Source organism: Toxotes jaculatrix, chromosome 19, assembly GCF_017976425.1.
Source record: "Toxotes jaculatrix isolate fToxJac2 chromosome 19, fToxJac2.pri, whole genome shotgun sequence".
Lineage (NCBI taxonomy): Eukaryota > Metazoa > Chordata > Actinopteri > Toxotidae > Toxotes > Toxotes jaculatrix.
This window is the reverse complement of record NC_054412.1, coordinates 5887387-6007726: the sequence shown is the minus strand read 5'-3', so window position 1 is coordinate 6007726 and position 120340 is coordinate 5887387. Positions and strand designations below refer to the sequence as shown.

Here is a 120340-nt window from a genome sequence, read left to right as displayed (position 1 = left end):
AGATCCAAGTGGTGACTCAGTGCAGCCCGGGGCTGCCCCGCTCAATGGCCCAGCAGCAGGGCTCTTTGCACGAGCAGAAGAAGCCGCGAGAAGAGCAGACTCCCCCTGAGCTGACACAGAAAACCTATCTGGAGACAGACATTGACACTGTGAGGACCGATGACAAGCAGCAGGACCTGGAGATAAAAGTAGATATAGCGCCACAGCTGGAGATAGACGAGAAAAACGTGATTCCACCTCCTCCACAGTTCTGTCAAGGGTTTGAGATGAAGAGTCCCTTTCCAGAGATTTATCATGACTTCCCCAGATACCCCTACAGATCTGTCTCTCTGCCCAGGGGCATCAACATGGTGAGTGATGAAAGTTGTCCCAGTCTTTTATCAAAGCCAGGCCTCTGAACATATGTTATTGGAGTGCAAATTGTTCCTCACAAAGTCTGAAGTGGTGTCTGAGTAAATAAAGTCTTTGATGAGTAAGCTGCTCTTGATTTTTCTAGGATGTTTCTACTCCATTACTCAGAGCATAACTAGGTGAAGGGGGAAGGTGAGAGGCGGCAAGACAAAGTTTTTTTTGTCTAATGCAGTCTGTGGGTCTTAGTCTTTGACACTTGGCCCTCAAAAGTCCAAAATTCATTTTCTTTTACCTCTGTTTTTGGTCTCCACCAGCTTCTGAGGTAAATATCTGTTTAGCTGCTTTATTAGCCTTTGCTTTGCTTTATACTTTATTAGCCTTTGCTGGGATAACAAAAAGCTTCAAATTACAGTGTTTTCAAAGGGTGAAAAACATTATAGTAACCTTTTTAGATCTACATTTATGTATAAATAATAGACTCTTATCCCTTAATAAACTCTTATTTTGTTGTTACAAGAACGAATTCAATCATTTTGTCTTCATGGGGAAAAAAATGTAACTAGGAGTGTGTCTTAACCCGCTGATCCACACAGACATGCTGCCACTCAGCTGAGCCACGAGTTCAGATGGACGATGATGTGTCTGTGAGTGTGAGCAGGAGCAGGAGCAGCGTTGCTTCACGCTGACCAGTAAACAGGTTTTTATGGGTGTGCTCATTAGCATTCTACCCATCAGCATGCTCCTCCACACAAACAATCTGAACAACTGAACAATGCAGTCATTTACTGAGTCAGCCCACTCAGCAGCATTTATTCTGTGACATCCATCATTTACTCAGCGTGAGACATGACCTTGCTAAAATGGCTGTGGATGCTTGAGAGCTCGTTTAAACAGCTGTTTTCTTCGGGAATAGCAACCGGTGGCTTCCCCCCAGACTTACAGCAGCAGTGTGCATGTCACAGAGGGACAGGCTTGAAGGCTCAATTAACAATTACTGCATTAACAGTGAGTGTATTTGCAGCCTCAGCATGACATTCATCTCAGTGGTAGAGCATAATCCATTTAGCTATGGCTATCTTTTTTTTTTTTATTTGCCTTATTCCAGTTAATAGAAATCATAAAATCACATTACTTTGCAGTCCCTAGACCATGTGAAGCATCTGTGAACAACTGATTCCACTGTTCTTTAGGAGTCAGTGTTTTTCCACAAACTCAAAACATACCTGACAGATTTCAGACAGAAATCGGAACAGCTGCCATTTAATAATAAAGGAGAAGATCACATTGCCTTAATTTATTGTCTGATTAAAATTCAGCCTTTGCCGTCACCTTGGCAACTGCTTGAAAAAAAAAAAAAGGTGGGTGGTGTGGGGGCTGAGAGGCAGGCATGTGAGCCTGTTGGTGTTCATCGCAGTGTAGTTTGTGAGTCTGCGTGTGTGTGTGTGTGTGTGTGTGTGTGTCTGTGTGTGTCGCTGCAAACTTTCGTCTCCTCACACGAGTCCTCGCAGTAACGCAACAGTCTTCACAGGCACACGACCTTCTGCTGCGCACACGCTGAAGACGCAAACTCATTTCGTTAAGTTTAAAAAAGATTTTTTTTTTTTTGAATCCATTGATATTCTAAACCAGGTTGTGTTTCCCTCTGACTCTGGAGATCAGATAATCTGTTCACAACGGTCGCTTCCCTCGTTAATTACACTCGTGGACATGAGTGATTTCCCGCCTTTTAGAGTCACATAAGAGAACCCATACTTGGCCAAAGCATGAAGCATGATAGCACGGCAGCGTGGATGCCACACTCGATCAGGCCTGCGCCCTAAACCTGAATGAAGATGAGAATTCCGGGGGAATATTCTCAGGATGTTGCATAATTCATTGCCTCCAGAAAGAAAACGAGGGGCCCAGCAGGAGACTCGTATAAAACGTATTCTCCTTAACAGCTTGGGACTTGAGATGTAAGATTCAACAGATTGAACCACCTGTTCCCCCCCTCACCTCCCTTCTTCTCATTCTCCCCTCTTTTTCTGTCTCTTTTCACATCCCCCCCTCCCTCCTCACTCTCTCTCTCTTTCTCTGTCTTTGCTCCCTCTCTCTCTCCGATTCAGCACCTCGACAGGGATATTGAGTTGCTGCCAGTATCCCTCATGGGAGAGCTTGCCATGTATCTGCAGTCTGGCTGCAATGGAGGTTTCCGCTTTGCTCCCTCCTTCTTTCCCCTCTCCCCCCTCCTTCCTTTTTCTTTCACACTCCCCCCTCTCTCACACTCTTGGTATGATACGATTGTTCTCTTCTCACCTCAAGTTAGCACAGATGTAGACGGCCGAGTGCAGCCTGATGAGCGTTGCATGGGCTTGCTCATGAGCAGGAGTGGAAGGAAAAGGAAGGGTTGGGTGGGGGGAGGTTGGCGAATGAGGGAGCAGGGAAGAGAGAGGGAGGGTAGAAGGAGAAACATAAACAAAAACAGAGGGAAACAAGAGAGAGCGTGCCTGCTGAATATGTATGTTTCACCTCTTTTTCGGATGAGTGTGTGTGTGCGTGTGTGTGTGTGTGTGTGTGTGTGTGTGTGTGTGTGTGTGTGTGTGTGTGTGTGTGTCTGTGTGGCAGCGATGCTCCACTTGGCAGCTCCCGGGCCAGTTTGATGGGTCCCCTCCACTAACATGCTGTCATTTCCTTTAGGTGCCTGACGAAGAGATGAACAACATAGACACTATCAGGTAAGCCCCCACCCCTCACTCTCCCCACCCCCCAATCTCTCTCCCACCCTCCCTCTCCATCTTTCTCCCCTCTCTCTTTCTGCACATATCTTTCAGCGCTCCATCATCACGCCCCCGCGTTCTCCCTGTCTTCTTCCTTTAAGCTCCTTCCCTCCCACTCTTCCTCCCTGTCTTTCTACTCTTGCACACTCTCTCTCCCTCACTCCCTCTCTGTCTTCCCTCCTGGCTCAGTTGCTGCTGCTGCTGCTGTTGGAGTGTCGTGGTGGTAGCAGCGGTGGTGGTGCGGTGGTGTGCATGTGTTGGGGTTTCTCTGAGCTTTAAGGGGAGAGCTGGGTGAGCCAGCCCAGATAGCACACAGAAGAGGGGGGGTTTCTCCGTTCCCCGGCGAGGCTCAGGCAGGAGGATTTTTTATCTCTCGGTCTCCAGGATGAAGCTCTGCGTGAGCGGAAGGTACTGCCTCACCGTTTGCATCTTTGATTTGGATTACAAAGCTGGCTTGATTGTGTCTGTGCGTGTGTGTGAATGTGTGTATGTGTGTGTGCTCATCTGTATGTGATGTGGCTGCACTCACGGTGTCAGTTTGTGCTCTCTCTGTGTACTGATGCAGTGCTGCTACAGGAATGATCTGCTTTTCTGATAGTTTGACAAAGATGAAAGGGTGTTTGATTTTTTGTATTTTTATTTATTTTTTATTTTTTGCAGAGCAAGGCTGATGGTTGTTTGCAGGAAATCTCTTGGCTTGAAATTCACTGCAGTGTATGTGGCGTTACTGTAAAAGCTCTTTTTTTTTCCTTAAGGGATCAACCAAGAAGGCTTTTCATTTAGTCTTCAAAATATTAAGCTTGCAAATATGTCCATCTGTGACTCTTACATATATGTTTCTGCACGATTTTGGACCTTCACCTGTCGGAATTTACCTATAACAATAATTAATTACTCTGCATGATAGCGCTGTTGTATCATTGTGAATAACTGCTGAATATCAGCTCTGATTAGAGATTTTATTTTGTGTTTAAACGAACTTTGCAGCCTAAAATCTTCACATGAAACCCGGGTAATAACTGAACTGATGCCTTCACATGCCTGCATAAACAGATTTTAATGAGCTCATTGCAAAATTGCAAGTGCTCACCCACTTTTCTGATTAAAGTTGCATTACACGGGAATTAAAGCAGCAAGGCAAACATGAGGAGATGCGGGACAGGGCTTTTTGCAGTTTCTCCCTCCTCTCGCTCTTCTTGTTTTACCTCATTGTCCTACAGTAGACTCATTTTAATTAATGCTATTACTAATGAACCATTATTAATCTGGCACAGATGGAAATAGATCCTGAGCCTTCCCTTTTGTGTTCGATTACTGATGGTATTATTACGATTTCAGGCAGATTACAGTTTAAAAGCCGTTTAACCAGCCGATGAGGGGTAATTAATCTGATGGGGTGATTCTCCAATATGAGGCATCAATTGTCCTCACCTCTGTGTCACAGCTTTAATTGAATTATAGCAGCTCTGCCGAGATAAGAGGAGGGTAGCCCCCCGTCGCTGAACAGGAAACAAGGTCACCTGTGGCCCCTGAAGAAGCTGTGACAAGGTTAAACAGGAAGCTGGATCTACCTGAGAGTCTGACCTTACCTCTACACCCCATCCACCCCCCACCTCCACCCCCACACCTCATTCTCCAAGACGCCTTCCAGTCTAAATGATGAAATGTCCTGAAATCTCTCCACTCGCTTGCTCTCTCTCTCTCTATTTCGCAATTTCTGTCCCCCCCTTGGCCGAGCTCCTGCACCGGGGCCCTGTGGCGGAGATGGAGATGTAAATTTTACATAGAGACACATTGGAGCGTCTGAGCTCCACAGCAGAGCAGAGGAGACCTGGGCTAGAGAAACACATTTAGTTTTAAAGTTTTTAAGAGTTTTAAAAGTCAGCATGGTGAGCAAACGTCACACACATCGATCTTCTGTTTAAAACACAGTGTTTTATTTAAATAATGCGAATGGCACCACAAAGAAAAAAGTAAAAGAGTAACAGCTGCTCTTCTGGGATGATTGACAGCCCAAAATTGAACTAAATTATTATGCTGCTCTCAGAAAGAAGGATGATGAAATGTTGTCCTTTGTTGCCAAGAAAACAAAAATTTGACATGAGATTTTGACTGAAGAGATCCAGGTGAAGTCCCCCCCCCCCCCCCCCCCCCCCAAACTGCATTATGGGAATTATCAAATATACTGCCACTTAATGTAATTTCAAAATAAGTCTTGTCTTTTTCTTTCTTTGCACTATATATTAATTAATAATTAACTGAGATCATGAATGTACCCTAACACAATAATCTCCACTGCAGAGATGAACATCATTCTTTTAAATATATTCCCTCATTTGGTATTTTAATGATAAGTGGAGTATAATACGTCATTTCGAAATCTCCCAGGTGTTCAGTTGGGTTGAGATCTGGTGGCTGTGAAGGCGACAGTGTATGATTCACACCATTCAGTGACCCTTGTGAGGGCATCTGAGTTCATCATGTTTCTCCATTCATTTATTTTGAGTCTTTTAATTTATTTATTTATAGACTCTGGCATTTTGGGAAATACTCTTATTTGAATCAGAACCTTGCCATTTTTACACCACAGTTTTTGAGCAGATCAAACTAAAGAGCTTTTTCTTTACCTGTTCAGGTTGCGGTCACTGCGTGTGCTAACTGCGAGCCCAACTGCTCTTTTGCTTATTGACACAAACCAGAAATATTAAACACTCAGCCAGTGTGTTGTCCCTGGTGAATTAGGTATGCCCCAGATCGCTTTTATTTTAGATGAAGTGGCGATAGAGAAGAGCAATAGCAGACATGTGTTTGTATGAAAGTGGTGTGGGAGAGAGGCTGGTCTGAAGAGACTAGAGGTTAGTTTTGAGCTGCCTAAGTGGACAGTGTTGGTGTACTAGACTAATGCTCTCCTCTGTCCTGTGTGGTTTGAACAGTCAGCCTCTCTCTCCCACTCTGTCTGCAGGTCTCTGTCTCCTGAAGCACTGACAGCTCCTCTGGGGGTCATTAAGTGTATCTTATCATCTCAACCCCATTATTCCTCATCCCCTTTGCCCTCTTCAGCACCAGTGGTCAGATCGTACAGGTCAGATTTTTTTCCTCATGACGATGAAGCAGTTGGGCATGTTAAAGCCTGAAAGGCTTCATTGCATAACTCATTTTTTATTTCGGGGGGGGGGGGGGGGGGGGGGGGGCAATTTGACTCGCATTAAACATTTACATGGTAATCTACACGATGTGTTGAGTCAGTTCCTGGCTAATATAAGGGCACATGACGCTGCTTCAAAGATATTTAAAGTGACACTATAACTTTTGCTGAACATCAGCCACTGTGACTACAAGTGACAGCAGGGAAATAATGCTAAATGCTAAATTACTGTTTTAGCATATAACTAAAATGCTAAACAGCAAGAAATTAGCAAGAAAGTGGATTTCTTGCTAAGAGTCTAAGTGCATTTCCTGAAATGTTGAAACTGTTGCTTTAAATCTCCAGTCAAACCAATTATAAACCTTTTAAATGTAAATCACATAGACCTTCCAAATGTAGTAGTACCAAACTGTGAGGGGGGTGTTAAAGGAAATCAAACACGTAAATTAATTCTTTCTAACAGATTTCTTTTGCTTGTGTGCCTGTGATGATCCCAAGTTGGAGGTCACAGATTACATATCCTTTTTTTATATGCCACTACATTAATGGATGTATGCTGGAAAGCTATTAGTGCTATATTGCTTTCTGTATTTTCCTTTTTTTTTATTTTTATAAAAGCTCCATTCATGCATTCCTGAGTTGAGGCTTTTTAGGCTGCCTCTTGAGAGTCATGGATGGACCAGTAAGTACATCGGAGCCGCCTGCTATATGTGTATAAGAGTGTAAGGCAAACTCTTATGGACGCGCGCACAGACACACGCACAAATTCTTACCTTGCCAACAGTAAACTGTCGAGCTACGCCAACCAAGTGTGGACAATTACTTCTAGTCATTTTGAAACAAAAAAGGAAATACAAAATTCTAATTTAAGGTCTTCTTACATAACATAACTGCAAAACTAAAAATTGTCTACTGAGGACTTGCAACCCCGGTCAATGTCTGCCTATCAGAGAGGGGACCTCCATAGCCTGCAGTGGAACTGTGTGTGGTGAACACAGACTGGGGACATGAGTATGTAGAAAGACTGTGTCTGTTAGAAATGGATCATTTATATTATTTTCAAAATTTAAACATGTTTCTTTTACAGATATTCTTAAAATAATTATGAAGTGTAGCACTCTATCAGCACTAAAATGTATATGAAGCTAATTTTGCTGACGTAGTGTTGCAGTCAGAACAGAAGGAACAACTATCTCAGAAAACCATTAGAGTATGTAATCAATAACTACATGTTGTACGTGCAGTATATATTAGTGTCTGTTAATGTAGTGGGCTAATACAGTAGCATCTACTTTAATACTCTTTTTTAATAGATAAAAATTATTTAGCTTTTTTTTTTTTTTTTTAAATTATCGCAACTTCACGTTTCAGTAAAACCTCAGCTGACTGTGGCTTTTCATCCCATAAGCCACTTCTCCTAACTGTCTGGAGGATGTGGGATACTGCTGCAGGATTACCCTGAGCTATTTGGCCAGACACACTTCAGCAACATTTGACTGAACATTTAGTGAACATCACAATGATCAGACCCTAAGTCTGGAGTCGTTGCGTCTTTACTTTTGCAGTTGAACTTCAAAATTCACTGAGCCTCAGAAAAAATGGACCTCAGAACTTCCAAGCAGTCCTCTAACATGCTGAACTAATTAGTTAAGTACTGTTTTATTATTTTCTTAGGGATTTTGACTTTTTCCTTTGGGTGCTGTCCAAAGGAAGAGTTGGGACCAAAGGAAGGACTCAAAGGCTGTGAGAAAAAAAGTCCAGAGAAAAGCTCCCACTGCAAAGGGTATTTGATGGCGTGGTGGGTTTGTTCAGAACCGTAAGGCACCAGTGGTGCAGTGTCTGGTTTGAATCCTACCCATTGTCTGTGCCTGGTTAATCAAGACCAATCTCGCTGCAGAGGCTGAGGGAGGGGGCTTTGGCTCGACTTTCAGAGAGATAGAAGCATGGGGTTTTGTGGTGGAAAACCATAATGAGCTATTATTTTACTGAGGCCTGCCTCGTCCCTGCACTGCTACTGCCCATGCATCCCATGCAGCTCAAATTGTGTTCAAGGAAACTGGTTCCTTCAGTATGCAGTCTGTTAAATTGCCGACCTGTAGTCTGAAAAAACTGCCTGGGGCTGCAAACCATTCACACTGTGGAGGAGCATGAAAAAAAAGGAACATGTATGAGTGAGTCATTAAAATCCCTGCTCCAGCCTGCAGAGGCAGTGCTGAGTATGAACTTTAGCACGCGAACACCTGCAGGTCTCCTCTTGGCTAAAATTAAAGCTAATTTAGTAGAGTTTTAGAAATAGTTATAGCGTGAGTTACAGCATGACCAACAGTGGACCTCTAAAATGTCCCCTGTTGGCTCACTGCTGATCACTGTTGGTGAGTGTGTGGTGACAGGGAGGTCCACTGTTGGATAGGTACACAAGCACACACACACGCACATAGATACATGGAAGCACAGAACAGTACACTGAAGGCTACCAGATTCGCAGAGGTGGTTTCTTTGTTGTGCCTAATCACTACCTGTCCATTCGAGCTCCACTCGTAAACAATATGTTGTGATGGTGGGCGGTGTGCTGTATATGTGTGTTTGTGTCTGTTCTATTTTTAATGAGCTGAACCCTTTTGAAAGCTGCTTCTTCCTTTCTGTCCCATCTCCTTTTGGTTGTAGCTGAAAAGATGGCAAACACTGGTTTTCTTTTTGTTTTAAAAAAAGTCAAATGTCAAATGTCACAACATTTAGTAGCCTAATTTATTTAGAAAATCACTGCTCAGCCGACAAATTGGAAACCAAAAAAATGAGGGGACTGAATGAAAGAGAGTGGACAGATTTGAGATTTTTTTTTTTTTTTTTTTGAAATGCAAAAATAATTCTGAACCAATAATTCGTAACACACAGTAATGACCAGGAAACTGTGGAGTTTTAAATTGAGTGAGAGGTTTCAGCCAAAGTTTCAGAGTAAGAGTTTGGATTCTGGGTCGAAGTCTCAGTAGCTTTCCTAGGACAGCTCTCAGTAGGATTCACTGGCACCATAACATGATTTTCTTGTCTGGAGGCTGATGCTGTTTTTTGTAGAACAGCATGTGTTTAGAGTGTGTGTGTGTGTGTGTGGTTTCGTGAGTGTGTGTATATCAGTGCTCTCATGGCTTGGGGCTTTTCTTGCCTCTACCGCACTCCAAACTTGTATTTTCCTCAACTCGCATAATTTGTCAAAAACACTTTCAGGGAAAAATGTTTTAGTGACATTTTAAGTTATTTTGTGTTTATTTTATTTACGGTGGAATATTTAGAATATTTAAGGTTTAGGTTTTTATTGTGCCCCCCTGGGCACATTATTTCTGTTCAACATATTTATAAAGTTCATTTAACTTAGATGTGAATATTTTTAATATATTTTTTAATGGTTAAGTTTTTGCATTGTTGATTTTAACAGATCAGAAATGCAAAAATCTGAGTGAAAATCAGATTATAAAAAAATTGCATCTGCTACACCAACACAACCACTTGGTAGTTATTTTTATTTGATTTATTGTTTATTTGTTCAGGAATAAAAATATAGCATGAACCAATGTCACATACCACAGCATTTGTAGCCTAAGCAAATTTTTCAATGCCTGCCCCTGGTCAAAAGCTGGTTAAATTGATCTGTTGCTCTAGAAGTAAAAAATCTGGGTATTTTTCTCAGACTTACATTTGCACCACTAATGAATTTAACTCCCTTACTCATTTCAGTAAGGCCACTGTGTCGCCATGGTGGAGTTGCCAAGTGCTGATGCAGACAGCCTTGGCAAAAAAAACGGGTTGTCTGGCAAAATGCTGCTTTTTCTGCTACCCAATTCAGTGTCATACGGCAAGGCACTGCACTGGCCAGTCAAATACATGCAGGCACACATTCTTACTAGAATATAACAATGTTGAGTCTACTTCTCAGCTTGTGCAGTGAAACCTTTCTACAGTTGTAAAATTGTAACTCATAAGCTAGAGTGCAGTGTTTTATCATCTGATAAGCCTTAAGGGAAGAGTTATACAGTTTGGGAAATATGCTCATGCACTTTCTTTCCAAAAGATGAGAAGATCGAAACCACTGTCCTGTCCACTGTCCACTGTACTGGTACATGCCAGGCCTAGCTCTATCCATCTGTTTTCAGTCTTTATGCTAAGCTAAGCTAACTTGCTGCTCGATGTAGCATCAACAGTATCAACAGCATTAACAGACAAACACAAAATCTTCTCATCTAAGTCTCGACAAGAAAACAAAGAAACATATTTCCTAAAATTTTGAACTAACTTTTCTAAATGTGTCTAAATGTTTGCTTACATGTTCTGGCATCAGCGTTGGACTACCTATTATTTGTGTTGAATTTTTGAAATGTGAACTGCGACAGAACTGTGTTTGTGTAACATGTTTGTGTTTGTATTTGGAGCTCCATTAGCCTCCATCACCTTTTCTGCTCATCCTAAAATCCTCTCGGGATGGTTTTTGTGATTACACACTCCCTTGCGCAGAGTGCCATCAGTGGCACATGAAATCCGTTCAGCGGGTCATTATCCCCTGCTGCTGTTAATGATGTTGGTAGTTGGCGTGTAACTACTTAGGTGTCTGCACCAGAGTTAATCAATACCCGGACAGAAAAACAGACATAAACTCACACACACACACACACTCACAGGATAGTGCTCTAATTTGAGAGTTGATTTTTTTTCTGTGAGGTGGTTGAGTCATACTGTACATGTCACTAGGCTGAGTGAGTGCTGCAGGTTAGCTGCCTTGTTAATCTGAAGGCATACGGGGCAGCAAGAGCATCTTCTTCGCCTTCTATCTCTGATGCTGCTGCTGCTGCTGGATGAGTCAGCCACTCGGGTTCCCCCCGCTCTAACGCTGATGTCTGGGCCTGTGATAAGGGCTTTTCCTGAGAACCAATCTATCTGCGAGGTAGATGCAATCAGGAAGGCAGAAAGGGAGGAAACGGAAAGAGGAGGCAGGGAAAAGGAGAGGAATGAGAAAGGGAAATGACGTTTTTCAGCAGGGACTTCACACCCACTCTCTTTGCTTTTCCTCTCCAATTTGACGATGGCTTCTCCCCCTTTCCTGTCTTTGGATAAATTGCAACTACTCTGGCTAGCATTCTTGTCCCTCCTCCCCATTTCCCAACTTTAATGTCCTCCTCCTCTTCTACCACCTCCCCCTTCCTCTCCTTTTCAATGCCCCGAGTTCCTCTCAAGTGTCAGTGTGGCACGAGTGGGTGGCAGGCATCTGAGCGCGCCCCGTCTATGGTTTTGCTGCAGTGTGAGTATCGGCTAAAGGAAGAAGAAGAAGAAGCGAGTGAATGAGCGAGGGAGTGAGTGTAGTTGGCGGCTTGACAGAGGACACCTGACGTGGCCTGAGACGTGTCGCTAACAGCTGTCCTTTTTTTTAACTTTTATGGTAGATTGTGTTGGCTTATTTCATTCCAGGGAGAAGGGGATTGAATGGGCAGAGCTGATGTCACAGGAAACACACACATACACATATGCACATACACAAAAAGACAGAGACATGCAGGTACGTCCTCATGCAAAAGCACATGGACATAAAGACACACAAGTATGCACCTACGTGTATAAACTTGCGCTTTTTTACACAAACCAACAAGCCTCATACGTAGACACGCTCACACCCACCAGATCTTGCACACACACACACACATACACACATATCCAAAGTGCTATGACTCAGAGGGAAGCAGCTGGAGTGAAGGCTCCAGTGGCGGTGGTGAGCTGTCACCATCTGGAGGAGTACATGTCTCCCTGCCTCCTCAGCCAGCCGCATAAATCACCTCCCAGCAACTGGGTGTCAGTGGATCAACATGTTCCTCTATGTCACCTGTTTTTTTACACACGTATATGTACAGTATCTGTGTCTACAACATCCCAAATGCGATGCTTTCCCCGGCTACGGCAGTCACATCCTCAGTCTGTCATTGTGTCCTTTCCGAGTGGACAGTCCAGTGCTTGGATCAGAGGTGCTTTGATCACGGCCCGTCTCATCGAATAATCCACACCATTTGTTGGTGGGCTGACAGGTGCACCTGTGCTGCAGACACCATCGAGATGCCAGGGTACGGGGTGGGGGCGAAGAAATATTTAGAAAAGAATCTCCAGTGTTTTGGCCTTGTCACATTCTTTTCATTTGTGTTGGGTGGATGTGTCAGTTCACGTCCTCCGTGTTTGGACATAAACGACATGAGGGCGTTCTGTCTGAAAAAAGGGTTAAGTCTGCTCTCTGCCTGTCAGAAAGGCCTTTCATCAACCTCCAGTGTTGCAAGGCAGGTCTGTGTCCAACTAGAACATAAATGCAGGCATGAAACCTAAAAATATGTTTAATTTCTAAGGCCCTAAAATCATAAGTTCACTATCTGCCTCGTACTACCAGCAATGGGATTCTACATCTACTTAAATTTATTGTATTTCGTGTTTGCTCTTTGCTCTTCTCACTGGATGAAGTGAGAGTGCTGTATGTCTCACCAGTCAGACATATAGCAATATTTAAATCAGTATGTGATGATAGTTGTGGGGTTGTTGTTGTTGTTGTTGTTGTTGGTGTTGTTGTTGTTGTTGTTATTGTTGTTGTTGCCAGACCACTGTCAAAATCTGATCAAACCACACCCATGCAGTCAAGTAGATGGACATTAGCTGAGTCTTTGTGTGTTAAACTATTTTTCATTGATTGTTCCTTATTCAGTCATGAATATTTAGCATTATAGAGAAATAGCTTTCATTCGAAACCATGTTTTCAGGGGGCTTTAATACATACTCGTTTTCACAAATGTTGAATACATGAGGAGGGAAACCCAGATTTAAGGGAATAGTAGAAATAAGATGTTTGAAAGGCTGTAATGTTTCATTTAATCAGCATAAATTCCACAAAGTTGCAAGCTGTTGAATATAAAATGTCTCTTCCCCCGACGGGTTTATCCTCATATGATTGTTGAACTTTGCTGCATTACAGAAAGAAGCCCTTGCTCTTTAAGTCTGAAGGACTGAGACCAAAGCTTGACATTTACCACTGATGTCTTAGATACTTTCATTTTCACTTCCACTATATCTTCACAGGAAACAGCACAGTGTGACATTGTGAGGAAGGAAGTTGACCAAAAAAAATAAATAAATAAAATTAGCCCGGAAACTACATCAATTGTTTTCAAAGTGTTTAATTGTTCATTTTCACCTTTTGAGAGCGGCTGACCTTCAAAATTGCGTGTTAATCTGAATTTAGTGCAGCGTTTAATGCTGTTTCAGCCTTTCTTTTCCTGCCAAGGACAGAACTGTGGGGAATTTTGCCATTAAAATGACTATCGTTGCAAACTATCAGCAGCATCAGTCCAGAATTTTTAATATCGTCTTTGTCCTTCACACAGGATCCCTGGTTGAGCCGTAGTTACTAATTGCCAACCTGTCTGTTTGCTTTGTTTGGCAGGGTCAACACAGGTAGAACACTCAGTAACTCTGCAGGCCAGACTTAGCTGGTCTCCTTTGGGAAACTAACACACATGCCGGCTCCCTGTGGTCAACCCCTATAAACACATGAGAGGGAAGGAACACAGACAAACCATGAAAAAGATTTACATTGGCAAAACAGCCTTAAAAGTCCCCCGAAATGGCGGCAAACATCCGAAGAAGAGGTAAGAGTGAATCTCTCAGACGCCATCTTTCCATCCGTACTCGTTTTTTTATCTGTTTGTCCGTTCATCCGCCCACGAGGGGTCCCCTCTCGCCGTCCAGTGGTGCTAAAGCAGCCTCATCCCGCCTCTCTCCGAGCCCAGAAGTCATGCCGCCTCGTCATTTCATCTCACCGGAATGAAAGCACTCATTACGTCTGACTCAGCTCCTGTTCACAGAGGAGGTCACTAATGGGGGATTTTTCATCCCTGGAGCTACTTCACGTAAACTCATCCTCTATCAAACAACAAACACCTGTATTCCCCTGCTAATGCCTGCCAATCAAAGCGAAGCAGGAGGTGAGGAGGTGGGGGCTGCTGGGTAATGCAGCACTGAAATGTCATCCAGTCAGTTGAGACATTCATTGAATCACTCTGTAGGCAGGTATTTCTCGCTCACTGACTTGCTTGTAGATGCTGCAGCTCTCTACATAAACTGTGGTAAATGCCTGCAAAAATAAACAACATTCCAGGTCCAGTGCAAAATTTGAATTTCTGATTTCACTTGTACCAGGAAAAGGTACAAGTTTATTCAGCCTTTAGCCCATTATAGTTGGGTATTTAGTGTTGACTCACTGGAGACTGGACTTGTGCAAACACTTCTTGGTGCACAGCTATGCTGGAGGCAGAAATACTTTAATTGGTTGAGTGAAAAATAACTGAAATGACAAAAATATCAGTTTGTCAAGCACAACCTGGCAACCCCGAGAGGAACTGTGGTCAAAATGAAATAGATATTAAGGGCCCATTATTTTTTAATTCATGACCATGCTGTCTGTAGTGTTGGCAACATGTTGGTGGTGTGGCTTGTTGGAACATGAGACATCAAGTACCTGACACTGAAGTTAGTTTAGTTATCTACTGCAAGAGAACTATGATTCAAGCTCAAAGCTATTTTTCCTTTCTTATGCTCAGCCCAAAATGAAACACAACAGAACTGTTTTGTTCAAATACTTAATATGACCTATATTTACCTTATTTTGAAAAGCAACCTCCTGTAGGTGAACTAATGACAACTATCTTCTCCCATTTACAAAGGTGGAAGTACCCTGACACTGTCAGTGTACAGTAGATCTGCAAACAAATCTTTTACACCAAATCTTCGAACTGAACAGACTATATTGAATAACCAAGCTGAATAACTACCTTTAACCAATAACAGCATGAATCAGCGGTAAACATCACAGCCCTGTGATCTGTGATACTGCATGATTACTTACTGATTTACATAATGACTTGTTGTGATGCGGTTGCTTAGCTTAGAAAAAAAAAAGGGAACAGCTACATAATCACAGACTATGAATCTTTGAACTGTCCTGAACAAAACTATTTGAATCAGAAAAATGATTCATAATTTCCACCAATAGTTGTCATATTGCCACAAAGCCTCTTAGAGAGGAGGATGGTGCCTATAAAGCCTCCGGCACTGGAGCCAAAAACTGTGGTTCACGGCCCATTTCATACCAACAATCAACTTCAGTCCCTGTGAACCATGAAGGCCAGCTTTCACAAACTTTAACCAAGTGAAATTAGCTGCTCAAACTTAATCGTACATTGTGTTCTGAGTCATTTTCAGGGGGACTTCCTGCCCATCAAAATTTAAGTCAACCAGTGAGATTTTTGCCTCTGGATCAGCTGTGCTAATTAATTTTTTTTTATTTGTGACCATCTTAAATTAATAACCCAGCTAAAATGATTTTAAAGACAAACATTTCAACTAATATTTCGACAAAATTACTGAGAAATGGCTATACTCATAATATTTAGTCTAACCAACCATAGTTCTGTATGAAGTGTGGACTGACCCAGTCTACTTTTCATCCCACTGATTGCACAAATATTATTATGCATATCAATGAGATGGAAACTGGAATATACCTCCACTTAGTGACCTGAAAAAGGCACTGAAATGAACCTGTCCTTGGTTTTTTTTTCTCCTGTCTTTCTCAGCCCCCACCCCATCTATAATCTTGTTAAAAGAGAGAAAAAGAGACAAAAAGAGGAAGTGAAAAGAGCAACGTGACCACATCTCCATCCACTCCCTGCTATCTGTTATCTGGCTGCAGATAGAGTCATTACCCTCCTTCCTCCATCTGTCCGTCAATACGGGGTCCATTAAGCCCAGCCGTGCACACTCAGATCCATCACGGCAACAGACATTTCCTCTTTTCCCACTCACACTTGCCCTTTTATTAGATTGGAGCTCAGGTAATGCACATACTCCATAAATAGTCATCATTGTACTGTCTCGCTGAATTACATGTGTGGGGTATCGCTGTTCCGTAAATCTGAGCCTTCACAGTCTATTCATATGATGTATTAGAGATCATTGGCTCATATTTCATCACAGATTACACCATCATTTTTTTTTTTTTTTTTTTTTTTTGTCTGTGGGACCAATCTCACTGATGATTGGGTTTCTGTGATGTGCTGCAGAGCTTTAGTACTGAAAGAAAAGAAATCTGATGCTCAAAGATGTAATGACTCAAAACGCTTTGTATCCTTGCCTGGATTCGTAATTAGAGATCTGTGCTTTGGTCTCATGTTTTCTTCATACGAAGCACTTTCGCACACAACTTTTCAGCTTTTATCGCCCTCTCATGATGTTCTCATCTCCGCTGCATGGCCATTCAGGGGTGCATTAAAAAGATATGTAGACCCCTTTAAGTCCATTTAGATAAGGATATACCCAAGTTACAAGCTCAGTTCCCTCACCATACGCCCTAAATACAATCATCTGCTGTGTGTGTGTATGTGTGTTTTTGTGTTTGTGTGTGTGTGCCTGGCAGCTCATTGCTGGAGCAGAAGGAGGACTTACGGAAGAGGCTTTCCTACACAACACACAAGCTGGAGCTGCTGCAGAGCGAGTTCGACTCCACACGGCAGTACCTGGAAACGGAGCTGCGCCGAGCACAGGAGGAGCTGGACAAGTTCACTGATAAACTGCGCAGGTTGGCCTAAACACTGTACTTCACTAATGTAAATGTGCCAAAACCACAAAGTAAAAATACTATTTCTACAGCAAAACAATCCCCGTGGCTGAAACGTAACAACTAACTATAGCTGACTGTTACAGGCCATGTAAAGAAAAAGGTGGACAGCGAGATGACAAAGTAACACACATATGAATACACACAAATAGCATCAGAAAACAAATCATAAACATCTATTTTGAAAAAAGGCCCAATGAGACACTGAAGTTTTAAACCCTTTGTTTTTCACTCACATTTAAATGGTGCAAAGTGCTGCACTGAATTCACTATTCACCCATGGGCATCTGAAGTTAGAGGTTTAAAACTGGGGAGAGATGAAATGTACTGTGGAGGTTTTCAGAGGAGACAGAGTATAATTCTTCTTTTTGCTAATGAGCACCAGCTGACTTTTTTTTAATGTAGTATGAGATTTATCACCTCTAATGAAGTGTGAGGCATGGTGATAAACTGCATTAAGTTGTTTTAGAGTGTATGGAGAAGTGTGTCATTACTGCATATCAAGCACAGACAGCGTGGTTTTCCTGTCATCTAAACAGAAACACGCAACACAAAAAAAACAAGAGAGACATTTTCCCACTGATTTTCTTAGTAATTTTTTTCGTAAAATATTATAAAATAAACATTACAGCTGTTTTATTTGACTCATTTCTCCAGTATTTATGTTCTGCTTCAGTACTTACATCAGTGTAAGTGTTTGAATATCATGAAGAGGAACTGGATTCTTGGAATAATGGGTTCTTGTGAGTTAAGCACAAAATGTCAACAGCAGATTGTCGTCCTGACATGACTCGCGTTGGAGGGAAGCCAAATGCATTTAAGACCAAGTTGTCTGCATAAAAATTAGTATTTTGAATGTGATTTATCACAGGTTGTGGCCTGAGAGTGGACATGAACTGAACGCACTTCAACCAGAGATAGTTTTCTTCCCCTTGAATTGTTTCATTTGAAGGATTTTTTAGGATGTCTGTACAAAACTTCATGGCAGTTGATTCAATAGAGAGTGAATGATCCACATAACTTTTCGCTGTTGGCCAAAACGTTGCCCTGCACAGAAAGTCTGTTATCTGGATTACAAGTAATAGAATAAAGCATTCGCTAAATCATCATATCAGTAGCATGAGATCAGTGAGATGTAAAAAGTGCTATAAACTGGAACCATAGCATGCGATTCAGCTCTGACCTGTATACCTCTGAGCAATGCCGATATGCTTATTTTCAGTCTGGAGAGGCCTCCGGCTGCTACAGTGTGTGTATGTGTATGTACAAACTATTATCTGCGAGTGAGCAGTGTCGTTTATTGTGTCGTTTAGAATACAAAGCAGCTACTCAGCACTGCAGAGGATCAATCAAGATCTGGAGGAAAAGATCCATAGAAATGTAAGTGCTTAAGCTTCTTGTTTGTGTGTGTGTATGTGTGTGTGTGCCTACATCCAGTCATATGAATTCCCATAGTTGCGATTAAGTACCTGTAGACACAGAAGAAAGAGATGCATGTAAGCAAGTCATGGGGTTTAGAGACGGTAGAGAATGCTTTCAGAGCCAATTTGAATATGAATGCCCCGCTGTTGGTACCACTGACGTTAATTACGGCTTATTACAATTGGCTGTCCTCCTTCCAATGGCAGAGTGATAGCAAACCCATTGTTCCTCAGTGCACCGCACCTCACTTCATTTGTCAGACATTGCTTTTGCCGGTGGAAAGATACAATTAACTAGCCTGCCTGAGAACAGTGTATGACCATCAGGTGTCTTTGCTGTTGGAGAGGCAGCTGAAAGCGCTCATCGAAACAGTTTGTTACCGCACAAGATAATAATCACAACGGTCGCCGACGTGATTACAATGTGAGAAACCAGGTACAGACAATAAGGAGCTGAAGGTCACCCTGCTTTTTGCGGAAATAAAAATGGCCATTTTTAAAAATAAAGACGAACAAGGTTTTGTTTTTTTTTCCACTCTGAAGAGTCCTCATCAGCTTTTATTGATTCATCTCACATATTCCCTCCTCAAGGGTGAGAGAGGTGCTGAGTAAGTCTCTCTGCAATCGTAAAGCTTGTTTACTCCAGAGGTGCCACAAACCCGTCTGACCCCTTGGCCCCGCTCAACCATAGAGAATGTAATTACAAGACTGATAAACACAGTGATGTACTTTGAGTGTCTGTGCTTCTTACTCACTCAGACACAGTTTTCCAAGCAAGGAAGGTCCGGAGAATTGAACAAACGTCTCGCACATCTGCCATTTATACAGTGCAGACTGTAAGTATTTGGACTGTTATGTATTTTTTGTTCATCAGCCTCTGTGTTTCAGGACATTAAATTAAAATAAAGTAATGGATATTACACTAAAGTGCCAAGTCTCAGCTTAAATTTGACGCACAGCTGCCCAAGAAACACTGGGAGCCAAGTGTCCAATTACTTTTGAACCCTTGAAATATGGGCAGCTTGAGTTAAAAAGGCTTATCTCACACACAGTGCTGTATAAATAATCACGTAAACTCAAATTAAAGCAGAGAGTTGACACATTAATGCAATATCCTTTCTTTTATTTTAAATTCAGCGTGCTGAAGCACAGAGCCGCCCGGAGAACAAAGGATGTCTAACTGTCCAAATACTTACGGTCTGGACTGTATTTCTAAGACCTTAATTGAAGCGTCACACAAAATGCAAAACTGTCTCCTCAACAACAGCAAACAAGCACTCAGTGAATACAAACCAGTAATTCCTGCCTTCATCAACCAACAAAAGGAGGAAATGTACTTCTGCGGAGTGCTCGGTTTCCTGATGTCATGCTTTCTTGGTTACCCATAGTAACCAAAAAATTCAGCTTCAGTATCTCTGGCTGCCACTTGAACACTAACACTGTGTGAGGTTGCTTAGTGTATCTTTAGTCTATCCATCCTGTAGTTATATTTATAGCCAGGATCTTATGCCACATTTTCGTGGAAGAACTTTAAAGCTCTCATATCGATGAGCACCATATGTGATTTTGGTGATCAGGAAAGTTCTTGTCTGACAAATGTCTTATGGTAAGTAAAAAACAGATTTATTAAAAACTCTGTGCATATCCGGATGAATGTTCCTTATACTGGAAACTTTACAAATTACTGTGAAATCTAAGTGTTTCTGAGTGTAGTCTTCTTTCCGTACTTGTTATTTCTGAAACTGCTCTCTTGTTGTCGTCAGTCCCAGCACCACGACGATGAGAAGCGAGCTCTGAGCAGAGAGATCATCGTTCTCAACAACCACCTGATGGAGGCCAAGCTCACCATCGAGAAGCTACAAGAGGACAATGTAAGTAAGAACCCAGAGAAAATCGTAGCTTTTATCTCTTCAGACTTTCTGACAGTCTTTATGAAACCAAACACTGTATATTACGTCTGTTTTGTCTGTGCCAGTGGATTACTACACTGTAAGAAGTACAGTACTATGAACAGTCAGACTCAGTTTCACATGTCTGAAGAGGCAAAGTACGTTTTCGTGGGTAGACGTGAAGTGATATGTTCTCAACACAGACCAGAAAAATAGTCACTAACAGCATTTTCCAGCATTCATGCGTTACTGTTATCGCTTCTAATTGTGGTCATGTTGTTCCTCCATAGGATCTCTACAGAAAGGACTGTAACCTGGCTGCTCAGCTTCTTCAGTGCAACAAGTCACTTTACAGAGCCCAGCTCTCTGAGGTGAGCCGGAAACTGACATTTACATGTCATTTAATCTTGTATTCAGAGTGAAATCTTTTTTTTTTTCAGTTGAATCCACTGCACCTCACATTTTTTAAATTTTGCTCAGGTTTCTAATCCATAGTTTAAGTAGAACACATTTCAATTCTCACATCCATCCAAGGCTAAGACTCATAAGAGCTTCAGGGTTTTTGCCCTGATATTTGATGTTAACCCAGAAAATTACAGATAAGAGAAAAACCAATAATTTTTTGATACAGTGGAAGCCAGGTAAGAGGGAAATATTTAGTAAAATAGCTGTGATTTGTGGGGAACAGGAGATGTGAGCGAGTTGTCTCTTTAGCAGCACTAAGCTGAATTTTCAGCTTGTGACATGAAACAGACAAAAAAAATTTGCTGTCTCTACTATAACTGAAGGTCATCTTGCCCTTTGTGAAGCAGACGAGTTAAGAGACGAGACTCGGTGGAGCAATGACTACTGTGGGTCACTGCAGGAGGGGCAGAGACTGACGAATTAAACCTGTTTTTGTTCGCTCTCCTGAGAGAAAGTGAAAGAGCCAAGGTTTCAAAAAGCTGACAGCTAGTATTACAGAGCTTAACAAAGTTACAGTCTAGACAATCATTTTAAAATATTAAAAATATTATCATATTAAAAATAGTAGTCATGCATGAATTTATGCTTTGTTTAATTTATGCTTTGTAACCAGGTGTGGATGGTTACATCCACATCTGGTTACTTTACACTGAAAATAAAAGCTGAAATAGTTTCTGCTTCTACTGATATTTATCCAAACTACTGAGACCATTAATACCATTAAGTGAAGTGTTTTTTTTTTTAAATCAAAAATATAGCACTTTCACAAATTTAGCACTTACTTTTTAAAGTTTAAAGGCGACATAATATTTAAAACCTTTTGCTGTTTTTCATTAAATATCTCCCTCTAACCAAGTGAATGTTTTAATTAACCAAAGTAGAAATCCTGTTATTGTGTGTCAAAAAAGAGAAATTAAATATTGCAAACATAAAATGTCTTGTGCTTATGGCATTATACTGGAATCACATGTGGGTTTGGAAATGAAAAGCCGCAGTGGCACTCTTGTGTTTGCACCCATGTATGAGACAGGAGTCTAAGGTAAACCAGGGCTCCTAAGTCTTTCTCCTCCTGTCACTCGTTATGCAGCAAAGTCAGAGGGTAATTATTCTGCACCGGGTTCGGTAATCATGTAATTGTTTGACAGCGATTACGCACGGAGCGGCACAGAAACCACTTCATGACAAATTGTGCACAGAAATGAGAGAGAGAGCGAGAGAGTGAACTGTTCACTGAGCTAAAACTACAGTACGAGGCAAAAATGTAAATAGAGAGTGCACCACAGCGTCATCGTGCTGTCCTGCTGTTGCTTGTGAAAAGCGACGCATGTGGGTATTGATGAGCATTTTAACTCCAGGCCAGCTTGGTGCCACTTTCCACTGCATCAGCCCTGGGCCTTGTGCCTCGCCCATGTGACACGAGCAGATTTTAAAGCTGGCAAGTGTCCACGAGGTTAAAGAATGCCTCCCCACGTTTTACCATATAGCTGAATGGAAACATCAATGCAAACTGCATTTGGTTACGTAAAGCACATGAAATGTCCCCCCCCCCCCCCCAAACACACACACATATACTGCAAACACATACACACCGTGACTATACACTGTATAGGATCTGTTATGGAGTGAAAAACCGTTCTGCAGGCTCACTGCCAAACATAATGGGGGTCAGAGGCTATACATGCACTCACTGTATGTCCACCGGTCTGCTGGTCCTGTGGGTGGGAGCTAATCGAAAGCATATTGATGAATGGTGCTGCAGCATTTTGAGAAGCGCAGTGGCTCTTCAGCGCCTACTGAAGTGCTTTAGTCGTTTGTTTTGCTGCAAAACAAGCACAGAGAGGGTATAAAACGATTGGGCTCGCATTTCTGAACGCCACATACAAGCTAATTGTGATCAGCCCAAATGAAAAATTGTGGGGACAGAAATTAACTGGCATTTAGCCCGGTCCAAGTTGTAATAAAACTGTTATGATAAAATGTATTTTCATATTCTCTATGGTGTTTGTCTTTTCTCTAGCTACAAAGTTATAATTAGCTTTCCTCTCATTGCCAATTAGGAACAACTGACTAGATTCCTGTTGATGATGTGCTGCAGTTGGCTTAATGCTTGTTGCTATGGAGAGGCACAGATAGTGGATATAGGCCTTTTTATTGAAGAAATGCTCAGAATAGAACAATGTGTTTCTTTTCCAAGGAAGGCATCTCAGTTCGCCTTCATTTTCATATTCATTTTTCTCTGTTGTTGAGGCTCTTGTCACTGAAAATGACGCTTTGATTTTTTTTTTTTTTTAACTGTATTCACGAACACTCAAAGGTGTATGTTGTGGTGACATATTGAGAAATCACCTGCTGTACTATATGACATACTGACACACATACTGCAGTGCACAGGGACAAATGGATTTGTGGGCTGTCTGACACCGCCAAAATTAATCATCATGAGAGGAACATGATAAAATATTTGGATCGCACTGTGAGACATGTCCCCACCAGTTGCTGATTTTTAGCTTTGTTGACCAAAGACAGCAAAATACAGACAATGACAGAAATTCATGGCCAATTTCTCCCTGGCAACATGTTAAACATGTATTTTTCTGCCCTTCTCATTTCTTTGACACTTCTAGCTGCCCGCTGATTTTCAGGAGCGACTGGCCATGCACATGGAGGACATGGAGGAGTCTCCTCTGTGTCACACCTACCCCGACTCTGTCCCGGCCTCTCTCATTGCCAAAGTGCTCGAGAAGCCGGACGAGGCCTGCAGCAGCAGCCAGGCCTCCCGCTCCCCAAGCCCCCAAACCCAGGACCATGCTTTTATTTTGGAGAGCTTGGGCCCGGGAGAGCGCCTTGGGCTCCGCGCAGCCTACAAATCTGACCTGTACAGCAGTGACACGGCCCTGTACTGCCCTGATGAACGGCACCGTGAGCGGAGGCCCAGCATGGACCTCCACGGTCAGAGGAAGCTTCTCTATGGGCCCCAAAACTCCACTGACAGCAACCCAGAGGAGGGATCAGTCGGGTTGAGGGCCGGCTTCTCCCAGGAGCACTTTGCAAAGTTTCCTGCCACGCTGGGTGCAGGCTCCAGCTCCTACTCCAGCTTTAGTGGAGGGGGATCTGAGGACAAAGGCAATGGCCCACCCAGCAGTGTAGCTTCCTCCCCTCGCCATCATTCCCTCTACATGGAATGGAGAGATGCAGGGGACTATGAGAGAAAGAGTGACTCATCCTGGGAGAGGGACAGTCCAAGAGGCTTTGCCAACGCTCATCCCTTCCAGCAGACGGAGATGAGCCACCACCAGAACGGCAGCTCGCCTGTCTACAGCCGCACCATGTCCTCCTGCTTCAGTGAGCCCTACGAGCCGCTCCCTCCCTCCTCATCCCCAAGCGTTGCCTACGGAGACAGCCGTCGAGGCAGCACATTAGCCCCCGAGGAGGAGGAGCTGATTGGTCGATGGAGACAACTTAGTGTGGAGGACTTAAGTGCCCACACCTACCGCAGCCCAGGCCGGGCTTCACCTTACAGCTTCTCAGAGCAGCACTTCTCTGTGCGGCCTGCGAAGATTCGACTCGGGCCTCTCTACAGCAGCTTCCAGGAGGGGGCTGACTATTATCATCACGGAGTGGGTGTCATGGACCCAGTGTGGGTGGCCGCCAGTCCCAGCCCGGAATGCAGCCCAGGGCTCGGGCAGGCACACAGCCAAGCCCACCTCTACAGAGCCGAGGACAGCCAGGGGTCGGAGCACAGCCTCTACCACTCAGGGAGCTCCAAAGACAGGGAGGGCAACGTGGCAGCTGGTGGCCAGAGCACAGATTACGTAGATCCCAGCCCCAACAGCTCCACCGAGTCTCTCAACCAGAGGTCCTTGGAGATGGCCGCAGAGCTGCAGCACTATCAAGTGGAGATGCACAGCTTGCCTGCACAGGCGAGCCAGTCGCCACCCCCAGCCCCACCCCCTCCTCCTCCGTACAACCAAAAATTTGGCTCCCTGGGACTTTCCAGGAAGGACAGTCTGACCAAGGCCCAGCTTTATGGAACGCTTCTGAACTGAAGGACTTTCCAATCAGGTTTATTCTTTGATAGGATGTGAGGCCCTGGTGGGTCCAGCTACACCTTCTGTTGGCACGACCAGAGAATGGTTTGAATAGAAGCCAGGAGCCAGATCATTCAGAACCATGAACATGTAACTATTGCTGATTATTTAAAAGCTTTGATTGTATGGCAGTGGATGGCAACAGTTTACACTACAATTGTGCAGAGCAAGTAAGTCATGTCACGAGTTGGAGAAGTGGAGCTCAAGCGGCTCTTAAATTTGTAAGAATGTGTGCGTATTTAAATTACAAATGTATAAATATATACTTGTAACTACAAATTGAGTGATATATTTTGTATGTGGCTGTTAGCAAGGAATCCATCCAAAACAATCAAACTAAATGCAAATCTTCTTGATAAACCTGGAACTTGTACATAAATTAAAAACTGCCAATCCTATTTTTGAAAACTCAGAAAGGCATATTAAGTGAGAATTGATGCCCAAATAAACTGAATATAGATTCGTTTCAGTCATTATTTTTGAGCGGCTGAAACAGTTCTGGCCTTGTGAGGATTTAGATGTGAATGTTAAACATAAGCGGACGTCAAAAAAAACTAAACAAAACAAAAAAAACTAATTAATCACTCAAATGAGCAACAAGACACATGCATTTTGTTTTTCTTCTGTTGACTGAATTTGCCAGTATTGATGGGTGTGTTATATTGTTATTGATGGAACGTTTTGAGATCTGTTTTAGCGGTCAGTATTTCGGTAATATTTCTTTTGCTCTTCTATATCCCACGGAGAGGTTTTTCCTGCCCCCATTCTACCTCAGATTTGGATGCCCACACCCCATTAAGCCACCGTAACCTTGTTTCTTTGACTACGATGCATGTTTATATATTTTGGTTGTTTTGTTCGCCTAATAAAGCACAAATTACACATATAAAGCTCCCAGGATTCCTTTTATGTTTACACGCAGCTGTATGGGGATTTGAAATGTGAGCGAATGAACGAGACATGTTTTTATGTCGCTCCTCTTTAGTGTAAAGCCACATATGATCAGTTGTTTGTAAGATAATAATATGTCTGCTTTATCCACAGTGTTAAGTCACGTGACTGAACGGAGAGGGAGACCCTTCATCATTCAAACTCACATCGCTGCAGCCATGTGGTGCGTGCCTGCTGAGTCACTGTGAAGCCCTGCTTTATCACTGTTGTGAATTTAAAAATAGGTTAGTAGAGGAGGATTTATGCCAGGATCAGCAAACTCAAAACAGGGAGGAAGTTTGCGTTTCCCAGACAGTCATCAACAAGAAAATATGACAGTATGAGGAAATGAATCCTATGCTGTGAGCGTTTGTGACATCTGACACACTAAATAACAGCTGATACTCAGCACACATCCGCATCTGTTTGTCTTTGACATGTTAAAAATGTAATGCTGGTACTAAATTTACAGGAACTGGACAAAATTACAAGAATAAATTGCAAAATTAGGCGGATCAAAAGTTTCCCTGAAACAGATAAAACTTCTGTGAAGCTTATGATGATCTGCAAATTCTACTCTTTTTACCGAACACATTGCGCTGAGGTGCAGGGCTGACAAAGTTAGCTGATTAGCTGATTAGTCAGAAAACTATTCGCCAGCTTTTTTGATTATCAGATGATCCTTGATATTAGAATAAATATTAGTATTGAGAAACTGAAATCAGAAGAATTTGACATTTTTCTCTTGAAGAACAACTCAAATCAACAAATCAAATTTCATTAATGTGGATTAATCAATCATGACAACTTTCTTTAGTCCACTAACTGTATTTAGTATTCTTTGCAAACAGTGGTTTTATTTACATATGTAGGACAATCAGTCATTTCAGAGCTTTTCTTGCCTTTATTCTTGTGCAGTTTCACATTATAATTTTTTCTACATCTCCATTCACTCCCTTCCTACCTGCTGAGGTTAAGATGGGATTTACATGTGAGATCCATCCATCCACATGGGAGCAGCATCGCACTGATCTGCATTGTCGACCGTAAGTGTTCCAGCTCCTCCAGACACATCAGAGAGCATTTACACTTCAAACAAATCAAGAGAGGGAAACTAGATAAACAGCTGCCCCCCTTCCTCTCCTATATACATGGCAAAAATACATGCTAAAGTAGGCACAAATTTAGCACTCATATACAATGGCTGAACCAGAAACGGGTATGCTCTCCAGTCCGTTCTGAGGATTTGCACAGCACAAGCAATAATGTGACCTCACAAAGCAGGAAAAGGTGACAGCTCAGCTTGGCTTTGATGAACTTTGTGAGATGAGTTTGTTCCCCTTGATCGTGATGTGTGTGTATGTGTGTGTGCTATTCCTGGTCACTGGCATGACAGCAAGGTCCTACTATCCAGGTTTTGTGTTCATAACCTTAGACCAACCAGACTCCAGCACGTTTTAGGGATTATTGTAGTGTCTTTTTGCAGTATTTTGATGTGAAAGTAGCATGAATGAATGGGAAATCTACAGTTAAAGAGGCACTCCACCAATTTGACACATTAAAGTGTGTTCATTTATCATGAGTAGAACTACTTAGCCCGTAAAAACAGTTGTATAATGACTTCTGTGGCTCTGGAGGGAGCTTTCCGAAGTGTAACTCTGTTGGTATCATCCCCGGCTTAATGGAAATACAATTTTAAATCGCTGTTGCTGAAGTATGCCTATAAGTGTTTTATGTGTGCTTGTTTTAGGCTGTTTCCCCTGTTTAGCCCCACATTCCTGAGCGTCTCTCCAGGACGTCAAAAGGTAAGTCACAAATTTCACTTAGTGGACCATCAATTTTATAGGCATGTTTATTTATTTTTCAAATTTTATACAAACTGTGATCAACTCTCTGGAATATACTTTCAGCACACTTGCTCACAGAGACTTAATTTACACACTTCACTGGCACAATATGTCAGTCAGTTAATGGTTTTATCCCAAAGGTGGCAATCTGTCTTTTCACAAGCCATCTCTCGCCGCAGAGAGTTTGTGGGACTGCTAGGGATTAATTATCTTGTCCAAGACCACATAAATCCCCTGAGGTACCGTCCACTGAACTGGACTCTGCTTAGTTAGTGAGTCCAACCATCCTGCTGCTTATGTCCCACAGTTTCTTCGCAGCCTGGTCATCTGTAGCTTTGGCCTTCAGCTCCTCCTCCTCGCAGTTAGCGAAACACTTCCCCGACACTCCCTCCACCTCTGGGGAGCAGGCTAGATAGAGAGGAGTCTGGGCCCCCTCAAGTGGACTCTTGAAAAAGATCAGCGAGGCGAGGTAGAACAGCGGCTTTGCCAGCAGAGGGATTTGAACATGCCTGCCTAGTCTAGTCCTCACGATGCCTGGGGTGAGAGCATTGACCGTGACCCCCGTGCTCTCCAGCTGACGAGCCAGCTCAAGTGTAAACAGCAAGTTGGCCAACTTGCTCTGACTGTAGCAGAACGCCTTGTTGTAGCTGTTTTCACTGTTCAGGTCCTCAAAGTTGATGTGGCCATACTTGTAAAGCTTAGAGGAAACCACAACGATGCGGCTGGGGGCTGAAGTCTTCAAGAGGTCCAGCAGCAGGTGAGTGAGAAGGAAGTGGCCCAGGTGATTCACACCGAGCTGCATCTCAAAACCATCCTCTGTCTTCGTGTAGGGACACTGGTAGATGCCTGCATTGTTGATGAGCACGTCAATCTTGGACTCCTCCTAATGGGTCAGAGACATTTAAACCAATGAAGACTGAGGTAAGGAATAAAGATTCAGTGAATTTAAAACTGTTTGTGGCTTCATATCAGAAATAGCCTAAATCTTGACCTTTACACCGCACCAGCCTTTATTAATGCACTGATTAATTATCTTGTGGTGGTTGTGGTTGCCATTAAATACATTTTTAGGGGACACCCTGAGACACCCAGTGGTTATGGGAGGTAAATGTTGGCTTGTGGCAAAGAAACAGCAAGCTGACATTACCACGAGGAACACACTAATATGAAATAAGCTGGAAACTACATTTATTTCTTTAATGCAGAGTTGCAATGTTTAGGTGATGAACTAAACTATTTTTTTTCAAGCAAAAAGGCCAAATATTTGATGGTAACGGGTTCTCAATTTGCAGGTGATCAAACTAAGGTCAGGTAACTGGGTGAACTGTCACTGAAGTTCAGCACCAAGGACAGTCCCCTAGCAGCTGCGATGCCTGTATCGCTCCCCTTTGTACTGGAAATGACAATAGCTGGAATGAACCAGACGCCAGTCATTTCAAAAGCTAAACTACACTGAACCTGGTAAATAAGCATGGTTCCCAGCTTCCCCATCATCACAACTTACTTCATGAATCTCCTCACAAAATCTTCGGACTGATGCCAGAGAAGCGAGGTCCAGGTGTCTGATGACCACCTCCCCCTGCTCCGGTCCCGCTTGTTCTCTGATATCCTGGGCCGCCTGCTCGGCGCTCCGCTGGTCCCGACAGGCCATAATCACCCGGGCTTGGAGCTTCAACAGCTCCCCGGCCAGGGCCTTCCCTATCCCGCTGTTCGCCCCTGTCACGATGACCGTCTTTCCCCGCATTGTGTCGGCTGGATAACGGAGCAGTTTCCCGGCTTTCTGGACGGGGAACAAACGGCGAATAAGGAACAGGACCCCACCGCCGACAGCAGCGGCAATCAGCACCGCCGTGGACATGAAAGCGGGTACCGGTGACAGGTCAGCGGGGACAAGAGCACCGGATAGGTGTTACAGTGTATTATGTGTCCAAGTTACAAAATTACCCCGGAAATAATACCCATACAAATTTGTCAGCGTAACCAGCAGCATTACACTATCCGTTATGGATATTATATTTTATGATATTTTTTATTTTAAAAGCAAACAACATACAACTTTAATTACGCATTTGAACGCAAACAGCTCAACTGACAAACAGTTCTCGTCGCAAAGCAGGAATGTAGCTAATACAAGCGAGCTAACAAAGCTAGCAACGTTAGCTACTTTACGGGTACTACTTCCGGTGTATTTTCGTAACCAAACCGTATTACACAATAAGCTAATTGTAGCGCTACACCCATTTTAAAAGTTTCTGCATATAGAGGACATCATACGTGCTTTTATTTTTAAAGGTGCAGGCTATCGGGGTTGTTCGGCTTAGTACAAATAGCCTGTACTCATGAAGCTGATTGAAAACACCAGAATGTTTTTTTCCATGACCACTTTTACTTCTTTGTAAGTTGTATGTATCAACCACTAGGTGGTGCTATATGACTAGGTAACAAAACAACAAGAGGCTCGTATTAGTGAATCTTAGTAAGTGTTGTATAAGTAAATTTTAAGTTAATAACTTAAAATAAAGAAACCTTAAAAGTAGTAATTTTCAAGTTAGATTCACATCATGTTTTTAAGATAATGTAATTAGTTTCAAGTGTCTGTTAATCCTGGTATCGGTTTCTGTCCTCACTCACGGGTGAAAGAAGAATAGTCCATATCAGAATCAGAATCAGAATCATCAGTTTTATTAGCCAAGTTTGTGCATACAAACAAGGAATTTGACTCCGGTTTTTCTTTGCTCTCAGACAGTACAGAACAATGACACAACCAACAGAACAACAACTTTTTTTTTTGTTTCCTACAAATACCAATAGTGCAATGGGTGCAATGTGGATAGTGCAAAACTATATACATATACAATATATTCAGACTGTTGAGAAAACTTATGTGCAGGTTGTAGTGCAAATGTAGTGGACAATGCAATAGCCCACTTGCTGGTGTGTGTCCTTTGTTTGCACACAAGCCATTACAAGAAAATACGTAATTACTTCTGAGAAATAGAGAGTGGTAGTCTTGAATCATAGTTCATGGAACATGCCCTCATCCACATAAAACATGTAATGTTCGAATGTTATTGTTCAGATTGGTCTGACCATTTACAGTTAGGCAGAATACAAAGCCCCTGGGTGAAATTGTTTGCAGGAAGAGGTGAGTGGACCCCATAAAGACTAGCACTGATGCATCAGCTGAGGAGGATCCTAATAACTGATAAGTAGCTAGAAATAGATTTCCCCTACAGCCCTTATTATGTTACATAGATTAACCCAGAACTGCCCAGTAGTCTTGTTCTTGTTACGGATGAATCCAAACTTGGGGGTTGGGGGGACTCACAACCCATGATCAGTTAATCTGGGAATTATTTTTTCGTTTGGTGTGTATAATGTGCAAAAATAGTGAAAAATGCCTATTGTAGCCCAATTTCCCCCAGTCCATGGTTAGGACTTAAGATGTTGTGTTTTTGATTGTACAGAATATTTCTAGTATTTGTATCGATTTTTCCAACGGACAAAATTCTGAGATCAAAACTGACTCGTAAGCTGCTTGTTTGAAATGATTGTGGTAATTATTTATTTATGTTTCGAAGTAGGCTACTTTTAGTGTCCGGTCTTTCACTCTTTTGTGAATCCATTTGCGCACTTCTGCATACGGCGCAGCCAAACGTGCGCCAGGCAGTTAGCATTTACTGTATACAAGCCGAGTGTGATTTATTGTTAATCATAATTTATGGCCATAACTGGCGTCTCTTGCGTTGCTCGGGGACCAAACAGACTCAGAAGCAACTCTTCGAAGCAGTCCACAAATTACTTCACTTCCTCTTAGTTCGCTGTGTCTCCAGTTGGGTAATACCTCCCGTTTATTTCAGGGTTTGCTTCAGTTCCCGTTACTTGATGGTTAATGAACAGCTAGTGGGGAAATGCACTGCAGTTTAGTGCACAGTCTGCCGTTACAGCAACGAAAAGGCGATTTTAATACTTTTGTCTAACGCTTCTGGATATCTGACGGCTTTAATGTATCTTGAAAAGCGATTTCTTTGAGCTTTAGTAATAGGATAAAAGAAATGTATGCCTTTTTTGTCACGTTTTTTGTGGTTGTAATCCTCTCCATTTGTGAAGGTGAGTAATACTATTATATTTGACACTTCTTGTAGTAGGTAAAATATAATGTTAAAGTGCAAAGGTCCTGACTTGTCAAATACAGCTGTTGCATTTCTGGGAAATGCTTGTTTTGTTTTGGTTTCACATCATAATGTTCACTGTAAAAATGGCAGTATTTAAAAATGTCTTTTCCAGGTGTTAATCTCTATTCAAGAGTATTTATATTTTACTAATATTATATTATTTAGAATAACCAGAAGTTGTAGTTTTTGTTTGTTTTTTTAAATATTTGCAAGAATTTTAAATATCAGAACATTTTTTATTCTCATGTAAACACAGGCTCAGTTCTAACAGACAACAGTCATTGTTTCAGAAAAAGCTATCACCAGATATGAACATAAAGTAATATAGTTCTCTTTGACATTCTTTCTACTGCTAATGCTTTAACAATCACAAAGCACTTTAGTTAAAACTTATTTTTGAAATACATTAGAGCATAGTGAAATATCTGAGTGAAACCCACTGACTTAAAGTGACTGCGCCATTTGAAGACCTGTTTATTGAACTAAAAGCTTTACAGAGCATCTGCTCAGCCATGTGTCTAAGAAGCTCACTCCAGCTAGCAAATTAAAGTCAAAAGGCAAATGTAAGACTGTAGTTGTAGTTGAATGGTAGCAGTTTTATTTCTACTTTCAAATCTGTGAGAAAGCTTTGTTAAAAGATTAAACTTTGTTCTTTGTGACTGTTGGAAGGAACAGGTTGCCTGTTTTTGAGTTAGTTTTCTGGGATCAATCTTCGAGAACTTTTTGTACAAAGTGAACCAAACTTACACACGTGTCTAAATTGATATTACTTTCTATTATATTTTCAGAATAACTGTAATAACACAAACAGTGAGGAGATACATCATAATAGAAAATACAGTCAAAACTCAAGAAACAAACATTTATTTATTTATTTATTTGAATGGCGTAGAAGAGATCACATTTTCTTTAATGATTCTGTTCATATCTTAAGAACAGCCATAAGTATTTTTAAACAACCACCTGGATTTTTTTTTCCTTCAGAAAATCTGATGCTTAGCTCTGTGACTGGAGTGCAGTGATATAGGAGCTTGTGTATTTCCTGTGTTGTGTATGAGTGGCTGTTGGAGCCTATATTCCTCTTCTGATGGAAACATCATATCTCTCTAATGGGCTAGTTATGCTGTCACAGCTATAATAAAATCTGTTTTGGTGCTGATGTGGTCTTAATGAAACTGTAGTCTTCCTGTAGCAGCTTTAAATGGGAAGCTTTCCACTTGCAACTTTTTGTGAAGTTGCAACAAGATCACTAAATCCTCGTTTGATTAAAACTGGCCAACACATTTTGCCACTTTCTAACGCCCAGTACATCACTGTAACTATAACGTGTTCATTCCCTGTGACCTGACACCAGTACTCTGTCTTTCCTGGTTTAAAATCTGTATACTTCAAAATGTGGAACTCATTAGAATCATTTTTATGTCAGGTCATGTATTTGCCAGCTGTTGCTGTGGTCATAAAACTGAGTCAAAGGCTACTGACAGTAGCCTTTGACTCAGTTTTATCACCTACTGTCAAAGTAACTGCATGAAAGCAACTGATAGCAACTGTCTGGTTTGGAGGGCAATTTAAATAGTGTCTTGATATATTTATTATTTCCAAGTTTTTTTCAAGTGAGATGTCTCAGATGCAGGTGTGTTGGAAAGTGTCACCAGGTGCACATAGCTCTTGCACGTCATCAGAATATTTTGCTCATACTAACAATTTCGCTTAAAAATCACCATTATCCAGGATGGATCAGGGGCTAATTTTGTAGCAGTGGTAATGTCAGTGAACTGGTGAAGGAAATATCTGAGACTTTGTCACACACAGTTTTATCTTTATTTATATTGTATTTACTGAAAACACTGAGGATGATGATTGATGATGGCTGATGATGATAGTCAGTGATGATTAATGTATTGACTTAGACATTGATAGTGGTGATATCTCTATCATTCTTCTTGTGTGGAAGATCCAGACTATGTTTGAGAGCTTGCAGGCTACTTTAAGATTTAAAGGAGAAAAAAATAAATCATATAGAGAAATAGATGTACTATAAGTTTACAGAATTTCCATGCAAATTTGATTATTTGCTCACCATAATGCATTACTTTTGTGTGAGCATTAACATATTTGACTTAAAAAAAAACCCCACCCATTTGGTGCTGAGCAGGTAACATACACTGGGTTGGTCTTTGAAGCAGAAAAGGGAGAAAAAGGTATCAAAGGGAAACAAGTTTCCACACACAGTAACAAATACAGGCTCAGACAGCATCTATCTGCAGTACTTTGAATAGGAAGAAAATATGCTTGCGTAGCATCAATGCTATGCTCAACTAATACATCTGCTTTTCCTGTTACGACAAGTCAAAATATCTGGGGTTAAAAATATCTTTTATTTTGCTGAATGGGGTGGTGCCAGCAGTGTGCCATAGAGACTCAGAGTCAGAATAATCAGAATAATCTTTCTTGTCATTGCAGAACACGAGTTGTACAGTGCAACGAGATTTTGAAATTTTGTCATGCTGTTTACATAGCAGCAGCGTGGTAACCTAAACTATGTGTGGTTTGTGTGTCAAGCAGAGAGTTTCTTGGACTGATTGGTTTGTTCAAGCACATGTTAGAGAGAAAGCAGGATTTATTGTTGTTATGGAGTAGGTCAAAGTGTGACAGACAGTAAAATCCCCTCCAAACATATGAAGACACATGCACATACAGACACCATATATCCATAAACCATATACAGACAAACCCAGAAGAGACCACCAGGCAGTGTACAAATCACAGTTCTTAGGAACAGACTCCCAGCTAGTGGCTGTGAGGGAATGACGCCAAAGCCAAACTTGTACTCATCAAGATGATGATAATTAAATGTTGATCTCAAACGAATTCCAAAGATTTCCACCTTACCCATAATGACTCAGGCTAACTCTCAGAGATGGGAGGGATGAGATGCTGCATACAGAGCAGGGGCCTAATTAGTTTAGAAAAGGAATGTGAGAGTGGATGGTGGACAATGCTGTGGTCTGGCATGCTGTGTTATTCAAATTACAAAACAAGCCAATGATGTAATATTGTTGGGGGATTTCAACATACATATGGACAATAATAATCTTCCTCTCACCAAAGACTTCTCATCGTGCCTTGAGAGTTTGGGATTTCTCCAATACATTGAATTTTCCCACCCATACAAAAGAATTTACTCTGGACTTAATTTGTTGTTCTGGTCTTACCCCCTCAAACTGCACAGCTGCTGACCTCCACGTAACTGACCATTTCCTCCTCTTAGTAACTGTCCCACTCCATCTCCCCATAACTAAACCACCACGTCTCATTTCTTATCGGAATATTAAGGACATTAATCTTGATACCCTGTCCTCTAGTACTCTGATCTGGACTATCTGTCCACCCCACCGCTTCTATCCTTGTCCACAGTCTTGTCACCTCCCATATTGATTATTGCAATTCCCTCCTTTTTGGTCACGGTCCAGAACTTAGCCGCTTGTATCATCACCAAAACTCCCTCTTTCCATCATATCACCCCCATCTTTCAGCAACTCCATTAGCTCCCGGTTAAACTCAGAATAGAATTCAAAGTCCTCCTGTATACATTCAAGGCCATTCACAACCTTGCCCTCCTTATCTATCAGCTCTCCTTGTTGTTAATTGTTAAATCCATATGAAACCCAAAGTTTAAAAATGACAAACGAGATACAGTGTGCTAATTAGTTAAAGAGTTTCTTGTTGGTGGATGTTGTTGTTCTCAGACAGAGTCTGGCTGCTTCATCTTGTTTCCAGACTTTATCCTTAATGAAGCCAGCCTTCTGCTTGCTGGCAAAAAAGAGAATAAGCGTATTTCCTAAAATGTCAAACCATCCCTTTAATATAATGGTGTGTTACATCACAATGAAGCACTGCAGAATTGCATGTGCATTTTGAAATAAATAACATTATCATCCCCTGCAGTCCAGCGAGCAGACACCTGCGATGTTACCCCTAAGGATCAGTACATTGAAGTGGGATCTGATGCGGAGGTAGTGTGCCACACCTGTATCGGTGGCAGAGTCTTCTGGACACTGAACACCAGACCCATCAAAGAAAGTCTGTCAAAAGCCATCAACTCCTCACACACAGTACTGACACTAAGGAACTTCACCTACCACAGTGCTTTGGTACAGTGCCACAGTTCAGATACTCAGCAAATCCTTGGAGGCACCACCATCACAGCCTACTGTAAGAAGTATTTTTGGTACTTACATTGTGACATTGAGGCTGTTGATACCTGCAATAAAATGAAATATATGATACTGATTATTTGCTTTTTTTTTTTTTACAGCAAAACCCAGCAAAATATCATGCATATTGCATTATGAAAATCAGGTGCGAGGTGTACCACAACTGTTCACATGCAGCTGGGAGCATCAGATTCATTCTTCACAGAAAATAAACTACACTGTACAGTGGGTAGTTTCATATTTTATTTGAATTATTGTAGGATTTTTTTTCTTGTTGATTTATGAACTTAATATAAAAAATATATTTCTTTCAGTGTTTCCCAGAGTGAAATCTGCAGCTCACAAAAAACTACATGTACATCCAGGGAAATACATGGATCTAATAAAATACATTTGAACAGAAACTTCAGTGTTACTGTGACAGCTAAAACTACTTTCTGGGAAGCCCGCTCCAACCCTGAAGAATTTGACCCTGGCAGAATAAGTAAGTAACATGAAGAAAATTTTGTGAAAACATATGTATTTCTGAATGATCTCATTGTTTTTTAACATCGCACATTTCTGCATTTTAATGTGTTCCCATGATTATTTTCCCTCAGTAAAAATGTTTCCTCCAAGATTAAATGTAAACGCCTCGCCTGGTGAGCTCTTGGTTATGCTGAAAAGCTCAATAAAAAAGACTCACTGTCAAGTTAAATACAGCAAGGTATGTCCCTCTTTGTTCACCTATGTCTCGTTTTTATTGATGAAAACCTAAAAAGAGTAAACTATACAACAGTTACCCCAAATGGTGAATTAGCAGACCTTGACCTAGAATGTTGTTGCATTCACACAATAGAAAGAAAAAAGAAAACATGCTGTCGTTTAAAAAGAAAAAGAAAAAAGATGGCGTTATTTGGGAGCATTGCTGCATGATTCTTGCTCTCACTGCTACGCTTGTAGTCAATTCCATTTGTGAGAAATGTTCAACAGATGTTCAATACACACATTTGGAGAACAGATAACAGAGGCCGCAAAATGGTGCCTGTAACAACCTCAGTGAAACTGCAACTGCCATGGAGCTGTGATAGTTGGTGTTGCTATAGCAACATCACTGTGAGTGAAACTGAATGGGGGAAAAAAAAGTGTGAAAGCTAGTGTTTTTGATTCTGTCAGTTGCTTTTCATATACCACTCATGGCTTACTGAGACTTTTTTTTTTGTTTGCCTTTTGTCTCACAGGCTGTCAGCGAGGGAACTTCAGAGGTAAGAGACAGATTGTTTCCCCCTGGCACTTGTAAGGGAACTGTAAGAGAACTCGTGTTTTTAAAATTGGTTATATGGAGACGTCGACTTGACTGCTATTTTAAGAGTTGCAAACTGCTAATTGCACAAAGTTTGACATGATGTGATGACTACAGCATTGGCAGCACATTAGCCTCAGATAACTTGTGTCATGGCCAGTTTGTTTTGCCCTAGGCTCAAATTACAAACATTCACAGAACAGCTGAAGTGTATTTGCTTTGTCAGTGATTTGTCAAAATGCCCGATATCACTTTAACTGTAACTGGCATGGAACTGTGTGAGAAGTGGTTGCTATAGCAACGTAATGTTTTTAACTAAGGAACCAGCTGCCTCTGGCAGAATACCGCTGTTTGTTGCTAGTGGAAATGAAAAGGCATAGAAACTGTTTCAGAGGGGAGACATACATTTTCTGTCAGCAAACCTCATTTCAACAAAACGCTGCTTTCAAAGCACAAAATGATTGTTTCTTATTCTGTCTTAGTGAGTTAGTGTAAGTTTGACGAGTCGTGAAAGAGCACTTCTTCCTTCTGGGACTTCCCTGGGATTTGAATAACTGTTTCTAACTGGAATATTTTTTTTTTCTAGAAGGTGCTCAATAAGACTCTAAATCCTAAAGAAATTGGGAATGTTATTATAAATGGGGAATCCTGCCGTGACTACAACGTTTCAGTCCGCTGTGCTTTAGACAAGGCCCTCTGGAGCGACTGGAGCCAGACGACAGTTCGAACCCCACTAAAAAGTAAGAACAGTGGTTTTATGGTGCTAGCTAACTGGGATCCTAACAAGTAAATGAAGATAGTTTGTTGTGCTCAGATTTTCCAAAACAACAAAAAACCCACTGAAAATATTACAAGCCTCTGAGTTTCTTTTTGTTTTGACTCAGCTTGCATATCTGTTATGACTGTGGTTTGTCTCTGTAGTTCTTTATGTGTGTTCCAGTGTGACTATTTTGAACATATTTTAACAGAGAATGATGTCGAGCTGCTCCTGTGGAGAAAGGTAGCTGAACCTGAGAAAAATGGAGTTCGAAAAGTTCATACCATGTGGATGGTAAGGAATCCTCTCAGTGTACAAGCTACATTTCCTACGAGATGTTCTCTTTACTTCTCGATATCAAGTACTTCAACCTTTCTACACAGGAGATTCCTCCAACATGTGAAGGCACATTTACCTACACTATCAAAAAGATTCACCTCAAAGAAGACATGACTGCAGTAAATTATACAGATACTTTATGCAGCAATTCAACTTGTGACGTGGATGTGAACCAAGATGCACACAGATTAAATCTCACAGTCTTCCAAAAGGAATCCCTGGTTGCCGAGGACTCTGTTTATGTTCCAGCCATTGGAGAGCGTGAGTTTGAGTGCTATTCGTTGAACAATTTGTTTCATTATAATGGAACAATGCTTTGCCTTGATGCATGTTAGTCATCTGGTATCAATCAGCTCCTTTTCTCTTGATGTCTCTTGGCAGGCCTCCCTCAGGTTACTGAAATCCAGACTTCAACCGCTGAAGGTGTTATTCTGGTCAGCTGGAAGGCTCCTGCTCAGCCTGTCAGAGGTTACATGATCGACTGGACCCATAATGGAAATCAGTATCGTTGGAAGGAGAGCAAATACACTAACACAACTCTGGGTGGTAGGTTAGACAATAGGCATGAAGTGGTAGATGGATGTCGGATAGAAAAATGGATGTTGAATAAATACTTAATGAGAGTTAACATGAAAACATGGAATGAGCAAGCTTTGTGAAGAGAATGTGAGTCATCATCAAACCCATCACTGATTTATGGCCTGTGACTTAACTTGGTTGACCACCAGATCAATTTCTGTCTTATCTTTCATCGTCCAGGCGTGGCAAATAATGGACACACTGGCGGAAATCGACTTTTAAAAGCTTCTCTGTAATGCTGCTGTTAGAAAGATGATTTAAAAATGCGGAGTTTTCGAGAACTGTGATCCATTTCTCACAGACATGAAATATTCTACAGTCTGTTGTCTTGATTCTTTTCAATCACAAAAGGAAAACTGGTATGAAATAACTAAGAGCATTTAATTCAGCTCAGTACAATTCACATAACTTGTACTTGAATAGTTCCATTTTCTGCAACTTTATACCTCCAAACCTTAGGTTTGGAAACATTAGATTGAACTGCATATCTTTCTATAAAGTAGTTAAAATTACCTCCACCTAAACCAATAGAAGGAGAATTAGATCAGTTGCTTTAATGTGTTTAAACAATCACTTCACTGTAATAGATTTTCAGACCAGTCTTCCCTCTCTTGCAGACCTCCTGGATAAGAAGCCATACAATATCACAGTAACTCCCCTCTTTGATGACATGACAGGCCATGGCACACAGGCCCTTCAGATCTGCTCCAGAGTAGGAGGTACATCAGTCTTCACACTTTTTTATGATTCTTAGTTTTTTTTTCTCTGTGTTTTACCTGTCTAAATTTGAAAACGTGGTCTCTCCAGTTCCAGGAAATGTCAAATCCATCTCTGTTCAACCTTATGACAAAAGTGTCCACGTGAAATGGAATACAGACTCACAGGAGGAATGCAGTGGTGATGTTATCAACTACACAATCTTCTACAGTACTCAGAAAGGACCAGTGCTCAGTAAGTCCACCACTAACATGTATGAAGTTTGCACATGGGTTAAAGAGATTTATTTCATCTACCAGTGCATTCATGATATTTCTGTGATTTTTTTTTCTAGATGTTACTGTAAATAGCACGAATCAGGACATCTTTTTAAAGGATCTGCATCCAGACACCCCATACAGCTTCTACATCGAAGCCACAGGTCTTACTGGAACTACCAAAAGCAGCGAGAGGTCCTTTAAAACCAATATATTTGGTAAGTACTCTGCAAGGGCCTAGAAGATTCCTGGTTTTCAAAGCAATTGTTACACACCTTATTCCTAGTTCTGTGAGTACAGCTCACGAGCATCAGGGTGCCAACATTAGAAAGCTCATGATCTGCACAGGTCAAGACTTGTATCTTTGCTGTGACACCAATACAACGTAACACTGAAAATGTGAGACTTGGAACATGTTCTTGAACAAGAGTGTTACACCAGTTGATTGTACTGTTCTGCCCATGTTGTCACACAATGAGTTGGAGACTTGCAGACATTGTTTTTGGCCCATTGCACAATTACCTAAAAAACTGCAATCCAGAACTAGAAGATGTTAGCACCTTCAGTTGCACCACTTCTGCATACCATGTTATTATTGTTCGCTGATGGGCCAGATAGTTCCTGCAGCAGCACCAAGGGACAAATGTTAATGTGTCTGCTTTTAGGGGTGTATTGTTGTAATACAGGACGAGCCTAGAAGCAGCTAGGTATTTTGCATTGTTTACTTTGGCTTTATACACCAAACCGTTATACACTGTTAATTTTGGCAGTCAGTGAGTTAATAGTCTGTCAAACAGATGCACTGATACCCGTGTTGCAGGCATGCTTTGTCATGTCAGCACATTCACCCACTTAGAAGCCAAAAGTTGAACTCATGAGCAAATAAGACTCACTTGTGCTCAGTTCACTCTGGGGTTTTACTCCTACAGCCGTACTTGGTCTGGTATGACCAAGCATATGGTGGCTAATGTTATAAAATATATACTATGTAATCAGCATTACTGAGTCAATTCACTGACTTTAAGCTTCTTCTCTGCTTGTATTACTCACACACTATGTTTTACCATTGCTATTATCCTCTTTGGCTACAGCAGCTCATAGAACCTGCTCAGGACATGAGTGTTAAATGTTTTTAACACCTCAGACGTGGAGGGTCAAAAGGGAGGCAAGATTCTTTGTGGCCTTATTTACAAGTTCTTCAAAGTCTCGAGTGAAGATCATTAAATAAGCCCCTGTGTTTTTGCATGCCTTCCTTGCAAACTGCGGGAAGTACCTTGGAGTCCAAACAAACGATAAACAGCTGCATACAAGCAGCAGCAAGCTGAGATTTAGTGCTATGAGACTGGGAAGAATAAGAGGTAGTGTTGAACAACAGAAGACAGAGATGAAGGCTGTGTGAAACAGAACTGCTGTTTATTAATATCAAACTTTTTGTCTGGGATTGTAAACCAGTAAGAGATCACAAACAAGTTTGATTAAGAGGGGTTCATTCCCAAAATAACATCAAACTGTCCCAGGATTAAGAAATAACATATCAGGTGTCATTACTGGATGAATTGTGTCTGGATTTGCTTTGCTGCCATATCCTTTGGCTGCAAGATTAATCAGATCCTAACCACTGACCTAATCACAGTATTACTCATACTACTCACTCAAACAATATCTTGAGTAAGCCAGATGACATAACTGCCACAAATAGTTATGAAAAACTATGATCTATTAATATGTTATTTGGCAGCTACCAGTTGCTTAATATACCCAAACATCAAAGCTTTCACCTCAGTGAGGAAAAGTTTTTTTTTATGCATGCATGAGTTTTGAGGAAGTGAATCATTTACTGTACTCATCAAACTACTTCTACATAATTTATTTTTCTCCATGATAGATCAGAGGCTCATCACAACACTCATTGTCTCTGGAATCATCGTTACAGTCCTTGTGTTATCTCTTGGATTATGCTGTGCTATTCAGTAAGTTTCAGTCTTTTGGTGTCTTTCATGATATGATAAAGATCAGTCTCAAGTTAAAACACTGAATCAAGGACATTTTCTTGTCAGCAAAAATAAAGGGCACCTTGTACAAAATGATGTGGTAACAGTGGGATTAACCCTTATGAAATGAATACCATGAAATATTGAAATTTGTTTTCTAATGATGGTTATTCATCTCTTTTTTTAGATGGAAGAAGTTCAGGGAGAAGCCGGTGCCTAACCCAGGCCTCAGCTCTCTGGCATTGTGGCCAGGTCATCAAAAGGTGAACACAGTGAAAATGAATTATATGGATGAACAAAGCAAGCAATCCAAAATTGGCATCTTGAGCTCTGAATTATAATCACTAATGGCTGGCATTTTACATAAAAAAACAATTTTCAGAAAATAATTGGAAGATTAATCCATAATGAAAACAACTGTAAATTGCAGCCCAACTGTAAATTGTATTTTCTTCTCCACACTGCCAGAAGTAGTCAGGTTGGCCTAAAAGTTTTCTAGTTTCTCATATCAACCAAATGTTAGTTTTTAATCATGGACTTTAACTCCCCCATGTTGCTTGATAAAAGCCCAAATTACCAGAAAAAAGGACAGTAATATTAGTATTTATAATCTGCATTATTTTGTCTTCCATGTTTCCAGAGGCCTCCTGGTTTTTACAGACTTTTTAATGTTTGTTTGTCCATGTTATTTGCCATTCTCTTTGTTACGTAAGATGTTTTATTTTTGTCAATAAAAAGTTCAATAATAATAATGATAATGCTCATTGGCTGATCAGTGACGTCTGTTGATGAAGTCTATGATAAGAATTCAAACCTGCAAATATGGCTTTAGATATCATGATTCTGTATTCTAGGTTGTAACTCCTGATAAAACAACCCTTACGTTTTCAAAAGGCAACATCTTATGTCTTTCTGTGTTTCTGTGTGTGTTTGTGTGTGTGTTTCCACAGGGAGTGTGCCCCTTCCAGGCATTCAATAATCCATCTGAAAGCTTCTGTGAAAGAGTTTACACAGAGGAAACTCAGAGAATATCCACCCCTCCACTTGCTACAGGCTGTAATAGCAAGCGAACCAGTGACCAGACTGTGGAATATACTGACCCAGCCATTCTTGCAACAGACGCACAGAAAGGGAAAACATTACAACTTGTAGAGACAGAGCATCATAATTCTTCTGGAGAATCCACAGCATTACTGTCTTCAGAAAACAGCCCATTCAACCCATACAGAAGTCAGAGTTCTGTGGAAACTCCTGCCCTAATGACAAATAAACAACATAAGCATATGTCAGTGAAACAGCAAGAAAAGACAGCACCAGTGACTGTTTACGTCACTCTGAACATGTTTGAACAAGGTCAGGGCAGGTGAGAGCTGTGGAAACACAACTAATAACAACAATCCAAGCATCAAGATATTCAAGCATATCAACTCTGAATAAAGCTTTCCAAAGTTCATCTTTCCGAAGACTTCCATAGTGGTATGTTGCCTGGCACTGTGTCCAATGTGGAATCAAAGTAAAAAATAATGGCTGTAATATTAGCTCAGACTTTGTCAACCAGGTAATAAAATGCAGTGTGTCATGTAAATTTCATGTACATTTTGCTACTGTCTATTCTTTATATCGAAACAAACATGTAATATTTATGGCTAAACAATGTGTGTAGTGGCAGGTTTATTAAATCAACCTGATGGACATATACTGAGATAATTGTCTATGCCTCTAGGAATAGTTTTTCATTTGAAAGGACTTAAGCTATTTGACTGATGTTCAGCAGTGACAACATCCACACCATAATGTTTACTGATTAATCACACTGATGCCAACATTGTGCAGCAGAGGCTGACATATGTATACGTACAGATTGTATAATAATATACAATAACCTCCTCCAGCTCGTGCAGTGACAGCATGCAAATGTAAAAAGTGGAACTGATATTTTGTTGTAACCATAATAAAAATTAGCTATGTATCATAATGAAATTCTCTGTTGTTCCCTGTGTGTAATCATTGATATCTCTACATGTTAAAAAAAACCCCAAACATTACATGCTTTCTTGTTGTTTGAATACAACACAATTTTAATGTACTGCCTGCAATCAGCAAGTGGTTGCAGTGTGTATTTATGGATGTGTGTCTTTGCTAACCAGATGTGTACACTAACACTGTACTTGTTGGCTTTAGCATAATAGTAATTGGTAAAACAACTCTAAATGGTTCATAAGTAAGGGGGGAAATCTTCTTGATAAATGTGCTTAACAATATAAATAAATATAAAATATAAATTAAATATAAATATAAATAAAACAAATCACCAGGGCACAGTTCAGTGAAAGAACATTAAGTACTGTTTCTTTTTTTCCTCGAAAGTATATAAAGGATAATACCGATGACAATGCAGCAGGTGGCAGTATGGTGCAGGAAATCGTTAGAACTACAGACATTAAAAACCAGAAGAAGAAGGCTAGCTGGTTTAGCCCAAGCTAGCTAGTTAGCTCGACTGGTGAGTGTGGTGGATTTACGGAAAATAGACTCAAAAGATTACACCGTTTCTTGGATGCTGATCTGCTGAGAGTCGTGATAACACATGTCCCGTGTGCTGGTCTGGCTGCCCGTCAGAAAGTTGACCGGGCTTAAATTTGTTCGATGACTCTCTTGAATTAGTAGCTGCAGAGGCCCTGAGTCCGCGGTGCTTGGGTGAACCACAGCCCGGGATCGTCGCGAACTCAGAGAGAAAGAGCATCAAGGCACAGGCTAACTATTTACCAACGATTCACTGCACCGAAACCTCTCCTGAACATGTCACATACCGGACCTCCTCCTCGATGGCGGAATTGCCCCAGAAGAGGACAACCTGTGGCAGGTGAGAGAAAAACTAGTAACCCGGGTAACCACCGTTAGATTAACCGGCTTAGTGTATGTAGTGCTGTTGCTACAAACGTTAGCTCCGTTCCGTGTCACACAACATTCTGGTAGAGCATGTCTTTTCTGAAACGCTGTAATCTGCTTTTTTAAAATCCATTCTGATATAACGAGCAGCGTGTAGCTGTCTTGGTTCGTTTTCAGTCGCACAAAAATGTCCAGGTTGGCATCACAATATGGCAACAGAAGCGAGCGGTGTAGTCCAAGTGAATATAATTTTATTTAAATCAAGCAGCGGTCGAAGCAGTGGTGTAAATTGGATTGCAGAATTAATAAAATGATATCAAATCATTTATCAAGCGCACATATTTTTTTTTAAATCAGTATGTACCATTGTCATTTGTAGCGAGGCAAACTTATTTTGCAATATCTTAAATGGAGTTTGGTATGACTCTGTATTCGGGCGCGCGTTGTTTAGCCGGCTTGGCACTTGTGGCTAACGGGCTGTCAAATCTCAACTCTTCGCAGACAAGCGTGGCATTTGCTAGCTAGTAACTTTAATTTGACTTTGAACAAAAGCGGAGATGGTGGGCTGTGCTTTGCTGATTTATTTTCCGACAGAAAAGGGTGCTTTAGGAAGGTCTTATTGAGTTGGCTAGCCTCGTCGTCGAAGCATCACGTGTCAAAACAAACCGGGGCCGTTAGCATGGCGTGCATGCCGCTGTGTAGTGGTCGTTAAATACTAAAGCTTGTGTGTCCGGAACATGTTTACTTGGATACCGCATTGCCAGACCCATCTCCACTTCACGTTTGTTTTCAACAGTGCATTGGTCTAGGTACTCAGCTTCATGGCACACTTATTACTTTTAAGAAATTATCTATAGTACAGGTCAAGAGCTGTATTGGATATTAGAGTTAGATATGCTAACACAATACCAATTACATCCTATTCCACGCTTGGTTTAACACGACCGCAGCACCTTCTTTCACACTGATGTGTTATATTTATGATCCAAACTGCCAAGCCTAAACCAGTGACAATGGTCGATTTGCCAAGTGATTAATCCTGTTTTCATTTGATTTGGTATGATAAAGTGTGGCAACAGTTGGCATCACTTAGTGGTGTCTCTACTCAGAGTACAGAGGTCTTGTATTCAGAGTACAGAGGTGGAGTACCCACCAGTCCATTGCTTACATACTGCTTACATTTTCCCTCATAGGTAAATTCCTGCCTATGAAAACAATGTTGGGTCCCAGATATGATGATCAAGTTGCGGAGGAGAACAGGTTTCACCCGAGCATGCTGTCCAACTACTTAAAAAGTCTGAAGGTAAGTAAACTCCGTGATGACTGAAGCTCTGTGTAACATTGCGAAGCTGGAAATCTCATGGCACACCTTGACCTTTTTTGTCTTTTTCCAGGTGAAAATGGGTCTGCTTGTGGATTTGACGAACACTACTCGCTTTTATGACCGCAAAGACATTGAAAATGAAGGCATAAAATATGTGAAGCTTCAGTGTAAAGGGTATGAGTGAAGTCACTGAGTTAAGACATTGTAAGTTGTTGTTCGTTCAGTGGAAATGTACCAAGTGTAATATCATTCTGTTTGTTTCAGCCATGGAGAATGCCCTTCAAAAGAGACCACTGAGATGTTCATCAGACTCTGTGAACACTTCATGGAGAAGAATCCCACAGAATTAATAGGTAAGGAAACCAGATCTAAACAGTTAGATAATACTAAGTACTGTGTTAATAAACTGCATGTATTTAGGCAATAAAGTTTATTATGTTGCAGCTTATCCATAATGTCCATAATAATCCAAAAATCAGTTTTTGAACTTTGGAAAACTGTTGAAAAAGTTGGAGAATACACCTTGAATTCAGGTTATTTTGTGAATTATTTATATTATCCTCAGACTATAGGACAATACTGGCCTATTGGTAGCAATATCCTATGTGTCCAGCAGAGGGCAGCATTACTCTAAAATTGGACGTGCAAATGGAAGTGATTTTATATTCCATTTAAAAATGTTCACTTTTTTTTTTCAGTAAGCATTTTTTAGTTATTGCCGTTATACTTTAAAACATCAGACAGCTTCCCAGTACAGCCAGTCTTCTGCTGATGGTCACATACCAACTCTGTGTTGCAGCCGGAGGACCGCGCTGCTAAAGACAAGAGCTGTATTTACATTTCTTCAAATGTACATGGCTGTCAAACAAACATTTTTAAGAAAACAGTCTTGTGCAAGTCACTATATTTTGGTTTTATTTTTTAGTATGTAGGAGTTTAACATGAAAAACAACACTTCTCTCCCACTGGATGCTGTGTAGGTGATTTCTAGGTGAAAGGGCATCAGTTGGCATCAAGGCTGAAACCTGGCTCAATAAGTTTGATTTAAAAGTTAAAACTGTGCACATGTTCTACACGTGGGCAGATTTTCATCACTGTTGTTCCAACTGTATTGCCTTTTTTTGTATAGCTAGGTGTGCCCATTACTCAGTTTATCATTATTTATCAGTATACATGCAAATTACTTCACAGAAACGCCAACCTGGGTGTGAGGTAATTTAGAAACTGTCAGCACTATGTAGTTTGTCCACTGCAGAGCATTTATTTATTTTTACACAGTAAAATGGTCTGTTTAGAGTGTACTTAGATCTTAGAATTAAAAAAAAAAAATCAAGATTGTGCTAGTGACAAATGATACACTCAGCAGTTTTGTTTATTTCAGGTAGACCTATCTATACCTAGATGTTGAAACTGCTTTAGAGAAGGTGTTGATTCAACTTCATTATCACAGAGAGGTGTTTCTGTTATTTAGCTTCACTGATGTAAATGGGGTGGACAAAATAATAGAAACACCTGCCAGTATAATGCAGTTCAGTTCAACAGCACTTCAGGCTGAAGTCTGCTGTGGCACAATGCAGAAAGGTGGCTTATCAAGTACACATGGATATTGAAGTTGCACTTTCACACCAGTGACAGCAGGGTGCTCTCTTCTACTTCATTCAAGCATCATATAATCCTATAATACTAACTGCTGCCTGGCTTGGAAATGAAACTGCCCAAACATCAGAGCAGAATGTGTGAATGTTGTCTCAGCAATGTCCTGTCTTTAGCCAGCTGGTGATTAGACTTTGTTGTCTCTGCGGTACACATGTCCAAATTATACAGTTGGACTGGTAAATGTGATCCCCGTCCTCTGACATTGGTTCATTTTATCTTCATTAGCGTTGGCGTTGCCAGGCAAACTTCCTTTGGTGGGGAAATATGAGAGTCAGATGGTTTGAGTTTGTGTAGTTTGAACCCTGCTGTGCACCTGCTGAAGAATTCTTGTTTGTGAAAATGTTGCTTTGTTAAAAAATTTGGAGGATATTTGTTTTTCTTTGTTGAAATAGTGAACACACATGACTAAAATCTTCAGGGGGCTTTTTGTGCTTTCAGAGAGGCCTTTTTTTTTCTTTGGAGTCCAGTTTCGGCTTTACAGACAAGTCCTATTCACTTCAAAATAAAGAGCACACTTTCTTTCTGTTTTTGTTTTTTTTGTGCCCTTTTCATCCGCTCTTTACCTCCCTGAATGTTTCGTCAGTTTATGGGTCTCTTCTGTGTGTGCAGTGGCTGGTGTCAGACTGATTTTTGATGTGGGTATAAAGGAAAGATTCTGCCTGTGAGTCTTTTGAGTATGTGACTTGATGCCCTTACTTAAAACAAGGACTCAGCCTTAGCACACCTCAAAGAGGACTGATGTTATTGATGTGAGAGGGGAACACATTGGATAAGATTGTGCCAAACCTTTTGATGGCTTACTGACATTATGCTGCATTAAACTGACTGTGAAAAGTCACTGAGTATAGATATGGGATATATAAATGTAAACTTAAATTGGGATTCTTGGTTTTTGATCCTTATGCTCCTTCCTTTCTTTCTCCTGAAGGTGTTCACTGCACACATGGCTTCAACCGGACAGGCTTTCTGATCTGTGCGTACCTAGTGGAGAAAATGGACTGGAGGTAAGGGCTGCCCCCCTCCGATCACTCATACTTTGACCATCTTCACAGTCGTCTTGCATGACCCCACGGCAGAGATGTTTAAATAATTTACAACAGCTGAACAGGGATGGGGTAGGTGATGATGTGCCTTTAGTCAGAGGTCGAGCAGCCGTCTGAGAAAGCAGAATCCCTGGAAGCTGTAGACAAGTAGGCTGAATAAATCCCTCCCACCACCCACAACTTCCTGTGTATTGAATATTCTGAGAGCATTCGCAGCCCTCGTCCAGTATCATGTGTTAGAAGATTCAACTATCAAATGACAAATGGTAGATTCTTTCTGTCTTCGTGTATATACAAAGAACAAGTCAAAGTCAGTGAAAAATATCTGTCCTAAACATGGACATTAGATTATTTTCAGTAAAATTGAGCCCTGGGGACCTCCAAAGGAGATCTTCTCATAGACTGAGGAATAATTTTTCCATGTTTTCTTTGTTGATTTCCCATAAGCAAATTGTGTGTTAAACAATACTGTTTCCTTTTGTAATGAAATGTTATGGTTAGCTTTTTTTAATCAAGCTCTTTATCATGTCATAATCATAAAACAATTGTCAATTACTTTTTTATAAAGTTTTGGTTAACATAAAAATACTATATCAGAATATTTTTTTTTGACAAATAAAATAGTAAACCTTCTTAAAATATGCCCTTTCTGTGTTTTCTGACTCTTATCAGCATCGAAGCAGCCGTGGCTGCTTTCGCCCAGGCCCGGGCCCCAGGGATCTACAAGGGAGACTACCTCAAAGAGCTTTTCCGTCGCTATGGAGATGAGGAGGACACGCCCCCCGCCCCCGCACTGCCTGAGTGGTGCTTTGACGACGATGACGGGGAAGTGGACGATGACGGCAACGCAGTTGGCCAGGAGTCGGGCCCCAGCTCCTCTGGGTCAGCGTCCGGCAAACGAAAGAAAGAGAAGCTAAAGCTGGTAAGACTTCCGGGGAGCTCCATGAAATGGACTGTTAAGTAGAAAATCTGTCGGTCCCTCCCTGCACGACACGGATCTCATGCAGGGTGATGTAGGGTCTCTGGAGGGGCTTCTCTTCGAAGCGATGAGACTCTTATGTTCAACTATATATAATAATCTGGCGAATTGAATCTTCAAATTTAGAGAAAATTAAACCTTACATCTTCTCAACTGCTGGCGAAGGTATCATTTTGATTAGATAAGAGCCGTATCCCTGTCTTTATGTAAAGCTTTCATCAGTGCAGTTTAGTGAAATTAGAAATGTTGAATCATCTCCAGTTGCATATAATTAGGTTTTCTTCTGTTTGCATTCAGCTGATGCTCTCATCCAAATAATTTTGAGTAGTTACAAGAAGCCTAAATTAAAATGGCACCACCAACATTTCCAGCAGTCAGACTAGAGGCAGTGGAAAGACAAAAGCAACCAAAGTAAACCAAAACAGAGATTTGTGCAAATTACATTTACATCCAAATACGCTTCGGTGTATTTTCTTTATCAGTGTTATTGCACACAGAACCTGCTGAAAACATGAATCAAGGCAAATCTAATAGTTGAGAATGTGATACAGCAGACACGTCTAGGGGTAAGAAGCCAGCTGGAGAGAGCAAGCAGCAGCACGAGCAGCAGCTCTTGCAGACCACATCACTTCACTGTCATTAAGCAATGCTGTCTCTTGGTTGAGTGGCTTGCCTCGCAGTCAGACTGGTTGGCAGCCAGTTGGCTCTTATGAGGAGAAATGTCATAAAGCCTGCTTGGATGAAACACTGCTGAGTTTTAATGTGAAAAGTAGAAGCGCTGCTCTGCTATTTTGGATAGTCCATACTTAGGTTAACCAGTGATTGGCTCCTGAGGAGTGGAGTATGTGTTGGAAGAGTGTTCCCATGCTCCTGGGTTAGAGATACTTATTGTGGAGGAGCAGTTGAAGGAATCAGATTTCAGCCTGTCGTGTGCACTCTGCTTTAATCAACCGTTTAAGAAGAAGCATAAATATACAATGCCCTCCCTCACTTAACGCCAGGCCCATTACTCAGTATTATCATTTATCATCGTAACATTGAGTGAAATCATGTTGTGATATGCTCTTATCATTAAATCTTGTGTGGGCTGCACACATGAAACATGAAAATAAATTTGTGCAGCAGAACTTATCTTGTGACCCTTTTTGTGGGGTTGATCTGGGGAACCTGGGGAACCCCCCTAAAAATATATCATATCAATCATATATAATAATATATCACTCACATGGGATATTTTACTGCCGAACGAGCTAGTATGAGCTAGTACTTGTACTCACTGTCACCACTGCTGCTTCAGATAGGAAGCACATCAGCTCATTGTGGGCAAGTGTGGAGTTTACCGAGACTGAAATGAACTTAGATGAATTAATCGCTTGTCAGTGCCTAATGCATCTATCCATTTTATGCGGCTTATCTGGGCCCAGGCCACATTAATTAGATTAATTATATCATTAGGAATTATTATTACATGCTGCTGGGAAGTCCTGGAAAAAAAAAGTGATATAGTTATAAATAATTCTTACACGTATTGTCTCTGCTGGTTTCTTATTATCCTTTAATACTTTGTCCGGTATAGGATCATGAAATGGGTGTTAAATGGCATTCTGTATCATTTTAAGTGTTGAATTTGACTCGGTGAACCCTGGAGGAACTCTGTGCCCGGGTTCAGACAGTCTTGTTCCCACCTGACTGAACAAACAAGGTAAACTGCTGTGAATGGTCCCTGAGTTTAAGGGAGATGAATGAGGTTAAGTAGTAGCACTACTATCTAATGCACATAACCCCATTTAGCATGAAAGGTGGAGAATGAGATTTATATGAGCATGATCATGGTCTTTCTCTTCTCACTGAAGCCATTCATACTTAAAACATATGCACTAATGATACTTGGGGTGACATATATTATCTTATCATATTCGTTTCTCTTCTAATTGGCGTATATCATCATATTATACCAGTTCGCAGGAGTGAGCTGGGCAGAATGAGAGGGAAAAGGCCATGCCAAATGAGAAATAAGTGAGATTAGGAAATGAGGTGAATGAGTGCCACAGATGTCGCCAATGTCTCTATCAAAGTAGAAATGAGTTGATTCCTGCATAAACCATAAACTGGGAGTGTAGGAGTAAAAGTGAGGAGAGAGAAGGCAGTAGAGTCCAGTTTCCTGGGAGCTGAAGCAGATGAGCAGGTTTTCTAAGGTGGTTTCATAAAATAATTAAAGTGAGAATGGTTTTAAACGTGTAGAGAGCAAAAGTAAAAATGGATTTACAATGCGTCTTCCTGTTGCCTCTGCACACACAGGGATTCATAAAGCAAAGAAGCAGCTGTTTGGACTGTATCACCAGCATTCAAAATGTTTTTCTTGCATCTGTAGGCGGATATGAGTGTTTCTCTAAATTCAGTCCAAGTTCAAGCCTCTATTTTCCTTCTTTCTTCCTCCCAGGGTGCAGTGTTCCTTGAGGGTGTCACGGTTAAAGGCATCACGCAGATCACCACACAACCCAAGCTAGGCGACATCCAAAGAGTGTGTCAGGAGATGGCCGAGTGGGACAGGTAACAGCCTCTCTATGCCCTCCTCATACCCCCCTGGGAAACTCTGAGTCTCTACATACAGCAGAAGGAACCATTCATGGTGCCATTTCCACTCCCTGCTGTTGCCAGATCCAAATGTAGTTGTGAATTCAATATTTGGACAGAATGACTTTTTATCTGGAGATCTGTAGGGTGTCTGGAAACAATATTTACTGTTGTATCCCACTTTGTGATACCAGTTGCACTAAGTCACAGCCCAAGATTTCTAAGGAGGTGTTGAATTAGCTCATGCAGTCATTGTTCAGCCTTGTGATTGCCAGTGGAATATTGATTGACACCCATAAGCTTCCACTTTGGCCTTCTCTGATTGGTTAGAAGGGTGAGGCACGCTCACCCTTAAGGAAGGTATTGCATTCCTGTCAAGCCATTCAATGTGTCCCAGAAGCTTTTGACAGCACCTTTCCAGTGGCGGTGGGACAGTGGGATGACTTTTTGTTTCATTAGCCTAAGCTTCTAAGTGTAATTCTCAAATGCACACACTCCTAGCTGTTGTAAAATAAGGACTCCACCAGAGGTGATGTGCAAGAGCTGCATCACAGCAGTTACGACAGCTCCACACACGCTTTGTCCATCATTTAGTGGGAAAGCACAAGATCCCTTCCCTATAGCTATAATCCCAATATCAGTAGAGGGCATACTTGAAGACATACTTGTGGGGTTAATTATGAGGTCATCTGTTGTGTTTCCATTGTTGTTGCAGGTCTGGTTTTCCTGGTGCTCAGCCTGTGTCCATGGATAGACAAAATATTCGTTTCCTGGAGCGGAATCCATACAAAGTCAGCTGGAAAGCTGATGGCACACGGTGGGTCTATTGTTCATGGGTTTTCGTTACAATAAATAACTCCTCTTTCACATGTGCCAATACAGGTATCACTCTTTGTGCCTCTGACTGGGCCAATCCGTTTCTCTTCCTATTCATTAGCCTTTGTTTCCGAGTCAATACACAGTTAGTGTCCATGGGAGTTGTCCATCAAGGCTGTATGCATCGGAGATGCTAATTTACTTTCCTGGCTTGTTAGTGAAGACTGAGAGGAATACTAACATGGCTTCTGTTTCTTATTAGGTTTTAATTACAACACCTTCATATAGCTAATCAGCCTGAGTGGTCATTGTTTAGCTGTGGAGATGTGGACTGTGGAATTATAAATTGGCTTCACTGATGGAGCCACAAAGCAAATAGGATGACTGTGTCCAATGTGGAATAAGAAATGCAGCAGGGCGCTTTTTCTTTCCTGTCACATTTGGGGATGAATTTGTCGCTTTATGTCTCTGTTGCCAAAAGCTAGCGGTGATGGGGAAAGGAGTTTTAGTATTCCAGTAGTCTGCTGTCTCTCTCGCTGGTGTGAATGTGCAGTGTGCTGGTGAATATTTAATGACTGCAGTCAATTTCAGAATTTTACAAATCTGCACTTTAATTTCCTCGAAGAGTGAGACTGGCAGAGTACAGATTTGGCCCCTGACCAAGATGTCGCTGATGTGTGTAATCGACTGCCATCATCCGCAAATGCTTGAAAGTTTGGCTCTTAGATTTATTTAAAGAATGACACTCAGCTTTTCCTCTTCTGCCTCAGACCCTCGCCCTTCACCCTATTTGCCCCGAAGGTCCTTTAGGCATGAAGAGTTGTGATACTCAGTTTCTTCAGTCATGAAAAACAGAGAGAGGCATGGCATGCTAGGTATGAGTCATCCCTCAACTGCAGGATATACGCTCTGTTGAAAATAGGATCTGCTTCTTTCACTTCATATTTAAATATAAATATAAATGGCAAAATGCAAACCCTTAAACAAAAAACAGTCAGTGGACTGAAGCACATTCTCTATTTTATCTTACTTATAATATTCAGAACAAGATAAGAAAATCCATAATCTAAATCCATTGGTCATTTTTAAAGCAAATCGTCATTTGCTCCCTCTAGTTTCACAAATATGAGGATCGGATTCTTGTCTTTATCACCCATGACAGTAAGCTGTGTATCTTTGGGCTTTGGACTATTAGTCAAAATTAGACAATTTATGTGTCTGTTTAATGTCACTTTGGTCTGTGGGACATTATAATGGGCACTTTGTTTACCATTTTGTGTCAGTTTATGGACAGTACATTAATTGGTTGTTCCTAATAACTGGCAGATTAAATGATAAAGAATATAATCATAAGCTGCAGTCCTAGTGCGTAGTGAAGAACAATTTTCTGCGTAAATAAAAAAAAAAAGTGCACCACAAAAAAACACATTCCCAGATTTTAGTGAGCTTCTTATTTTTTTTAAAAATCTAAGAAAGACATGAACTTCGTCAGATGTTTCCCTTGATTCAATAATCACCAGTTTCTATGCAGAATAATAATGAAGAATCTGCTGATTTGTGAAGTTAATTATTTGTTCCATATTATAATTATGTTTATATCTAGGTGTGTGCAGTATGTCTACATATACTTCATACAGTTGATAGTTACTGGGTTAGTTGGGCTAAGACTGATTTTACATATTAATTGGAGTTAAGGTGAATGATAATGTCTTTCTCTATAACGCTAATATGAGCTCTGTGCCATATCCAGTCCCAACCACCAGAACAATTTAGAGTTTAGTCTCACCAGAACATATTGTGCTTGAGTCTAATTGAGAGAGACTAATTTATTTATCCGAGGTGTAATTTAATCAGCACCAGTCGCGTGCGTGCGTGCGTGCGTGTGTGTGTGTGTAGCATTAGAGAAGCGAGGATTTTTGCTTCCTGTTATCTTCTGTGATTTCATACCTGAACACTAAAACACACACTAAAAGCTCTACAGGTGCAGGTAGATGTGTATTAAGCATCACTGTGTTTATCATTATCATACATAATGTTAGTGCTGCCCAGTGAATGTGCGATCGTGGAAAAGAGGAAACTTGGACATAAACTGTTAGTAAAACTATATATATATATTTAAAAAAAACAGCAGTGAGGTAAAATGCATAGAGTGTGCTGTCACTTCAAGGACTTTTTTGGACGTGTATTTTTCTGGAACCGTGATACCACACTGTGCCCAGTCTTACCATAAAGTCTATTTTTTTCTAACTCATTCCTATCCCTTTACAAGTTCTTGAAGTTTCTTGACACTCCACTACAGAAAGTTGAAGCTGCCATTTCTTCCTCGTCCTTGCTCTGATTCTGCCTGTCTGATATTGCTTCTGCTTTCTACTGTTACTCTTCTACTGAGCTGAGAAATGGCTTTTTTTTAAAAAAAAAAAAAAAAAGCATGGTACCTTATTAGTGCCTCGCCTGAATCACCATGCTTCTTAATTTATCCAGGAAATGGCCACGTCTCTCATACATGTTTAGCTTTTGTGTGAAATTGAAATTGCACAAAAGAAGTAATGATGAGAGACATTTTGGTGAGAAAAAAAAAGTGATTAAAATCCCTCAGATATGGGTCTTTATTAAATCTGGGCAATATCTGAGATTGGTAGACAACCAAAAAGGTAGACAACCAAAAACTGGTGTTAAAGCCTAGATGGAGGGGTGTTGGCTGTTTGTGAGTCAGTTGTCAAACATCATGAAAGTAAAAACACTGATTAATACTGATTGTTTCTGCTTTTAATCACTATTTCTTGGGCTGTTAATCCTAAAATGTCTCTAATGAATTTTGCTCTTATATGTGGATGATTTGCAATACATCAGATAAGGTTAATGAGTTGTAGGCGAGTGTTAAGATTGTGTGTATTTTCAGTGAGACTCACTGATTGCAGTGGTGCAGCATGGTCTCAGTTTGTCATTCTCCTCATGCATGTGTGGAGTGTGCAAAGAATTTCTTATTAGATGTCCTACTTTTTAGCCAGTGGCACCTGAAGACCAGAAATGGGTTTTTAATAGGAAATTTGTCTCTTCAAGGTGGTCTGGAAAGATTTTTCTTTTTGCGTATTGCCAGAAGTTCTCATTTAAGTATGACATATTCTAAATCCCTCCAGCTCTGCCTTTGTTGCTCTGGTGAAGATAAGAAAGTTTCCCATTTTAATGCAACTAATTTTTACTTTTAGAATGAGTAATTTCCTTTATTTCATACAAAAAGCAATGCTGTTACAGGGAAAGGTTAAGTGAGCCAAAAATGTTAATTTTCAGGAATGTCTAATCTGACAGTTACTCTCAGGCCCCTGTGGAAGATTCCTGTGGCCGCTTTTCACAGCTCTGGCAGTGAAACTGCCTTGCTCAGTAGCACAATAACAGGCAAGATGGTGACATAGTACTGAAGCAACCTCACTTACCTAAAAATAATATGCAGTTGCCCCTCACACTCAGACCAGTCATACTGAGAAATGTGCCAAGTAGGTGGCTTCTAATGGGCTTTGGAAAGGACAACAAAATCAGTATATTTGCCAAGAGGGGAAACGCAGGCTGAGTTGGGTTTTTAATCATCTTGTTGTAGAGTCTTCTGTCAGGGCTAGATTGGTTTGTGCCCCAGAGAAGAGGAGGAGGAGGAGGAGGAGGAGGGAGAGGGGCCAATTATGTCCTTGGGACTTAAACAAACAATGCTGCTCAACTTGGACTTTATTAAAGAAATTGGACTTGAAAGTCTCTGGCTTTCTTAATTTTCTCCTCAAAGTCCTCTTTTATCTGAACTAATACTTCAGTCAGTCATTTAAAATTAGGAATCAATGGTCCATTGTTTTCTTTAACGTGTCACATTAGGTCTTTTGAATGACAGATTTTATTATACCTGTTTGCTGATTATTGGCTGGTTATTTATTACTTGTTTTTTACAGACTCTCCTGTGTATTTAGTCAATTCATGATGTCTGTAACCCTGCTTAGTGGCCATCTTGTACACCAAACACCACCGCCACCAAATTCAGGCTTATATTGTTACTAAAGCTTTGGGCTGCTTGTTGTGGCTTTGTGAACCAGCGCCTCTGAATGGCTGCGTGAACGAACACAGGAGGATTTTCAGCTCACAAAAGTAGAAATAGTTTAACAGGGACTTTGTAAACAGCATTACTACACATTTATGTTTACTGGTGCACCTGTTTTGTAATGTTTTATATGAAAGCAACCACTGGGACAACAGTTAGAAAATCTGTAATGTGTTTTAGTCGAAGTTTGTGTCTGCTGTTCAGGAGACAGCTTGTACTTCTCTCGCCCTTTTATTTGTCACTCTTCACTGGCAGAGAAATTGGTCTTTTGTCACACCCATTCTCCTGTCGTCTCTCCTTCCCAAATTTATTTCAAATTAGGACAAAATATTTTGATCAAAGTTAGGTTAGATTGGTTTGGTTATGGAAAGTTTAGTGTCCTGTTTTTTATTTTATTTATTTATTTTTTATTTGGTCGTAGTTTTTACCTGGCTCACTAATTTCCCAGGAGAATGCATATCCGTTTGTCCACTTCATCTAGCCACGGCAGTTCTCATGGTTAGTGCCAAAGTATCCCGGTTTAGGGTGCTTTCCATTAAAAAAAAAAAAGAAAAGAAAAAAACTTTGGGAAGTAGCTGTGTGGGGGTGGGAAAGTTAAGCTCAAGTGCATTTGCCACTGAGGAGGAAAAACACCCACTACAGCTAGGTAATGAGCCATACAGATGAGAGATTTATGCTTAAACAGAAGTGTTTTCAAAATTGTGTGTGTTGGTTTTACAGGAGAAATTACTATAAGAACAAGGACTAACTGGTTGGTTTGACAAGTGCATGTCTGGTTACCCTCTTCACCTCTGTTAAGGAGCGTTTCATTAAGTTTTTCTACTGTATATGAGGCATTTGGTACCTAAATCCACAAATGTGTGTGCCCTAAACAGGGATCATGCTGCATTCATGGAATGTCGCCAGAAAGGCAAGAAGAGCTAGTGGCAGTGTTCACTCGTTATTCCAAGGTAGATAGGCCTAGTGCTAATCTTGTAGTCATTCCATATAAACAGCCTAAATTAGTGTCTTTTGTTGTATTACTTATTTTTAACAGCTAATCACCAAGTGAAACCGTATACAAACAGTGTTTAGCTCATGAGCTGAATGGATTTCATTAATGCTGTTATGGGATTTTATTTTGATGTCAGTGCCAGCAGCGGTGCATTTGCATTCATTCTGCCAACAGTTTGTCTGTAGTTCTTTTTGCGGAGTGGGAGATATTGTCACTGTCAGAAAGTCCCAATATCCTTGACAAGGAATTATAAGTTGGAGGCTGATATGAATAGTTTTTGCCTCTAGTCTGATTGTAATTATGGTGGAAACCGGGCGAATCTGAAGGGGGTCTTTGTTAGTAGGGATGGGACATTTTCTCTGCTGCAGTGATTTGTGATTTGATTTGGCAAAGACACGTGTGGTTTTACCAAAAAACAAAAAAATCTTGCCAGTGCAGCTTTCACAAAACTATCAAATGTAGAATGAAATAATTCTCTTTATGGGCAGTTTTTTAAATGCCTGTATAGAAACTGACTTTCAGGCAAGGCAGTTTACCCTCGAGTGTGTATCTCATGTGTTCCCTTGTTACTCCCTCCAAAAAAAAAAGAGAAAGGAATCATCATCATACATCAAATGAAGGAATATAGTTTGTGCTTCACAACGGATCTTTTTGTTTTGAAGTCAACCTGGCTTCTTCGGGTATAAGAGAGCGGCCCTGCCCGTTGACACACCACTAATGATGTGCAAAGCTTGTGGATCGGATCTAAGGCCTCCCCTGGAGCTCAGCTGCTGTCAGTCATGCCGCAGGACTAGACTGGAAAAGCCGACAATGGCCGTCTGTGCCTCATTAGGGCTAAAGTGCTGTGGGGACAGGGCTCGGGGATAAGGATAAAATCGGAGTCTCACGGCACCCATCAGAGGACAGGAGCGGAAAGGAAAGAGCAGGCGGGGAGGGGTGTACACTTGTGTGATTAAAGGAGCACATCAGATTGGATATTTTCCTATTGGCCGTCAAAAGAGAATTCAGTGTCTGCTATTACCATAACTTCAGAGAGAGGGCGAGATGAAGAAGGTGATATTTGCGGTGAAGAAAAGGACGACTGGGAGTTACACAGTACTAATGGTCTCCCTCTGCTTTCTTCTGAACACACTTGACAGCGTTAGCCATGGATAACTGGCCAATTAGACGGCGGAGGAACCACTTCTGCTTAGTACAGACCTGTTGTGTCCTCACTGGTTGACAGATCTTCTCTGTTGTGACACTTAGCCTATCTGTTTGATCTCCTCACACTGGTCCTCCACTGAGAGAGAAAAGATATCATCCCTTTGCACAAGAGGATGTTCCTGTCTGTGGGAATCATCATTTGCCTTAACGTGTTCAGGCGTTTCCCGTTCCCTTTCTGATCCAGCACGGTCCTTTTGTGTCTTTTTAATGCTTTCGTGGTGCGTCCACTCCCACCCCAAAAATGTGAGAGCAGCTATATCTGGCCCACTCATCATTCTTTCCCTCTCCCCTCCCCACACACTGTTTTTCCCCTGCAGTTTCCAACAAGACTTTTGGACGACCCTGATTTATATCTTAAGGCTAATGTTACGTTGCTCTCTCCTGTCATGACTGGAGGAAGAGGTGGATCAAACTCATCAGTCTGAGCTTTTCACTGATCTCTGTTATCTGAAGGCTGCAGTGAGGGTTATGATTATCACTTTCCTTGGTCAGCATACTTGAGAAGCCTTTGACTATAATGGAAATAATTAAGTAACATGCCTAGCTTCTTGTTCCCCTCCCCTCAAAATAAAAGCCTTCATTGAAATGATCGCCAACTAATTATTTCCAAATATTTTTATTGATTCGCAGCCATGATCTCTGTCGACCTGTTATTACATCCTTCTACTAACTCTTTTTTATTAGTTATATATCATTGTAAATTGAATGAATTTGAGTTTTGGATCTTTGTTGGCGTAACCAATTTTAAGACATCACCTGGGGCCTCTGAGATATTGTGATGGGTATTTTTGGCTGGATCGCAAGAGCTTGTTATGTTGTCTGACAACAGACACAGGAAAACATGTATATGAGAACACCTTCACTGGGAATTCAGGAGCATTAAATTCCTGTATATGTGAACACAGAGAATAGGAGAGAAGCAAACAGACAAAGGGCTGAAACCGGCTCACACCAGGCAGAATGCAGATACAACGCAATGGCGTCACGAATATGCAAATTAGCATATTACGCCGTTTAGCAACTTTTCGAGCAGGCCTGAACGACTTTCCATTGAAAATAGTTGTTCCACAACAGTTTTAAATTAACTCCTCAATTTTGCTCATTGACCATATGTGGTCCAGCCGTGTACTACTTTAATCAATAAAGAAAACAATCATGGGCTGCTGCGCTATGTTTTACAATGGAAAAACTATAGAATACTATTTAGCACAATGCTCATAAAAGGCACATTTTTGTTCTCAGTTCAGACTTTTGTCAGCTGGTGTTGTATTCTGCCCACATACTCACTCTTGGAAGCTTGTCAAGTTTCCCACTTTGAACCAGCTGGTATTGATGGTATATTTATTACATCTAATCCCTTTGTGATAATGGTAGAGAGACACAGCGGGTATGAGAAATGCCTTGCTTTGTCAGTGGGGAAGTCATTAATCTCAAATCCATCCCTGTCATCAGACTCTGTTTTCCCAAAAGGTGTACATCCTCTCAGTCGGAGTTATTTCTGAGTTTGTACACCATCAAAGCTTTCTATCCATTTTCATGGCATAAATTCCTTCATACTGTGTGTTCAAGGTACAAGATAATTAGCCTCAGCTGTCAGTTGCATTGATTATGATACTTAACCTTTGAAAATATAGCAGGACTTTAGTTGCTCATTAGGGCATTAGTTCATCCAGCTTTAATCGCCACTTGGTATTTTGTGTAATAGAGCAGCAGGCAGCCCGGAAAGTGTAATTGGGTTCATAAAAGGAGTGTAATGAAGCCAAAAGATTGCTAAACATTAACATTTGTCAATAGACTTTATTTACTTATTTTACAATCAAGTTACAATCCAGCTCCTCCTCATAGCAGCAAATGACTTTACAAAGACGAGCCTCCTCCGTATTTGCTTATTTGTAAACTAAAGAATTAATTGATTAACGGAAAAAAATAATCAGTTTAATTGATAATGGGAAGAAAACGTTTGTCGCTGGCATCTCAGGCAAGTTTCTACAGAAGTGTTTTCAGAGATTTAGGCTTCAAATGGTGACTGTAATGCTCTGTTTACATTCCCCTGTTTAATTTCATATTTTTTTCAGCCTTAAAACAACACTCACTTGTCCCTCTGTACACTGAAGCAGCTTTTGCTTGCCTCCAGTTTATACTGCCAGCGAAGAGTTCCCTTTCTGACACGTTTCCAGTTCAAGAATTCAGTGATAAAATCTGTTTATGCAATAGACAACATAATTCATTTAGGATGTGATGTGAGCCTGCATTGTTTTTCCTCTTCAAGTTGCGGTGGCTCATTAAAGTTGTGTCAGATGCAGTGGGAAAGCCAGAGACTGTGCCAGCCAGGTTTCCCTCCATTTAGTCTGAAGTACTTTTATGTTGTAGAAAACAGCTGTGCTTCCATTTCCTGAAGGGGAATTAAAACGAGTGTCACTGGTCTCCAGGTTGTAGCTCTCGTGCATCAGAGGATATAATGGTGAACTGCTCGTCGACTTCTGAGTCTTGAACTGCAAAGATGGGTTAAAGCAGTAAAATTACACAGCTTTGTTAATTGGATCTGCAGTTCGGGTGCTATGTAGAGTGTGCTGATATTTCTAAATATGTCACAAGTAAATTCTTGCTGCTGTTAGAGCTGAAACCCATTCTGCAGGGTAACACAAAGGCAACAGTGGTGCCTGTGTTTTTGGGAGTGGCCCATCTTTTCAGTTTGTCTTTGGGAACCAACAGAAGGGAGGATCAAGGATTTTGTCTGTTTACAGTCCCTCATTGGAAATTGCCTGTAATGTCTGCCAACTCAGTGATCAGCCGACTCCACTGATCAAACAGCAAACATTTGGTGTGAATGCTTTGCTTACGCTCGTGTCTCTCTGGATATTATTCAGGGCCATTATGTTTTGTCACCGAGCCTGTATAATTTGCAGTAATTCGATGACAGTGATTTTGAGGTTTCATTTTATCCCCATTGGTTTAATAAGAAATAATTATTTTGCCCCTTATTTATATAAGGATGACTTTTCTTTGTGTAAAAACCAATAATACACTGACCTCATTCAAATAACTCATCTAGCGTAGTTTAGTTTGGCCGCAATTAGACTGAAACATCCCATTAATGCCTCATATTAAGCTAGTCTTTCTAAATTGAGCAGCTCATGCAGAGAAGGATGATTGCTTGAAATTGTAATTGGGTTTTATATAGTTTAACTATTGTCCAGATGGGGTGTTTGTATTATAAAACATCAGCTCATATCTAATGAGAGCTGTTAACAGATTACTTTTACAGCTCAGACCTCCAGAGATGATGATACCAAAAAGTAGAAAGTCTGAGATCTCACCTGAAGTGTGCACTCATGTTATTTAAAGATATTCCCCCTCCACTGTCGTATTCTGCACAGCGGAGATGAAAAAAAAAAGGCTGATAAAAGTCTAAAAGCTATAAATTGTGAGGGTCTTGATTCTTGTGCTTCATGCTCCAGCAACCTGACACACCTGTGGGCATAATATAGAGGAAGAGTGGAGTCAAATTAATACCAACCAAATGCTCATATCGTGACCCACGCTGGTAAACTGGCCTATTTTGACAGGTATTTTAACAGTCTAACAGTCACCGCTGTCAAGTTTTGGAATATCTCAGTCAAGTGCACTCGTGGGTGAAAAAGTAATTTTCCAGCATTATCCTGTGTTTAGAGTTTCTCTTTTGGTTCGACTGCTTCATTCCTCTTTTACTGAAGCCATAACGGGGAAATACACGGGATACGATGGACAACGTAACAGTAAAACCGTTGCAGTGTAATGTCATCCAATTTAATAACGAATGACCCCAAGAATGGCCCTACAGAAATCATGTAAATCTTATCAATGGTAGTATACACCCTGTGGCACATTTATTAGATACACATTTACACTCAAATGCAACTGAATACAGTTGTTCAGCCATAAATTCTGCCTTTACAAAATGTATAATATTCACTTGATGGTGACCTTGTTGGAAATGTGTAGATTTAATTACATTTTTATCACTGAGGTCATAGTTAAAGCTTGTGTTGTACTGTACAACATTATATTGAGAGGAGTTTAAACTTTTTACTCCTATCCAGTTACATATATGAGAGGTGGGCAAAATATTAGGAACACCTCTGATTTAATGCAGCACCTCACATCACCATTAACTATGACCTCTAAAACATGGTTTTAACAACACGTCTATAACTAGGTATTATAAAAGTAGCTGAGCATTTGAGTGGGATTGCTTTAGACTGTGCCTAATACAGTGACCACTGAGTGTGTATTGTAGAACTAATACACTGCACTACATTTGCTTAGTCAAAGTGATTTTAAAGTTGTAAAGTTGCTGATTGCTGTAGAATGTCCAATTTCAGTACATCATTTCATTGTTGTATTTCTGCAGAAGCTGAATTTGTGAATTTGTGGGAGGCTGTGGAGGTGATTCTTTTTTTTTGTGTGTGTGCTTTCTCCTAAGTCTTTATCTCACCTGCAAAGGCTGGCCATGGATTAGTTGAGCTTCATGCTCATGGAAACAAATCACCCATCCACTGGTGATGTATGCAATTTGAAGATAGAGTAATCTCCTACAAGTAAAGGGTTTTTGTGCTGGTGCAAGGCAACTAGGGACCATTGTAATAGGAAAGAAAATTTGTCAACAGTTCAGTGTGAGAAACATTTTATCCACATGCTTGTAAATAGTTCAGGCTGTTGCCTTTTCACAATTTGTGACACCAAGAAACTACTTTCTCGTATTAAAAATTCCCCACTCTGTAAGTATGAGAGGTGCCTGGTAAAAGTTGTTTGTTGTGATTCATATAATTTGCCAAACAGTCACACTGATCAAAAATGCTTTCTGTTTGCGATGATAGATCCTATGAAGCACTGCTAGATAAAAGGAAAAGTGGTTGCTTTGGTAATACGTTGTAATTAGCAGGTATCTGTTTTGGTGATCTTTCATCTTTTCTCAGACGTGATAAAAGCTCTTACGCCTTTACCTTTTTGTTTTATTTGAATTGAGCGCAACCAATTTGCACATTAGAGATATACACAGAGCCTGTGTTGTTTTGTAGTGCCGATAGTGCCCAAATCTCAAGTGTAGTTTCTCTTTGCTTGCAGCAAATCAACTTAAGGTGTGATTAACATATTAAATTCTCCAAATAAACTAATTAAAGAAAATTATAGGCAGCATTGGGGATTAGAATGTGATCAGAGGTATTACAGAGTAAGGACAAGAGGAATACAAGGTTTAATGCATTAATAAAATGTCATAATACTTGAAAACAGCAACATAGCAACCGTACTGTGACTGAAATGGAAAAAAAAATCAGTATCAGTTATAAAAAAAAAAAAGATGGTTTGCATTTGCATGTTTCAGTTCACCTGACATACTGTAGAGATGAGACTCTGGAAAGGTCAGGTCACATGACACAGGACATTTTCAGTCGCTTTCCTCTTCTTAAAACGCTGTAGAACGTAATCATCAGTGAATACGCACATATAACCCAACTGTGCTGCAAAAGTACAATTCCTCACAGTAAAAAGGGAAACAACACTAAAGCTTGTTAATCAACCAGCCGTGTTAATTTATTCTTTCACTTGTATTTACTTTTGACAAACTGTGATTTGAATATAAATCCAATCGCGAACCCTAACCCTAATCAAAACATTTTCAAATGTAAAACAAGAGAGAAACAAAGTAGAAAACTAATCTCCCTCCACAATCCAAAACATGATCTTACACCCTTAATGAATATTCATGTAAACATAACTTTGTTCATCAGAGTTTGAAAGCCACATTTAAAGGCCCTGAAAACACTTTTTCTCAAAAAGCTCATCAACATGTATGAGGGGATCCAACATGAACAAACTATTTTCTGCTAAAGATTCACATGAAGGATTTCTCTTTCTTTAAATTCATAGTAAATAACATTTAAAATGTTTTTGTGTGTGTTTTTTTTTTTTAATTTTCTGGGGGTTTTTTTTTGTTTTTTTTGTTTGTTTGGATGCTGCTTATTTAGCCCTGAATATTTATTGTTATAGAGAAATACTTCAGGGGCTTTAAGGGTCCATTCAGTTCAAATTGCTTTTCCAGTTTCTGTGCTACAGTTCACAGAATGTTCTTTTAAATCCTTTGTTTGAGTCTGTCACAGTTCATACTTCCTAGCTGGAGAAATGTAAGATAATGAAGGGGCAACAGCTCAGTGCTGGATTAATAAAAAGATAACATCGTTTTAACTAATACATTTCTGCTTAAATGCATCCATTTTGACTTTTTTTTTTAATAACAACTCATAAAACAACAACATGCAATAACATTTAAACAACACAAATACAACTTGCTAACTTGTAATTACAGCTATATAATCCTCTCCCTCTGCAGGTACATGATGTTGATCAACGGAAAAAATGAAGTGTTCATGATCGACAGAGACAACACGATCTTCCACGTAGCAAACCTAGAGTTTCCTTTCCGGAAGGATCCACGTGTCCACTTATCAAATACTCTGCTGGATGGGGTAAGTTGTTGTTCCTCCTGATCCATTATTTTGAAACTTCATGTACTGTGCTATGGTAGCCCTTCTTGAATCTGGCTGTCAGACTTGAAAGTTGACCTGTTCCTCTCTTGACTGGAATTGCACTTCCCCTCCAACTCCAAACTTGTAACCTTCCCATCCTGCCCCTGCTGCTCAGTCTTGCAGAAAATTGACATAAGTTGCCAAACCTTAGGTGAAAGAGGAGCATGTTTCAGTCAGACAGTAGAGCCTGTCAAAGACTGCTGACAGGGAAATGATCATCCATGTCCTGCTGAAATAGCTAATGAAATGTTTTACAGTTTTCTGTCACTGTTTTTCTGCCTCTCTGTTCCCACACCGTGTTGTGCTGTAATGCTCAGCAGTGAGCTCCCAGGGGTGGCGGCGCGGGTCGGTGTCTCATCCTTACTCTGTAATACCAGGCTCAGACTTTTATTGACGTGTTTGTGCGGTTTAGGTCACTCGGGTCCCAGCTCTCCCCAGCAGCAGGTGCACATGCATGAGTCATTATCACACCCCCTAACTGCAAACACAGGCAAGGAAATTGCTGCATGTTCATGTAGTCAGCCGAGGCTTGATTATAAATATCTGGCGCTGTTTGTGTTTGCTGTCCCAGTACTGGTGATAACAGATAAGTTGCCTGTCATTGTTTTTGTTTTGCTCCCGGTCTTGAGTTTCGCAATTTTATCTAAAATAGGTATGTGCTTCCTCTTGGCTTAACAGTTGCTGATTGATGCTGTGAATTTAGTTTCCTCACTTAGGCAGGACATCTAATTGCAGCGTATTAGTGCTCCTTTGAAGGAGCTGTGCGGATGTGTGTTTAGATTGCTACTAGGTTTGTTTTGACTCGTGTTTATTCATCTGTTGATGCTTCTGGCTCTCAGCTCAGAGAGGCTGTGTTTTGCTGTTTACGGTGAGCCCTGTTGAAGCCCAGCTGTGTTGTCTGATATGTTTCATCTATAGCCCAAAGGCACTGGTCTTTGTCTATGATGTTTTATAGTACAGTTTTTAATGAGCTTTACATCAACTTGAGATCCAATTTTGGATGAATGCGCAATGTAGATTGAATTCCTGGCGGTTTCCTTTGGTCACATTTATGTATTCATCCGCTGCTGTCTGTCTGTGCAACAGCTCAGTGCACCAGATGCATAATGATGGCAGCCTCCTGGAATGACATCATTTCTTCCCTCCATCTCCTCCTCCAGTGCTGTGCATGCCTCCCATTCACTCCCTTTCTCCTTGCCTTCAGTCTGGCTTTGGCAGTTTAGTGTTGATGTTTGGTCCTTTTGTCCAGGGAGATGTGAAGTAAAATCACGTCAGCCAGAATAATGAATAGTCTTCCAGCTAAATTCCAAAAAATACACCCACCACTAACAGTGACGCCAACGTCAAAGTGCCTTCACCAGTGGAGGTGCTAGATGACGCATCCAAAATCTGCCACTTGATTGAGGGCTGTTCAAAAAGTCCCAGCTTCTGTGGGTTTTTTCCCCCCACATGATATTGTGTCCTGTTAGTTAACATCACCTCTTCATGTGCGTCTTAGGGAGCAAGTTTGGGAAATGCACTTACTTGCTGTCTTGTGAATGAGAAGCTTGATACCACTCTCTTATCTGTACAGTAAATGTGAAGTTACTGCCACCCGCTAGTTAGCTCAGTACAAGAGACATGCTCTCTGTGCTAAGCTAGGCTAACTGGCTTAGATGTAGTCCACAGAATAAAGTATGTATGTGCTATAGAAAATCAGAGATCCTGGTTAAAAAATGTAATTATTAAATCAGCTCAACAGGGCTGGAGCGGACCAACATTCAGCACAGATGGAACAGCAGTACTCTAAATGTAACAGGTCCAGCAGAGAGAAATTGCTTTCTGAAGCCACTCTGTGAAGGAAATGAAATGAAAATGGTGCATTAATCAGCTGCGCCAGGAATTCAGTCAAACACAGTGCAATATTTATGATAAGCTCACCTGGCCTGAGCTCAGTAACAGAGCCCCTGGAGCTTGAATAAACCTGCTCTCGATAGCAACAGCTTGATCTGGTGAACTATTAAAAATGTCAGCCTGTCCAAAAGAGGGCTGCAACAATGGATGACTCAGATGATTCAAAATATTTTCATTTTGTTTCATTGTTTTTATTTTTTTTTTTATATTCTGTTCACCCTGCTGTGTTTTTTGGTCAGACTGTATTGTAGGTACAGTTTCTGTGTAAAGCTGAATCCTTTGAGCGACATCTTACCTGCTTTCCCTTTACCTGTCAGTTACGTGCAATTATTCACCTAAATATTTAATGAGGGTAAAGGTAAAAATAAATATAGTTATGTAAATGTAGTCCTTCGCTCTCAAATTTGTCAAATACCAGGCATCGGAGTTACGACGTTTACTTACAGTATTTCAGCAGTGGTGACGTTTGCATGCTCGTCTCTGCTGTCACGACATTGTGTGGTTGTGTAACGTTTTTTTTTTTTTTTTTTTTAAACTCTGCTGGGTGTCCTGCACCACCACTGCACCTGACTCTCAACTTGAGAGTATTGCATAATGGATGTGCAGTGCTATTTCTGCTTCATGTCCTTCCACACACAAATACGCACACATCCCCAATTCCCTGCTATCCTTCCCATTGCCGCAGGCCTCTCCCTCTCTGAACATACATCCCCTTGAGAGTGTTCAACCCCCCCCCGGTGTCCCATCCTGCATAACTACTTTCAAACAGGCACCATTTTCGATTTGCTATGACATTAAGTCTACTCAGAGTTAGGACTTCTCTTTCTCAGTTTTTTCTTTTTATATCTTATCCACTCAGTCATAAACCTTTATCTCATTAACTATGTGTCTTTGTCTCTTTTTTTTTTTTTTCGCTCCTGCAGGAGATGATCATCGACAAGGTGAACGGTCAGCCCGTCCCTCGCTATTTGATATACGACATCATCAAATTCAACGTGAGTAGGCCCGGCCTTTTGAGAATGTGTTGTCTTTTCTTAGCCTGTCACTCCTGAACATGTGTCAGCTCAAGATCTCAAGCAGAATAAACAAACAGCACACTGGAAGCGTGCCAGAAACACTGTGGTCTCTAAGCAGGCCCCTCTGCCCTCTGCTTTTTACTTACCGTCTAAGCAGTAACGTGGTTTGGGATTTGCTTATCCTCAAACCTGAAAAACCAAGTTCCCGGTTGGGTTCATTCAAGGCTGTAGTAGAACAGGCAGCAGAACAGCGTTTCATCGGGGCTCTGCACTATTTGCACAGCGCTTTCATCAGTCCGCATGCTGGAGAAAGGAGCATGATTTTGCCTGACCCCAAACCCTGTCACACACTGGGCTTTACTAAAGCCTGACCTTAACCACAGCACTGGGCCTGAACTGCGTATGACCCAATGTGAATATTTAGAAACTAAGTTTTTTTGCTTTTACCACAGAAACTGGTTTTGCTGAGCTTCACTGACCTAGTTTTGTAATCACCTAGAGCTAAAATCTCATTAAATATGAATCCAGTCCTTTAACATTCATTTGTCAGTCATTGTATTGTTTTTGATGTGCACCTTATGATCAGTGTATTACAGTTGATTATAGCTTTGCAGCAGTAATTGCCCTGGTGCATCTGTGCATGTCCAGTTTTCTGTTATATATGTGCAATCGCACGTTTCTACCCTTACATTATTTTGACTTGGCCATTTTTCTTGAACAGCCTGAGGACAACATTACAAGGCTGTTAACTGCTAACACTTTTACGAACTGTAAATTAATTCATCCCTTTAACCGATCTGCGTGCTGCTAATGGCAAGCAGGCCGGCACGGAGACAAATGAGCCTTCAGTTTGCTCTTAGCAAGCCTCTGCTGTCTTCCTGATAAAAAAAAACTTGATGAATACCTCGGGATGAGGGGAGGGTAGGGGGTTACTTCGGCCATTATGTTTGTTTGTCGCCGACTTTTCTCTATCGATCAGAGGATCACACAGGCAAGCGGCTCAATAAAGGCTCCAGTGGCGAGGGGAACATCTTAGTCAGATGGTGCAGAGGTTAGCAGCTCCCCCTGAGCTATCACTAAAGCGCTCTTGTATTGATCCTCCTGGCCATTGTTAGCGTTCACCATTATCTGTGGTGGGCTGCTCCTTGGCACCGAGGCTCCATCCGGAGACTAAGGATGAAAATGCAGCAGGAGGGTGAAGACACCACCTGCTAGGCCCATGGCCTAACGTGACACCTTACTTGTTTGGAAAGTTGGGCGAAACACAATACTGGTATGCTTTTGATTAAAGTGTAATAAGAAGTGTGTGCCCTCTCGCCGCGATGGGTAATTTAGCCGCGTGTGAAGGGTCAGACTTTACTTAGGTCTGTGGATTTTGATGGGAATAAATGAGTTAGCACTGTTCATGTCAGAGCCGTTTATATCCTCAGTCATCCCACACAGTGTTTTCATGTTGCTGATGTGTGCAGTATCTTTCCAACCATGTAACTGATTGACCCTGACTATGGAGGAAAATTTCTATTCCTGGAGTATTAAAAGAAGTGCATTTTTGTTTTCCTGGAAAGTTGTCGCTGCTTGTCAGTCGCTGTCAGCTCCCCCACTGTGGGGGATCTGACAAGACGTGATGAAAACACAACAACAATTACATATGTCCTTAATGTTCACGTTGCTGTGGAAAGCTATTATCATCAAATAATAAAACTGTGGAGGTTGGAGTTTGACATCACCGCCTATCTCCTGACACTTTGATTGACCTTGTTATCTTTCATCTTGCCAAAACAAACTTGCTTAGGTGCAGAATTAGACAAGATAATTGGCTCAAACAGATTAATAGATGGGCGGAAAGGAGTGTGTATAGAATGTTCACTGCAGAAACTTTATCTGCTGAGGAATGGACTGTTTTACCTACATCAGCTCCATTTACTTCTGCTTGAGAAGTTTGTCTCAGGTACAGCCTGTAGCTCTGCAGGGCTTTCCACCCTAAGAATAGTCACTGGGCTGCATCACCCCTTTCAAACCAACGGCAGCCTCACTCTGACGATGCTCAGTAGCTCCTCTGCAGTCGCATTTCATCTGCAGCTTTCTGTCATATAGAGTACCTTTGAAGTTTGTCCTCCTGCAGCACATAAGCAGATAAGACGAGGTTACGAGTCAGATAGAGTGGACAAACACTTGTCCTGGTGCTGAAATTTTCTATTTTGGCCTCTAGCAGTGGCTAACAGTGACTTTATGGTTCAACTCAGACGCTTTGATTTGCTCGTAAATCACAATGCGTCCAAATCACTCTGGTGGGACTTTCGTCTGCAATTTGCCTGTGATTATGACATCAGTCTCCACCTTCATTTCCATGTTGAACATGTGGTTGAACATGTGGACGCTGATTAAGGAAATAAGTGGTTATTATGGGGATAATTATAGTAAAATGTAGCTGGGAAGGCAGTAATGGTCTCTATTTGATAACCAAATAGCCTGAAAATTCAATGCAGGACACAGATAGGGTTGTGCAGTGGATTTTCTGTCGAATACTAATGTACTTGGTTATCAGCTGGGACTTCCACTGCCTTTATGTAGCACATGTTTTTTTATTGGATTAAACATATGAGGATAATGAACAAAAAAAAAAAAAACCGCTCATGAATGTAAATTTCTGTTGTTTTCTTTTGACCCCTTAAACTCTGCTGAAGCAGTGATCTGACAGCTCCTTGCATCTCAGCTCCCATCTCCGCAATAGAATGACTCATACAGGAGCAGAAACAGTAGGCCTCAGGGGCTCTGACAGTATAACTTTAGACTTTTGTCATAAATTGTGGCCTACGACCTGTCAGTCTACATTTTTATACGCAAATAAACCGTCACCCAAAGCCAGCGAGAGATCCCAGCTCTTAATGCTGATAGAAGATGGTGAAATAAAGTCGCAGGAACTGGAGGCTCCTCTGTGGGTAAGGTTGCTCACATTATTTGGGATTTGGATCTAGAACTCGAATATTCTGAGCCAAAACTTTTCTTTTTCTGTGGAACAGACCTAAATTTATTCTATCCAATCAGAATTTTAGAGAGAATTCAGGAAAATAAATCATATTTATATTAAAAAAAAAAAAAATCTGCATCTGATATTGGTTCAAAATATTTCTTTCAGTTATATGATGGAAACAGATAAACAGTTTCAGGCGAAAAACAGCTTAAAAGCCTAAAATGTTTTTGTTAGAAATATCCCTAGGGAAGTTGCACATTACGCTTCTGTTGACTGGTCCCAACACTGAATTTGTCACCAGCGCATTATGCCATTTATCCCAAATTATCTGAGATAGTCACAAAGCTTTCAGCATTATTCCCTGCAAGGTTACTGTTGTTGCTGTATTGTTGAGTTCATCCTTCAGCCTCTCCAGCCTCATGCTGAAGAATTCCTATTCTGTGGCTCTCTGGTGTTTAACATTTAATGTGTGCTTATATATAGATTCTTTATGAGCTCTGTTAAATTTATCCAGAAAAGGGGGTTATGTATGTTGAATGCTGTCTTGTTTGTCTTGGACACAATTGTTTTTCAAACCAGTTTTTATATCTTTGTTTGATCTGATTGTCCGTAACTGATGAATTGATTATGTCATATTTTATTTGATAATATTTAAATAGATTGCCAAGTGAATAATGTTGAATATTTCTCTCCTAAACTAAGTTTTTCAGGGTTGCATCTAATGATTATTTTCCATAATAGATTAATCTGCTAATTGTATTTTGGATAGTGTGTTTGGATTTAAAATTTGTAAAGAATTCTAATTACTGTAGCCTCTTGATTAATCAATCGTTTTGTCTGTAAAACATCAGAAAACAGTGTAAAATGTCTTAAAGAATGAAGGATTTTCTCTGCATTGTTTTTTTTCTCCAAGTAACAGTCCACAGCCCAAAAACAGTACATTTACAGTCACATAACAAGTAAGAAGCTAAAACCAAGGAATGTACTTAAGCAATTAATTATCAGAATTATTGCTTTTTTCTTGTCAGTCCTTTAATTGGTTATAAACAAACTGTTTTGGTTTACAGTACTTCTTCTGTATTTGGAACCAATACTGTATTTCTTTAAGGACTGGTATCAGCTTTTGCAGTTTCTCGTCAAAAACTGTGCATTATGCACAAAACCCACAGCGATGACAGTAAAGTGAATATGGAGCAGCTCAAGCAAATAAATGGCAGCCACAAGTCTGAGTTTATGGTATTCACACTGAGCTATCGAGACACATTACCCCCTGGAACGACTCCAAAAGGAGAGAGAGAAAAAAAAAAGATGGGAGTGGTTTCACCGATGTAATTAGTCTTTATTCCCAGTAGTGTAGGATTGACAACATTCATATCTGCTGTGCTTTCCTGTGAAACAGGCATGGACAGCACATGCCTTGAATCATCCACACTTACATCTTGTTCTGTCCTGATGACACAGCTGACAGATGGTGCAGAATGTGTGGGACATGATACCAGCTGTTGCTCCAGGAGAATGCAGTGTGGTTTCTGCAGTCACCCTAAAAGAAAAACAAGTCCCCGCAGTACTGCCTAAATGAGAGCCGAAACTTTGTTTTGCCTGTGACCTTATTTGTAGTTGATAAATTACCCTTTTAGAGTTGTTAGGGCTGCATTACACAAGTCAGACAGACTCTTAAGCAAAGTCACAGAGACACAGTGATGGCACACTGCTCCACTATCAAGTTGTAACAGCTAATGCATTAGGAAACATTTGTCCTCTTAGATATCCAACAGACACAGTGCAACATGGGCGTCCCAGTGGAGTCATAACAGGCAAATGAACCAACTCCTTAAGGTGTTTTAATAATTAATTCTTCTAGGTTGTAGGTCTGCATCTAACGATTATTTCCATTTTCGATTGTTTTTCCGATGGTTTTCTTGATTAATCGACTCAATCTTTTAGTGAAGAGTGAAAGCTGCCATTTACTGTTTCTCAGAGCCTCAGCTTATCATCCAAAGCCCAAAGATTTTCAATTTACAAGGATGTAAAACAGAGGAAAGCAGCAGATCAACAGGTTTGAGAATTTGTAACCAGAGAATATTTGGCGTTTTCCTTTTAAGCCAAACATGTAGTCTTAACTGTGTAACTAGGATAATATGCACAGTTTTCCAAACTGCGTTCCATATTGTCCTTGTTTTGAAGACTCACGGTCAGTGTGAATCCTTTTGTTCTACAGTCTGTATTTTAATGGGTTTTGTTACCATTGAGAGCTGGGTTTTCAAACTTTGTATTTGAACGAAATAACTAGAGTAATTCAAAACTAAGTCATATCTTCTTTTGAGAAACAAAGCTGTCTCACACCATGTTTAATCAGTCATGATTGTTTTTTTTCTCACAAGTTCTAGTATCACTACTACTACTAGCATGCACAGTAGGCACAGTTGTATTTTCTGTGGTTATGCATGAAAAGTAATTGTTTGAAGATGTGTTCATGAGGCTTTTTATTGTACTTGCTCACATAAGACAATGACTTAAAAGAATACTCTGATCTTTTCTCTTTTCTTTGCTAAATATCTTCATGACTCACAACACAGTACAGTCTTGCAATTGCATCTGATCTTAACTAATTATTGATCATCCACCTCCTCATTCACTTTGAATGGAAATCGCTAAGCCCATCTCCAATAATTCCATAGAAAGCTCTTGAGAAGAGAAGTGGCCTTTACCAAACAGTAACAAAGCAGAATACAAATGCCCCCAAGTCACACCTTCCTGCTCAATGCCTCTCGATATAGACCAGGGAATATTGATCCACAACCCACTGGTGTAGGAGCAATAAAGGTGGAAATGTTTCACCATATATATTTTTGATTTTTATTTTATTTCAACATTTTAAAAGGGTAAAAACAACACACAATGCAGTTGAATAAAAAAAAAAAAAAATGTAGGCGGCAAAATGTTGGAATTTACAAGAGACGCCAAAGATTTGTCTGGTTCAGCTTTGAAGAAAGGTTCACAGTTGAGCTGCAACCGTTAGCCGATCAAAAGAAATTTAATCTGCAACTATTTTCATTATTGAATAATTGTTGTCATTTAAAAAAAAACAAAGTCCGAAGCATTTTCTGGTCCCAGCTTCTCAAATGAGAGAATTTGATGCTTTTGTCTGTCTTCTATGACAGTAAACCGAATGTTTGTGTTCTGGAGTTTTGGAGACATTGCCTTGTTCTGAGGGGAATTATAACAGGCATTTTTCACTATTAGCAAATAGTGAAAATAAAACTATTGTGTCAACTCCCAACAATTCCTGTGAAGAACTTTTTTTTAATCAAGGTCTCTATTCATATTATCGAACAGCTGAAGTTTTTCTTTGTAACCAGACTGATCGCAGTAGAGAACATTGTTGTAGAACCATTCAAACAGATAATTAAAAATAGTGTTATCTGGCCAAAGTATGTAGTATGTCTTTAAAAACCACAGAAACGAGTTTGTGGTTTGAAAATGTTCATCGGCTTTGTGTTGTAAAATGGGCAAAGCCTTTGTAGGAGAACATTTTTAAACAGTTTTTCTGCTCATCATGTCCAGGTGACGTAGAAAATGTTTGCTACTGATTCTTTTTTTTCTCTCTTGGCAATAAAGAAATGTCAGCTTGTTTGCTGAGTTTAAGCTCCTTTTTTTCCCTCTCTGATAACTTGTGAGAAATATTAAATGTCAAATTGTTGTCATGCATTTAGTCCGTATCCAACTGGCAGATTTTCAGGACTGACTTATCAGTTTTTCTTCTTCTGTCAGTGGTTTTCTTTTTTTGTGCTGACAAAAGTGAAATCTGTGAGTCATTATGTTTAATCACTTTGTCAATTGAGCAACGGAGATATGTGGTGGTTTGACCCTTCTGTACCAGGGTGGTTTCATCAAAACTCCTCTGCACCGTTTAACACTTGAAAGTGGTCATACAGTCATATTTGGCTGTGTTATTTGGCTGCTCTAATTTTCTTCTGAGTTTCTTTATTAATAGCCAGGAGCAGGAACTCAAGCACTGTTGTATTTTTTTCCTCTGCTACACTCACAGTGATCCGGCAGATGGGTTCGGTGACACCTTTGCTCTGCTTTAGTGGCCCTGTCTGTTTGAGAGGCAGTGATGGCTCAGGTCTCTGTGTTTGCCTGTACAGAGCAACTGTGTGTGACTGGCCAGTCATGGGGGGAAGCTGTTGTCATAATGACAAAGAAAAACTGATTGCACTGTACTGTGTACTCTTGGTGTTGATATTCCCATGAGCTCAACTGATGTCAAGGTCTTGTTGTCCCTGGCCTACTGTACTGCTCACCTGTGGTGGAGCTATAAGTGGGAACTACACACAGAGACTTAATGTAACATTGGAGAAAATAAAGACTGTTTTAGAGAGTGTTTTTTTTTATTTATATGTTGTGTTAATATTGATAATGATGATCTTTCTTCTAGCAAAGTGTGCACATAATATTCATACATGCATTTCTAAATAAGTTACATTCCCAGGGCACATTAAGAAGTGATTGAGTTTGTTTTTTTGTGTGTGTTTCAGGGACAGCCTGTTGGCCATTGCGATTTCAATATCCGGCTGTTGTGCATAGAAAAGGAGATCATTTCTCCGCGGATGGAAAAGATGAAGACTGGACAGATCGACAAAACCAAGGAGCCCTTCAGTGTCCGGAATAAGCCCTTCTTTGACATTCATGCATCACGGAAGGTAACGTGAACAAAGGCATTTTTTTCTTTTACCTTTCCAACCCCTTTTTTTTCCTTTCCATTTCTTCCACAGGTGTTACTCAGTTATACTCCGTCCCTGCTTTTTTTTTTATGTGCATTATGTTTCAGTTGACATTGATTGCCTCTTCTTATGTCCTTTTCCGTCTGTGATACATGATGAGGTATAAGTAGGTTCATGTGAATAGATGGCGGAGGAGTAACGCATTACAATATGCTGCTGATGGTAGGTCATTATTGTTAGAGCTGTTAAGTATAGGAAAGGACATGATTTCATAGATTTTATTGGTCGTTGCCTAGCTCCTGGTATTCCTGTAATTTGTTCGATAATACCAAGAGCAAATGTGAAATGCACTTTTTCTTGACCATTTTGGTAGAGATGAGTATATATTTTGCATTTCCCTTGTGGTTGTCATATAATAACACAGCTCAGGTTATAGCACTGTTCTGTTTATAGGCTGAGGACAGCAGAGTTTTTATTCTCTGATTAGCTGTTAAGCCCTCCCATAAGGCCTGCACTTGTGGCCTAATATCAGGTCTGTGGGAGGTCAGAGTGGAATTAATTTGATGCTCTGTGCGGGCCAAGATCAGTCACACGTCTTGGCACTGTGCATTCATAAATGATCAAAGTTATACGGAAGGGGTGATGTTTCAGACATTTCTTGTGTTTTTGTCACACGTCCTCCTCTGCCAACACTGATATCTTGGTGTTTTTATACTTTGTAAAATTCTTGATATGAATGGTTGGGTTATCTCTCGTCTAACCCTGTGCTACCCACTCGTCTAAGAACCTTTATGAGAGATCACCCCCCACTCTTTGGGGTTCATGGCGGAGTAGATGCTCTAGGAATGAAGTCACTGGAACTATGTCTGGTTTCTGACTGCTCTATTGTGTTGTGCGCTGGCCATCTGCTCCCCATACAGTCACATCTCTGTTGTATGGTACATTCAAAGAGGGAAAACTGGAATCTGGCTCATTAATTCAAAGCAGCACAACCTTCCGCTGCATGGCATATCGAGCAAAAATTCCTTCTGGGGATATTTCAGTGGCCGTCTGGAGTTGTATGATGTCTTTTGTCTGTTTCTAGGCTGCTGTTTTTCAGCTCTGACACTTACACATTCATGCTGCCATTTCCCCACCAATTGGTATCATTTATTCTCTTTGCTTCCTCCACTTGTCCAATTATCTTACAAAGACCCCTTTTTGTACTATAGAATTTGTACATTGGGACAACCAGTTAATTTATTTTTGGAATTTCCCTCCTGTGTAGGTGGAATGGTCTTGGCTGACAAAATGTATTTTGAGAAGAAAATAATTATGAATTTAATGAAACTTTATTACTCAGTTGGTGGAGTGACCTGTTCTAGAGTTAATTGCATGTAGCATTGTTTAGTTTTGTACCTAGGTTGCAATAATACTTGTTTTATCTTTAAGAGATACTACTTTACTTTCCTATGTGCACCTCTGTTACTGCTGTCAAATAAAGGCAAAAAAAGAGAAATCTTTTTCGGTATCACAACAACCAATATGTTAATGTTAATTTTACAATAAATAAATAAATAGTAGAACAGTTACTACAGTGAGTCGGTAACCAACAGCGTGCTGTATCAAGATACCCATAATATCAAAATCCAATCATAACCTGACGTCCTTGGCAACACCCAGCCGCACTACATGCCCGATTCTAATGCTGCTCACGTTTCCCATTTTGTTATGACTCAACCTTTTAGGCAAGTATACTGGATGCCAAATAAGTTCTTGTATGAACTTACCAATGTGTGCCAGCAACGAAATTTGCTTGTTTTCTCTGTGTGGTACTCTTGTATAATAGTTTTAATATAATTTGTTGGGGTTGCTGATACTCCACATTAAATATACACAACATTATTAAGCTTAGCGTTCTCAATTCATAGCGATTAAATTTCTCTCTGGTGGTGATGGACACTGGTAAGTCGGCCAGAGAGTGCATTTGGCAGAGATCTGTATATTCCTTTCAGGGGATTAGAAATCAAGTCAAGCCTGGGATTTCTGGTCATTTTCTTGCTCACTGAAGGCGACAGTATTGGCAGTTTCCATAGACAATCTGTTTGAGGTAGAAATTCATATTCCCTCTGGGATTATAGGAATGATTGTATGAGTTTTTAGGCTACCAAGAGCTGATGATAAAATTTGCAATTTCCATAGAAAGTGGGCTTAACCAGTCAAAAAGCTTAGTCAAGCTTATTTTTAAAGACCCATTATGCTTTTCCTTATTTTCTGACATATTTAAAATGTTACCGTTTTGCATGTCCATATAAAATACGTGGCCAAATATTCAAATCATGAGGTGAACCTATGTAACAGGGTCTGCTCTGAACACTGGATTTCCAGCGTCTTCTTCTATTTATCCAACAAGCTAACATCAGCATGTCACAGATTTCTTTATACGGTCATCAGCTCCAAGCACAGTTCTCCCAAAACAATTTTATTTCCTGACAGCAGGCGGTTTCCACTTCAATCGGCGTCGACCGAAGAGAGACGTCCTGCTGTAATCTTTGTTGCTGTGGATGTTCGTGCTGTCCACTCAATTATTCTGGATTGGATTCGGCTTCCAACATGTACAGATAGATTTGAGAAGTTGCCATTTCCAATCAGTTACCTAATGTTACTTACTTTTAGTTACCAGTGACTCCATTTTGCAGTGTGCTTTCAGACCCTCAGACCCCTGGTTGCACAAAACAATTTGAATGTTTTTTTTTTTTGATCATTTGATGGGACCCTATTTTCAGACATTTTATAGACAAATGATGCATTGATTAAACAAGAAAATAGCAGAGTCGATAGTGGAAATAATTAGTAGTTGTAGCTGTAATTGCATGTTTTTAGTAGCTCTAAAAACAGAATGACCCTTAATGTAATAAACCAAGTGGATAGGATGAACCTGTGCCTGTGTTGGCAGATGTCAGCTTGTCTTTATTTAGACAATATTATCTTAAATATGTTAATATTTTTTACATTTATTTATTTATTTATTTTTACATTTGTCCACCTAAATGTGTCACCCTCCAAAACCAGAGACATTTTGAGTAGGAGTAATTATTTTATTCAGTTCTTGAAAATATAAAATTGAGAGATGTAAATCCTGTTTGAATAATCGTAACACTTAGAGAGCATGGAGTAATTAAATCTAATTAATGGTGTATCCAGATTTAATAAAGTCACAATTTGGTAATGTTAAAATTACAAAAGGAAATTGGATGGTGTTAATTTGTCTTTGCCCTTTGTTGAATACCTAATATTCCTTGCTCGTTTATCATATCTAAAAGAGACTATAGGGCTAAGCTGAATAAAGTTTCCCTCAATGAGACTGATATCTCCAATTGACCCCAGGACAAACCCAAGCTGCTAGTGGTGAACTGGGGAGACAAAGACTTCAGGTGAGAGAATGAGTTTTCTTACCTGAGAGTAGATTTCATCTTGAAATACCTTTTTTTTTTTTTTTAGATTGAATTTGGATAGAGACCTGAAAAGCATTTATTTAGTTATCTTTTTTAAGATTGCAATCTTTTCATGGAGCTCGAACCTAATCACAGAGGGTGAGATTAAGGTTTAGCGTATGTACTGAATACTAAACAGCCAAAAGAATTGACTTCCTTGAGAATCTAAGTGGTGAAATGAATAGATTTTTTTTTTTTTTTTTTTAGTGCCAATTCACTACGAAGTCATTTCACATATCACAGTCGTTGAAGTGCATTATAGTGCTTATTTTGTTTGGTGGGCTGTTTCTGTCTTGCACTGAGGACAGCTACTTTGCTGCTGAAGTTTACTCGCAGGAATATTACTTTAAAAGTTGGGACCCCAAGTAGGCAAATACTTATCTCTTGTTTTTTTTTTTACATTTAAAAAAATAATAATAATAATGCTGTTACTGTGGGCAGTAACAGCATTACTGCCCATAACAGAGACAGAACGAACAAGTTTATTTTTAAAAAAGCTGCTTCTATAATTGGTTTGATTGCTGATTTGTTTGAAAGACTTCCTGAGGAAAGAACCAGATGGAGAGTTTAGCACTACCTCAGTTTGAAGGTCAGTCGCTGTTTGGTGTTTTTCACATTCAAAGAAGTCTGTTAAGTGACTGTTTAAGATACTGAGATGCTCCACAGAATGATTTTGAAAGTCTTGTGTGTGTGCACAGCTGTGAAACATTTGAATAACGCTGATACTTGCCTGTTTTCAGGTTAATTTGTAGGGTCTTTTATTATATGTATTGCTTTTATCTTTTTTCTAACTTTTTTATTTATTTATTTTTATGTCTAGGCGAACTCCTGTGCTACACTGATGTCCTCCTTAACGTGTTAGCTTGTGTGTGACCAGACTAGTTTCCCCTCTGGGGATTAATAAAGTTATCTAATCTAATCTAATTGAGACCCATCTTTAGGTTCCTTGCTATTTCTTTCCAACTTACCCAGAACTTTTCCGATTTTAGTTATCTGATGATGTGTTTCCTGGGGTATACTCGATTCCAAGCCAGGCTTCTGGTTAGGTTGAAGCTGATTAAGATACATTATCTACATCAAGGTCTCAGGCTTTAGTGTATTAGAAGTGTGTCACCAGTGGCTGCTGTGGGGCCCTGAGGCCACCTGTATATGATAAGCATCACAGTTTTTGCAGAATCAGTGCCAAAAGCGCAGCACAAAACCAATACGGCATGAGTTATTTGCTGTATATTCAAGATATTTTACATCCATTCTAAAGATAAACCAATAAACATTTATTTTTAAATTAAACCAGTGTCTTACATCTGCAGATACAGATGTGCTCTCTTCATGTTTAAGTTTCTAGAAAAGTTCTAACCTAAATGTTTGCACTCTTAATGATGAGTTGCAAGTAATCAAACTTTTGAGCGCAGGAAGCATCATACAGCAGCTGAGGTAGACTTTAGAAAGGTTCGCCATCATCGTACTCGTGAAAAGCAGTTGCTCATGTGTGGTCTTGATCCCAGACAGTGTGCTGACAATTTGCAGCCACAAGCATACGTGTGATGACAAGCCTTTTTATCCTCTCCTGACTCGCCTTCCTCTCCAGTGGGCTCAGTCGTCAGTAACGGTCCTTGATTCTATATAAATGTCCTCCTCTCATGGCCCTCCTGTTGACGTTATACCCAGACCCATGATGAGTCAGAGACCTGATTTTCCTGTCGATTCAGGTTTGCAGTGGACTGGCTGGGATAAAAAAAGGTAACTCCTCCTTAACAGCATGTCTCATTAGCTGAGTGCTGTCAGTCTGCAGGTTCCTTGGTGCTCACTGACCTCACACCTCTGTCAGCTGTCAAGCCTCCAGCTGTCGGAGATAGAAAATCAAGACCCCTGGTCTTCATGGCCTTTGTCTCCGTTATTTGGGTGATTTAACAAAGTAAGAATCAAGCTTTGGTGCTGGGCAGAACCTGAACTTCGTATCTCAGTTAGTCTGTGGTCAACTCAAGTACAAATTAAGACCCTTTGAATCTAACCTGTCTGTGTTTCAGTCACTTTACAAAATTGTTATGAGCCTTTTGTCGATAATGGCTGAAAAAATGAAAGTAAAATCTTCCTTACTGGCCTGTAAACCTACTGCATTGTATTTGTTCTCATTATCAGAAAGAGTGTGGGATCTTTTGGCGTAGACGGTTCATATCTCACAGCTTAGCTGCACATCTGGCTTTATTTATGAAATACACTGCAATGAAGCATTCATGAGCGTGCACCCTTGGCCTTGGTAATGCACTCATCCTCCACGGTTAAGTTCAAGAACAAGCTGCACTTCATCACCTGCATCGTCTCCTTCTCTCTCTGCTGCTGCACCCACTCACAGAGGGAAACGTGTTGACTGTTGTGTAAGGGCTTATGCTGCTTGGAAGAACACACAACATGGACTCGATGACTAATGTTTGTTTACCTCGGTTGCTTTGAGATTTTTAGTTTTCTCCAAAGCCTCCAAGACATTATGCAACATCTGATGATGCATGGCACATCTATACAGTAAAGGTCGAACTCACAGGAGAGAGCGCGGCTGAATGTGTGGCAGTATGGAGTGTAGTGGCTCATTTTATTTGCTCTGCTTGCCTGCTCTCCTCGTGCCTCGCAGGCTCGGAGTTGATGTACTCAAGGAAAGGAACATGTGTCCTCTGGGTCAGGTTAACAGGTGGTTTTCTTCAGATGTTCTCTGGACCTTTGTGTTTATTCTGTGTTTCACCATCTTCACTCTGCTGTCCGCCCTTTCTGCTTGACCCATGGTGATGTCATGACATCCTTGCCTCCCATCCCTCTAAACAATATGTTCCTCTGACATAACCGGCACAGCTGCTGCAGTAACAGTACAAAATCCGCATCCATTTTTCGAGAAAGCTTCTTTTTTCGAGGTATTTCATTTTTAATGATTTCTGTGCTGCACTTATTTTAAAGTCAAACCAAACTTCTTTTCACTTTTTGTTTATAGATACATAAAATACAATGACACGGTAGCTGTTTTACACAGCTGTAAATATCTGTACATGTATATAAATTTAAATTCTGTTTTCAGGTTGGCTTATACTGTACTCTCCCAAAGCTGTGCATGATAAGAGTGAGTGCAGAAACAACAAGAAGTGGCTCTGTGATTTTCCAACTGCAAGAAATAAACATTTTATTTTGCAAGGCTCAGATTTACAACAACAATATTGCTAAGCCACTTAGTAATAATAGGTAGAATCAGTGGACTTATTAAAGTGAGTGTAATTCCACTTAATTTAATTATGTGTACACAACTGACCCACTCCACTTAACAGCTCAAGCACATATAAAGTCCTTGTAATTGTGTAATTCTTCTTCTTTAGACAGATGTGTAGTCAAAGATATAGTTGTTGAGGAACAGGCAGTAAAATATTGGAATTTAGTTGATGTTGTGTAAATTTGCTTGTTGTCTTGTGATTGATTAGTCAGTTGACAGAAAATTAATCACATTCCCTATTTCCAGCTTCTCAGTTGTAATGATTTGCTGTTTTTCTTTGTGTTAGGCGCAAGTAAACTGAATATGTTTGAATTTTGGACGAAACAAGCTATTTTTAATGGGTCTTGAGCTTCAGGGAATTGTAATGGGCATGTTTCAATTATTTTCCAGTTTAACTGATAATGAAGACAGGCATTAGATCCAGCCGTAACCTTAGATGTAGCACAGACAGCAGAGATGCAGCAGCATGCTGTTGGAGCCCAGTGAAGGGCTGCCTCCTGGTTGTTGCCTCTTCACACTGAGTGTCTGTCTGCTGTCTGTATGAATGTGACTGGATGTGTCTGAGCGTGTGGGCTGTGCTCGGCACTGCTGTGCGTTTGTGGTTCTCGGTTTATCTTTTCTCTCCCGGAGACAGGCCGGTAATGTGTCTAACTGGCAGTGGTCTAGCTTCAGCACAGACTTGCACTGGCCAAAGTCCCATCCCTCCAACACGATTGCTAAAATTTGTATTTTTTCTTTTCTTTGATATTGCACATTGTATTTGCAAACATATCCAGTTTACTTGCGCATAGCACTTGTAGTACTTGCGGTTGTTTATTTTTTTTTATTTCAGTGGCAATTATTACTCACCATTTCAGCCCCCCAGTGATAATTTGGATGATTTGACTGACACTCTCAGAGAGGCATTATTTCAGCAATATATTTGTTATTGAGGTTGTAGTGGCCAGAGAGTGTGACTGAATGAACCTGAAACTGAACTTCGAGTTACACCATTAAAATCGACCTGTTTCATACTGAAGCTTCCCGGAGGCCCACTGCCGCAGCTCAAATGACAAATTTCAGAGCAATGATTTCTTGATTCCTCAAGTCTTATCAATTTCACGGTAGGGAAAGCTAGCTAATGCCATTCAGTCATTAACACACCTGTCCAGTTCACCACAGATTTTCATTATAACACAATTCAATTTCATGCTGTGCCCTTTTATTTCTCATCGTCCTGGCCTGTTCTAGTCTTATGCCATCCTTTATTAGTTTAATCCTCCAAGTGTTAATGTCTCTGTTCGTCTTTTCCCTTTCAGCACAAATGAATGTGTAAAATTTAATCTTGATCGCAGTTGTTATGAAAAGACCAGGATCCATCAAAAGACAATTTCTCCGAGACGTTCAACTTCTCCAGACTGTGTGACCTTGTTTGACTCCGGGCCAGCCAGTGGTTTAGCAGCCCTGCCTGCACACTCTGATGTGGGCTTTTTGTTTAATAGGGAACTGCAAACTGGCTTCACAGGACCATTCACATTAGGCTTGAAAAGAGCCTCTAGCAACAGCCCCGTGGTCTGACTGGAATGTCAATCCATCCTCTCTGCCTTTGATTCAGCCCCCGCACCTAAACCTCCTCAGAGCAATGAGGATGAGCAGACAGCAGGAAAATACAAAGGCTTCAGGAAGGGAAAGTGTATTGTATCAGTCCAGGTGTGCTGGAGGAAAAGCTTGTGATATTGCACAGAAAATGAGCCGCAGCATTGCTTTGTTAATGAGAGCATGTTGCGTTGTGCTTCTTGCGTACATTCTGTATAACACCAGACTATAAGGTGAAGAAATATTTTACACAACAGCGGTTTAAGGAGCATAACAGTATCAGGTTTCTTTTCCAAGCCTGAGCTACAATAGCATGGATGACTGAACATTCTCACCTCAAGCTTTGTTTTAAGCTTTTGATCAAATCAAAAATTGTGTGTGCAGTTTTGAGAAATGTTTCTTTTATGACGCTTGACTTTCATATCTTGATTTTACTGTTTCCGATCTGTAATTTGTTGAGGTCAGCTTGCGAGTCAACTTCAATTGACAGCGAGTGATTTTTTTTTTTTTTCCCTGTCTGGCAGACTAATAAAAATCAGCCTTTTCCCTGTAGAAGACAAACTGCAATACATGAGAGTGAAGGTGAATGACATACTTCATGTCATTTCAGTGCTATCAGGCTGGTATCGAGCCAGATATCATTCATCATTGTGTCCTTGTGTGAAATGAGCCCAAACATGAAACACTGGAGAGGAAAATGGTCTGACTTCCATCACCCTGACATCCTCTCTCTCGAGGGGAAAGACACCGCTTAGCATGTTAGTGGCTGATTTGTCTCCCCGAGCACTTCCGTTGTCCCGTCTCAGCCCTGGAGTCTCCGATGAAAGCTTGATCTCTTAATGGGGCTTTGCTGTTCTCCTCCGCCTACACAGCCCTACTGTACCGGGCACATCTTTGTGTTTTCTTCCTAAAGAGGTTTAACATGAAAGCAGGGTCGCTGCCCCCTCTCTGCGTTATCGCTCCAAGGAACTTCCTTACTGTAGGAGGATGTGTGAGTGGAAGTCTTCTTTCTGCTCATCTCTCCCTCCAAGGTTCACTGTGCTCGACGAAGGTGGTGGGTGGGTGTGCTAAGATGGCAAGAGAACTGAAATGGAACTCCCAGATCTTACCGCCTACATGCCGCTCCCTCATAAAGGCACCGGTTCTTTTTAGTCTGGCAATCTGCCTTCTCCATGTCAGCATGATTGTCAAGCTTTGTGTGATCTGCTGTGACTCATTCATCATTCTGGAGAGCGCTGATGTCGCTCTGCTTTCTTTGCAGATACAGCAGAGAGCAAACACTTTTCTGTTGCTTTAGATAAATGCATGCCGCACTCCTGTAAGGGCTGATGACTTCGCTTACGTCCCTGGAACACATCATCTGAAAAATAGGGATGTTTTGCATGAAAGTGTTTTGTGACAATGTGAAATCATCCAGTGGAATAAATATAGCAGACACAGGGTATTTTACTGTATCAAAGCCTGTGCTCTGCAACTTGAGATCTCTGGTCTGCAGGGGTTTCACCAAACCCACCATAACCTCCGTTTGCTGTAGAGAGCCAAAGTGAAACCAGACCTTCCAGGATCTGTTCAAAAAATTACAACTTATTTCAATCCCTATCCTGTTTGTACATATCTCTGCATAGCAACAGTATGTTGTGTGGTTCTCTGTGTGTCTACATCAGTACAACCTTTTTTTTAAACAATTTGACAGAGTTCTTTTTTCTGTTCTGTGCTGCTGCACTTGGAGCTTTTGACCACTAGTAGCACTGTGGAGCATTGTTTTTGTTTTTTTGTTTTTTTTTTGAATGGGTCCCCGTTTTATTGGTATCATGATTGATGGCACACACATTCCTGCTACCAGTTTCATGCCACTCCATTAACTGACAGGTGGTGGTAGTAAAGCACAAAGAAGTGTAGTACATCAACAAACAGAGGGAGTAAGACTGGAAGCGATTGAACGTGTATCTAAATGACGATCAATTCAAAATGTTTTTAAGGATTGGCTTTACCTCCGTCAGGTTTGTTAGACCTCAAGAATGCACACATTTTGGCGAGAAACACTGAATGTAAACATAACTTTTGTTGAACTCCACAAAGCACCTTTTATTTTGTTAAAATGGTCGATAGTGAAGGTTTTAGCTTCTTTTAATGAGAATGTTTCAGGAAGTGGGAAGTAAGGCCCGAGTACACATTTTCTTTTTCTTTTCAGAAATACACATGAAAGAAATACTGAACTGTACTGATTGTACTGAGTAACAGAAGCTAGTTGAACAGAGGCTATTCCAGACATGGCATCAGGACTGTCACTCTCTGGCGATTTCACCCAGTAATTTAGACATTTGTGCGTTTAAATCAGTTTCTTTGTATCCTCGTTCATTTCTTAATACGAATAAATGTCCTGCTTTGCGGCACATATTATCTGATGTATTATACTGCAGTGTCTTCTCACTTCAAAGAGAATTTTTGCTAAAGACTAAATGTGTCATCATAGATGGTTATCCACAGAGCAGCTGCAGCAGACCAATTTGGTCTAATGCCAGACAAAATACTTGGGCTAGAGGCATCTTTCACAAAAGAGACTCTGTCTCTTACAAGCTTATAGTGCTGCTGTCTCTGACATGGTTTGCCAACCTTGCATTAAGTACAAATGTAGTAATGTTATATTGCATTCTTTCTCGTATTTATGATTGAGGCTATAATTTGGTTTGTCTCCAAGCAGCGCCGCAGCGGATGATGGCGATCTGTCATCTCCTGCGCAGTGAATGTGCCTTAGCTCTGCTGTTTGTTGACAGTCTTCATATCTGCTGAGCACTTTGCTATCTCCTAGTCAACAGACACTTACGATGTCCATTGCTCGCTGATTAACTTGTCAGAGCCGGACAGTGAGTGCAGAGATGCAGGAATTATTAATTAAAATTTAATCATTTCATTTTATTGTTTCTTATCATTCAAAGAGGAGACAAGATATAATATGTTATAAAAGACCACTCTAAGTACAAAGTTTTCAGTACCTTCCTTCATGGCTAAAACGCATTGCTTTCTGCTTTAGTTCATCTTGATGGGTTCTATATGACACTTGATATCCACTGTAGTGCACTAATGCATTTGCTTTCTATTTTATTGACCATTTCCTGCTTGCTTATATATATTGACTCCTTGCATGAACATACAGAATAGCAAGGATGGGTCGTCAAGTTTTCACATGAAGGATTTGTTTAAAAAAAAAAAAAAAAAAGCCTCCTCTGACTGTGACTCACCCTCATTTTCTGCATATCCCTCCAGAGTACGACTAAAATATCCTTCTTTTGGATTTATATTCTTACAATTTTGACCTATTCCTGTTTCTCACAATTCTCATCAGTCGGCATTGCTTGTGTTATTTTCTGCCACTTTGGGGACCAACAAACTGTGAAAACTACATTGACACAAAGTTACAGGCCATAAAACTAAAACAGTGAGCTGAAAGACTAAAATGTTTGTAGATTTGAGAGGAAGATGTGATTATACTGTGTTTCTTCACCTTTTTTCATCACACAGAAAAAATATAGGTTATTGTACCTAAAGATGGGAGTAAATCTCTAAATATTTTTTACCTTTCTTTTTTCTTTTTTTTCCTTTGAGCCTCTGTCCTTATTTTTCAACTGATGATCCACAGTGCTTCTGTAATCTCTGTAACTGTCTGCCCTTGCATCAGGGCTTACATCAGATTCTGCTCTGTGTGGTTATGTGCAATCATATACTGGGTTTGGTGTTCCATTAAAGCCGAACATTTTCCAAGGCATACGATACGTTTTTAGATTGATTTCCTACCTTCCAAGCAGCAGCAGCAGTTTTCTCTTCATGCCAGTGCAGCATGCAAATAAACTTCAGTTTCGTAATCTATCACAAAGAACACCTCATCACATTAAACTTTATGCACAGTTTTATTTTGGTGAAAGTGATGTGGTTGAATTACCGTGCAGCTGCAGTTTCATCACACATCTCCTGTTCGCTTTTAAAACATTGATTTGAAAGTCTTACATTCCAGTTCCTTGGTTTTCAAATATCACTGAAGATGGAGCACTCAGCTAACCATGGTTGGTACCACTGCATTGTCTCTTCTCTGTTATACACACAGAAGCTTCAGATTTTTCATATTCGTACTTGGCTGCACAGAATACTTGACATTGTACAATTTAGTTTCTCTGCTTTGACACTGTGTTTGGACTTAAACTCCAGCGTACCAGTTTCTAATATTCAGCCTTATTTTCTTTCATATTTACTTAATTGAAGGTCTGTTAATGTTCACACAAGCATGAAGCCACAAGAACACAGTGAACATAGTGAAGAATGACACATGACAAAGAAAACGCAAAACAATAAACTAAATTAAAAACAACAACAACCAAAAAACCTAACCCATGGCCCTACCCAGTTGCCTTGTTACACCAATACTCAAAGATAGAGGTTTTGATTATGCCCCAAATTGAAGTAAGACAAAGAATAATTATTGATGATGGGAAAGTGTATAAAAGGGCGTTAAGGTGTAGTTTATCCAACAAATAGTTTAGCTGGTGTTGTACTGAGGGTGGTTGCTTACTTCATGAACTCCATGCAGGGTGAGTTTAAACATTAAAGTTTATCTTATAGAATTAACATTTTTGGGAATTAAAAACTTCACATGGACGTCTAGTTCATCTAGTTCTAAGGTGTTCTAAGTTACGCAGGTGCTGTTTAACATAATTTTCTCTTAAAAGATAAACTGAAAAAAAAAATTGTTTTAGGTAAAAATGTATTTTTTCTGCAGTTGCTGGGATCTGGCAAAACTTTTAATCACATACAAGCCTGCTACTGAATCAGTACCCTTCAGGAGGCTGCTCTTAAATCATGGGATCTCTTCATATGTTTCCATATCCACTTATTATCTTCAGTCTTATTTTAGTGCCTCTAATATCCTTGCTGTAGTTGCCGTGGCCGTTGACGTGCCTCACAATGTAGAAAATGTGCTTTTATTGTACAGTAGCTCTGCCACATCCCCTGGGCATCCCTCATCTAATATGGTGCCGTAGGTTTCTTTTCTCTGCAGCAGCTGTGGTGCTTGACGGTTGATGTTAATGGAAGAGATGAAATCCACTCTTTCCAGTCGTCAGGAACTTAATGATTTGTTGCTATTCTTGTCATCAGCCTGGTCTGTCAAGTTACAGATATTGATCTCTCAGTCATGCATTATCAATCAAAGAGATTAGTGCTTGGTTTCAGGGCTAGATGGATAAAAACAAGGTATCAGACTTGTGCTTCTAGCTCTTCAGGATTTGGACAGTGTAAGCCTTGCGGTTATGTTGAAACTCAATACTTTTAGACTTTTAGAGGGTTAGGTATTGTTGGCAGACTCTATAGCTGTCACTGACTTAATAACTCAATGTCATTTCATGTGTTTCCAGCTGAAGCTTTCAGCTGCCCATCTTGTCATTTATCAGTCTTGCTTGGCTAAAACTCTCTCCTCCCTTTGTTTTTTTATATTTCAGCTACTGGAGGGCAGCTTCACGTCCCAGGTCAGCCACGAAGTCGACGGGCTTATCTTCCAGCCGTGCGGGGTAAGCCTCCATCTATGAATGACAGTATGTCGTTTTTCAAACCCGTAGCCCAGTTGCCACAGGTTGATTGTCAGGCACAGCCTTATATTCCCCCGAGCTCCTACATAAGAATTAGACAGCTTGTCACTACCACCCGCCATTTGTCACTCTCTCTATCAGTCCTGCCCTCTGTTATTGTAAAGGAAACCACCCTCCTACATGAATTCGCATAAACACAGACCTCACTGTAAGAGGCTGCACAGTAAACCAGACACATGGCAGTTTGTGTTACGACGGAAACGGCCTTGGTTGGAATCCTGATTTTAAATCATTTTTATCTGTGGCAGTGATACTATGGCTGTTTTTTTCTTCTGTGATGGACTCAAGGCACATAACCCTAAAGTAGTAATAGGACAGGTAGGTATATGCTGTAGGTGTGAGCCAAAGTAATATTAAAGGTATTTGAGATATGAGATAAAGCTGCTAACTCGAATGTTGCTTGAGAATAATATCACACTGTCCCTGAATAAGAGTTTTGCATATTGAACTAAGCTTTCACATTATAGTTTCAACTGCTTATGTGAAGCATCCGCATTGCAGTCGGTATCTAATCTCTGTAGTCTACTCTGTGAAGCCTCATTTTACTTGACTTCGTTTGCGTCTTTAAAATCTCAGGTAAGTATGTTCACTCATCTCTCTAATATATTAATGTAGTACATATTAACAGTTAAGGCCATTAGGAGGTTATGTCTTACTTAAATCATCAATCAGTTCTAAAGCAGCACTTTTCACAACCAGAGATCACAAAGCAGTGCGGTAGAAGGAAAAGTAGAATTAAAATAACAGTACTCCCACACAATAGAAGAATACCATTAACAAAATCCACTCAGCATCCAATTACAGTTTTAGATTCAAAATTATAAGCAGTCTAAATAAATGTCGGTTCTTTGCCATGGGATCTTATTTAAAATGTTTAATTCTTTTGGACACTAGAGTGTGTGATTTTAGCTATTTGCACACCTCTGAGCAGGGAGGGAGTATTTCATAATAGCAGTGAGTGCAGCAAAATGTTTTTCGGCTGAATTGAATCCAGCAAATTTGCATGACAAAGAACTGGACAGCCCTTGCTCACATGGATAATTGGTGTTAATATTTTTTGGCTGAGCACCGTTTTCCCTTTTGTTTTGACCCTGAAAATGTTGAACATCTCTTCAGTCAAAGGTAGATAAACAACAGGAGACTGAATTGCTGCCTCACAGCTCGGGTGTGGTGTAGTTCAGGCATATTGCAGCTCTGGCTGCAGCCCAATCAGCTGCTCATGTCAGCTGTTTGGACGCTGGCTTTGACTTTTTTGGGTTCGGGTGTGGCTTTAAGTGCAAGATGAATTTTAATTCACATATGTCAATACAGAGATTTTCTGCCCTACATATTAGTGGTAATCAATAAAATATATTAGCGAATACAAAACTCAAAAGAAGGGATTTTAAAGGGAAATATAAGTAGCATAAGTGCTGAAATACCAGTGTAATATGTCATTGGAGAAAAATCATCATGACCCAACAACACTGGCCTTGAGGAAATTTTGCATTAAAATACAGCTTTGATATTAAATTTTTTTTTTTTTTGAGTTTTGTAAGTATCTGTTCTCCATAGTTAATGGATTGGATGGAAAGTTACCAGGTGTCACATTAACACAGGAGATAATTGTTATTTTAAAACAAAAGAAAACTAAGTGAAAGAAAAGTTGGCCACAGATTCAACCAAATAACAAAGTTGTGGTGTTTCTCCCTCTTGTTGAACATTTTCAGCTCTTCTCTGTGATTTGTGGAGTAATTATCATACAGTGTATACCTGGTGACTATAGCCATCAGGTATCAACAGTGCTCAGGAGAGGTGGAAATGAAATTTGGCGGCAGCACGTTTACACAGCTGCACTTATCTCCACTGCAACACAAGCAGAGACGTTCTGCATCCCCAGCCCCTCTGACGCTGGTTAATTGATGCGTCACTGTCATGATCAATACATAAATATAAATGTATCATTCTTGCAGGGTTTTCCCTTTCTGTTTTTCATATTATTTATATTTGGTTGTCAGTTGGATTTGACAAAGGACTTGTTTTACTGCATTTCTCTCCCACAGAGGAAGCAATGCTAATTAATTTTCTTACTTCCACAGTTTCTAATTTATAAAACCACAGGAAAATGATTCTTTACTGTACGCTTGGGGAAGAAGAAATTATTTATCTAAAAACAGGGTGCAATTATTGGTTTCTTTTTTAGCTGCACATTTTATGCAAGAGATACTTCTGAGAATATTTTAGGAGACTTTATTGATTTTACAAATTGTATGCAATCAAAACCAGAAGTTGTTTTTGGATTTACAGCACTAAGCTCACTGCTTTTGATGCAGACAGTCATTGATTTAGGGTCATATTGTCCTCTGTAGCCTCAGTGAATTTGATGGATCAAGAAAAACTGGGCAGGAGAAGGGTGTTGAAAGCACGGAGGCCCTCTGGATGTTAGGATGTATGTGGCATTTATCGAACCGTCTGAGGAAATTGCAACAACATTCGCATCCCGGTCATGGATTAGGACTCCACTGTCAGCGAGGGTTGATTTGTTGTGGCAGATGCTTTTTACAGTTTTGAAATGATTGCTCTTCGACAAGCAGGAATAGAATCAGCTGGGGCAATGTGCAAATGTCCTGTCAATAAGAAACCTGATTGCACGGGCGGGTCGTCGTTCACAGAAACACATTTTGTTAGGTGCCTTTTTCCATCCCTTTTATAACATTCTCCACTTCTGAGTGGAAATCCTTTTACAGCATTGCAAGACTGTGTATAATATAATTTGTTTCAGAAATTAACAGCAAATACAGAGATTTTCCATGTATCCCATTTAAGCTGTTTGCTCTCAGTCTGATTTGTTATCAAATCACTGTTGATTAAGATATATTTTTTTAGCAGTTTCATAAATCTGACAGAAGGAAACCTCTCCAAACTCTTGAAGGTCAGCAGCTGGTTCCTGTCTGCACAGCCGCTCAGACAAATGGGCCGGGTTGGAGAAGCTGGCAAGTCTAATGTGACTAAATGATGATGCAAATAGTCAGCCATCTGATGTGAAATTACTAAAGAAAACGTTATGTAACACTGTCTGGTCTTACTTTTCTGTTACAGAGCCTACATTAAACAAACAGCTTGTTTATGAGGCTTTGATTTTATGAATCTGCCACAGACTGAAAGAGTCTCAACAGAAACAAAAAACTGAATTTGTGTAATAAACCAACAGTAATTACTTAGACTTTATTAGATTTATTTGCATTCATATAACCACACTCTGCTAACGAGAACAACAGTGTGACAGTGGCCTGGGTATCATCACAACGGGACCCGCGTGCACTTAAATACAGCAGCTAAGATGAATTTAAATCCTTAACAACCACAGGCCTGGCAATGGTAGGGCAACAGACTCAGGACAAACAACATAACACGTGCATCGTAAAGCTAATTGAAAATAGTCTGAGCTAATGTCTGTTACTTCACGAGTTTATGAGACTCTCTAAAAATGGTGACAAGAGTCAAACGGTATCAGCTGTGTTCAGCTATATGTGTTTGCATATTTTAAAGATAAAAGTCCTTGCCGTGTTGCAGTGTCTAGATTTTGTTCACATGCTACTGCAACCACACACTCAGTAAAAGGAAACCTAACCTAATATGGAAGGAGATAGTGTTATGTGATGGCCTACACAAAATAAAATTTGTACAGCACAATAGTAAACAACTCTAAAATGCTAGAGAAGTTTTCCAAAAGGTTATGAAATATTTACAAGGAGGAATGGGGACAGGGCATATTGCTGTCTGGTACATTTTCAGCTGAACTTTGTCTTTTTTTTTTTTTTTTTTTTTAAATGCTTGAAGAGGAATTTGCACTGCCCCTCATCTGTTTTATCTGCTGCATGGACCCAAAGCCAGTCATCAATAATAAGCTGTGCATAGTCAGTGTGTCTACACATTTTGGTCTTGTTCTGGTCACCTTGAACATAAAGAAATACATTTGTCACTGTGTGGTTTACTGAATTAATTCACTTTTTAAAATGCATTCACTTTTTTGACCTTTAGCCTGTGTCATTGGATTATTGACTGACACTGTGGCTCTTGTTTGAAATCCCATTTGTATGCCAGCCTATGTAAATAAGCCATTATTTGTGAAGGATGCTGAGCAGTGGGAGCTAACATGTTGAGTTGTGGGGGAGCTCTTAATGCCACCTCCTAGAGTGAAGATTTGATGTTCTGCATTTAGAAGTGCTTTCTGCTTTGGAGCTTTGTAGAGTTTAACTCACATATAAAATGTGCCTCCTTTTTTTTTATTTCCCTCTTTAGTAAAAGTTAATGTTTAATTGTTTTAATTTGCCAAGATCCATTAATTCATCAATATTTAACATAGTTTTCTGTTATTCTCCATATAATGTGTTAAATTACTCCCTGTACTGCATATACCTCGCAGCAATATACATACATTAAAATGTATACACATTAATTTTAATGTTAAAGGCTTACCTTTAAAATCCTGTGCTGACAGTGCCATTCATAATGAGGTAAGCGTAGCGCTCTTACCAGTCTGCAGCTAGGCAGCCCCATAAGGATAGCTTTCATTGTCCTCAGACAATGATGAGCCTTGGGCGACCAACACCCTGACGAGAGCCAGCTGTTCACTTAAAATTAGTAAATTGTAATAACCTTGGCGGTCCGTTCACTTTCCATATAGAACAATCATCTAGTCAAAAACTGAATTTATCCAGTACTTGAGTTTACTGGCATTCCCATCAGCTGTAGCTGTACTTGTTTAGTGGTAATTAACAAATGTTACCACGTTAACATGCTGAACTAACCATTATTATACCTGGTGAACTTCAGCACATTAGCATCATCATTGTTAACATACTGACATTAGCATTTTACTCAAATTGCCGCCTTCCTCACTTCTACCCTACTTCCTCAGAAGACTTTCGAAGAAGATTTTTCGTCAGTTTCAACATCAGACTTAATATTTGATTAGATGTCATCTTCAGCACGTGCAGCAGGAAGATGAATTTAAATTCTTTTATCACCAACACTACAGCCAAATGTTATGATGTGTGGAGGCTGGTAACACTGCCTCACTTTGAGATTGTTTTCCAGAGTCATTGATTTTTGTCGACCTATTCACCAACCAGTGCAATGTTAATCTCTTCTTGTGTGAATGGGATTAGGGTGATCTTGAGGTTAATCTCAGCAGGGTCTTGATGCTGTGAATGTCCATTAATATTAGCACAAAGATTGCCACTGCAAGAGCCCAGAGTTACTGGGCGTGTTATCTCGCCCAACACGTGGCGTCCTTGGAATATGTTTTCTTTGTTTAGGGAACGTTGGAAAGATTTGGAATTTATAACAGAAAGATTGCCACAGATGGCAGAATTGCTTATGGGAGAGCTCTCCAGATGGTGATCTCTGTACAGAGAGTACAAAGAAGAATTTCTGTTCTGTTTACAATGTGAAGGAGTCACATTTTTTTTAAATTTTAAATAATTTCAGCTCCACTCAAAAAGCCAAGTCGGTACAGAAGGTTTGATTCGTATCAGTTTTTGAGTGAAGTTGAAGCTTATGTGAGTGACGTTATGTGAGTTCAGTTCACATCATTGGTTATTGTGCATTTGATGTGGTCCATGAATCATGTTCTTCAGGGTATCGGTGTGTGCATGTGTGCACACCATTTACCTCAAAATTTACTCTTTCACTTTCCCCTGTCCCCGTACTCCTCAAACCTGTTTATTCTGAGACAAATCTTTTATGCCACTGCCCACCATTTTGCACCTTTACACCAAGACCCTTAAGAAAACACACACACACACACACACACACACTGTCTATGTGACTCTCAAAAAAACAGGGCCAGTGTGTCTGAGCTGTAACAGAGGGAGCTTTTCTCCGGGGAACAGATTTATTGGACTTGTCCAGTCTTTTGTCTGTAATCCGCAGCACACTTAAACAATAAGTCTGCCTCGCAGCAGAAAAGCTGTTATTGAAATGAGACTTTGAAAAAAACACTGTAATCAAAGGACTTATCTTGAAGCACACCCTCAAGCAAGCTTCTTTTTCCTCAATAGAATTACATTTTCTACGTCTATTAAGCTTTTGTTTATTATGGATAGCTTCTGATATAATTTGTCATATTCACGTCATCTGTACTTACAACAAAATGTGCATAATTATATACAATCAGGCTTATGATATTAAGCAGACACTCAAGTATTAATGAATAATTGTGCTGCAGATATTGCCTTTATTTGTTTATCTTGTATCATTGCCTGATTCAAAGCTCTTAAAATGGTTAAATGTGTGTAGCACACTTTATTTCTTACCCATTTCCCACAATAGTCAAAACATTTCAAGACGGTAGTGAGAGGGAAGTATAATATTTATATCCATATAACGGTAATCTGATCTAAGAAAATCTGCAGTCATTTTTTTTCATGACACCTTTCAGGTACAGTACTATATGTATTGCAAATGCTAGAAAATCAGGAGCAAATATGAAATGTCATATGGAACACATCCATTATAAATACAGCCATCCACGTAAGGCTCCATTTGATCTTCAGCCTCAGAGAGTTTCTAACACGGCTGTAGACTGAGTCTTGTTAAACTAATACGTGATGTGTACTATGTGTATCCGATTTGCTTTTATTTGAAAACATGCACAGTTGAGGTCAGTGTGTGTAAGCAAATACTGATTTCTAACCACAAAAAATGATTGTTCAATCAAAAATAATCCTTTAAGACTATGTGTGAAAAAAAATGACCAAGTGACCTTTTAATTCTTTGCATGGAGTATATACCCTAGTGTACAGAGAGCTGTGGTTCCACATTTTAGTATTCTGGTTCTGTATTTTCTACATTTTCTTTTCTTCCCATTCTTTGAGGCACAGTGAAAATGACAGGGACTCATTTCTACCAGTGGAAATATGAATTGTAATAGATCAAATACAACCTGGCTATTTTTGGACTTTAAAAGGGTAACAAACCTCTGATGTACAGCCGCTCAATAACTTGTCACATTGTCTGTTTGCTGTTCTTTCCCTAGACTCTCAGATGCAGTCCCCCTGCCCCTAGGTTATTTATTTATTTGTGTTGACATCAGGGAAGGGATGCAGTTTGGTCTCCTACCAATCACAACAAATGTACTCTTTAACTGATGTCAATTGTAGCTTCATCAAAATAGTGTCCCTAAAGCATCCTTGTCAGATAACCTGTCAAGCCCTGTAAAGAGGAATGCATTGTTGTTTTCATGAATTACAACATATGTCATTATTCATGGGCTGCAGGTTTCTTGAGGAGCTGTAAAATGCCATTCATGCTTGGGTAAACACTATGGGTGTATTTTCTGTGTGGATTTTCTGCCAGTTTGAGCGTCTTTGAAAATGCAGTTGCTGTATGAAGTTAAAAAGTTTTAGGTGGCAGCTTTGTGGACTGGTCACCAAAAAGGTTTACTTTAAATAAGAATGGAAAACTGCAGAGTCAGCCGAGGAGCGCTCGCACAGCTGTAGCGCCGCCTGCAGACAGCTCCTGCTGGGATTTTTGAAAGCTGGCACAATTTATAAAAGACTGTTGTGTCCATAATTCTTAATCAAGAGATAAGGAGACCAGAGATAAAGAATCCAGTAAACTGTGAAAAGAAGTCACATTTTATATGTGGGGCGCAACCAATTAGAGTTAAATAAATGACTGAGACAGAATGGAGATCAGCCATCATTAAATCTTTAAAGCATTCTGTAAAATATATCCTTGGTAATAATGAAGGGGGGGGAAGTATTCTGCATAGGGGTTGTGTGGCAGCCAGTGGCACAGGACACATTGCACCGATACAGGGGAAAATGGATTCCACTAAATATCAGAAAAGTATGGATGCAACTGCCCTGTAGTAACTCAAGAAAGTGAAACTGAATCGACTGACTGAAAATCTGAGGGTAGATCTTAATCGAAAGGCTCTTGCTCTCCCTGGATACAGAAAGTGTTTGCAAGCTGTGGTATCAGCTACTGTTTGTCTGCTTTTTTAAGTTTGTGAAATTAAAGGCAACAGTGTATTAATGTCTGAAGAAAGGCTCGTTTTCTATGTCTGCTTCAAGCAGACATAGAAAATTTGTTGTATTTACTTCTTTTCGCTCCAGAAAATCAACAAAATATGTCATCAGAGCTGGCAACACTGGCTGTGTGGTTATCCATCTCCAGACAGATGCTACTGCATGTTTCTAAAGACAGTTCAAGTAATTGATTTGCTATACAATAATTACAGTCATTTGTTTTTATTAAATTTACTCTTCACTTTAATTTTAAGAAGCCTTAATTTAAGAAGCCATACAGCCGCACTTTTGCTTCCACGGTGTGCATCTCCCTCAGTTTTTCCTCCCCTCAGTCTGACACTCACAGCCTCTGAATTTCTAACCTGAAACAGCAGTCAATTTATATGCATTGGAACATCATTACGTGAAAATGAATTTGATAGATGAGAGATGTGTTCCTGAATGCAAGGTCGGGTTTGAAGGTCTGTTTTGCCCTTCGATAATAAAGCTCTTGTTTTGTATGTGCAGTCACTTATTGACAAGACTAACAATAATGAAACAATAATGAAAGTGCGAGTACAACTGGCAGCACTTTTTCATTTTGGAATGAATTTGAAGGTCGCCTATTTATTTAATCTGCAGTCTGATAGGGTTTTCATGGAGTTGTTGCTATGGTTCTGCTGGCTCGGATTCATTTAAAGCAAATTTCACTTTGGTTAAAAATGTAGCATACACATTTTAGCAAGCAGAGTTATAAACAAGCCTCAACAGATCCTCAGGGCAGTGGATTTTCAAGGGCTGACTATTTTCATAAACTGTTTGAGGTATACTGTTGTTTAAGCACAGTGAAGACAAACAAAAAGCATGCAAACTTTCTGCCTTATACATTTTACAAGTTAGTACCATATGTCTTTCTCTTCTATTCAGATCATTTATGAAGCAATTCATCAACAACTGAGGGGGACTTCATCATTAAACCCATGTATATATTTCATTTTTAAATATTTCATTTCACATTAGAGCTACGTAAGTGGAATAAGTCATTTCACAAGTGGTTATTTTGATGCCTGTGCAGTGTAGCATAACTAAATGCACTGAAAAATGTTCCTTTCCACACCCACGTTTTCAGAAGAAAAGATGTACTCAGTCGAGGTTCTTCAAAAGAGACATGCCCCCTTTTCCTGCTCTCCAGCTCACTGCGGTGAATAGCCTTTGTGGAGTGTGCTGGTTTGAAAGGAAAATGAAGGCCGCCTCCCACGTGAAGAGCTCCACTGTGGACAAAGCAGAAGGACACCCCACTCTCATGTTCACTTCACTTTACACTTAAAACGGCAAAGTCAACCTGTCCTTGACTCAACCGGTTTATAAACTTATGAATGTGTCGTCTTTTCCATTAGCACAGGAATCCCATAATGATGCCCACACAGTACATTACACTAAGTTATTGGCACGGTGGCAGAGCATATGCACTGTAAAAAAAAAAAAAAAAAAAAAAGAGAGAGAGAAAACTCTAAACAAACTTCAGCAAAATATGGAGTGAGGTGATTTAATTTAAGTTTATGCTTTGAGTTTGTCCAACTTAGAATGTTTACTTCTGCTCACTTGCTTTAAGTTTGACTTGTATATTATTTTTACATCATCACAACTTAAAAATTTTACTTCTTTAACTTTGAGTTAATTCACTCAAAGTACCTCAAATCTCTGTGCTGTGCCCACTAGTAATTATTGGTTCACAAATAAGCTCGGATTATTATTTTTTTAATCCTTTATTGTGTAACTAAAAGGGTTTTTTTTTTTCTTCCCTCATGGCTGCTTTTGCTGCACTGCTGACTCTCATAAGACTTTTTATGTTGCACAATAAGGGTGCAAGAAATGTGTGAAGAGGCATTGTGTCATTTCTGTGTATGAAGAGAAAAAGAAGGATTTTTGGAGATGTTTAACCTTAATACAAGCATAAGTAAGTAAGCTAACAATGTTTCTAAATAGCTTAATTTTGATGAGTGAAGTAAATGATCCATTGGACGTCAAGTGAACTCACGATTACGAGTTGTGAAAGTGATAATTGAACAATTTACACTTGAAACTGACATTTATCTAATGACACTGAGTTAATAAATGGAAAGTTTAATAATTTACTTATTATAATGACATTTTACAGTGGAAAGGAAAAATTAAAAGTAGCAAAAGAACAAAAGTTAACATCACTTTGTAATGAATCACAGGTTAAATTCTAAGTTAAAAGGAGTCATTTATTTTTGTTGAAGTTGACTAGCTTGATTTGTGAGCACAATTTCAGTTTTTAATTTGTGCTGAGTGCTGAGAATGTAGGTTTCTAAGGCCTGACAACTTGTCAGTGTTTTTACAGTGTGATTGGTCTTGCCTTTGTTCTAAAAATCACGTTAAAATACTGTGTCCGACGTGCAGGGATGTGTTTGAGCAGGACATGGTCAATGTCTTACCCCACTGGTCTACAGAGATATGAGAGTTTGAGCTTTTCTCAAACTCTCTCTTTTTTTGGTCACTTTTCATGTGAATAGTAGCCAATAATATATAAAATATATAATAATAACCAAGTGCAACACAAGGTGAGACTGTGCGGACATATGCACTGTTATCCCCATGTGCATGATTCATTGTGTCAAGACACACAGAAGCCAGGGGGAGGCTTTAATGGCAGGCTTTTTGCCCCGCCTTTGACTGTGTTCGTTTGGAGCAGGTATAGACTAGAAGAGAGTCCTGAGCTGATCTTGAGGATCAATATCGATGCCAAGCCGGATCTATTTTAAGGGCTTGGTGCCGTGTAATGCCGTCTAAAATGAACCTAATCAAAATCCAATCCTTTCTTTACTGCACTCTGCTGAGTTTTCTTCACCTCAGCCTGCCAGTGTTGCAGCGCTGCTCTCTGCAATGACAGGTGGGCTTCTGAGGTGCAGAATGTCACTAAATGTGAGTGAAAATTAGTGTGTGAATGTGAAAAAAAACACATGATTTGATCCTCTATAGGCTTCTCTTTTTCTTATTAGCAAAGGCAAAGGTACAAAATAATTCAGGTAGTGCCGCCTGAGAAGCTGTCCGGCTAGAGGTCCTCTCAGCTGTCACTAATTAGTGTTAATTCCATGCGTAACTTGATATCAGGCTGAAATAAAACTGTTTTTGGGTTTATGCGCTCTCTGCAAGCCAGTGTCAGTACCCTGCCAAAGATTGTGTAGTAACAGCACTGTACATATAGTGAACAGACTCTTTTTGTTCTCCGTAGCTGGTTGCTTCACACCAGTTTCATATTTAATCATCATTTAAGTAATTATAAGTTTCAGATTGGACTCGGGTTTGGCGGACACCCAATATTAAAAAAAACTTTCCCTGCTTCCTGCAATGGCAGTGACCTTTGGACGTAAAATGTGGGCTGCATAATCAGACAATATGAGTACAATTTCTAGGGAGACAGGTCTTGACCCTGAATTGATTGAAAATCATTAGGAAAACTTTGTGTCAGGCTCTAAGATTTTCATGCTGTTCAGCAAGCTCAGCAGCCTTGTGTTTGTGGAGGAGTCAAGTCGTGGCACTGTGTTATTTTTTTCTTCCCATGATGATTTAAAGTTGTGTTTTTTGTTTTTTTTTTTAAACTGCCATAAGGCCATACGTAGGTGGAGCCAGGAACTCCTCATTTGGTCATGTGTTGTGACAGCGCAGGTCCTCCTGAGGAATCCTGTCTGTTTTCCACACATTTCCTTGGAGTAGACTTCTGTTACCGGGCAACCTGACTGTGACAGAATCTGGTCATCTGTTCCCGCCTCCACCCGCCATGCCTTTACATTTCTCATGTTCCAGTGCACTTGTTTCATGTCCTCCTAAATGTCAGGGACGCATAAATAATCATAGTGGTGGAGGAAAGCATTATGTTTTGTGTGTGTCATATGTTGCTGCACGGTGTTGTGTGAAAAATGCAGTCACGTTGAATCATAATTTGTCAGCCTCTAATTATATTTACATATCTATTCTTGTGCTCCTACCATGCAATTTTCCACTTATAATCATTTCGTTTCAAATGCGGAGTCCTTGAACAAATTCTTTAATTAGCTCTCTCTGTTTTCGTCAGGAACTTGTTTGCATTTCGTGACGTTGTTTATATCCAGAGACTAATTTTTGACCTAAAATCAGTTCATTTCCACATCTTCCTGCTCCAGATGGATAGATACCATCAGTGTATCACAATGGACCCTAATTTGTGCGACCGTTTTCAGCTCATAAACTGTTGCTTAAAAAAAAAAAATCTTCTCAGCTCACAAATTACTCAGCCATTAATTCTGCAGTGTTACGGGCTGACAAAAATGAATAACGACTCATGAAAACACAGTGTCATCATGCAGGCCATGAAAGCAGTTTTCATATTTATTCACCGCACCATCTTCTATGTTGTAATTTTCTTTCGGGGTTGGATTGGGTGTCTCTGCAGAGATACAAGCCAGGGAGGTGTGATGACATTCTCAAGTGGAAGCCCCCCAGTCTCAACTCTGTGGACTTTCGCCTCAAGATCACCAAAGTGGGAGGAGAAGGGTAAGTCACTGTTGCCAGGGAAACGCTCTCCTTGATGAATCTAATAGCACCTATCATTTTGTGGCGCACAGGATTACTTGGAGATATCCAAACACACACACACACACACGTACAGTCTCTATGTGTGCTGGTGTCAAAAGCATGCTTTTCATAGACATGCACTGAATTTCTTTGACATTAATCCTTCCTTTTTAATGCCATTTTTTTTTCTTGTGTTTTCATTTTGCCTTGGGGCTTAGTTTGCAAAAGTTCATTTCTTTCACTGTCTACATACATTTTGTCTGCAATCCCAGAAAATGTTTTCTTACTGAATGCACCTCTATGTGCAAAGACAAACACTACTGCCCTTTCCTTTTTCTCCAGTTTTATGTTTATTATCCTCTGTTGTATAAATTATTCAGATGTACCAGTGCTCATCCTAGCCTTCACCCTGGTAAACATCACAGCTCTGCAGAAAAAAAACAATTCTACCCCAGAAAAGACAATTGATTTCCTGCAGGTAATTAGAGGCCTTGGATGTGTATGTATTTGTAAACTAGTTGTGAAACTGTTCATTTATTCCAACAGCTATTTGTGTCCAGTGTCGTGGGCAGTTTCAGTCTGTTGGTCATTTGACGACTGAAATATTTCACCATCACATTTTGCACAGATATTCATGTTTCCCAAAGGATGAAGCCTCCTTATTGTAGTGAGCCCCTTAATTGTACCACTAGGTGGTATATATTTATATATTTTAGTGAAATGTCTCGACAACCTTTAACACATTTCCATGAAATTTGGTACAGACCTTTCATGTCCACCTCAGAATGAATTGTGGTAACTCTGGTGTTCCCATAACTTTCATCTAATGCCATCATTTAAGTTTGTTAGGTGCACTTTATGATTAGTACTAGTTAGCAAAAGTTAGCATGCTATCATAGGAAATTAAGCAACAGTATGTTGTCAGGGGCAGCTGTGGGTGAAGAGGTGGAGCAGATCGTCCACTAATAACTCCTCCTGTCCACATGCTGAAATGTTCTTGGGCAAGACGCTGAACTGTCTGGAGGTCAACATCTTGCATGGTCTCAGCAACTATTGTGTAAACTGGGTGAATATGAAGCAAATTATAAAGCGCTTTGCTTAAGCTAGAAAAGTGCTATATAAATGTAGTCCATTTATCATGTGCCAGGGTTGAGTTCTAATTGAGCGTTTTAGCTGACATTGGGATTCAGCTCAAAGCACTATTGCACCTAAGTTCAGTCTGACAGAGCTGCTAGCATGGCTGTAGCCTCACAGTCTTGTCTTTTTTTTTTTCTTTTCTGTCAGCACAATGCACATCTCTTTGCTCTGTGTGCTTTGCTGCAGCTCAGTCTGTGAGTATTGTCTGAGAGAGTGCAAACAGACCCATAACTGTCAGCTCTCTGGTCATGCTGCCTTTTCGTCTGAGAGCCAGGTGACCTCAGTGACTGTCCCAGCTTTGTAGCCATGAGCCTGCCACAATCCACCAACAGCAGACTGAGAGGATCACAGCAGGGCACAGTCACTCATCTTACTCCAAGGCCGGCCAGCCGGCCAGCTAGTCAGCTTCTTGACTCCTCCCTCTGTGTGTGTGGGAGAACAGACGATTATTGTTGCCGTTTGAGAACATTCTGAAATTTCCCCAAAAGATGACTTTGAGGAGGAGAAGCACTCTTCAGACCTCGCTCTTGGTGTAGGTTTTCAAATCTCACCTTAGTTGCAGTCTGAGAGGGAGAAAACGAGAGAGAGAGAGAGATGGACAGACATGTAAGGAGGTAACAACTGTTTATTTGTCTGCCCACACAATCAATCCTTGAGCACGTCTTTGTGTACCACTGAGGCATGCAGCCTTGCAAGTCTTATTACCTTCTCTGAGAGCGAGCAGAGAGGCAGACGGCGATTATTGTGAGGCAGGAAGAGTGCAGAGGAGGAAAAGGACAAAATGGAAAGCTGAAGCGATTCCAGAAAGCATGATATCGCCCCTCCCAAGTGTGGAGTTGAACAGTCTTAGGTATTGTATAGATTGCTTGAATTATGGATAATTTGAGCCAGCATTCTGTCTGAAGAGGCAATGACTAATGGTTACATCATCACTCATTAGGTGTGTAGTGACTTTGAAGACCCAGAACGGGGGAACGGTGCTGTCTGACTGGATTGGATTGGCTCTCCACACTTGTGGACTCAAGTGTCATTACAGCATCCCAATCCGTATTTTGTGTAACGGATCCACAGTCAGTCACTTCGCCATCAGGTACTCGTCCTCTTGAGCGCTGATGTAAAAGTATCGAAGTGACGTTAAGAACAACACATGATAAATGCTTTTGAGGTTTTGGGAAATTCGTTCACAGTTTTTCCATCATCCATACCGCCCTGTTGATGGATTAGTTTCTGTTCTGATGTCGCCTTTTCACTCTTGTCAATTTTCCCCATTTTTCTTCCAGTTGCGCTTCTTGTAGTCTTAAGGTATGCGTCCATTTTTTCCATTAAGAGGATTTCACCAGTGATCCTTTGGCCGTGGTTTTACCAGTTTCTTGTAATAGGTTTTTTGTTTGCTACTAACAGTATTTCAACCAGATATCTGTCATTTCCGTTCACATTTTTGTCAAAGAAATAGTGTACCAAACAGCTCTTACAACAAACAGGTTTGTTGTAGTACTTTACATGCCTTTCCTGGTACGTGAGAGATCAACATCAATTCCACACTCACCTCAACATTTCTGGCATTTATGTAACTTCTTACTGTTTACATTTGGTGTTATAGAGAACAAATTAGAGTTTCCCAGGATGGGTGTTTGGTGTGTTTTCCACATTTTGCCAATAATCATCTGAAAATTCAATATTAAGTTTTTTTTTTCCTGCAGTTTCAATTGTAAGATGTAAAACAGTTGGCACGGCATTTTTGTAAGCTGCAGAGAAGGATTTGGATGAGAGAGACATTCATAGCACTTGTAGTGTTGTTCACAGCAAGTGGATCTGAGATGTCAGGAGAGCTCTCGCAGCATTTCAGCCCTCAGCACAAACATGAGGGATTCTGCACAACAAACATGGAGCCTGTCTTTGGACTCCAAACTCCCATGAGTGGATTTCTCTGTATGGACACAAAGATTTCTGCAGTTGGCGTCCCCAGTAACCTGGGTGTATCCAATTGGCATAATATCATGGGGACTATGTTGCCTGCATACACATTTTATGAATTTTAATATCTGATTTCACGCTGTTTTCCACATACAATAATGGCTTCTCTTGTCTAAAGGATGATCTTGGCAACATTTGATATTTCTATTTTCTCTCTAAAATAAAATCAACAATGCATTTGTCAGTGTCTCAATAATTATTTAAAGTTAACAGGATTTTTTTATAGACCAAAACCACACACCACAGTAGTTATAGCCCCAGCTTGTTTGCAGTGCCCATTACTTGATCTGCATTTATATAAATAGAGAACACTCAGAGAGAAAGCCCATCCAACACAGTATAAAACTCAATAACAAGCTCCAGATCGTTCGTGAAAACCAGACTGATACCTGTTTAAAAGCTGTTTCCATGATCCCATTTATGATCCATGTTGAGTTCTGTGGGTAAAGAGTTCCACATATTGATTTTCCGAACAGAAACAGGATTAATGAAAGGGCTCCTTACAGTTCCCCACAGACGCACCCCGAGCCACTGAGCCAGAAACTCTCAGAGGTACCAACATGCTTCCCGACCTCCTTTCCCAGTCTATGGCACTCAGCCTGAAGCCTATTTCTTCCTATTGAAGATGAATATATTGTGCACTTTATTTTTATAAATGGCTCAGTATGTGCCAAAACAGCTGGGCATTGTGGTTGTCTCATATTCAGGCCAGTACAGTAGATCTCTTCTCCAGGCGATCAGTGAAATCGAGTATATTACTCAACTGCTTAATCTGTAAAAAAAAAAAAAAAAATTTACCTATACAGAGGTGTATTTGTGCGTGATTGTTTTTTGGATTTTTTTTTTGCTTGCATGGATTCATAATTTATTTGACATATCATTCCAGCTGTTTCAGGTCTGATTGCATGCGGTTCTGAAATACGGTGACATTTAACAGCTTCTTGATTGTTTTAACAAAAAAACGCCTGTTTGAGCCTGAGTCTGTTTTTATCACTGTTCTGTGCTGTTGAGGTTTCTCATTTTAACATAATTCATTTGGCCCTACCTCAGATGAAAATTGAGGTGTAATTTAAGACAGTGGGACTATCTCAGTTAAACACATGAACCTTTAACATTCAGTGGAACATCAGCAGCTTGTGAACCAAAAGAGTCCTTTTTGGACTCTCTGATATTTACTTTCATCTGTTTCCTCATCTGTTCTGTTGCCTTTGGTAAAATCTCACTGATATGTTTCTTTTTTTTTAGAAAACCGTTTCATCATGAGTAAAATTTTCTTGTTTTGAGCCCTGCAGGTTTAGGAAAGAAGCATTTATCACACAATGCGTAAGTCAAAAGTATTAATAGCTCCAGTGACGGATCCATCTCTGTCTCCCTTGGCGTTGTAAGGTCTGTAGAGTGTCCATCACTGCATGGCTATTTGGCTCTCTTAATGTCTACTGCTGCTTCCTTCCTGCTTGTGCTAGCTATCATTACACAGGAGGGAGTTGGGGTGGTTGGAAGGACGGTCTCCGGTTTCAGCTCGAACTGAAATCTCTGAATGAGGTGCATCAGACTACGTGGTTCACCCTTCAATTTAGCTCAATAGCCCCCCTTATTTCTGTTCTAAAAATGGTGAACTAATATGAAACCAGTGCTCGTACACTCAGTCTGTGGCACACATAACGGCAGACAAAGTGTCTGGAAATAACAACGGGCACAGTGGGGGTGTTTTTGGTGGAGGGAGGTAGGGAGCAGTGTGTGATTAAGACATCTGTTGGGCGTGATCTCTTGGATGAGGCACACATGTGCACGGACACATGTTCATGGTACCGAGAGATGCACACACAAGTATATATATATATATATATGTACCCCAGTATAGTCTCAGTGAACTGCGCGGGGGGCTCACAGTCACAGAACAGTATAATGCCATGACCTCGTGTTCAGTCTCTGTATGTGTTCCACAGAATTATTATTGCATTGGACTCTGAACGTGCCCATACTGTGGTTCTCTCTGTAAGTTTAGAAACACGAAGCTGCACAGAGAGACAGAAGGGCTCAGATAGGTGTAATCTCACATCTCTGCCGTTCTGTTACTAGCTGGAAAATGGAAGAGGCGTAGTGATTTCTTTGCACCGTTGTTACCATTCAGATACTCTGGTGTTGAGATCCTGTGCTGAGGGTGTTAACCGTGATCTTTTTGTCTTTGTAGGCTGCTTCCACAGACTGTCGGCTTGCTCTACGTCGGCAACTATGACAGGCCCTTTGCAAAGATGAAGGTGAGAAAATAAATGTGTTGTTTTGTTGAATTCATCCTTGTGCCAACGAGCCAAAGCCCCTTTTGCTTTTCAAGCTTCCCTTAAACATGACACAAGATTTTAGTCTTGTGGAAAGCATATAACAAAGTGAACACCGCTGAGATTTAAAGGTATCCACCAAATATTTAGCAAAATACCTTTTTCATCTCACCTTCTCTAATGTGTTTTACTTTGTTTTATATCATGATAAATTGAACATCTGTGAGTTTTTGACTGTTGGTCTTAACAAGGAAGAACCATTAACCATCAGAAAAATGATTCAAACAGTTTAATGTTGAAATAGAGTTGGTTGAAATTTCTGTCGCTCAACAAATTGATTATTTAACTAATCATGGCAGCTCAGTCTCACCTAAGTATGTTTACTGTACCATCAGTAAGATCTCTTACTGTGGCAATGAGATTGAGTTCAAGGGTTTCCTGATTGCACATTGTCTGTGTGAATACACAGAGTCATGCTGTATGGGATCACTCACACAGTACATCATCAGACCTTTGACCTGCAGTAATGCACACAGAGTCAAGTGCACTTCATAATAACTACCATCTCATCTATATAAAGGTATTATTATGGAAATTCACTGGTCTGGAGCAGTGAAGGAGTTTAGGAGTAACAGGTTAGTAACTTTGCATTTGTTCTTCGATTTCTATCTATATGGAAATTTTGACTAAATGACACGTAGTATGTGTAGGCTTTCTAACAGTCACAGTCTTGGTTTCGACACACAGTAAATGAGTGTTTCTCTTCCCTCTGGAATTGTCACTGTTGTGCCAGATTCCCATGTATCAGCCCTGGGCTCTGTTACTGAACAAGGTAGAGTCTCTGTTTGCTGCTCGATCTCTAAGCTCCTCTCGGGGAGACAGAGCAAAAAGCTGCAGCCCTGAGGTCATCTTCTGTCGGCTTTCATGCTGCTATTTTTGTTGTGAAGCGTGTTTTACAGTCAGTCCCAAGTGCGAATATGCTAAAAAATGGTAATTGCGTGCCAGCACAGGACATGGCGACTTTGGCTGCCTGAATAATGTTCCTGATAAATCTGACATGTAGAGCCACCTCTGCACAGTCTGTGAGTGTTTGTTTGTGGCCTGCAGTGCTCTAAAACTGAGTAGTTTTGATATGCATTGCCTTTCTCATGGGCATGAGAAAAATGTCAAGATGTCAGATAGATATAATTTGAGGCACATCCAGTTTCCAGCTCTTTTGAAATCACGCAGCTACTGGAAAAAAGAAATCAAACCAACTTTTTTTGTAATTAGAAAAATGTCCTAATCTTCGTGAAAACCATGAGGCTCCTTATTGTTGTAATTCCTTACACTTTTGCTGCCTACAGGGAATTGCTAAAATTAATTTTGCAAGGGAGCTTTTGTGATAATTTATCAACTCAGCCTTTCAAAAGAGGAGCTATTGTGAAAGAGCAGGCCTTTTGAGAACCTTTTGTCTAGCTTGTGTTTTCTCTTCCAGACTTAATGAACATTTACTGAAAATGGATTAATTATGAAAAACATTTCTGTTTATTAACATCTATTAAAGATACAGTTGTTATCACGTGTATGTTTGCAAAATGTACTAATTTCATCTGCATTGTATCTCCTTAGAAAGGAAGAAATGTAATAATGTGGTCAGTCTCCTAAGTGTTGTGGCCTTCTGTTGAGCGTTTATCAGTTTTAATGACTGTGTGTTGCAACTAAAGCACATTCTACCACTGTACAGCACTGTAATCACGAAAATAACTGGTGAGATCTGGGAGCACAGCAACATCCCTAAGTATGAAGGCCAAAGCATCAGGCGGGTTGTAAATCAACTCCCAGGTTAGTCAAACTTATTTTGAAGAATGAAATTACTAGACCAGAGTGTCTGGTGTAAAGTGGCAGCTCATCTGGCTCAAAGATCAGCTTGTTTACGACCTGATCATTTGTGCTTGTTGCCCTGTTACAAACATTTTGTTTATACTTTTTAGCTAATGGTGAAAGCCATTGTGTCAACATACATTTCAGGTCAGGTAAAAGCCTATTAATGTGAAGGATTACTTCACATTCAGATGCATTTATTTATTGTTAAGTGCAAAAGTATTGGTAGTACATTAGTTTACCAATGCAAATCAGTGGGTAAGAGCTCACCCCCCCCCCCCCCCCCCCCCCTTAATTGAGTATAGAATTGTTTTAATCGACACTTGATAGAACCATCATTTGCAGGTCCTCTAATTGCTGGAGATTCCCACCCCCGAGAGCTGCCACTAATTTCCGCTCCTGATACAATCCATAGTGTCTGAGAATAAGAGGAGCTTTCAGTCATAATGGGTCCCTGCATTATTCCAGGTCTGACTTGTAGAAAAGGTAGAATTTGCTAAAGCCTGGTGGAAGTAATAGCTATTGATTCCCCATTTAGGTTTGGTTTCACAGTTTCATGCAGTCAGCTTCCTGTGCGGAGCTGCATGTGGCCTGTGAGTACATCTCATTAATCATAAATAATCTGAATGGAGCCTTACAGATGTAGTCACCAGAGACGGAGATAAGAGCAGTTCTCTGTCAAAGACCGGCAGCTTTGATGAAGCGGTGAGAGTTTGGCAGCGTGAGTTTCACCTGCTGAGTGCTGAAGTGCCTTTGACTGTTTTTACCTTCAATGATTTCACCAATTTGTACCACTCCATGCGCATCATTAAGTGATGCATATGGAGTGAGCCTGAGATCAAATGTTTTTCTGTTTAATCAACAGTAACACTTTCACATTGAAGGTTAATTAAAATATGTTAAAAAGTTTTCAAAAAGTTTTCATTTTCCGTTCATTTTTTTTGCCCACAGCTTTTGACTAATATCCGTGTGAATACTGTTAGTAACTGCACAACAAACTCAAACAAACTAATCAATTAAAAAGAAAAAGTAAAAACACAAATCTGTGGGTTGTGTACTGGAAGTCTGTGCATTTATTTTGTTTCTTGTGTCTTGCTGAACTTCTTGCTGAACGCCTGCTTTCCCGTCATTTGCCTCAGTTACACATTACTACCTCGTTTTTCTCCTCAGCTCTGATGTGACAGTCAATCTGAACGTGTGGGGTAATGATCGGTATAATGCATATTCACCAGAGATCTGACGCTGACGTCATTTACTGGGTTCGCGAGGAGTCGCTGAGTCGTTGGACTCGCGTGTTTGTTCTGTGACACAGCTATTTAAGGCCACATCTAGCTGTAATTGGTAGTAATTACGTTGTGGATAATACAGCATGTGAAGCAGCTATTTTAACTTCACAATTCACACTGTTTGCTGAGTCATTCTGTTGACTTGTGTATATTTTAGTAGGAGCTGATATTAATGGATAGAAAACATCTAATGTATTCTGTTTGAAAGCATATACTAAAGATTGAACATTACTTTTGATTTTTTTTTCCATCAGCCGTGTTGTTCCCTCTGAGGGAGTGTTTGTTCATGTTCTTACTTTTGCATCTTATATCCTATATTATTTCATCTTGTTTCTCGTTATTAAAATGGGCCCGAGTGCTGCCGTGTCTCAGACCTCAGGGCCGGTTCTGATTAAGTCTGGAATGAAACAAAGGCAGGGCCGGGAAGACAAAGCAAGCTATTCAAGGAAATTACAAACTTCGAATGTTTACTCATCCGTGTCGCTATCTCTGTGAAAGTCCTGTAATAAACTGTGGCACAGTGTCCTGGTACAACGGCCCATACGGATTCCAATATTTGACAAAGAAGCAGGTTGGCTGTCTTTGTGGTGCTCAGGCTGGTAAAAGGTCAGATGTCATAAAGTATTGTTAGTTTTTTCTCTCAGTTTTTGCTTTACTGCATGAAATAGCAGACAGAATGCTGTGCTTGTTTGGAAACTATATTCTCCAGCATTGGTCACGTTCTCCCTGTCTTTATGTTAGATTTAGATCCGGAACCAGGAATTTAGATTCCGATATTTCCTCACCAAAAACTGCTGCTTTTTCTAATGAGAAACACCTTTCGAAACCCAGTGTACCCACTCAGACTTAATAAAACCGAGGTGTTATGATGAAAAATAGGATGTGGTGATGAATATGAAACCATAATGTCAAAAAAAATCAAATAAACATAATTTTATGAGTTATTTTCTGCAGCTCTCGCAAGAATATGTTTTTGGGATGAAATAATTTTAAAATCATGAGAAATACAAGAAATAAGGATGCTCAATGAGCGCTTGCACCCTTTTCCTACTTATTCGTAGTATTCCTTAAAATAATTGAATTTAATGATAATTATAATCTTTATATTGGAATAGAAAGGCCGAGCTTGTCTCTTCTGCAATAGTTTAACACTGGCTGATGAAGAGTTTGACTGCCAAAGTCCCTGATAACTGGTGGCACACGTGTGCTGCCATAATGAGACAGATTTGGACGGATTAAGCACCAAGTGGTGATGAAAAATGGCAGCCAACATGTCACCCTTCACCAGCAGGAAGAGATCCCAGCTTGCAGCAGCGAGTCCCGCCTGCCTGTACTGCCTTTCACAGTTTTCTGGCAGCGTGCTGTGTCGAGCCTTAGGAGAGCTTAGAGATTCTGTCGCAGCTTTAGATCGTCCGCCGTTCTTCTCCAAATAAAGAGATGTCTAGTGTACAGTCGGTCTTATTAATATACTGTGTGTCTTCAAACAAAGATGTTTTGGAGTCATTTTACATTCTAATGAGTTAGGAATTAAAGTCATCATATTGAATTCAGTACCTAGAGTTTCTCTCTTTGGCATGTATTCTTTCCCTTCCTTTCCGTCTTCCTTCCTCACACACTTTCTTGCTTCCTGTGTGATCTCGACCCCCCGCTGTGAGCCCAGATGCCCCACACTCCAGGATCAGACAAGCTCTTAGTTCATATCTTTGTGACTTGCCAAACACCAACGCTTTCCTGGCAGCAGTGGTCACGCTCTGACCTTGGCTGCAGGTCACGTGTTCACACTGAACCCTAGAGGTCAGCCTCTTTGTCTACGGAGTCTCCACGCAGTCTTTCCGAGCAGCGTCTTTCTGTGAGGTCAGGGTGAAGAATCACAGACGAGCGCGTCACAGTGACTCATGTTGTTGTGCACTTGATTTCTTTAAAAGCCCCACCATTACACCATCTCAGCTGCACTTTTTGCTTCCCAGCAGCTCTAGGATTTGCATTTTCCAAGTCCTGAGAATCCTCTCAGTGAGACACAGTCCCTCGACAAATAAACAACAGATGCTCAAATGTCTTCTTTGACTCATACTTGATCTTCAGTATCGTGTGCCATTTTCATATAATTCAACAGTGTTACAGTGTGCTCAGGGAGAGCTGATTTTGTTTTCAAAGCAGAACGTGATGCAATAAGACAGTGATCCTCTGTTAGCTCAGTTAGACGAGCAGGAACTGCTGTTGCACTGTTTTGTTTCAGGGCTACATCATAGAGATACTGACGCTCGCACCTTGTGAGTATCTGTCTGCGTTTATGTTTGAATACACATCGCAGTCACCGTAGCTGTTTTTCCTCTTAGAAAATTCCATTAACTGCATTTTGACGTTGACTTCCGAGCTGCCTCAAGCTTCATTTTGACTCTTAACTGCTTTTAAAAGTGTCCATTGGTAAGTAGAAATAGCAAAAGTGAAGATGATACTGTGCAGCATATTCGTGTTTTTTTTTTTTTTTTTTAAATGTAGTCTCATGTGTCAGTCGTTCATGCAGCAAAGTCTCTGAGAGTTGTTATAACGATTGAAGTCTGTGACTCCAATAAGACGAGACAAATCTTGTGTAGACCGGACCATCACAGCTTCTGGCTGCGAGAAAATACCTCACAGTATTTCTAAAATGACACTGGTATTTCTTTCACTCTGTGTTGTGAAAGTACAGACCATCTGTGTCCTTTCATCTTTGTCTGCACAGGCCACTAAAGAGCTGAAGCAGTACGACAACAAGATCATCGAGTGCAACTTTGCCAACAACAGCTGGGTGTTCATGAGGCAGAGGGTGGACAAGAGCTTCCCCAACTCCTACGATACAGCCATGGGTGAGACGTCCAACAGTTATTTATTAATATCTCACCGTCTCCTCTAACTGTGTCTCTGTTTGAGTGAATAACAACCCGTCAGCCTTCGATTAATGGCTGATTTTATCTAATGCAATGGGCTATGTTTGAATGAGAGTATAATATGATTTACTTACTATATTTTGATGAAATGGTTTGGGGTTTTTTTTTTTTTAAGTTACTGTAAAAGTTTTTGATTTTAAAAATGTTTTGAAGGCTGGTCATCAACTCATGTAGTGGCTGAACTGCTGTTTCATTTTAAAGAGCAGAAGTAATTTTAGTTTCACAGTTCAATAAAAGAAAAATCGGTCGACTCTCTAAATTGCACAGCTGTAAAAGCTTCTTGAAACAAATGGTGAAAAACAAAGAGAGAAGATGGAGAAAGAATGCAAAAATAATAGTTTACCACAGTAATAAACCTTGTTTGTGTGGCAGTTACCTAAATGCTGACTTTACTGTGCAGTACAAGCTGGCACAATAAAGTACAAATTGAAGCAATAAAAACAAGAAGCACAAGCGAGAGAAAATACATTTAAAGAATGAACTGAATTGATAGAAGAAGATAGAAAAGATAGTCCTGAATTATTAAGCTTTAGAGCCTCAGACAGCCTGTTCTGCTGCTTTGGAGCCCGGATGGCTAAAGTACCTTTTATCGAAAATCTAGACAGATAGTGTATTTCTCCTCAGGCTGAAAACAAACACTGTGTTTTAGGAAATAGTGCATAGTCATCTACGTGTTGCTGGTGTCATACCGTGGTCTTGAATGTGCCAGTAGAGTTGTTGAAGTGGGAAAAGGCATTTTGGGCTCCTCTGATCCTCACAAGTAAAAGTCCCATTGATTTTCCTGATAGATAGTGTGAGGCGATTGAAAGTTGGAGCCCACCTACAGTTTGGATCAGGAGGAAAGTCGAGTTGTATCGTCAGCGTGTATCTGCTGGAAAATACCTGGTTCTTTCACATTGAAGTTGAGGGTGCAAACTTGTGGACGCCATTTCGAGGAAAAAGTTTAAATGATGATAAAGAATATGGAAGAACAGTTCCGGAACCATTCCTGACGGTTCGCTAAGCCCCGCCCCCCGTAGTTACGGTTGTTATGTTAGTCGAGCTTCACATTCTAGAATGCATAAACCATGTCTTTACAGGAGAAGTTATAATTCTTGAAAATACAGTACAGTGCTAAACTGACTGAGACATAAATTCTGCTGGTGGAAGAGTCTGTCATCATCTCTGTAGTAACTTCCTTCCTCCTGTGTGTTTATTCTCCCTCTGCCCAGCTGTGTGCAAAAGCATCCAGGAGCCCGTTACTAAGGAAATCCTGTTGGAGTATGTGGACCGCTGTGCTCAGAACCGGAAACACCCGCCAGACCCAGACGCTGAGCTAATGCCCCCTCCCCCTCCAAAGAGACCCAACCGGGCCATCCCGTAGCCCACCAGCTGGGCCTCCTGGACTGCTCTACAGTCACTGTGTACATCCACATCACCAGCCACATCACCCCCCTGACAGAAAACAGACATTTCAAGGCTTTCTTACCTTCAGCACATTTTCTTTTTCAGCCTGCATATGTAAAGACTCCAGAAACCTTTCATTGACTGCCTCAGCGTCAGTAATTTACCTTGTAGACTTCTTTGTAGCTTTAACTGCTGGTGTTCTTATTAAAATGAAACACATGATTCTTAGTTTATTTTTTTGTTTTCCTATTTATCTTTTTTTAAAGTCTGAGCTCATTGGTATTTATCAACAGGGACATTGTTATGGCTACAAATAACACCTGACAATGCAGACCATGTTTATGTTTTGTCAGTTAGCTCCTGTTTGTATTCAAGGAAGAGTAAACATAATCCAAGTTCACTCTCCTTTCTTAATGTGTTTAAAACAGGAAGCAACACTTCAAAAATCACAGATCTCATTTAGATTTACACAAAGCTGCATGGGTATTTGCTTCTGGGTTCGGTTAAGTTAATAGTGTTGCTGCTAATGCTTAGCCAGAGGCGTCCAAATTGATCGAAGAATTGAAGAATTAGATCAAACACATCGAGCCTGGATCTCTGTCCTTTGTTTCGTAAGATTTTGACCATAGGAAGCCCATCTGTGTGGACTTTAGATTTAAAGGCCAAATGAGTGGGTGGAGGGGTGACAACATGATTACACAGTCTCACCAAACTAATTACAAAGGAATAAAAACAGTGAAGTCAAGCTACAAATGGGTGACAAATTAAAGGAAAAAAAAACCCAACATAAAGTCTTAAAGAATCTTAAATCATTGCTCCTTGACATAAATTCTCCCGGCATCTACCCTGTTCTTTTCTGCATTTGGTGGTTTGATGATGTTGGAAAGCGCTGCCCGACATTTCGCTTAAGTTGCGTTGAGATTTGGTGATTGTCATAACGGATAATTTTCAGACTCATCAAAGCATTCAGTGATCCCTGGTGCTCTGTGGGTGGGGACGCTTACATTGTTTGTACAGCAACAAGCAACCCATACAGCTGCATTGGTCCCATCTATGTCTGCGTGTTTCAGATAGGAGAAACACTCGGTCCATCATCTTGAAATATAAGGAAATGTGTCGACTTTGCCTCTTGCTGAAGATCTCTCTCACGCAGGAATAACACATGAACCTGCATCACAACAAGCACATCCTCTTGCAGCAATTTCCAAACGCCCTTAAACACGCTCTGTTATTGTTAGCCACTGACCTCCCTGTGAAAGGCAGGAAAATGAAGATAATTTCACATCAGATTTTTAAACACGATCATCATCGTTCCTTTATTTTAATCCCATTGGAAAACCTTGTTGCCAGGGAACATTTGATTTTTTTTTCTTCTTCTTACCCTGTTGCCCACGTTGTTGCCTGTTGCTAGGAGTGTTGCCCATGTGCACTGTTGATCACCCACTGTAGTGTTTGTAGAAATGATTTACTCGGCAGCTTTCACATGCAGCAGACTTGTAACAAGAGTTGTCTGCTGCATTGAAATTCTTGGTTTGGTTCAGACTGTGTAATCAGAGTGAATATAACGCCTCCAATGGTTTTATTTATTGTTTTTTTGTTTGTTTTTTTTATGAGGAACGGTCTCTCTCTAAGCCAAGAGTGGATGATGCTACTGCAATGATTCAACGTTCATTGAATATTTCTTTTTCTGTCTTGACTAAAAAATTTGCATTTCAGAACAATTGTGCTGTGCGAGTTTGTTTGAAATCTGTGTTTCTGCGTTCCCATGCAGTAAGAAAGGTTTATTTTAAGGCTCGGGGAGTCAGAATTTTTGCTTATTTTAAGATAAGGGTGACGGCAATGGTTCGTCATGCAGCGTGGAGAATTTAGATCAGGAGTTAGGGAATAAATGTAAGTCAGTGGAGTATAACGCACAAGGGTGTAACAAATCAAGCCTGTGTGTGTGTGTGTGTGTGTATTTTTTAAGTTGCTGTCTGTTGGTGCCTGAGGCGACTGTTCTTCTTATAGCAGAGATAGATGAGATGGGCTCCCAGGGCTCTCTTCCCCTCTGGCTGCACATGAAAGCTGACTGATTCTCATCAAAGCCTCGCTCACCTTTTTGTCATGAGGTTGCTGCCGCAGAGACATCTCCACTCTCATGCAGCAGGTGCAGTATCCGCAACAGCAGACACATTTATACCTATTTTTCCCCTTCTTAAATTCCATTCACTTAAATTCATCCTTCATCCTCTGAAACTGAGCTACTGGCTGCCTGATTTAATATGAACTGAAACCTGTTTTATTCCAACCCCCCCTTTGGCATAACATCCTCTCTTTGCAGGGGTTTCTGCATCATTCTCCTCGTGAAAACACTGCCAGGATGGAGGCTCGAGAAAGCACACACAAACACATGAAAGGGCAGATCCAGGAACATCAATAATGCGCTTTCTCTGGCTGTGTTTGTGCCCCCGAGTGCTGGAGGCATGAAGGGGACCGCTGCGACGGTATGGATCTGGAAGTGTAAACACACTCGGTGCGTTTGCTTGTTGAGCACAGGTGGTGCAGCGAAGATTATGAGGCTCACTCTTTCTTGGTTCAGGTGTTGGAGGCTGGAGGACGGTGATCTCAGTGAGGATATTAAATCAGGGGAGACAATGTGCAGGCCATTATCATCTCAGTATCATCTGCATTTTGAATAATGCATTTATGGGGTTCTCTCTGTCTCTGTGATCAGAGGTGCATGGATGGGCTTTCAGTGCAGTTCAAACCAGCCTATCTACTGACATACTGTCTGTACCCATTTAAGTCATACGTGTGACGTTTTTTAGTGTCTTAAAAAAAAACAAAAAAAAAAGGCCAAAACACAAATTTTCTCACTCTTTCATGCACTTTTAAGTGTAATTTGCTCCATGATTTGATTTTTTATTTCTTTGTTAAACTAAATACGTGTCATTCTTGCACAAAGCTTCAAATTCAACAATACAAATTCTATTATTTTTCCTTTTTTTGAGGAACTTTGAAAACAAAGTTAGCACCAAGTTTTTCCAAAGATTTTGAATAGTTTGCAGGTCATTTATCGACATCCCTCTAAATTCAAGATTGTGGAAACAGCAGAGGCTGAAATCAGAGAGTCCCTTTGTTGATTCAAATCACTTCTTTCAGATCAGTTCGAAGATTCATGGTCACCGATGCTAAGGTTGTACAACAGCGAGCGAACGCAGTGAATTAATCATTCACACAGCTCAATTTTAATAACAAGCTTTGCTCTTGATAATGAAGTCAGACAGTCCTGACCTGATTACCCCGCTGAAATTAGAAATTTAATTGCATAAATTTTTCAGCTGCTGGAGTCGAGGAGGCATGGCGCCACAAATCTATTATCGCAGATTCTCCTCCTCATAAGCTCTTCTCAGGCGTGATGCCATGTGGCAACAAATGACTCCCATTTGGGGCAAATGGTGATGAAGCTGCAGCGCTGGTCCTCCGTCTCCATGAGAAGTAGCAATCAGAAGGTGGTTGTTAGTGACGGCAGACAGCCATTCTCCTGGCATCATTTGTAACAGCAGCACAGCGAGGCTGCCATTCTCATGTTAATGCACAGTGTGATCCGTTTTTCAATGAACACGATGCAAAGGTGAATCTGAGGAGGGCGTGAGACTTAAAAATACATTTATAGGAAAGCTACAGGTTACCACAGTTTGGGTTTTGTTTTCGTAGGTTCGTCCATCGGTTATAAAAACAATGGATGAAGCACTCAAACGTTTCTCTCCAGGCATAAATTGGTCCTGGCCAGATTTGTTTCCCCCAGTGGCTTTACACACCCAGAGATATTAACATAGCTAGGAATAATCTGTGTATCAGGTTGATGTCAGACTTAATAAAACTCCTCCGCAGCCAAGTGTTGTTGTTTAGTGCAAGCTGTGACTCCTAGATTGACTTTGAGGCGTAAAATCAGTGGAATTTTCCTTTACACTTTTATTTTGAAGGGCGTTCGTTGCCTCTTTCGCATCATTTACTTAGCAGCGCCTGCTCTATTAAAGCCCCAGTGACTGGATGCAGAGCGACAGGGAAATAAGCAGCAACGATTGCCTGCATTTACACTGAAAAGGTCAGGCCATTTTTTTATTGAATTTCCCTCCTTTTTTTTTTTTTTTTTTTTTTTTTTTTTTTTTTTCTTTTTCCTGAGGATGTGCCCAGCGAATGAAACACACAGCCCTGCTCCTTCAGCACGCCAGCAGTTGCTGTAATCAACATCAAATCACTTTACCAGTAAGTTTTCTGCAGTTCCACCAAGTTTGTATAAAGTCAATGATTTTTTCTGCCCGCTGGCTACCAAGGAGTAAAAACCCAGAAAATTAAAGAATGAGATGTGATTCATTCTTTTTCTTTACTCCATTACCTTTGG

At 40.4% G+C, this 120340-nt stretch overlaps 4 protein-coding genes across 6 annotated transcripts; 3 read left to right on the top strand and 1 right to left on the bottom strand.

The window, feature by feature from the left end:
- Positions 1-16682: 16682 nt before the first annotated feature.
- si:dkey-174m14.3 (uncharacterized protein LOC563117 homolog) lies at positions 16683-25680 on the top strand. Its single transcript, XM_041064441.1, has 5 exons — positions 16683-16894; positions 18247-18313; positions 20118-20225; positions 20534-20614; positions 23333-25680. The coding sequence occupies exons 3-5, from the start codon at positions 20184-20186 to the stop codon at positions 24752-24754; spliced, it is 1545 nt and encodes a 514-aa protein (XP_040920375.1). The 5' UTR covers positions 16683-16894; positions 18247-18313; positions 20118-20183; the 3' UTR covers positions 24755-25680.
- A 1882-nt stretch (positions 25681-27562) lies between these two features.
- On the bottom strand, positions 27563-29504 carry rdh14b (retinol dehydrogenase 14b). Its single transcript, XM_041064320.1, has 2 exons — positions 29078-29504; positions 27563-28456 (listed from the first exon to the last, which is right to left on the bottom strand). The coding sequence occupies exons 1-2, from the start codon at positions 29429-29431 to the stop codon at positions 27839-27841; spliced, it is 972 nt and encodes a 323-aa protein (XP_040920254.1). The 5' UTR covers positions 29432-29504; the 3' UTR covers positions 27563-27838.
- A 765-nt stretch (positions 29505-30269) lies between these two features.
- LOC121199539 (interleukin-31 receptor subunit alpha-like) lies at positions 30270-43862 on the top strand. The gene is made up of 16 exons (XM_041064319.1): positions 30270-31683; positions 35697-35963; positions 36067-36190; positions 36280-36449; positions 36565-36671; positions 37186-37209; positions 37834-37987; positions 38216-38298; positions 38388-38604; positions 38725-38889; positions 39540-39641; positions 39730-39873; positions 39974-40114; positions 41782-41866; positions 42075-42150; positions 42838-43862. Exons 1-16 carry the CDS (start codon positions 31629-31631, stop codon positions 43252-43254), a joined length of 2331 nt encoding a protein of 776 aa, XP_040920253.1. The 5' UTR covers positions 30270-31628; the 3' UTR covers positions 43255-43862.
- A 485-nt stretch (positions 43863-44347) lies between these two features.
- rngtt (RNA guanylyltransferase and 5'-phosphatase) lies at positions 44348-116178 on the top strand. 3 transcript variants are annotated; one of them, XM_041064409.1, is made up of 16 exons: positions 44348-44747; positions 45967-46076; positions 46168-46271; positions 46362-46450; positions 48682-48757; positions 49469-49718; positions 52216-52325; positions 53065-53166; positions 65808-65943; positions 68820-68891; positions 76422-76586; positions 90389-90457; positions 102986-103086; positions 108410-108476; positions 114366-114489; positions 115782-116178. In XM_041064409.1, the coding sequence occupies exons 1-16, from the start codon at positions 44684-44686 to the stop codon at positions 115931-115933; spliced, it is 1791 nt and encodes a 596-aa protein (XP_040920343.1). In that variant the 5' UTR covers positions 44348-44683; the 3' UTR covers positions 115934-116178. The 3 variants fall into 3 exon arrangements, with proteins under 3 accessions (XP_040920343.1, XP_040920345.1, XP_040920344.1); XM_041064411.1 differs by lacking the exon at positions 115782-116178 and adding an exon at positions 109075-109129 and having other exon boundaries at positions 114366-114486; XM_041064410.1 differs by lacking the exons at positions 114366-114489; positions 115782-116178 and adding an exon at positions 108964-109028.
- Positions 116179-120340: the final 4162 nt, after the last annotated feature.

Excerpts from the sequence above, each read along its gene's own strand:
- si:dkey-174m14.3 (XM_041064441.1), top strand. The coding sequence starts at position 20,184 with ATGGAGGCCAAGCTCACCATCGAGAAGCTACAAGAGGACAAT. Across the intron at positions 20,226-20,533 it reads AGAAGCTACAAGAGGACAAT|GATCTCTACAGAAAGGACTG; the intron begins GTAAGTAAGAAC and ends GTTCCTCCATAG. Across the intron at positions 20,615-23,332 it reads ACAGAGCCCAGCTCTCTGAG|CTGCCCGCTGATTTTCAGGA; the intron begins GTGAGCCGGAAA and ends TGACACTTCTAG.
- rdh14b (XM_041064320.1), bottom strand. The coding sequence starts at position 29,431 with ATGTCCACGGCGGTGCTGATTGCCGCTGCTGTCGGCGGTGGGGTCCTG. Across the intron at positions 28,457-29,077 it reads TTTGTGAGGAGATTCATGAA|GAGGAGTCCAAGATTGACGT; the intron begins GTAAGTTGTGAT and ends CTGACCCATTAG.
- LOC121199539 (XM_041064319.1), top strand. The coding sequence starts at position 31,629 with ATGTATGCCTTTTTTGTCACGTTTTTTGTGGTTGTAATCCTCTCCATT. Across the intron at positions 35,964-36,066 it reads CACCACCATCACAGCCTACT|CAAAACCCAGCAAAATATCA; the intron begins GTAAGAAGTATT and ends TTTTTTTTACAG. Across the intron at positions 37,210-37,833 it reads TCAGCGAGGGAACTTCAGAG|AAGGTGCTCAATAAGACTCT; the intron begins GTAAGAGACAGA and ends TTTTTTTTCTAG.
- rngtt (XM_041064409.1), top strand. The coding sequence starts at position 44,684 with ATGTCACATACCGGACCTCCTCCTCGATGGCGGAATTGCCCCAGAAGA. Across the intron at positions 68,892-76,421 it reads ACGACATCATCAAATTCAAC|GGACAGCCTGTTGGCCATTG; the intron begins GTGAGTAGGCCC and ends TGTGTGTTTCAG. Across the intron at positions 103,087-108,409 it reads ACCAAAGTGGGAGGAGAAGG|GCTGCTTCCACAGACTGTCG; the intron begins GTAAGTCACTGT and ends TTGTCTTTGTAG.